Genomic DNA, 113349 nt, shown 5'->3' with positions numbered 1-113349 from the left:
GCGGGCAGATCACGAGGTCAGGAGTTCGAGACCAGCCTGGCCAACATAGCGAAACCCTGTCTCTATTAAAAATACAAAAATTAGCCAGGCATGGTGGCACATGCCTGTAGTCCCGGCTACTCAGGAGGCTGAGGCAGGAGAATCGCTTGAACCCGGGAGGCAGAGGTTGTGGTGAGCCGAGATCACGCCACTGCACTCCAGCTTGGGCAACAGAGTGAGACTCCGTCTCAAAAAAACCAGAATCCTGATTTAGGAACAGCCATGTTGGGAGAACAGAGAACTCAGTGCACATCATCCAGTCTTGAAGCAACTGGAAATGTGCCATCAGGGGAATCTTGAAAAAGTCTCAATTAAGTACCATGAAACAAATGGTTATTCATCTATTTTTAAATTTTTTAAAAGAAAGTAACCAATTTAGCCTAGAAATTGATATCAAGGACAATAATTAATGAAAGAAAAGAGAAAATAATAACATTAAAAAGTATCATTTTGAGGTATGTCATAGCATTTTAAAATGGCATTTAAAAATACAGCAAAATTAGCCGGGCGCGGTGGCTCACGCCTGTAATCCCAGCACTTTGGGAGGCCGAGGTGGGCGGATCACGAGGTCAGGAGATCGGGACCATCCTGGCTGACACGGTGAAACCCCGTCTCTATTAAAAATACAAAAATTAGCCGGGAGTGGTGGCGGGCGCCTGCAGTCCCAGCTACTCGGGAGGCTGAGGCAGGAGAATGGTGTGAATCTGGGAGGCAGAGCTTGCAGTGAGCCGAGATTGCACCACTGCACTCCAGCCTGGACGACAGAGCGAGACTCCGTCTCAAAAAAAATACAGTAAAATAGATGGAGCCTCTCCATATACAATGAAATTCTATCAGGCTTCACTGTGATAACTTGCAGAAGAGACCTTTATGAAGCTCAGTTCTTTACTTTGGATATTTAGATTTTACCTTTAGAACTAAAACAATGCTTCTCTAATTTAGCTGTAATTTTGGAATGTTTCATAATTTATGCAGGGGAGAATTTTTTTGTTTTGTTTTGTTTTGAGACGGAGTTTCACTCTTGTTGCCCAGACTGGAGTGCAATGGCGCGATCTCGGCCCACCGCAACCTCTGCCTCCTGGGTTCAAGCAATTCTCCTGCCTCACCCTTCCAAGTAGCTGGGATTACAGGCATGCAACACCAAGCCCGGCTAATTTTGCATTTTTTAATAGAGACGGGGTTTCTCCATGTTGGTCAGGCTGGTATCAAACTCCCGACCTCAGGTGATCCACCCGCCTCAGTCTCCCAAAGTGCTGGGATTACAGGCGTGAGCCACCGCACCCAGCCCAAAGGGGAGAAGTTTAAACTTTGTATACTAGGAGAAAAGTTTGTTTTGAAAATATTACATAAACAAGAGAAGCAAAAATGTTCAACGTATTTAAGCGAATAATTTGTTCAAATAGTTTTATACTTTAAATTTACATATAAATAACTTGACATAAAAACATACCAATAGGTACTGTAGGGACATTACTTAGCACTATTTGAAAATCTCTAGATCAAGGTATTGTATGTTGTTGAAAATGATTCAAGTCCTCCTTTCATACTTTCGGATTGGCTTATTTTTATAATTACTGCCAACTGGTGAGGTTTGACTTCTATTCTTTGCCATTTCAGGAGACATACACGGAGAGAAGGTTGAAAGAGGATTGTTTAAAATCAGACCCTGTCCAATCATCAGTTTTATCTCTCAGACTTTCTGACCTTAATTTCCTCATTTGTAAATCGGAGATAGTATCCACCTCACTGATTGAGAAAATACGTGACAGAGTACTTTATAAATAATATAGCACTACATAAACATTAGAAATCACATATATGGTAAGAACCTCCTAGTTTGTTTTCCTTTTTTTTGAGACGGAGTTTCGCTCTTGTTGCCCAGGCTGGAGTGCAATGGTGTGATCTCAGCTCACTGCAACCTCTGCCTCCCAGGTTCAAGCGATTCTCCTGCCTCAGCCTCCCAGGTAGCTGGGATTATAGGTACCCACCACCATGCCCGGCTAATTTTGTATTTTTTAGTAGAGACGAGGTTTCACCATGTTGGCCAGGCTGGTTTCAAACTCCTGACTTTGTGATCCGCTTGCCTTGGCCTCCCAAAGTATTGGGATTATAGGCATCAGCCACCGCGCCCAGTCTGTTTTCCTTTAGAGAGATGGATAACCATATTGACAGATCATCTTCACAAACTGCCTTGACTTTTAGGCAACATTAGTTTCCTGCTTTAAGAAAATATCTGTATATAATCTTTGGTCAGCCTCTACTTTTTTTTTTTTTTTTTTAACAATACTGAGAGTAATTTTTAACCTAATGATACAAATTTCAAATATGAATGATTTCAAACATTTTAGTCTTCTTCCATAATCCTTAAACGTTCAGGATATCAGAGTAATGACAGGTTGTTTCAGATCTCAAATTAATAGAAAGACTAATTTGTTTAGTCAGGTGGGTTGCCAGATCCTTAAATGTGCTCTTAACTGGTTCCCTGTGAAATTAAACATTGGTAGTGTACGTGTTTTTGAAACACCTTGAAATTGTCTTACATAAAGTTTGGTTGTGGTGAATTTATTTAAAGTATTTTCTTTGAAAAAAGTTTGCTAAGTAGATCCTCCAATATTAAAAGAAAAAGCGTATCTCTGTAATAAAGTAAGAGGACTGTAATGAAAGTAAGAGGATAATTGTTCATCCATCATGCCAACTTCAAGCTAGTTCTTTCTTTCCAGTGCAGCAACACATTTTAGGGCAACAAAGTTCAGAATGGACACAATGGCCTGTTCAGAAAGCATGCAAGTTATATCAGATCATTTCTTTAAAGTCAGTGTGATAAATTTGTTAACTAGACTCTGACCACAGAAAGAGAGAGATACAGGAAGTCAATGTAAATTGCAGACATGCCAGCTCTGTTGGTTCACATTACAGCTACCTAATGTTGGGCTTAATTTCTTTTTCTTCTTCTTCTTCACTATCATCAACCTGCTGGATGACCAGATCAGCAGACCCATCTTCTACAATCTCCACATAGGATCTATTCTCATCTTCACTCAAGTGCCATCTGGAATCCTTATCTCCATCTGATGGGGACATAAGATGTTGTTCAGCTTCCAAGTCAATGGGGAGGCTGTCTATGCCAAATTCTGCAAGACACTCATTACACAGTCTGTAGCGCCTGGTTCCCTCCTGAACCACTTGCCCTGTTAGATCTGTCACATGACGTTTACATTTTCTGCAGATGAGTTTACATGCCTGGTGAATCTGTGTAGAGATTTAAATAGTGATAAAAGTGATTTTTCAAAAGCAGGACAGTTTGATATTTTAGGTACCAGTTCATAAACTTAAGATGTTCAAAGCCATGCATTAAACTCAAATTAACATCTATTATTAGAAAAAGATCAAGGCTTTTAGTGGTAAATTGATGTCACAGAAATATTAAACATCAGTTTTCTCTAAATAGTGGCTATCATGTTTTTTATTATTAATATGACATAATAATTTCACCCATCCCTTAATCCAATAGCATTTGGTATCTGAGGTAACTTCCTATGATAATAATAATTGCAAACACTATGTTCCATGTACTTATTTATTTACTTATTTTTATTATTTATTTATTTATTTATTTTTGAGACAGAGTCTCACTCTGTTGCCCAGGCTGGAGTGCAATGGTGCGATCTCAGTTCACTGCAACCTCCGCCTCCGGGGTTCATGCAATTCTCCTGCCTCAGCCTCCTGAGTAGCTGGTATTACACGCACGCGCCACCACGCCCAGCTAATTTTTGTATTTTTAGTAGAGACGGGGTTTCACCATGTTGGTCAGGCTGGTCTCAAACTCCTGACCTCGTCATCTGTCTGCCTCAGCCGCTCAAAGTGCTGGGATTACAGGTGTGAGGCACCGCGCCCAGCATACTTTTTATTTTTAAAATAGGGTCTCGCTCTGTCACCCAGGCTGGGGTGTAGTGGTGACTATGGCTCACTGCGGCCTCAGCCTCCCAGGCTCAAGCAATCCTCCCATCCCAACCCACTGAGGAGCTGGGACTACAGGTGCATGCCACCACACCTGGCTAATTAAAAAAAATGTTTTTGTAGAGAAAGGGTCTCACTATGTTTTCCAGGCTGCATATATCTTAATTTGAGGTGGGGGCAGGGGGTGGAATCTCTCTTGTTTTGTGTATTAATTTTTTATTTTACTAGAGAAAGAAAAATATTGTATAAATTTAAATTTATCAATATTTTAGATACAAGGAGAACTTGCCATTTTTATTAATAAAAGATCTGGTGGAAAGAGGACCACAGGGATTGGAAGGCTTGGGGTTCTAGTTATTTACTATCTTCGTCACTTACCATGTATCTTGGAGCAAGTGATTTAAAACATTATATAAACCTGCTTTAGGGTGACAGTTAAAATATTTAACTGGTAAGATATGGGCACCACCCAGACAGATGAGAAGCCTGACTAATTCTACTGGACACTCGTCATAAACAACTACTATGGTGCTGCTTCTACATATCAGCCTAGTATTATCTTTGCTTGCTTCCTATGGCTAATGGAACTATCACTCACAGGGTTAACGTGAGGACCAAATGAGTTAACGTGTGAAATGCTTTGGTAAACAGTTGTAGCTGAGGAATAATTATGTATTATAATTAGTAATAAACAACTTTGTTCAATCGCTGTCAGAACAGTAGATTATGGGTTCTAATCTAAAAACTATAAAAATTAATCGTATAATGTTGAATCAATGTTTATGGAATATTCATTTAAATAAAGTCAGGACAGTATAGAAGTAGGGCACCAAATGCAGTAAAAAAGTCCAAGAAGCTGGGCACGGTGGCTCACACCTGTAATCCCAGCACTTTGGGAGGCTGAGGTGGGTGGATCACTTGAGGTCAGGAGTTTGAGATCAGCCTGGCCAACATGGTAAAACTCCATTTTTACTAAAAAAATATACAAAACTTAGCTGGGCATGGTGGCACACGCCTGTAATCCCAGCTATGCGGGAGGCTGAGGCAGGAGAATCACTTGAGCCCAGGAGGCAGAGGTTGCAGTGAGCTGAGATTGTGCCACTGCACTCCAGCTTAGATGACAGAGTGAGCCTCCATTTCAAAAAAAAAAAAAAAAAAAAAAAAAAAAAAAAAAAATCCAAGAAAGCTAATATAGTCTGGTAAAATATGTAGGAAAATGTATGGAATTACCACTAGTACAGTTATTATCCTGTGCGTAACTGTTGACATATTAATCAGTAAACATTAAAAGTACATGATTTGAATGAATTCTGACTTCTCCTGAGATAGTAATATTATGTGTATTAGGTTGGGCATAGTAGCTCACATCTGTAATCCCAGCACTTTGGGAAGTAAAGGTGGGTGGATCACTTGAGGCCAGGAGTTCAAGATCAGCCTGGCCAACATGGTGAAACCCCATCTCTACCACACACAAAAAAAAAAATTAGCCAGATACATGCTTGTAATCCCAGCTACTCGGGAGGCCAAGGCAGGAGAATCACTTGAACCCAGCAGGTGGAGGTTGTGGTGAGCTGAGATCGTGCCACTGCACTCCAGCCTGGATGACAGAGCGAGACTCTGTCTCAAAAAACAAACAAACAAACAAAACTATGGGTATCAAATGTGGTATTGTTTTTGTTACAAGCTCTCATACAGATTCATGTCCATCCCTCCAAAATACGTATCTTCTAACTCTATCCACTGAAATAGTGTAAAAGAAATGACACCTCCATAACAATGACTGCCCAGACTTTGGGCTCTAATTTCACTTTCCACTAAAGGAAATGGATTGAGAAATGGCTGATTCCAGCTCTGTGGTAGGGAAAGTACAAAGTGAATCTAGGCCTCCTTTGGAGGTAGAGAACAAGGACACTTTCAAAATTTAATGGAGTTGTGACAAAAGGAGACAAGAGCCAGCATCAAGGTAGAGACTGTTCACTGGATAAAACTAAAAATTGAGTGTCAAAAAGAGTAATAATTGTGGATCCAAACATAATAAACCAATACAATTCCTCAAATTCCTGAGACCATATGATATCTAGAAATGTAAGACCAGCAGGCGTTGTGGCTCACGCCTGTAATCCCAGTACTTTGGGAGGCCGAGGTGGATGGATCACTCGAGGTCAGGAATTCAAGACCAGCCTGGCCAACATGGTGAAACCCCATCTCTACTAAAAATACAAAAACTAGGTGGGCACCTGTAGTCCCAGCTACTCGGGAGGCTGAGTCAGGAGAACTGCTTGAACCTGGGAGGCAGAGGTTGCAGTGGGGCAAGATCACACCATTACACTCCAGCCTGGGCAACAGAGCGAGACTCTGTCTCAAAAAAAAAAAGAAAGCAGGTGTAGTGGAGACCTCCTTTGGTTGGACAGCTGCAACTAGACTGAGATCCTACCAGACAAGGATTCAGTAATCACTGGTAGATGCTGAGTATCTACAGTGGTGATTCTGACCTAGACACTTAAAGCATTTATACAGTTTGTATTATCTTTGGCTCTGAACAGACCAGTATATAAAAACATATTAGACTAAGTGAATTAAAATGGAAATATAAAACTGTTTACCATCAAAAGAATATACCCCACTTCAAGGTCTCAAAGGAGAATAAAAATCAATATACATAATTATGCTTTAGGTGCAAAGTAAAAACACTAAGTTGGAAGAATTTTAAATATGGTAGAGTTATGTGAAAATATTTCCCTCAGCAAATGAGATGATCCTGAAGCCCATAAATGTACATTTTTTTTTTTTTAGACAGGGTCTCGCTCTGTCATCCAGGCTGGAGTGCAGTGGCACAATCTCAGCTCACTGTAACCTCCACTTCCTGGGTTCTGGCAATTCTTGTGCCTCAGCCTCTTGAGTAGCTGGGATTACAGGTGTGCGCTACCATGCCGGCTAATTTTTGTATTTTTGGTGGATGGGGTTTCACCATGTTAGCCAGGCTGGTCTTTTTTTTTTTTTTTTTTTAGATAGTGTCTCTCTCTGTCATCCAGGCTGGAGTGCAGTGGCGCAATCTTGGCTCACTGCAAGCTCCGCCTCCCAGGTTCATGCCATTCTCCTGCCTCAGCCTCCTGAGTAGCTGGGATTGCAGGCGCCCGCCACCACGCCTGGCTAATTTTTTTGTATTTTTAGTAGAGACAGGGTTTCACCGTGTTAGCCAGAATGGTCTCGATCTCCTGACCTCGTGATCCGCCTGCCTCGGCCTCCCAAAGTGCTGGGATTGCAGGTGTGAGCCACCGCGCCCGGCCAACCAGGCTGGTCTTGAACTGAACTGGCCTCAAGCAATCTGCCCGCCTTGGCCTCCCGAAGTGCTAGGATTACGTGTGTGAGCCACTGTGCCTGGCCAACTGTACGTATTTCTTAAGAAGTAAAATGATGGGTCAGGTATGGTGGCTTACGCCTGTAACCCCAGCATTTTGGGAGGCTGAGGAAGGTGGATCACTTGACCCCAGGAGTTCAAGACCAGCCTGGGCAACATGATGAAACCCCATCTCTACAAAAAATACAAAAATACAAAAATTAGCCCAGCATGTTGGTGCAGGCCTGTAGTCCCAGATACTCAGGAGGCTAAGGCGGGAGGATAATTTGAGCCCGAGAGGTCGCGGCTGCAGTGAGCTGAGATTGCGCCACCGCATTCCAGCTTGGGCAATAGAGAGAGACCCTGTCTCAAAAAAAACAAAACAAGGCCGGGCGTGGTGGCTCATGCCTGTAATCCCAGCACTTTTGGGAGGCTGAGGCAGGTGAATCACCTGAGGTCGGGTGTTCGAGACCAGCCAGGCCAATGTGGTGAAACCCCATTTCTACTAAAAATACAAAAATTAGCCAGACGTGGTGGCACGCACCTGTAATCCCAACTACTCAGGAGGCTGAGGCAGGAGAATTGCTTGAATCCGGGAGGCAGAGGTTGCAGCGAGCTGAGATTACACCATTGTACTCCAGCCTGGGCAACAAGAGTGAAACTCCGCCTCAAAAAAACAAAAACAAACAAAAACCAAAAAAGAATTAGTAAAACGATGAAAAAAAATCATACATACTGTTCGAAAATGGCTACTTAGATGGTCTAGCCTGCTGAATCTTTTCCCGCAAGCCTGACATGGATAGGGCCTTTCTCCTGTATGACAACGAAGGTGGCGCTTTAGGTCTGCCTTCCGCTTCACCACATGTGTGCAGTACGGGCACTTGAATCGCATCCGAGGCAGATCATCTGTCAAGAGACGCTTTGATTAAATCACTGGAAAGTTCATAATAACAATTCTAATAACAGAAAGAATCCAATCCAAGCCCACTGGAAACAAGGAAAGAAAAAAATAAACTTTAAAAAAAAATGAAATAAAAAGAATTCACAAGCAGTTGGTTGGCCCAAAAAATAAGAGATGAAAGAAGTTTTATTAAGACTAGATTGTCAATGTAATCCTAAGTATAGAAATTTAACTTCAGTATTTGATACATTTAGAAAGTTGGGTAAATTCAGACTGCTATGCTTTTGTTTTGTTTTGTTTTTTTTTTTGAGATGGAGTTTCGCTGTGTCGCCCAGGCTAGAGTGCAATGGCACGATCTCCACTCACTGCAACCTCTGCCTCCTGGGTTCAAGTGATTCTCCTGCCTCAGGCTCCTGAGTCGCTGGGATTATAGACACGCGCCAGCACTCCCAGCTAATTTTTGTATTTTTAGCAGAGACAGGGTTTCACCATGTTGGTCAGGTTGGTCTCAAACTCCTAACCTCGTGATCCGCCCGCCTTGGCCTCCCAAAGTGCTGGGATTACAGGTGTGAGCCACCGTGCCCGGCCTGCCATGTTTTTTTTTTAAATTTAATGCAGTAGGGTTATTAGATTTTAAATGTAAAATAGTACTATATTTTTTAACTGTACACAATTTCAAAGTAAAAGTATTTAATATTTAAGCTTTTTTCTTGGAGGAAAATCACTTGAGGTAAGGAGCTTGAGACCAGCTTGGCCAACATGGTAAAACCCTATCTCTACCAAGAATTAAAAAATTAGCCAGGTGTGGTGGTGCAGGCCTGTAGTCCCAGCTATTTGAGAGGCTAAAGTGGGAGAATGGCTTGAACCTGGGAGGTGAAAGTTGCAGTGAGCCAAGATTGTGCCACTGCATTGCAGTCTGGGCAACAGTGTGAGACTCTGTCTCAAAAAAAAAAAAAAAATTGTTCAATTTAGGTATGATAATAGTATTGTATTTTTTTCTATAATATTTTAAGGACACATTCCAAACTATTTACAGGGGAAAACATATGATGTCTAAGATTGGTTTAAAAACAATAAAGGGAGGCCAGGCGCGGTGGCTCACACTTGTAATCCCAGCACTTTGGGAGGCCGAGGTGGGTGGATCACGAGGTCAGGAGATCGAGACCACGGTGAAACCCCGTTTCTACTAAAAAAAAAAAAATACAAAAAATTAGCCGGGCGTGGTGGCGGGCGCCTGTAGTCCCAGCTACTCGGAGAGGCTGAGGCAGGAGAATGGCGTGAACCCGGGAGGCGGAGCTTGCAGTGAGCCGAGATTGCGCCACCGCACTCCAGCCTGGGCGACAGAGCGAGACTCCGTCTCAAAAAAAAAAATAATAATAATAATAATAAAGGGAATGGGTTAGGGATAAGGATACAGACATGAGACAGGCCATGAGTTGGAGGTTGTGGGACTAGGTCATGGATGCATGGAGGTTAATTATACCATTGTCTTTACTTTTGTGTATGTTTGAAATTTTTCTAAAATAAAAATCAGGCTGGACATGGTGGCTCATTCCTGTAATGCCAGCACTTTGGGAGGCTGAGGTGGGAGGATCATTTCAGGCTAGGAGTTCAAGACCAGCCTGGGAAACATAGTGAGAACTCCATCTCTACAAAATAGCAAAATAAAATAAAATAAATATATAATCTATATCTTACAACCTTCAGGAGTCTCATTTTAACATAATTTTCATTTAAATTTACATGGAAACTATTAAGCAAATTTGCTAACTGATTAATTGGGGGGAAAATTGTGATATGCATTTCTTATCCCTATTCTCTACTTCCAAAGTGAGGGAAGATTATTCTGAAACTGTCAACTTACATGGTCTTTCTGCATTTTACCGTTATCATGAAAATGAGATGTCTCATGTTGCATATTGGTCCACGGTAGATTTACAGTATCAGTGTTATGGGTTGTATGTGATGTGTTTGTTCTTTTTTGGGTGGGAGATGGGGTCTCACTATGTTGCCTATGCTGGTCTTTTAACTCCTGGGCTCAAGTGATGCTCTGCCTTAGCCTCCCCAGTAGCTAGGACTACAGGCAATCCTTAAAAAAAAAATTATGTGCCGAGAGTGGTGGCTCACACCTGTAATCCCAGTACTTTGAGAGGCCAAGGAGGCTGGATCACCTGAGGTCAGGAGTTGAAGACCAGCCTGGGAAACATGGAAAAACCCCGTCTCTACTAAAAATACAAAAAATTAGCTGGGCATGGTGGCGGATGCCTGTAATCCCAGCTACTCGGGAGGCTGAGGCAGGAGAATTGCTTGCACCCGGGAGGCGGAGGTTGCAGTGAGCCACGATTGCACATTGCACTCCAGTCTGGGCAACAAGAGCAAAACTCTGTCTCAAAAAAAAAAAAAAAAAAAAGTATTTGTATCTTTTTTTTTTTTTGAGACAGAATCTCCCTCTATCACCCAGGCTGGAGTGCAGTGGCGTGATCTCGGCTCACCACGCCCTCCGCCTCCCGGGTTCAAGCAATTTTCCTGCCTCAGCCTCCCGAGTAGCTGGGATTACAGGTGTGTGCCACCATGCCCAACTAATTTATTTTGTATTGTTAGTAGAGACGAGGGTTCACCATATTGGCCAGGCTGGTCTCGAACTCCTGACCTTGTGATCCACCTGCCTCAGCCTCCCAAAGTGCTGGGATAATAGGCGTGAGCCACTGCGCCCGGCCTGTATTTTTATCTTAACAAGCTAAATACTCCTCTGAGTAAATACGCAGGAAGAAAAAAAACTATTTAAAGTGAAAATATGTGTCTTAGGGATTGAACTATTTAGAAAAGAGCTTTCAACATTTAAGAGTATCTAACCACGCACAGATACAGGCTTGGAAAATCATGGGTTTTGACCCTTAGTATTCTTATTATTTTGATTGTCGTTATATTTATTCAATATTATTTTGAATTAAAAATTTAAATCCACGTTTTATGAAACGAATTTCTTTTTTTTTTTTTGAGACAGAGTCTCACTCTATCGCCCAGGATGGAGTGCAGTGGTGTAATCTCAGCTCCCTGCAACCTCCGCCTCCCGGGTTCAAGTGATTCTCCTGCCTCAGCCTCCTGAATAGCTAGGATTACAGGCACACATCACCATGCTCGGCTAATTTTTTTGTCCTTTTAGTAGAGATGGGGTTTTGCCATGTTGGCCAGGCTGGTCTCGAACTCCTGACCTCAGGTGATCTGCCCGCCTCAGCCTCCCAAACTGCTGGAATCACAGGCGTGAGCCACCACGCCTGTCCTTACTAAATAAATTTCATTACAAAAATAGAACTTCTGAAAAAAATCACTTGCTTCAACTGCTTAGAGCACCTGAAACTAAGGGTGTTTTGACAGAAGACTGATTAATATAGCAGTTTGGAACCTAGATGAGGGGACTTATGCTCTTTTTGGGTACCTGGAAAACTTTTGGATGTGACATCAGATCCTTGACCGTACTGATAACCAACAGGAGTAGAGTCCATTTCGGCATCAATCTGTGCTTGTTCTTCAGACTGGGAAACATGGCTGGAAGAATCAGATGTTCGTACTTCTCGTTTGCTTGACTTATAATGAGTAACTTCAGAAGGCTGTGACAATCTCAAATGTTTGGTCTTTTTAATGGACTCTTTCCTTGGTTCATGCTTGGCCAAGGGTTGTTGAGTATTCTTCTGGGAGGCTGGATGATAATTATACTTATTCCAAGATTTTCCACTTATTATACCTGTTCCTTGCTCTGGGCTTAGGTGAGAATGTGGAGAACTGCTTCCTTCTTGCCAGCCACCACTATAAAAAGAGGAACGTTCTACACCATTAGAATTGGCATCTTTATCTGAGAGACTGAAATAGCGATCTTTTTCTTTCTCACTAATGTCTAAGGAAGATTTAATAAAAGTCTTACATACACTTATGACGTCAGTCATCTGAAGGAAGCTAGCAGCCGACATCACTTCTATGACATTCTGACCAGTAAGAGACAGTTTGCCAGAATATACGAAGTCCAAGATAACTGTAAAAGTGTCAGGGGAGAAAGCCTGAAATGTAGCTGTGGTTGGCTGACTTGTCTCCTTTGAATTCTGAGAAAGAAGCATTTTAAAGTAGCCGCTACTAGCGAATAATACATTTCGATGTGCTTTGAAGACCTTCCCTTCAACTAGAATACTGCAGTCACAAAATACATCTTGCCTGCGCTGCTCGTTCAGTTGCTGCAGGAGGTGAGACTGATGAGAGGAGATCTCCATTCTGAAGAGGAAAAGGCACATGTGGTTACCAAAACCTACATTACAATTATTTTATTTTGTTTTGAGACAGGATCTTGCTCTGTGGCCCAGGCTGCAGTGCAGTGGTGTAATCAAAGCTCGCTGTGGCTGGGCGCAGTGACTCACTCCTGTAATCCCAGCACTTCGGGAGGCCAAGGCAGGGAGATCACCTGAGGTCAGGAGTTCGAGGCCAGCCTGGACAACATGGCAAAACCCTGTCTCTACCAAAAATACAAAAATCAGCTGGGCGTGGTGGCGGGTGCCTATAATCCCAGCTACTCAGGAGGCTGAGGCAGACGAATCGCTTGAACCTGGGAGGTGGAGGTTGCAGTGAGCCAAGATCACACCACTGCACTCCAGCCTGGGCCACAGAGCAAGACTCCATCTCAAAAAACAAACAAACACCCAAAAACAAACAAACATAAGAAGCTCACTGCAACCTTGAACTCCTGGTTTCAAGTGATCCTCCTACCTCAGCCTCCCAAGTAGCTGGGACTACAGGTGTGCACCACCATGCCTGTTTTTTGTTTTTTTATTTTTTTAATAGAGATAAGGTCTCGCCATGTACCACAGCTGGTCTCCAACTCCTGGGCTCAAGCAATCCTCCTGCCTCAGCCTCCCAAAATGAACAATCCTTTTCTAAGGTGAATTAACTAAAATAATAATCAGAAGCCTCTTTTATTCCATTAAGAACACTTTCTTGTTGGAGAACATAATCGCCAAGACACAGAAGATAATAGGTTTCAACATATCACTTAATACTAGACTGTTACTGGCCAGGCGTGGTGGCTCACGCCTATAATCCCAGCACTTTGGGAGGCCAAGGCGGGCAGATCACAAGGTCAAGAGATGGAGACCATCCTGGCCAACATGGTGAAATCCCGTCTCTACTAAAAATACAAAAATTAGCTGGGTGTAGTGGTGCGTGCCTGTAGTCCCAGCTGCTCGGGACGCTGAGGCAGGAGAATCGCTTGAACCCGGGAGGTGGAGGTTGCAGTGAGCCGAGATTGCGCCACTACACTGCACTCCAGCCTGGGTGACAGAGTGAGACTCCATAAATAAATAAATAAATAAATAAATAAATAAATAAATAAAAAATAAAGAAGAATCAGGGCCAGGCGCGGTGGCTCACGCTTGTAATCCCAGCACTTTGGGAGGCTGAGGCGGGCAGATCACGAGGTCAGGAGATCGAGACCACGGTGAAACCCCGTCTCTACTAAAAATACAAAAAATTAGCCGGGCGTGGTGGCGGGCACCTGTAGTCCCAGCTACCCGGAGAGGCTGAGGCAGGAGAATGGCGTGACCCCGGGAGGCGGAGCTTGCAGTGAGCCGAGATCGTGCCACTGCACTCCAGCCTGGGCGACAGAGCAAGACTCCGCCTCAAAAAAAAAAAAGAAGAATCAGCAGGCATCATAAACAGAATTAGAACCCCAAGAATTTCAGGAAATACAACAAAAGTTTGATAGACTATGAAATAAGTATGTTTAAAATGGTCAAAGAAAGAATAAAATAATGAATAAAAAGAAAAAACAAAAAAGGTCAGAGATAAAAGATAAATATAATTAACTTTTAATATGTTTATTGGCCACTGCTTGCTCACTACGATATTGTTAACCAGCACTGCATAACCACCACAAAACCAGGGTTATACACGAATAAGTACAGTCATGTGCTCGGTAATGACGCTTTGGTCAGCAACCAACTACATATATATGATGGTGGCCACATAAGATTATAATGGAGTGGAAAAATTCCTATGGCCCAGTGATGCAACATCGTAGCACAACACATTAATCATGTGTGTTTGTGGTGATGCCGGCTACAAGTGGTAGCTTATACCAGATAGTGTAGGTGTGTGGTAGGTTATACCATCCTGGTTTGTGTTAAGTACACTCTACGATGCTGACACAATGACAAAATCACCCAACATTTCTCAGAACGTACCCCATCGTTAAGTGATAAATGACTTTATTTAGCTCATTTGCCTGTAGGTAGGCTGATTTCGTTTGGACTTGTCAGGGCAGCTCTGCTGATCTTTTTTTTTTTTTCTTTGAGACAGTCTCACACCGTTGCCTGGGCTGAAGTGTAGTGGTGCAATCTCGGCTTACTGCAACCTCTGCCTCCTGGGTTCAAGCGATTCTCCTGCCTCAGCCTCCCAGGTAGCTGGGATTACAGGTGCCCGCCACCACGCCCAGCTCATTTTTTGTATTTTTAGTAGAGACGGGCGGGGTTTTACTATGTTGGCCAGGCTGGTCTCAAACTCCTGACCTTGTGATCCACCCGCCTCGACCTCCCAGTGTTGGGATTACAGGCGTGAGCAACCGCGCCCAGCCTGTTGCTCTTACCTGGGCTCATTCGCATATCTAGGAGATAGATGATTTAAGCCGGACCTGGATGGGGCAGCTTGTCTGAGGTAGTTGTGTTACGTGTGTCTCCTATCTTCCTCCTGGGACCAGTGGGCTGGACTGGACAATTTCTTCTTGTGACAGTGGCAGAAGTGCAGAAGACCATGTAAGAATATATGAGGCCTTTTAAGACTGAGACTTGGAACTGGCACACTGTCACATCTACCATAGGCTACAGACCAAAGGAATCACATGGCCAGATCCAAAGTCCAGGGAAGGTGGAACATCCTCTTCCCAGTTAGTGGGAAGAATTGCAAAGCACAACAAAGCATGTAAATATAGGTAAGGGATGAAGAATTGAAGCCAACAATGCTATCTAAATACCCTTTCCTCCTTTTAAAATTGGGTTGTCTTTTTAAAATTGATTTATAGCCGGGCGCAGTGGCTCAAGCCTGTAATCCTGGCACTTTGGGAGGCCGAGGTGGGCGGATCACGAGGTCAGGAGATCGAGACCATCCTGGCTAACACGGTGAAACCCTGTCTCTACTAAAAATACAAAAAATTAGCCGGGCGTGTTGGCGGGCGCCTGTAGTCCCAGCTACTCGGAGAGGCTGAGGCAGGAGAATGGCGTGAATCCAGGAGGTGGAGGTTGCGGTGAGCCGAGATCGCGCCACTGCACTCCAGCCTGGGGTACAGAGAAAGACTCTGTCTCAAAAAAAAAAATCAAATCAAATCAAATCAAATCAAATTGATCTATAATTATCCTTTTATCTATCCTACATACTAATCCTTTATCAGTGCTATGCCTTGCAAATATCTTCTTCCAGTTTGTGTGGTTTCTCTTTTTAATATCCTTTAAGGTTTTTTTCATTAAAAAATAACCTTTTAGGGCTGGGCACAATGGCTCACGCCTGTAATTCCAGCAGTTTGGGAGGCTGAGGTGGGCGGATCACCTAAGGTCAGGAGTTGTAGACCAGCCTGGCCAACATGGCGAAAACTGTCTCTACTAAAAATACCAAAATTAGCCGGGTGTGGTGGCACACATCTGTAATCCCAGCTACTTGGGAGGCTGAGGCAGAAGAATGGCTTGAACCTGGAGGTGGAGACTGCAGTGAGCCGAGATCATGCCACTGCATTCCAGCCTGGGTGACAGAGAGAGGCCTTGACTCAAAAAAAATAAAAAGAAAAAGAAAAGAAAAAAAAGAAACTTTTAATTTGGTTAGTATTTTTTGTTTTTGTTTTTGAGTCAGGGTCTCACTTTGTTGCCCAGGCTGAAGTACATGACGCGATCATGGCTCACTGCAGCCTCCGGGCTCAAGTGATCCTCCCACCTCAGCCCCCACCTGAGTAGCTGGAACTACAAGTGCACATCACCACACCCGGCTAATATTTTAATTTTCTTTGTAGAGATGGGGGTCTCATTATGTTGCCTAGGCTGGTCTCAAATTCTTGGGCTCAAGCGATCCACCCTCCTCACCTGCCCAAGTGCTGGGATTACAGGGGTAAACCACTCTGCATCCGGCTGCTTTTAGTTTTAGGTTTTTTTTTTTTGTTTTTTGTTTTTTTTGAGACAGAGCTTCGCTCTTGTTGCCCAGGCTGGAGTGCAATGGCACAATCTCAGCCCACTACAACCTCTACCTCTGGAGTTCAAGCGATTCTCCTGCTTCAGCCTCCCCAGTAGCTGGGATTACAGGCATGCGCCACCATGCCTGGTTAATTTTTGTATTTTTATTATTTATTTATTTATTTATTTATTTATTTATTTTTCTTGAGACAGAGTCTCGCTCTGTCTCCCAGGCTGGAGTGCAGTGGCACGATGCCGGCTCACGGCAACCTCGGCCTCCTGGGTTCACGCAATTCTCCTACCTCAGCCTCCCAAGTAGCTGGGATTACAGGTGCCTGGCTAATTTTTATATTTTTAGTAGAGACGAGGTTTCACCATGTTGGCCAGGCTGGTCTCAAACTCCTGACCTCAGGTGATCCACCCACCTTGGCTTCTCAAAGTGCTGGGATTACAGGCGTGAGCCACTGCACCCAGCGCCAATTTTAGTTTTAATACAGTCAAATTTATCAATCAGTAATGGTATGTTTCTTCTGTATTTTAAGAAATCCTTCCCTATCTCAAGGACATAAAGACATTTTTTAAAGTTCTGTTTTTCACTTTTAGGGCTTTTAATCTACTTCAATTTATTTTGTACATAGTATTCTGATTTTTTTCCATATAAACAACTTTTCTGGCACCATTTATTGAACAGTTTATCCTTTCCCCACTAATTTGTTGTTGTTGTTTGAAATAGAGACAGGGTCTCACCATGTTGCCCAGGCTGGTCTCAAACTCCTGAGCCCAAGTGATCCACCCACCTTGGCCTCCCAAAGTGCTGGGATTACAGGCGTTGAGCCACCAGGCCCGGCCTCAAGTAACATTTTTTTCAAAAATGCTGTCAACGCTTCTACCTCATAAACATTAGCATCAGTTTGACAAGCTTCATTATTGTATTGAACTTATAGATTAATTTAGGGGAGAATTCACATCTTTATAATGTTGAGTCTCACCATCCGTGAACATGGTCTAATTCATTTATTCAGGTCTTTCATACTCTTCCATGTTATTTTCCCTGTTAAGATCTTACATATTTTTGTTAGATTTATTCCTACTGCTCATAGATTTTATTGCTATAGTGAATGGGCACTTTTTTCCTACTGCATTATTATTGGCTTATAGGCATACTATTCATATTTGTATATTAATCTGGTATGTAGCAATCTCTCTTATTAGCTAAAGTCTCTTATTCTAATGGCTTATCCAAAGATTTTCTGAGTCCAGGTGCTATATAGCTCACACCTATAATCCCAGCACTTTGGGAGGCCAAGTTGGGAGAATCACTTGAGCCCAGGAGTTCAAGAGCAGCCTGGGCAACATACGGAGACTGTCTCTACAAAAATAAGAAGATAGCACATATCTGTGGTCTTGGCTACTTGGGAGGCTGAGGTAGTAGGACTGCTTGAGCCCAGGAGGTTGAGGCTGCAGTAAGCCACGATGGTGCTACTGTACTCCAGCCTGAACCTCAGAGCAAGACCCTTCTCAAAAAAAAAAAAAAAAAATCAGAAACACTCTTCGTAGGCCGGGCGCGCTGGCTCACGCTTGTAATCCCAGCACTTTGGGAGGCCGAGGCGGGCGGATCACGAGGTCAGGAGCTCGAGACCACGGTGAAACCCTGTCTCTACTAAAAATACAAAAAATTAGCCGGGCGTGGTGGCGGGCGCCTGTAGTCCCAGCTACTCGGAGAGGCTGAGGCAGGAGAATGGCGTGAACCCGGGAGCCGGAGCTTGCAGTGAGCTGAGATAGCGCCACTGCACTCCAGCCTGGGTGACAGAGCGAGACTCCGTCTCAAAAAAAAAAAAAAAAAAAAAAAAAACAACAACAAAAAGAAACACTCTTCGTAGATAATTATATGTCTGCAAATAAGGAGTTTTATTTCATGTAGTTCCATTTTTCTGTCTCATTTCTTATGTTTGTCCTATTGCATGGGCTAGGATCTCCCATAAAGTGTGGAGCAGAGGCCATGACAGCAGGCGTCATTTGCAGAATGGAAACACTGCTAAAATTTAACTATTAATAATGATGTTTAGGCTGGGCGTGGTGGCTTACACCTCTAATGCTGGCACTTTGGGAGGCCACGGCGGGAGGATCACTTGAGCCCAGGAGTTTGAGACCAGCCTAGGCAACAAAAGTGAGATACTGTCTCTACAAACAAAACAAAACAAAAACAATTAGCTGGGCATGGCGGCATGCACCTGTGGTCCCAGCTACATGGGATGCTGGTGGCAGGATCCCTTGAGCCCAAGAGCTCAAGGCTGCAGTGATCCTTTTTTGCACCACTGCACTCCAGCCTGAGCAACAGCGACAGACTCTATCTCAAAAAAAAAAAAAAAAAAAAAGATGACGTTTAGTATAGGAGTTTGATTGGTACCCTTTTGTTTTCAATTTGCTAAAACTTAAAAAATCGTAAATTAGTGCTAAATTGTATTGTGTTTATTCTGCATTTATATGTTTTCGCATCTTTGTATATTAGTTTCCTAGGGCTGCCATAACAAAGTACCACAAACTAGGTAACTTAAAAAAATATAATTTTATTGTCTTGCAATCTGGAGGCTAGAAATCCAAAACTAAATTGTAAACAGGACCACGGTTTTTCTGAAACCTGTAAGGGAGGAATCCTTCTTTATTTCATTCTATCTTCTGGTGGCCCTAGGTGTTCCTTGGTTTGAAGCAGCTTACCCCAATCTCTGCCTCTGTCTTCATATGGCCATCTTCTCCCTGCGTGTGTGTCTCTGTATCTTTACAAAGTATTCTCTCCTCGTTGGTCAGGTGTGGTGGCTCACACCTGTAATCCCAGCACTTTGGGAGGCCGCAGGAGGTGGATCACTTAAGGTCAAGAGTTCAAGACCAACATGGTCACCATGCTAAGATCAACACGGTAAAACCCTGTCTTTACTAAAAATACAAAAATTAGCCAGGCATGGTGGTGGGCGCCTGTAATTCCAGCTACTCGGGAGGTTGAGGGAGGAGAATCGCTTGAACCTGGGTGGCGGAGGTTGCAGTGAGCCGAGATCCCGCCACTGCACTCTAGCCTGGGTGACAGAGTGAGATTCCATTTCAAAAACAAAACAAAACCCAAAGTATTCTCTCCTCATATCTTCACACTGGCTTCTCGTAAGGACACCAGTGATACTGGATTAAGGGCCCACCCCACCCTAGTGACCATATCTTAATTTAATTACATCTTTAATGGCCTTATTTCCAAATAAAAGACTGCAGATTAGGGCTTAATCATATCATTTTGGGGGAACAAATTTAACCCATAACAATCTATTAAAATGGTATATTACATTAATGGATTTCTTGGATGTTGAATGACCTTTGTATTACTGGAATAATCTAATCCAGTCTTTACCTATGAGTGAGACTATATTAATGCCTCACCATCTGAACTCCCACCCCAGATTCAGTCACTTAACCTGATTTTTTTTTTTTTTGAGACAGGGTCTCACTCTGTCACCCAGGCTGGAGTGCCAGTGGCACAATCTTGGCTCACTATAACCTCTGCTTCCCAGGTTCAAGCAATCCTCCTACCTCAGCCTCTAGAGTAGCTAGGACTAAAGGCGTGCACCACCATGCCTGGCTAATTTTCTGTATTTTTAGTAGAGATGGCGTTTCACTATGTTTCCCAGGCTGGTCCCAAACTCCTGGGCTCAAGCAATCCACCTGGCTCGGTCTCCCAAAGTGTTGGGATTACAGGTATGAGCCACTGCACCTGGCCTAAGCAGTTATTTTAAAAATACATTAACTTCTACTCAGTACTCTATGAAAGTTATAAATATGAACATATATAGAGATGAAGACCCTATAATGAATTAGTTCTCAAGGAGTTCTGTCTAGAATGAAGTTTCTTCCATGTTTAATATAGGCCAGGTTCTACTAGTAATGGGCTTCAAAATCCCAAATCTCCCAGAAATTATTAAATAAAAAAGACTGAGTCACTTAGCTAGGGATTGGACATGCTCAGTGCCCAAAGACCCAGCTTTTGCTGAGTCCTTATATGACCTTGTTTCTGGAGTACAGACAAACCCGGGATACTGTGCTCACAGAGACATAATATATGCATGGTTATGTCACACAAGTGCAAAACAAGACATCTGGGAATATTGCTACAGAAGCATTAAATCGATGCCTAATCTTTTACAGGCTGAGTATCCTTTTTTTTTTTTTTTGAGACAGAGTTTCACTCTTGTTGCCCAGGCTGGAGTGCAATGGCACGATCTCACTGCAACCTCCGCCTCCCAGGTTCAAGTGATTCTCCTGTCTCAGCCTCCCGAGTAGCTGGGATTACAGGTATGTGCCACCACGCCCAGCTAATTTTTGTATTTTCAGTAGAGACAGGGTTTCTTCATGTTGGTCAGGCTGGTCTCGAACTCCTGACCTCAGGTGACCCGCCCGCCTCGGCCTCCCAAAGTGCTGGGATTACATGTGTGAGCCACCGCGCCCGGCCAGGTTGAGTATCCTTTATCCAAAATGCTTGGGACCAGAAGCACTTTGAATTTCATATTTTTTTGGATTTTGGAATATGTTCATTATACTTAGGTTCAGCATCCCTAACTGGAAAATCCAAAATCCAAAATGCTCCAATGAGCATTTCCTTTGAGCATCAGGTTAGTACTCAAAAAGTTTTAGATTTTGGAGCATTTCAGATTTTGAATTTTCGGGTTAGGGATACTCAACCTGTACTAGTATATCCTCTCAGTTAAAATATAATAATTCCTCTGTTCTCTTTGAAACAAGGTAGTTGGGTCATGACATGTTTTTGATATGATAAATAATGCTTAATATGGTTTGGCTGTGTCCCCACCCAAAATCTCACCTTGAATTGTAATCCTCATGGGTGGGACCAGGTGGAGGTAACTGAATCATAGGTGCAGTTCCCCCCATGCTGTTCTCATTACAGTGAATGAGTCTCACGAGATTTGATGGTATTATAAACATCTGGCATTTCCTCTGCTGGCACTCACTCCATCCTGCTGCCCTGTAAAGATGCCTGCTTCTCCTTCACCTTCTGCCATGATTGTAAGCTTCCTGAGGCCTCCCCAGCAATGCAGAACTGAGTCAATTGAACCTCTTTCTTTTATGAGTTACCCAGTCTCGGGTATTTCTTCATAAGCAGTGTGAGAACAGACTAATACAATGCTGCAACAAATACTTTTGCAGGCCGGGCACGGTGGCTCACACCTGTAATCCTAGCACTTTGGGAGGCCGAGGTGGGTAGATCACCTGAGATCAGGAGCTTGAGACCAGCCTAGCCAATGTGGCGAAACCCCGTCTCTACTAAAACTACAAAAATTAGCCAGACATGTTGATGTGCACCTGTAATCCCAGCTACTCAGGAGGCTGAGGCAGAAGAATCGCTTGAACCTGGGGGATGGAGGTTGCAGTGAGCCGAGGTCTTGCCATTGCACTCCAGCCTGGGCAACAAGAGGGAAACTCTATCTCAAAAAATAAATAAATAAAATAAATATATATATATATATATGTTTGCACATACATCCTTGAGCATTGCTGTGGTTTTAATGTCCCTACAAACTCATGTAACAGTATTAAGAGGTAGATTAAAGAAGTTATTAAGTCGTGTGGGCACCTCATTCATGCATGGGTTAATGCCGTTATCTTGGGAGTGGGTTCGTTAGCATGGGAGTGGGCTCCTGCTAAGAGTTTGCCCCCTTGTTGTCTCTCTGTGTTGCTCCTGTGCTTCCTTGCTTTGGGATGCCTTCCGCCATCCGATGATCCTTGCCAGATGCTGGCATCAGATTTGTGAGCCAAATAAACTTTTTTTTTTTTTTTTTTTTTTTTTTTTTGAGACGGAGTCTTGCTCTGTGCCCCAGGCTGGAGTGCAGTGGCGCGATCTCGGCTCACTGCAAGCTCCGCCTCCCGGGTTCATGCCATTCTCCTGCCTCAGCCTCCTGAGTAGCTGGGACTACAGGTGCCCGCCAACACACCCGGCTAATTTTTGTATTTTTAGTAGAGACGGGGTTTCACTGTGTTAGCCAGGATGGTCTCGATCTCCTGACCTCGTGATCCGCCCGCCTCGGCCTCCCAAAGTGCTGGGATTACAGGCTTGAGCCACCGCGCCCGGCCAACTTCTGTTCTTTATAAATTACCCAGTCTGTGGTATTCTGTTATAGCAACAGAAACGGACTAAGACAAGCATTTAGGACATAATTTGATTCCTAGAAGTCCAGTTGTTAAGTGGGTACTGACAAACGTCCTTCCGAAAACACTGTATCAATTTGTATCTCCATCAACACCATAGGACAGTGCCCTTTTCCCCAGTATTTTCATTAACCCTGAAAATTCTCTCTCTCTCTCCTTTTTTTTTTTCAGACAGAATCTTACTTTGTTGCCCAGGCTGCAGTACAGTGGTGCGATCTTGGTTCACTGCAACCTCTGCCTCCCAGGTTCAAGTGATTCTCGTGCCTCAACCTTCCCTAGTAGCTGGGACTACAGGCATGTGCCACCATGCCCAGCTAATTTTTTTTTTTTTTTTTGAGACGGAGTCTCGCTCTGTCGCCCAGGCTGGAGTGCAGTGGTGCAATCTCGGCTCACTGCAAGCTCCGCCTCCCGGGTTCACGCCATTCTCCTGCCTCAGCCTCTCCGAGTAGCTGGGACTACAGGCGCCCGCCACCACGCCCGGCTAATTTTTTGTATTTTTAGTAGGGACGGGGTTTCACTGTGGTCTCGATCTCCTGACCTCGTGATCCGCCTGCCTCGGCCTCCCAAAGTGCTGGGATTACAAGCGTGAGCCACCGCGCCCGGCCAGCTAATTTTTTTGTATTTTTAGTAGAGATGGAGTTTCACCATATTGGCCAGGCTTGTCTCGAACTCCTGGACTCAAGTGATCCGCCTGCCTCAGCCTCCCAAAGTGCTGGGATTATATATATGCATGAGCCACTGTGCCCAATCAACGCTCTCTTTAAAAATTTTTTTTTGTTGTTGTTGTTTTTTTCAGACAGAGTCTCACTCTGTAGCCCAAGCTAGAATGCAGTGGCGCAATCTTGGCTCACTGCAATGTCCACCTCCCGGGCTCAAGCGATTCTTCAATCCACCCGCCTGAGCTTCCCCAAATTTTGGGATTACAGGTGTGAGCCACCATGCCTGGCCTCCCTTTAAAATGTTGTCCCATCTACCCTTACAGAAAAATAACAGGAAAATATCAACACTATTATTTAACATTGTCCTGGAAGTACTAGCCAATGAATTAGACAAGATAACTAACTACAACGTGTGAATATTAAAAATAATAAGTTATTATTACTGCAGGTGATACTCTATATCTATAAAGTAAAAAATGTAAAATCAGAAAACTATAAAAGTAAAATTCTTTTCCCATGTTGGAGTAACTGGTACTAGACTTGGCCTTCTGCTATAAACAATTAGAAAAACTGAACAAAATGCATGAAAAAAATTGTTTTCAGACAATGAAATCAGGGAGTATGGGACTGTGATCCCTGAGAGAATGGAACCAAGTGAGGCATGTCCTACTATCACTTTGGCTTTCTGGACTGGAATACAGGAAGAGAAAATCACACTGAATGGAGCAGAGATCAGTGTTCAGGAGCATGAGGTGTCTGGAAGTTTGAGGCAAAGCACCAGAGAAGAGGCAAGTATGCAAAGAGATCAATAACTCTTCACAGGAGCCCTGAGTTGCTATGAGCAGAAAAATTCCCAGAGCTTACACACAGAGAGTTGGAAGATATTTAAGTTGTGTTTTTTTTCTTTTTTTTTTGAGATGGAATCTTGCTCTGTTGCCCAGGCTGGAGTGCAATGGCGTGATCTCAGCTCACTGCAACCTCCGCCTCCTGGGTTGAAGTGATTCTCCTGCTTCAGCCTCCTGAGTAGCTGAGATTACAGGCGCCTGCCACCACACCCGGCTAATTTTTGTATTTTTTAGTAGACCATGTTGGTCAGGCTGGTCTTTTTTTTTTTTTTTTGGAGACGGAGTCTCGCTCTGTTGCCCAGGCTGGAGTGCAGTGGCGCGATCTCGGCTCACTGCAAGCTCCGCCTCCCGGGTTCACGCCATTCTCCGGTCAGGCTGGTCTTGAACTCCTGACCTCAGGTGATCCACCCGCCTCAGCCTCCCAAAGTGCTGGTATTTTAGGTGTGAGCCAGCACACCTGGCTGATAAGTTTTGACCAGCCAGAGTAAACATTCTTTGCTGAAGCTGAACATCCAGGGCATAAAGTAGAGACCCTGGAAGAGTAATATCTTAGTAGTAGGACTAACCTAACACAGCAGTAAAGATAACTCTAGAACTGCCCCAAAGCTTAAAAACAAGCTTCCAAATCAAGCTGATCCATTAACAAATTAACAAGTAAACCAAAATTCAATTAAAGACAGACAACAAAATTCAGACACTCAAAAATATATATTTATGGCCGGGCGCGGTGGCTCAAGCCTGTAATCCCAGCACTTTGGGAGGCCGAGGCGGGCGGATCACGAGGTCAGGAGATCGAGACCATCTTGGCTAACACAGTGAAACCCCGTCTCTACTAAAAATACAAAAAATTAGCTGGGTGTGTTGGCGGGCGCCTGTAGTCCCAGCTACTCGGGAGGCTGAGGCAGGAGAATGGCGTGAACCCAGGAGGCGGAGCTTGCAGTGAGCCAAGATCGCGCCACTGCACTCCAGCCTGGGGCACAGAGCAAGACTCCGTCTCAAAAAAAAAAAAAAAAAAAAAAAAAAAAAAAAATATATATATATATATATTTATAGTGTCCACCATTCCATAAAAAAAGATTAGTGCTGGGCACAAGGGCATGAGGCTGTAGTCCCACCTACTTGAAAAGCTGAGGCAGCAGGATCGCTTGAGTCCAGGAGTTAGAGGCTGTAGCGCGCTATGATCACACCTGTAAATAGCCACTGCACTCCAGCCTGGATAACACAGTGAAAGCCTGTCTCCATAAATAAATAAATAATAAATAAATTTTTTTTTTAAATCAGAAGGAAAATTAGTCAATAGAAACAGATCTAGAAATGAAAGAGATGTTAGAGTTAGCAAAGAAGGATGTTAGCATTAACTATACATACACTCAAAGATTTTTTAAAAAATGAACATATTGAAAGATATAAAAATAGTCAAATAACATTTCTAGAAATTAGGGCCGGGCCTGGTGGCTCACGTCTGTAATCTCAGCACTTTGGGAGGCCGAGGTGGGCGGATCACTTGAGGTCAGGAGATGGAGACCAGACTGGCCAACATGATGAAACTGCGTCTCTACTAAAAATACAAAAATTAGGCTGGATGTGGTGGCTCAGGCCTGTAATCCCAGCACTTTGGGAGGCCGAGGCAGGCAGATCACCTGAGGTCAGGAGTTTGAGACCAGCCTGGCCAACATAGTGAGACCCCGTCTCCACTAAAAACACAAAAATTAGCCAGGCGTGGTGGGCACCTGTAGTTCCAGCTACTCAGGAGGCTAAGGCAGAAGAATCGCTTGAACCCGGGAGGTGGAGGTTGCAGTGAGCCAAGATTGCACCATTGCACTGCAGCCTGGGCAACAAGAGTGAAACTGTCTCAAAGAAAAAAAAAAATGAACAGAGCTTTAGTGAAATGTGGAACAATATCAAACAGTCTAATATATTTGCAACTGAGGTTCCAGAAAAGGTGGGGACAGAAAAAACATTTGAAGAAAAAGGAAAAAACAGAAATAACACTGTAAGGTTCTTATAATATACATGAGAAGTTGGCAAACTTTTACTTAAAAGGCCACACAGTAAATACTTTTGACTTTGCAGGCTATGTGGCCTCCACTGCAACTACTCAACTCTGTCCTTATAGCACAAAATGTGTCATATTTATGTAGACATTTTGGACTTGATGAAAAAATATGTAATTGAATGACCATGGCTATGTTTCCATAAAACCTTATTTACAAAAGCAGGTAGGCATTCAGGCTTGGCTTGAAGGCTGTAGTTTGCGAAATCTGCTATATATGAAGCTCTATAATATGTGATGAGTAATAAGTGAAATGCATATTGTAATGAGGCAAAATGCATATTGTAACCCTGACAGCAACGACTAAAAATAAGACAGAGATTAAGTTAATAAGCCAACAGTGGAGATGAAACAGAATACTAAAAAAGTGCTCAATATTCTTTTCGTTTGTTTGTTTCAGGGATAGGGTCTCGGTTTGTTGTCCAGGCTGGAGTTCAGTGGGAGGATTATAGATTTACTGTAACCTTGAACTCCTGGCCTCAAGTGATCCTCCCACCTCAGCCCCCTGAGTAGCTGGGACTACAGGAGACCACCGTCATGCCTAATTTTTTTTTTTTAATTTTTTGCAGAGATGGGGTCCTGCCATGTTGCCCAGGCTGGTCTTGAACTCCCAGCCCTAAGCGATCCTCCCACCACGGACCCTCAAAGTATTGGGATTACAGGCATGAGCCACCTCAATATTCTTTAACTGAGGCAGGATAAAGAAAAGCAAAAGAACAAAAGATGGGCCAGGCACAGTGGCTCACGCCTGTAATCTCAGCACTTTGGGAGGCTGAGGCGGGTAGATCACAAGGTCAGGAGTTCGAGACCAGCCTGGCTAACATGGTGAAACCCCATCTCTACTAAAAATACAAAAATTAGCCAGGTGTGGTGGCGAGCACCTGTAATCCCAGCTACTCAGGAGGCTGGAGCAGGAGAATCGCTTGAAACCTGAAGGCAGAGGTTGCAGTGAGCTGACATTGTGCCACTGCACTCCAGCCTGGGGGAAAGAGTGAAACTCTGTCTCAAAAAAAAAAAAAGAAAAGAAAAGAAAAAGAACAAAAGACATGAAAAAGAAGTTGGCATAAATAGAAAACAAATAGCAAGATAGTACACTTAAATCCAACTATATTGATAATTATATTAAATGTTAATAGTCTGAACTCCATTTTAAAAGGACATTATCAGGCCAGGCATGGTGGCTTATGCCTGTAATGCCAGCACTTTGAGAGGCCAAAGTGGGCAAACTACTTGGGGGCAGCAGTTCAAGACCAGCCTGGACAACAGAGAGACACCTATCTCTACAAAATAAAAATTAGCTTGGCATGGCGGCATGCACCTGTGGTTCCAGCTACTGATGGGGCTGAGTTGTGAGGATCACTTGTGCTTAGGAGGTCAAGTCTGCAGTGAACCATGTTAGCACCACTGCAACTCTAGCCTGGGTGACAGAGTGAGATCCTGTCTCAAAATAATAAAATAAATAAAACACTTGAGCAATACTATCAACCGACTTGGACAAATTTACATTTACAGCACACTCTACACAACAAGAGCAAAATATGCATTCTTTTTAAGTACATAGCAAACATTAATCAAGATAGACCATACCCTGAGCCATAAAACATGTTATAATTTTTAAAAATTTTTTTATTTTTTAGTTTTAGAGACAGGGTCTTGCTCTTTCAGTCTGGAGTACAGGGCTGCAATCATAGCTCACTATAACCTCAAACTTCTGGGCTCATGCAATCCTCCAGCCTCATCTTCCCAAGTAACTAGGACCACAGGTGCATGCCACCACACCTGGCTAATTTTTAAGTTTTTTATAGAGTCAGGGGTCTGCCTACATTGCCCAGGCTGGTCTCAAACTCCTGGCCACAAGTTATCCTCCTGCCTCAGCCTCAGGGATTTACAGGCGTAAGCCACCACACCTGGCCTAAGTTTTTAGTATATTTAAAGGATTAAAATCACACAGAGTATGTTCTCTGACCACATGGAATCAAACTAGAAGTTAATAGCACATGAAAATCCTGAAATACTTGGAGATTAAACATTAAACTTCTAAATAAATAGACATTTATAGAACACTCTACACAAATCAAAATTTGTTGTTTGTAGTTCAAGCAGTTTAGAGGAAAACGTATAGTTCATTTTTATTTTATTTATTATTTTTTGAGACAGAGTTTTTGCTCTTGTTGCCCAGGCTGAAGTGCAATGGTGTGACCTCAGCTCACTGCAACCTCCGCCTCCCAGGTTAAAGCAATTCTCCTGCCTCAGCCTCCCAAGTAGCTGGGATTACAGGCATGCGCTGCCACACCCGGCTAATTTTTTGGATTTTTAGTAGAGACGGGGTTTCACCATGTTGGTCAGGTTAGTCTCGAACTCCCGACCTCAGGTGATCTGCCCATCTCGGCCTCCCAAAGTGCTGGGATTACAGGCATGAGCCACTGCGCCCGGCCAGGAAAATGTATAGTTTTAAATTCTTATATTAAAAAAAAAAAAAAAAAAAAAAAAAAAAGTTTTAGCTGGGTATGGTGGCTTTTGCCTGTAATCCCAGCACTTTGGGAGGCTGAGATGGGCAGATCACTTGAGCCCAGGAGTTCGAGACCAGCCTGGGCAACATAGTGAAACCCTGTCTCTACAAAAAATACAAAAAATTAGCCAAGTGTGGTGGCTTGCGCCTGTAGTCCCAGTTATTTGGGAGTCTAAGGTGGGAGAATCACCTGAGCCCAGGAAGCCGAGGCTGCAGTGAGCCATGATTACGCCATTGCACATCAGCCTGGGTGATGGGAGTGAGACCTTTCTCAATTAAAAAAAGAAAAAAAGAAAGTTCTGAAAAAATTAATGAGTTAAGTTTCAACTTAAGAATCTAGAGAAGGGCCGGGCGCAGTGGCTCACGCCTGTAATCCCAGCACTTTGGGAGGCTGAGGCGGGCAGATCACGAGGTCAGGAGTTCGAGACCAGCCTGACCAACATGCTGAAACCCCGTCTCTACTAAAAACAAAAAAAAAATTAGCCGGGCGTGGTGGCACACACCTGCAATCCCAGCTACTCAGGAGGCTGAGGCAGGAGAATCACTTGAACCCGGGATGGGGAGGTTGCAGTGAGCCGAGATCGTGCCACTGCACTCCAGCCTGGGTGACAGAGGGAGACCCAGTTTCAAAAAATAAAAAAGAATCTAGGGAAAAGGAGATCAAATTAAACCCAATGTATGTAGAAGGAAGGAAATGAACAAAAAGAAACCAAAGAAATGATAGAGAAAAATCAATGAAAACAAAGCTGGTTACCTATATCAGTATCAATAAATTAATCATTATCAATAAAGATTGATTAACCTTTAGCTAGATCAACCAAGAAAAAAAAAAGAAGACATAAATTACCAGTATTAGGAATGAAAGAGGGAAGCATCACTACAGATTCTACAAACATTGAAAGAATAAAAAGAAACTATTATGAACTCTATGCTAATACATTCAACAAAGTAAATGAAATAGATGAATTCCCTGAGTGATATAAGTGATCAAAATTAGTACAAGAGGCCAGGCATAGTGGCTCACGCCTGTAATCCCAGCACTTTGGGAGACCAAGGCGGGTGGATTACCCGAGGTCAGGAGTTTTGAGACTAGCCTGGCCAACATGGCGAAACTCCATCTCTACTAAAAATACAAAAATTAGCCAGGTGTGGTGGTGTGTGCCTGTAATCCTAGCTGCTCAGGAGGCTGAGACATGAGAATCACTTGAACTCAGGAGGTGGAGGTTGCAGTAAGGTGAGATCACGCCACTGTACTCCAGCCTGGGTGACAGAGTGAGACTGTATCTCAAAAAACAACAACAAAAAAAACCCAAAAAAACCTAGTACAAGAAAAAAATTAAAAATCTGAATAGCCATATATCAAACTTAAAATTTAAATTATTTAAATTATCAATTTAAAATATATTTAAAAACTGCGCACAAAGAAAACTCCAGACCCAAATAGCTTCAGTGTTGAATTCTATCAAACATTTAAGAAAGACATAATACTCATCTATACAAACACTTTCATTAAATAGACAAGGAGAAAAACTTTCAACTCATTTTATGAGGCCAGTATTACTCTGATACCTAAACCAAAGGCATTATAAGCAAATAAAACTATAGACCAATATCCCTTGTAAACATGGACACAAAAATCCTAAATTAGCTGGGCATGGTGGCGTGCACCTGTAGTCCCAGCTACTCAGGAGGCTGAGACAGGAGAATCACTTGAACCTGGGAGGCAGAGGTTGCAGTGAGCCAAGATTGTTCCACTGCACGCTAGCCCAGGTGACAGAGTGAGACTCTGTCTCAAAAAAAAAAAAAAACAAAAAACCCCGACTTAATATTATATTTGTGGCCGGGTGCAGTGGTTCACACCTGTAATCCCAGCACTTTGGGAGGCCGAGGCAGGTGGATCACCTGAGGTCAGGAGTTCAAGACCAACCTGGCCAACATAGCAAAACCCTATCTGTACTAAAAGTACAAAAAAATTAGCTGGGCGTGGTGGCGGACGCCTGTAATACCAACTATTTGGGAGGCTGAGCCAGGAGAATCCCTTGAACCCTGGAGGCAGAGGTTGCAGTGAGCCAAGATCACACCATTGCACTCCAGCCTGGGTGACAGAGTGGGACTTTGTCTCAAAAAAAAAAAAATTATATTTATAAAGCAAATATATATGAAAGGATAATACCAAGTGAGGTTTATCGCTGGAATACAAGATGTTTAACAGTTGAAAATTAATCAGTACAATCCACTACATTAACAGAATAAAAAAAAATAGGGCTATCTCAACAGACACAGAACAGACATTTGAAAAATCCAACACTTATTCATAATAAAAACTCTAGTGAAATAGAAATAGAAGGAAACTTCCTCAGCTGCTAAAGGCCATCTACAAAAAGCCAACTGCTAATATCTTATTTAACTATGAAAGATCAAATGCTTTCCCCCTAAGGCAGGGAACAGGGCAAAGATTTGTGCTCTGAACTATTTCTATCCAACATTGTCCTAGAGGTGTTAGTCAGTGCAATAAGAGATGTTGAAGAAATAAAAGGCACAGGCCCAGCGTGGTGGCTCACGCCTGTAATCCCAGCACTTTGGGAGGCCGAGGTGGGCAGATCACCTGAGGTCAGGACTTTGAGACCAGCCTGACCAACATGGTGAAACTCCGTCTCTACTAAAATTACAAAAATAAGCTGGGCGTGGTGGTGGGCACCTGTAATCCCAGCTACTCAGGAGGCTGAGGCAGGAGAATTGCTTGAACTTGGGAGATGGAGGTTGCAGTGAGCCAAGATTGCACCATTGCACGCCAGCCTGGGTGACAGAGCGAGACTCAGTCTCAAAAAAAAAAAAAAAAAAGAAGTAACAGGCATAAGGAGTAAAAAGGAAAAAGAAAAACTGTTATTGTTTATAGATGACACAATCATGTACACAGAAAATCCTATAAAGAATCTTCTTGAACAAATAGCTGAATTTAACAAGGTCACAGGATACGGGATCAACATATGAAAATCAATTTTATTTCTATATGTTAGCAATGAACAGTTGGAAAATAAAATTTTTAAACAATGCATTCGTAAAAGCACCAAAAATGCTTAGGGGTCAATATAACTAAATTATTTGCAAACTCTATATATTTAAAACTACAAAACACTTGAGAGAAATATAAACAATCTAAATAAATGGAAAGATAAGCCATGCAGATGAATTAGAAGAAACAGTTAATGTGTCAATTCTATTCAAGTGGGACGTACAGGATTAATGTAATCCCAACAAAATCCAAGCAAATTTATCTTTGTAGAAAGTATCAAGCTGCTTCTAAAATTTAAAGGGAATTCGGTGGACCTAAAATAACCAAAACAATTTTGAAAAAGGAGAAGAAAAGGGAACCTACCGTACGTAATTACAAGACTTACTATAACTATGGTAACCAAGATAGTGTATTATTGGCAGTAAGACAGGCACATAGATCAATGGAATAGAGTCCAGAAATAGACACATGAATATATTATCAATTGATTTTTTAGTCAGGTTCACTTTATCAATTGGCTCTTGACAAAGATATCACAGTCACTCAATGGGGAAAGGTTCATGTTTACAAACAAATGGTGCCAGAACAACTGGTATCCGTTACAGAAGAAAAAATAATCTTGATTCTTACTCTACACAACATACAAATTTTCATTTGACAAGGATCATAGAAAAAGTTTATAGAAAAAGATCATGGTAAAAGCTAAATTTCAGAAGAAAACAAAGGAGAAAGTCTTCGGGACCTTGGGGTAGGCAAAGATTTCTTTTTTTTTTTTTTTTTTTTTTTTTGAGACGGAGTCTTGCTCTTTCACCCAGGCTGGAGTGCAGTGGCGCGATCTCGGCTCACTGCAAGCTCCGCCTCCTGGGTTCACACCGTTCTCCTGCCTCAGCCTCCCGAGTAGCTGGGACTACAGGCGCCCGCCAACACACCCGGCTAATTTTTTGTATTTTTAGTAGAGACGGGGTTTCACTGTGTTAGCCAGGATGGTCTCGATCTCCTGACCTCGTGATCCGCCCGCCTCGGCCTCCCAAAGTGCTGGGATTACAGGCTTGAGCCACCGCGCCTGGCCCAAAGATTTCTTAAGACACAAAAAGTGTGACGTACACCAAGTGCAGTGGCTCGCACCTGTAATCCCAGCACTCTGGGAGGCCGAGGTGGACAGATTGCTCCAGGAGTTCAAGACTAGCCTGGGGAACATAGCAAAACCCCATCTCTATTTTTTATAGAAAATAAAATAAAATAAATAAAAAGCATGAACTATAAGAAAAAGTTGACAAATGGCTTTGTCAAAATTCTGCCCTTTTAAAGATACCATTAAGGAAAGGAAACCCAGCCGGGCGCAGTGGCACATGCCTGTAATCCCAGCACTTTGGGAGGCCGAGGCGGGCGGATCAGGAGAGGTCAGGAGATCGAGACCATCCTGGCTAACACGGTGAAACCCTGTCTCTACTAAAAATACAAAAATTAGCCGGGCGTGGTGGCGGGCGCCTGTAGTCCCAGCTACTTGGGAGGCTGAGGCAGGAGAATGGCGTGAACCCGGGAGGTGGCAGTGAGCTGAGATCGCTCCACTGCACTCCAGCCTGGGCAACAGAGCAAGACTGTCTCAAAAAAAAAAAAAAAAAGAATAGGCAGAACTAATCTATAATCACGTAGGGGAGATTACAGTTGCCTGAAACTGGGAACGAAACAGGAGGTTCTACTACAAAATGGCATAAGAAAAAAAGGCATGAGGGAAATTGTAGGTGATGAAAATGTTTCATATATTATTTATGGTGATTATTACATATGAACATATGTCAAACATTAAATTGTACATTTACAATGGGGGCATTTTACTGTATGTAAATTATATCTTAATTTTTTCTCTAGATGGAGTCTTGCTCTGTTGCCCAGGCTGGAGTGCAGTGGCATGATCTCAGCTCACTACAACCGCTGCCTCCCAGCTCCCAGGTTCAATCAATTCTCCTGCCTCAGCCTCCCTAGTAGCTGGGATTACAAGTGCGTGCCACCACACCTGGCTAATTTTTTTTGTATTTTTAGTAGAGATGGGGTTTCACCAGTTAGCCAGGCTGGTCTCAAACTCCTGACCTCATGATCCGCCTGCCTCGGCCTCCCAAAGCGCTGGGATTACAGGCGTGAACCACCGTGCCCAGACTAAATTATATCTTTTTTTTTTTTTTTTGAGACAGAGTCTTTCTCTGTCGCCCCTTGTGTCTGAAACATTCCTCACCCAGGAGTGAAGGATCTTCACATAACTTGTTCCCCAACTCTACACAAGTCTTTGCTTAAATGTCATTTCATCAGAGGTTTCCTTGACAAGCCCATCTTTAGTATGGGAAGCTTTAGTTAATCACTATGGCTCAATAGCTATTGTCATAGAAACTATACCATATGAGGTATAGATTAGGAAACATGATAGTTGTCTTCCAATACTGAAAGGCAATTATGTGGAAGAACTAGAATTATTTTGTTTTTGTTATTATGTATTTTTTATTATTATTATTTTTGAGACAGAGTCTTGCTCTGTCGCCCAAGCTGGAGTGCAGTGGCACTATCACAGCTCATTGCGGTCTTGACTTCCCAGGCTCAGGTGACCCTCCCACCTTAGCCTCCTGAGTAACTAGGACTAGAGGTATGCGCCACCATGCCCAGTAATTTTTTCTTTTTTTTGTAGAGATAGGGTCTCACTATTTTGCCTATGCTGGTCTCAAACCTCTGGGCTCAAGTGATCCGCCTACCTTGGCCTCCCAAAGTGCTGGGATTATCTATCGGCATGAGCCACTGCACCTAGCTGTAGAATTCTTCTTCTTTTTTTTTTTTTTTTGAGACGGAGTCTTGCTCTGTCGCCCAGGCTGGAGTGCAGTGGCACGATCTCGGCTCACTGCAAGCTCCGCCTCCCAGGTTCACGCCATTCTCCTACCTCAGCCTCCCGAGTAGCTGGGACTACATGCGTCCACCACCACGCCTGGCTAATTTTTTGTATTTTGAGTAGAGATGGGGTTTCACCATGTTAGCCAGGATGGTCTCGATCTCCTGACCTCATGATCCACCCGCCTCAGCATCCCAAAGTGCTGAGATTACAGGCGTGAGCCACCGTGCCCAGCCAGAATTATTCTCTTAATAGGTCTAGTAGACTAGGCTTCCAGACTAAGCACTAGAATCTAAGCTCCAAAAGGTATGAGTCTCTGTTTTTTCCACCTCAGCATCCCTAGCACAGTGCACAATGTCCTGCATATAGATGCTCAGTCAGTATTTGTTGAATCAATAAATATTCACTAAAAAGCAAATGGACCAAAATATAGGACTAAAGGGAAATGAATTTGAGCTCATAAAGAACAGCTATTTATTTATTTATTTATTTATTTTTAATTTAAAAAAATCTTTTTAAAGACGGTCTCGATCTGTCACCCAGGTTGGACTACAGTAGGTGATCACAGCTTACTGCAGCCTCAGACTCCTGGGCTCAAGAGGTCCTCTCGCCTCAGCCTCCTGAGTAGCTGGGGTTACAGGGCACGCCACCACGCCCAGCTAATTTCTTAATTATTTTGTAGAGACACAGTCTTGCTATGTGGCTCAGGTTGGTCTTTAACTCCCAGCCTCAAGTGATCCTCCAGCCTGGACCTCCCAAAGTGCAGGGATTATGGGCAGGCATGACCCACTGTGCCCAGCCTTGAAGTGGATTTCTTTTTTTTTCTTTTTTTGGGGGGAGGGGACAGGGTCTTGCCCTGTCGCCCAGCCTGGAGTGCAATGGCATTATCACGGCTCACTGCAGCCTCAATGTCCTGGGCTCAAGCAATCTTTCAACCTCAGTCTCCTGGCTGGGACTACAGGCACATGCCACCATGCCTGGCTAATTTTTGTGTTTTTTGTAAAGATGGGGTTTTGCCATCTTACCCAGGCAGTCTCGAACTCTGAGCTCAAGCAATCAACTCACCTTGGCTTCCCAACGTGTTGGGATTACAGGCATGAGCCACTGCACTCAACCAAAATGTATTTCTTACTGTGGGTTTTGGTAAGAAAAATTTGAGAAACACTGGGCCAAACTGATTAACAACAGAATTAGTCACTTTGCAAAGTAACACTTTCTATGCTACCACTGTAGCAGAGGTGAAATGTCATTGATTTAGGGTGACTGCATTTGGTAGGAGGTGGGACTGTACGATCTCTCAGGATTGTTCCAGCTTCAACACTTTTAAACTATTTTGTTGCAGTTAAATGATATACTACATATGTTCCTGTTTGTTACAATGAGATCCTGAAATAAATCAAGTTATACCATAAATGCCAGCATAAGTTGTTGGGGTTTTTTTTTTTAGATACTCTAAAAATGAGAGAAACTATTGGTTCTACTTTGTGTATTAATTGTTTTAGGTATATTTTGCTATTGAACATGTGTGCTTAATTATTTGGTATTTTAGTGAAAGATTAGAGACAGAGAGATGAATCCTTTTTCCTTTAGAGGTTATAGGTCAAAGGCTGAGGGTAGAGAATTTATACCCCTAAATTCTAGAGAGGGAATTTCATTCTGCTTTTAAAGAACAATTCTGTTAAAAACAGGCTATTGGCTTCCATTACCCAGACATCTGTGCTACATTTCCACTTACCTAATAAAGCTCCAGACTTTTTTTCAATGTGAAATCATAAAAGCTCCAGACTTAAAGTGGCCCAAAAGTATTATGGTTTTATCACAGCTTATAACGTAAAAATTCTAATGTATCAATCACACTAGAGAAACACTGAAGCTTGGCACTGGGATGGAGTAAAAATGGTAAAATACCAATCATCTCGAGTTCTTAGGGATGAGTTATTCTGGTGCACTATTTTCTAAGGAATGAGAAATAAAGCAGTAATGTCCTTTGAGACCCTAAGGTAAAGAAGCCATAGAAATCTGGTGTGTCCCTTTCTGAGTGCTGTCACTTCTCAGCACTCAAATACTGCAATGTCCTCAGGACCAGTGACAGCATGCAGTCTGCTCACCGTGCCCATGGTTTCAAATTAGCTGTTGCAAAACTGAGATAAAATGACCTTGCTGGCATCTCAGTATCAATTTTGCATAATGTCAAAATACAGCTCTGGTATCAATAACATTATTAAGAAGCAAGATGTACTCCCCATCCTCTTTAATGTTTTGTCTCAGAGGCCATTCCACCTAAGAGATGACCAGGTTCTATGATGGGGCTTCCTCAACCCCTCTGGCTTGAGAGTAAGGTGACTGGGGAAGAAGAGCCTGTCTAAAATAAATTATCCTTAGGAAGAAGTTGGCCGGGTGTGGTGGTTTATGCCTGTGATCCCAGAACTTTGGGAGGCTGAGGTGGGCAGATCACCTGAGGTCAGGAGTTCGAGATCAGCCTGGCCAAGATGATGAAAAAGACACACACACACACACACACACACAAATTAGCTGGGTGTGGTGGTGGGCGCCTGTAATACCAGCTACTTGGGAGGCTGAGGCAAGAGAATTGCTTGAATCCAGGAGGTGGAGGCTGCAGTGAGCTGAGATCACACCATTGCACTCCAGCCTGGGTGACAAAGTGAGACCTTGTTTCAAAAAAAAGAAAAGAAAGAAAGAAAAAGAAAAAGAAGGTGTCAGCCCTAGGGGGGAAAAGGAGAGAAATCCTGTAGGGTAGGGAATCAGGTCTTACAACTTTTCCTCATTAACTCCCTTTCCTTAGCGTGATCATAGCTCACTGCAACCTCAAACTCCTGGGCTCACGGGATCCTCCCGCCTTGGCCTCCCAAACTGTTGGGATTACAGGGTGAGCCATTGTGCCTGGTCTTGCTTCTCTTAACGTCTTCCCACTCCCAACCTCATTCTCATATGATTCTATCAGGAGCCTCTGGCAGTAGATAATTTGCCTCTGGGGGAAATGCAAACAACTAATAATCCCTGAAAAAGATAACTAATCTTATAAGAAACAGAAAATAAGAGTTAAAACAATAAAGTACCTTGTAAGGATGTGAAATAATGAATGAGGTACTCAGTATACCTACTTTAAAAATGTACCCTTGTTTGAAATGAAACCTAAATCCCAAATGCAGTACATAACTCTGTGGACATGTCTTATAATATAAATGATTTACATTTTATAATACCAAAATAACAGTTTATACATAAAAACATTTCGGTACTTAAAAATAGCTCAAGGCTGGGAGTGGTGGCTCATGCCTGTAATCCTAGCACTTTGGGAAGCTGAGGTGGGTGGATCACTTGAGGTCAGGAGTCTGAAACCAGCCTGGCCAACATGGTGAAACCCCATCTCTACTAAAGTACAAAAAAATTAGCTGGGTGTGGTGGTGGGCGCCTATAATCTCAGCTACTTGGGAGGCTGAGGCAAGGCAGGAGAATCGCTTCAATCAGGAAGGTGGAGATTGCAGTGAGCTGAGACTGCGCCACTGCACTCCAGCCTGGGCGACAAAGCAAGACTCAACTCACCAAAAAAAAAAAAAAAAAAAAAAAAGCCGGGCACAGTGGCTCAGGCCTATAATCCCAGCACTTTGGGAGGCCGAGGCAGGCGGATCACCTGAGGTCAGGAGTTCGAGACCAGCCTGACCAACATGGAGAAACCCCGTCTCTACTAAAAATACAAAATTAGCTGGGCGTGGTGGCGCATGCTTGTAATCCCAGCTACTCGGGAGGCTGAGGCAGGAGAACTGCTTGAACCCAGGAGGTGGAGGTTGTGGTGAGCTGAGATCACGCCATGGCACTCCAGCCTGGGCAAGGCAACAAGGGTGAAACTCCATCTCAAAAAATAAAAATAAAAAAATAGCTCAGGGGCTGGGCAGGGTGGCTCATGCCTATACTCCCAACAGTTTAGGAGACCGAGGTAGAAGGACTGTTTGAGCCCAGGAGTTCAAGACCAACCTGAGCAACATAGTGAGACCCTGTTTCTACAAAAAAAAAAAAAAAAAAAATTAAAAAATTAGCTGGGTGTGGTGGCCTCCTATAGTTTGGAGGCTGAGGCAGGAGATTCGTGTGAGCCCAGGAGTTCGAGGCTGCAGTGAGCCACGATCACATCACTGCACTCTAGCCTGGATGGCAAACTGAGACTGTGTCTCAAATAAAAATAAATAAAAAATAAAAAAGTGTGTACCACCTCCTTCCACTCTCTCTCTTGCTCCTGCTCCCGCATGGGAGACATGGGATTGAGTTGTGTCCCCCAAAATTATATGCTGAAGTCTTAAACCTGGTACCTACACCTGAGACCTTAATTTGCAAATAGGGTCTTTGCAGATATAATCAAGTTAAGATGAGGTCACCCTGGATTAGGGTGGTATCATTATAAGGAGAGATCTGGAGAAAGGAGGACACTGAGAAGACACACACAGGGGCTGGGTGAGGTGGCTCACACCTGTAATCCTAGCACTTTGGGAGGCCAAGGAAGGGCAGACTGCTTGAGGCCAGGAGTTCCAGATCAACCTAGGCAACAGGATGGTCTCAAAAAAACAAAAACAAAAACAAAACCACACACACAGAAGGAAGAGCACCACGTGAAGACAGAAGCAGAGGATGGAATGATGGAGCTACAACAGAAGGAATGCCAAGGATTGCTGGCACCCACCAGAAGCTAGGAAGAGGCAAGGAAGGACTCTGCCCTACAACCTCCAGAGGGAGCATGGCCGTTTAACACCTTGATTTCAGACTTTAGCCTCCAGAACTGTGGGAGAAGAATCAACATACGTTGCTTCGTAGGTGATGTGATGCTAGGGTAGATGCTTGAAAGGCAAGTATGTTTTCACTCAGAAAAAAAAAAAAAGAGGAAAAGCATTCTAGGCAGAAGATATAGTTTGAGCCAAGGCACAGACTGGTATAATCAGAAAATAGAAAGTAAGTTGTTCAATATGGCTGGAGCACAGGGTGCAAAAGAGATGGTGAGAGATGGGTGGAGCACCTTATTTGCTTCATTAAAGAGTTTGGATTAGACCCTGTAAGCACTGGGATGGGGGTGGGGGGCATTAAGGGGTTTGATCAAATCAAGCAGTAAGAACGTCATTGGCAGTGAGACCAGGCAGGAAGCAGTTGTAATCTAGACAAAATGGTAGGGGTAGAAATGGAAGTGGTTGGGCTGGGCATGGTGGCTCATGCCTGTAATCCCAGCACTTTGGGAGGCCAAGGTGGGCAGATCACTTGAGGTCAGGAGTTTGAGACCAGCCTGGTCAACATGGTGAAACCCCGTCTCTACCAAAAGTAGAAAAATTAGCCAGGCATGGTGGCATGTGCCTCCTGTAATCTTAGCTACTCAGGAGGCTGAGGTGGGAGAATTGCTTGAACTTGGTAGGCAGAGGTTGCAATGAACTGAAGTTGCACCACTGAACTTCTCCAGCGTGGGTGACAGAGTGAGACTACATCTCAAAAAAAAAAAAAAAAAAAAAGAATGTAAGTCGTTGTAGGTAGTGGGATGGTGGTATGAGTCTGTTTTCTGTTACTTATAACAACAACAACAAAACACTGAAACTGGGTAATTTATAAAGAAAAGGAGAAAAAGCAGAAAAAAAAATCATGAAGAAGATAAAGGAAAAGAAGACAAATAAATGAAATGTATGTATTACAGTTCTGAAGGCTGAGACATCCCAGGTCAAGGGTCCACACTTGGCAAGGGCTTTCTTGCTGGTGGAGACTCCTTGCGGAGTCCTGGGACAGTGCAGAAGGATCGGTAGTGATATGGTTTGAATCTGTGTCCCTGGCCAAATCTCATGTCGAATTGTAATCCCCAGTGTTGGACGTGGGGCCTAATGTGAGGTGACTGGAGGACCACTGGGGCAGAGTTCTCATGAATGGTTTGGCACCATCCCCCCTTGATACTGTACAGTGAGTGAGTTCTCACGAGATCTGGTTGTGTGAAAGTGTGTGGCACCTCTCTTCTGCCTACTCCAGCCATGTGAAGATGCCTGCTCCTCCTATGCCTTCCACCATAACTGGAAGCTTCCTGAGGCCTCCCCAGAAGCAGAAGCTACTATGCGTCCTGTACAGCCTGCAGAGCTGTGAGCCAATTAAACCTCTATTCTTTATACATTACCCAGTCTCAGGTATTTCTTTATAGCAATGCAAGAACGGGCTAGTACAGGTGGCAAGGGGGCTGAGGGTGCTCATATCTCCCTTCCTCTTCTTATAAAACCACTAGTTCCTCCCATGATAACCCACTAATCCTTCATAATCCAATCACCTCTTAATGGCCCCACCTCTCAGTACTGCCACATTGCGCCACGCATGGTGGCTCATGCTTGTAATCCCAGGACTTTTGAGAGGCCAAGGCAGGCAAATCGCTTGAGCCCTGGAGTTGGAGACCAGCCTGGGCAACATGGCGAAACCCCATTACTACAAAAAATACAAAAATTAGCCAGGCATGGTGGCATGCACCTGTAGTCCCAGGTACTCAGGAGTGTGAGGTAGGAGGATCACCTGAGCTTGGGGAGGTTGAGGCTGCAGTGAGCCGTGATCATGCCACTGCACTCCAGCCTGGGCGACACGGTGAGACTCTGTCTCAAAAAAAAATACTGTCACATTGAGGATTAAGTTTCAACATGAGTTTTGAAGGGAACCAACATTTAAACCACACTAGTGGTGATGAATATAAGTAGACAAGGCCAAGACAGGTGGTTCACTGGAGGTCAGGAGTTCGAGACCAGCCTGGCCAACTTGGTGAAACCCCATCTCTACTAAAAATAGAAAAATTAGGCCGGGTGCGGTGGCTCACGCTTGTAATCCCAGCACTTTGGGATGCCGAGGCGGGTGGATCACGAGGTCAGGAGATCGAGACCATGGTGAAACCCCGTCTCTACTAAAAATACAAAAAAAAAAAAAAATTAGCCGGGCGTGGTGGCGGGCGCCTGTAGTCCCAGCTACTCGGAGAGGCTGAGGCAGGAGAATGGCGTGAACCCGGGAGGCAGAGCTTGCAGTGAGCTGAGATCACGCCATTGCACTCCAGCCTGGGTGACAGTGCCAGATGCCGTCTCAAAAAAAGAAAGAAAAGAAGTAGACAGAGATAAGCCAGAGGTAGAATCAGCAGGACTTGGAAGCAGCATAAATAACAGTGGGTAAACACATGGGCTATGCCATCAAAGTGAATCTAAACCCTGGCTCTGCTGTGGTTTACACATCCATTTCCTCACCTATAAATGGGGGTTTATAAGAGTGCAGTACCTACTTCATGGAATTGTAGATTCAACGCGACATTGCAAATGTCAAGAACTCCGCAGGTGCCTGGGACATTGTAGCTGCTCAATAATGTATGAGCTGCTGTTATAATTCTTATCATCATTGCTATCAATCACCAGTTAGATACAGAAGATAACCACAAACTTACTGAATTCCAAACTTATTACTGCAGCCTTTTCTTAACCGCTGAAATTTACTCCTTCATCTGTGTCTCCTTTCTTGGGAATTAGTACCACTATTTCCCTCTAGTGCCTAATCCAGGACCCAGGAACCGTCCCAGGCCAAACCTTTCCTTTCTCAGCCTCCATATCTATTCCCTCAGACTTGGAGACTAACAAACGAATAAGTAAATGAATGGTACATGTTGAAAGTTCCCTACATGATTTCTTTTCAATGTGTTCTGCTCTCAGGATATCTTCCCACCTCCAGATGTTTGATGAACTTTTTTTTTTTTTTTTTTGAGACGGAGTCTTGCTCTGTCCCCCAGGCTGGAGTGCAGTGGCGCGATCTCGGCTCACTGCAAGCTCCGCCTCCCAGGTTCACGCCATTCTCCTGCCTCAGCCTCCCGAGTAGCTGGGACTACAGGCACCTGCCAACACGCCCGGCTAATTTTTTGTATTTTTAGTAGAGACGGGGTTTCACCGTGTTAGCCAGGATGGTCTCGATCTCCTGACCTCGTGATCCGCCTGCCTCGGCCTCCCAAAGTGCTGGGATTACAGGCTGGAGCCACCGCGCCCGGCCTTGTTTGATGAATATTTACTTCCGTGTGTGTGTGGTGTGTGTGTGTGTGTGTGTGTGTGTGTTTAATACTTAGCTCTTCTAGAAAGTATTTGGTGTACTGTGTGATGAGAAGATCTAAATTTTTCCCTAAGTAGCTAACTACTGTAGATAAGAAGGAGGGAGGGGTGAGAAAGGAAGAAAAAAAGAGAAAATGGCCAGGTGACTAGATGCTAAGATAAATGATTGGTAGCATTTACACTGTTACCTCTTGTTTAAGGTTTGATTTTCAGAAACTGATCAGAAACGTAATTTTGTTCCACAAAAAGATGATCTGTTTCTTAGAGGCAAATAAATGCCTTCCTACTTCCCTCCTTTTCCCCCAACCTCTGTCTTTAATCAAGCTCACAGAGTTTGTATATAGGTCTATATATGTTATATAGGTGTATGTGATATGTCAGATATACCATATATACAAGAAAGACACAAGGCCATTTTATAAATTATGATGAAATATGTAAACATCAAAGGGACAGATATTTGTTTTCCACTGACCAACATATTCTCCTTTCCTTATGAGGAAGTGATATGGAAAGTCAGTCATTAAAATGTTGCTCACTGAGCATGAAGTCAGTATATTATGGATGTCTGGATATACACTCAGGAAACCTAGGCTGGAGATAAAGATTTAGAAATCATCAACAGAGGGTGGCATTTGAAAGACTTTAATAACTGATGATAAGAGTTTGGTAAAATGGACCAGGCGGGGTGGCTTACATCTATAATCCCAGCACTTTGGGAGGCTGAAGCAGGTAGATGTTTGAGCTCAGGAGTTTGAGACTAGCCTGGGCAACATGGTGAAACCTCATCTCTGCAAAAAAAATACAAAAACTAGCTGGGTATGGTGGCACGGGCCTGTAGTCCCAGCTACTTGGGGGCTGAGGTGGGAGGATCACTTGAGCCCAGGAGTTGGAGGCTGCAGTGAGTTCGGATTATGCCACTGTCCTTTAGCCTCAGGGACAGAGCAAGCAACATTTTATTTAAATTAAATGTTATCTAATGTTTATTTAAATTAAATGTTAATAAGATGGTTTCTATACATTTACATTTAGCATTATTTGCCCTAGAATCCAAGGCAAAGCAAACAAAAACAAAATCCCAGAGAAACACAAATTATTTATATAGTTCTCACATCATTTTTTTGAGATGGAGTCTGGCTCTGTTGCCCAGGCTGGAGTGCAATGGCGTGACCTTGGCTCACTGCAACCTCTGCCTCCTAGGTTCAAGTGACTCTCCTGCTTCAGCTTCCCAAGTAGCTAGGACTACAGACACACACCACCACGCCTGGTTAATTTTTGTACTTTTAGTAGAGACGGGGTTTCACTATGTTGGCCAGGCTGTTCTCGAACTCCTGACCTCAAGTGATCCACCTGCCTTGGACTCCCAAAGTGATGGGATTACAGGTGTGAGCTACCGCAACTGGTCTTTTCCCTTTCCCTTTCATCCTTGAATGCGTATGATTCAAAAATAAGAAAACACTCTACTGACATGGAAAGTTAAGAAAGTTAAGTTCCCTTGTATTATATGTATTGGTCTATACCTTGCCTTTCCTTTTTCTTTTTTTTTCTTTTTTTTTGAGACGGAGTCTCGCTCTGTCACCCAGGCTGGAGTGCATTGGCGCGATCTCGGCTCACTGCAAGCTCCGCCTCCCGGGTTCACACCATTCTCCTGCCTCAGCCTCTCCGAGTAGCTGGGACTACAGGCGCCCGCCACCACGCCCGGCTAATTTTTTGTATTTTTAGTAGAGACGGGGTTTCACCGTGGTCTCGATCTCCTGACCTCGTGATCCGCCTGCCTCGGCCTCCCAAAGTGCTGGGATTACAAGCGTGAGCCACTGTGCCCGGCTGCTTTTTCTTAAATTAAGTTTGAGGCCAGAATGGCAAAATAGATTTTTAAAAATTGGCTGGGCATGATGGTGCAGGCCTGTGGTCCCAGCTACTTGGGAGGCAGAGACAGTGGATTGCTTAGGCCCAGGAGTTGGAGGCTGCAGTGAGCTATGGTAATACCACTGCACATCAGCCTGGGCAACAGAGCAAGACCCTGTCTCTAAAAAATAAAAAATTGTGGCCGGGCGTGGTAGCTCACACCTGTCATCCTAGCACTTTGGGAGGCCGAGGCAGGTGGATCATGAGGTCAGGAGTGCGAGACCAGCCTGGCCAACATGGTGAAACCCTGTCTCTACTAAAAATATAACAATTAGCCGCAGCGGTGCACGCCTGTAATCCTAGCTACTCAGGAGGCTGAGGCAGGAGAATCGCTTGAACTCGGGAAGTGGAGGTTGCACTGAACTGAGATCATGTCACTGAACTCCACCCTGGGGGACAGAGTGAGGCTCTGTCTCAGAAAAAATATATATAAATAAAAATAAAAAATTGCATGTGCCTGTAGTCCCAGCTACTTAGGAGGCTGAGGTGGGAGGGTCACTTGAGCCCAGGAGGTTGAGGCTGCAGTGAGCAGTGATTGCACCACTGCACTCCAGCCTGGGCACACAGACACTGTCTCAAAAAAAAATTAAATTAAAATTAAATTTTTTTTTAATTTGAAACAAGAAATTGGGAAGACCAGAGTCCAGAGAAATAACTGGTTTAGAAGAAAAGCAACAACTTTGGTTTTATGTATGTTAGATTTGAGAGGAATGGGAAATCAGGTAGATATGGCCAGGAGGCCACTGGAAATGCTGGTCTGAAGTTCACAGGGACACTCAGACTTGAAGATAGAGGAGTAAGAGAATCTGCAAATAGCGATTAGGCTGTTAGCAGAAATGAAGGGGCTCAGGGGAAGCATGGGCTGAGAGGGGAACCTGGAGGATTGCCCATGGTTGTGCAGCAGGATGGGGAAAAGAAGCCAGTGTTACAGACAAGGAATTACAGGGAGAATTCAGAGAGCTTCATGACACATTAGCCAAGGGTGGAGAATTTCAAGAAAGATGCAGTGAAGGGGTTAAAGGGCCAACAGGCAGAACTAAAGTAGCTACCTGCGTTGTCTCATTTAATCCTCACATGCAACCTATTGAGGAGATGGTATTATTATTATTTTTTTTTTTGAGACGGAGTCTCGCTCTGTCGCCCAGGCTGGAGTGCAGTGGCACCATCTCGGCTCACTGCAAGCTCCACCTCCCGGGTTCACGCCATTCTCCTGCCTCAGCCTCCTGAGTAGCTGGTACTACAGGCGCCTGCCACCACGCCCGGCTAATTTTTTGTATTTTCAGTAGAGACAGGGTTTCTCCATGTTGGTCAGGTTGGTCTCGAACTCCCGACCTCAGGTAATCTGTCTGCCTCGGCCTCCCAAAGTGCTGGGATTACAGGCGTGAGAAACTGCGCCCAGCCCCAGAATTCTACTTTTTATCTATGCATTTAAGTGAGGTAGATGAAGAATTAAAATTTGTCATACCTGGAAATTTATGAATGCTGCTCTTGAATGGAGTAAAAAAGGGAAGATTCTAAGTCAAACAGTCTGTGTTTGGAGGATTGTCCTGTAGAGAGAAAAAAACAGATATTTATAATGTACTTTTGTAATAAGAGGCAGAAAGATCTGCTAAGGTACATAATATTTATTTAAATAAATTATATAAGGGCCAGGCACAGTAGCTCACGCCTGTAATCCCAACACTTTGGGAGGTCAAGGTGGGCAGATAACCTGAGTTCAGGAGTTTGAGACCAGCCTGGCCAATATGGTGAAACCCCATCTCTACTAAGTATACAAAAATTAGCTGGGCATGGTGGCAGGTGCCTGTAATCCCAGCTACTCGGGAGGCTGAGGAGGGAGAATTGCTTGAACCCAGGAGGCAGAGGCTGCAGTGAGCCAAGATCGTGCCACTGCATGCCAGCCTGGGCGACAGAGCAAGACTCCATCCCAAAAAAAAAAAAAAAAAAAATTATATAAGAGCCTCTGTCAGATACCATTCTTAACATGTAAAAATAGATGATCTGGCACAGATTATTATTAATAATAGTTAATAATAATAGTTAATAGAAAATCATTAATAATTAGTAATATAATCTATAACAAATATGTAATATAATATATAATGATATAAAATATAATATACAATAGAAATAAATAATATTATTAATAACAGAAAGATAATTTGGCTTCAAATTGGCTTGTAACTCTTTTGAAAGAAATATATACATTTTATATACATATTTTTATGTTTTATATATATAACTTTTTAACCTCACTCTTAATATTAAAGTTTATAAGAAGAGATTTCCAATATTATAATATATTACGGCAAATCAAAAGCAATCCTTTTTTTCGTTTTGTTCTGGTGTTTTTGAGATGGAGTCTCACTCTGTCACCCAGGCTGGAGTGCAGTGGCGTGATCTCAGCTCACTGCAACCTCCGCCTCCTGGTTCGAGCAATTCCCCTGCCTCAGCCTCCCGAGTAGCTGGGATTACCGGCGCACGCCACCACGCCTGGCTAATTTTTTTGTATTTTTAGTAGAGACGGAGTTTTTCCATGTTGGCCAGACTGGTCTCGAAATCCTGACCAACCTCAGGCAATCCTCCCGTCTGGGCCTCCCAAAGTGCTGGGATTACAGGCGTGAGCCACCGTGCCTGGCCATTTGGTTTATTTTTTGAGACAGTCTCACTTTGTCACTCAGGCTGGAGTGCAATGGCACAATCACGGCTCACTGTAGCCTTGATCTCCCAGGCTTAAGCGATTCTCCCTCTTCAGTCTACCAAGTAGTTGGGACTACAAGTACCCACCACCAAGCTTGGCTAATTTTTTTATTTTTTAGAAAGATGAGGTTTCGTCATGTTGCCCAGGCTGGTCTCAAACTCTTGGGCTCAGGCAATCCCTCCACTTCGGCCTCCAAAAGTGCTGAAATGATAGGCATGAGCCACTGTCCCCGGCCCAAACATACTTTTTAACTTTGACAAGAAAATAAACTGAAGACAACACTATTCAAAGGCAGGCCAGCAGATGATACCAAGATAGTTAAGTCCTATTGCTCTTTTCCTCCAAATGTCATCAATGTGGGATTACAGGTATGCACCACCACACCCGGCTCATTTCGTATTTTTAGTAGAGACGGTGTTTCTCCATGTTAGTCAGAACCCCAATGTCAGGTGATCCGCCTGCCTCAGCCTCCCAAAGTGCTGGGATTACAGGGATGAGCCACTGTGCCCAGTCTTTTTTTTTTTTTTTTGCGACAGTCTCACTCTTGTCACTCAGGCTGGAATGCAGTGGTGTGACCATGGCCCTGACCTCTCAGGCTCAAGTGATCCTCCAGCCTTAGCCTTCTGAGTAGCTGAGACTACAGGTTTACCAGGCTAAATTTTGTATTTTTGTAGAGACAGGGTTTTTCCATGTTGCCCAGGCTGGTCTTGAAACCCTAGGCTCAAGTGATCTTCCCACCTTGTTGGAATAATAGGCATGAGCCACTGTGCCTGGCCCCAAATTAATAGTTTTTGAGAACAACTCGTTGCCACACTAAAAGCTCATCTGTCACCTAGCCCTAATGAGTTAGAAGGGCATTCAGAGAATGGCATTTACTTGGAATGCTTCACTGCTTCAACACTGCCGCTTAAGGGCATATTAACTACTGTCCAGTGTACTGGGTGTGTGCAGTGGTAATGTGTGGCCTTTTTTTTTTTTTTGAGACGGAGTCTCGCTCCTGTTGCCCAGGCTGGAGTACAATGGCACAATATGGCTCACTGCAACCTCCGCCTCCCGGGTTCAAGCGATTCTCCTGCCTCAGCCTACCGAGTAGCTGGGACTGCAGGAGCCTGCCACAATGCCCGGCTAATTTTTGTATTTTTATTAGAGGCGGGGTTTCACCATATTGGCCAAGCTGGTCTCGAGCTCCTGACCTTGTGATCCGCCTGCCTCGGCCTCCCAAAGTGCTGGGATTACAGGCGTGACCCACCGCACCTGGCCTAATTTGTGGCTTTTTAACAGAACTGATTTCTTTTTCCTTTTTCTTTTGGTTTTTGCTGCAGGGTCTCATTCTCACCCAGGCTGGAGTACAGTGGCACGAGCTTGGCTCACTGCAACCTCTGCCTCCCAGGTTCAGGGATGCTTGCACATCAGCCTTCCGAGGAGCTGGGACCACAGATGTGTACCACCACACTTGGCTAATTTTTTTGTATTTTTTGTAGAGATGCGGTGTCACCACGTTGCCCAGGGTGGTCTCGAACTCCTGGACTCAGGCAATCCACCCACCACCTTGGCCTCCCAAAGTATTGGGATTACAGGCATGAGCCACTGCACCTGGCCAAAAGAACTGATTTCTGAGCATGGTCTGTGCCCTAAACAATTTTTACATGCTGATGGAATGCTATTTTTTCAAATGACCACCAAGTTCCACTCTAGTAGATATTAGAGCAGATCTGTGGATGGACACTCAGGATCCTTTTTTTTAAGGGTCTCAATACATTGCCCAGGCTGGTCTTGAACTCCTGGGCTCAAGAGATCCGCCCACCTCGGCCTCCCAAAGTGCTAAGATTACAGGCACGAACCACCACGCCTGGCAGGATCCTTTTTTTTAAGGGTCTCGATATATTGCCCGGGCTGGTCTTGAACTCCTGGGCTTAAGAGATCCGCCCACCTCGGCCTCCCAAAGTGCTAAGATTACAGGCATGAGCCACCACGCCCGGCATCAACACCTTTCTAACTTCCTTCTGGAAACTAAAAAGTACATTTCCCAGACTCCTTTACAATTCAGTTTCCCCATGTGTAATGTACCCTATCAATGAGATGTTCTGTGAGATCCGGAAGGCAGAAATGAGGTGGGAACCATCTTTCTTCTGTTTTGGCTGTTAATGCTGGCAAGTGCATTTATGGAAACATTGTATTTTTTTCTCATAGCAGCATTCCAGTGTCAAAAGCTTCACGATTGTCAAGAGACAAACATGGTAAAGACAGGAGTCACTGTTTGGTAGGAGTTCAGGGGAAATTCAGAGGTAGCAAGGTTGTTTCCTTTTATTGATTTATTTTCAGAGGCAGGGTCTCACTCTGTCATCCAGGATGAAGTGCTGAAGTGCAGTGGTGCAATCAGCTCACTGTAAACTCGAACTCCGGGGCTCAAGGGGATCCTCCCACTTTGGCCTCTCAAAGTGCTGGACTACACTGCGCACGGCCTATATCAGTTAGTCGACCCTTAAATTACACTAGCAATGTCATTGGCAGCCTCCTGATTCCCCCCCCTCCCGGGGGGGCCTGTTCATCGGCAGTCTTTTTTTTTTTTTTTTCCCTTTGAGATGGAGTTTTACTCGTTGCCCAGGCTGGAGTGCAACGGTGTGATCTCAGCTCACTGCAACCTCCACCTCTCGGGTTCAAGCAATTCCCCTGCCTCAGCCTCCCAAGTAGCTGGGATTACAGGAACGTGCCACCATGCCTGGCTAATTTTTATATTTTTAGTAGAGACGGGGTTTCACCACGTTGGCCAGGCTGGTCCCGAACTCCTGACCTCTGGTGATCTGCCCGCCTTGGCCTCCCAAAGTGTTGGGATTACAGGCGTGAGCCATAGCACCTGGCGAGGTGTTTGTTTTTGTTTTTGTTTTGTTTTGTTTTGAGATGGAGTCTCGCTCTGTCCTCCAGGCTGGAGTGCAGTGACATGATCTCGGCTCACCGCAACCTCTGCCTCCCGGGTTCAAGCAATTCTGTCTCTGCCTCTGGAGTAGATGGGACTACAGGCATGGGCCACCATACCTGGCTAATTTTTGTATTTTCAGTAGAGATGAAGTTTCACCATATTGGCCAGGCTGGTCTCAAACTCCTGACCTCATGATCCGCCTGCCTTGGCCTCCCAAAGTGCTGGGATTACAGGCGTGAGCCACTGTGCCCGGCCAGGTGTTTCTTTTTATCAACGTGAGCATGGACTAATACAGGGACGATAATAATACCTATAGCTTACAGAGCTGTGAGATGGAGAAAATTAGAAGATAATCCAAGTAACATGCTTATAACAGTGCCTGGCTTATAACAAGCCCTTGATAAATGTCAGCTATTATTATTATTAATTATCTAAACATTTAAAAACACTGCTTTCGATGAGTACAAAATGTAAACATTTTAGAATTTTATTACCACACATTTTCTTGTCTTATAGAAATGGGGATACAGAAGGCCAGGCACAGTGGCTCATGCCTGTAATCCTAGCACTTTGGGAAGCTGAGGCGTGTTTATCACCTGAGGTCAGGAGTTCAAGACCAGCCTGGCCAACATGGCGAAACCCTGTCTCTACTAAAATACAAAAATTAGCCGGGCATGATCGCAGGTGCCTGTAATCCCAGCTACTCAGGAGGCTGAGACGGGAGAATCGTTTGAACCTGGGAGATGGTGGTTGAGTGAGCCGAGATCACACCACTCCACTCCAGTCTGGGCGGCTGAGTGAGACTCCGTCTCAAAAAAAAAAAAAAAAAAAAAAAAAAAAAAAAAAAAAATGTGGACACAGAAAAAAAAATTTTTTTTGACTGGTTTCATCATATTCGTGTACCTAGAAAGAGTGAGAGCAATCATTTCAAAACTACTTGTGTACCTGGGAATAGCAACCCTCTACTCCAACTAGTCAATTGTAGACCTCACCTTAAGGAAGGATTATTCTTTTTTTTTGTTTGTTTTTTTAATTTGAGACAGAGTCTAGCTCTGTCGCCCAAGCTGGAGTGCAGTGGTGCAATCTCGGCTCACTGCAACCTCTATCTCCCGGGTTCAAGCGATTCTCCTGCCTCAGTCTCTCAAGTAGCTGGGATTACATGCGCCCGCCACCACGCCCAGCTAATTTTTGTATTTTTAGTAGAGACAGGGGTTTCACTGTTTTGGCCAGGCTGGTCTCGAACTCCTGACCTCATGATCCGCCTGCCTCAGCCTCCCAAAGTGCTGGGATTACAAGCATAAGCCACCGTGCCTGGTCTTTTTTTTTTTTTTCCGCTTTGTTTGTTTTTTGTTTTAGACAGAATCTTTCTCTGTTGCTCAGGCTGGAGTGCAGTGGTGAGATCACAGCTCACTGCAGCCTTGACCTCCCCAGGTTCAGGTGATCCTCCCACCTCAGCCTTCTGAGTACAAGTGTGTGCCAAATTATTCTTGAGAAACCATTTTTGCCTTTTTTTCTTTTCTTTTTTTTTTTTGAGATACAGACTTGCTCTGTCGCTCAGGCTGGAGTGCAGTGGCGTGACCTCGGCTTACTGCAACCACCACCTCCTGGGCTCAAGTGATTCTCCTGCTTCAGGCTCCCAAGTAGCTGGGATTACAGGCATGCGCCACCACCCCCAGCTAATTTTTGTATTTTTAGGAAATACATAGTGTGAATATATATTCATAGTAATACATAGTATTACATACATAGTGATACATTCATAGTAATACATAGTATTACATACATAGTAATACAGTGTGAATACCTATTCATAGTAAATACATACTAAATACTATGTATTGAGTAAATACGTAGTAAATATAGTGTATTTTTAGTAAAGACACTGTTCACTGTGTTGGTCAGGCTGGTCTCAAACTCCTGACCTCAAGAGATCCACCCGCCTCAGCCTCCCAAAGTGCTGGGATTACAGGCATGAGCCACTGCACCTGGCCAATTTTTGCCATTTTTTTCCATTCAATCGTTACCTCATTAATCATGCTCCAACAACCTGGGTGTTTGTTATTCAAACTAAGAAAATGTTACCGGCTGGGCGTGGTGGCTCATGCCTGTAATCCCAGCACTTTGGGAGGACGAGGCGGGTGGATCACAAGGTCAGGAGTTCGAGACCAGCCTGGCCAAGATGGTGAAACCCCGTCTCTACTAAAAATAAAAAATTAGCCGGGTGTGGTGGCAGGCGCCTATAGTCCCAGCTACTCGGGAGGCTGAGGCAGGAGAATTCCTTGAACCTGGGAGGCAGAGGTTGCAGTGAGCTGAGATCATGCCACTGCACTCTAGCCTTGGTGACAGAGCAAGACTCCGTCTCAAAAAAAAAAAGAAAATGTTACCACAGAAGCAATTGCCTGAGAATGAGATCTACAATCTAAAATAAGATTTGCAACCTAAAAGTTTATGTTTTAATGTTGCTGAGTACAGTGGCTCGAACCTGTAGTCCCAGCTACTCAGGAGGCTAAGGCAGGAGGGAGGATCCCTTGAACCCAGGAGTTCGAGGCTGCAGTGAGCAATGATCATGCCACTGCACTCTAGCCAGGGCAAGACTCCATCTCTATTAAAAAAAAAAAAAGAAAGAAAATTTAAGTGTTTATACTTAGAATACTATTCTAATGTATATATTTAAAAAGTCATGGATAAAATTATGGCTTAGTTTGGTTTGCTGAAGTATCTTCTGGTGATGAAAAATACATTGTAGATTTTGGAATAAAACTTCCCCCAGCCGGGCATGGTAGCTCATATCTATAATCCTAGCACTTTGGAAGGCCCAGGCAGGAGGATCACTTGAGCCCAGGAGTTCGAGACCAGCCTGGGCAACATGGCGAGACCTCGTCTCTACAAATAATTTAAAAACTAGCCAGGTGTGTGGTAGTATATGCCTGTGGTCCCAGCTACTCAGCAGGCTGAGGTAGGAGGATCACTTGAGCCTGAGAGGCTGAGGCTGCAGTGAGCTGTGATTGTGCCACTGCACTCCAGCCTGGGCAACAGGGCGAGACCCTGTCTCAAAAACAAAAACAAAAAACTACCCCCAGATATTCTGGAACTGTAAGAATTTTATGTTGGACCTAGTCCAACAGTGCTAGGGAGACAGAGGTAACTGAAGGTGATATAAGGCATCCGTTATGCCCTCCGTGTTTCACACGCTGCTGAGAGCCACAGGATTCAAAGCGATGGAGGTTTTCTGAAGGGTCAGAAAAACGGGCGACAGAAAACAACTTCATCTTTTGATACAATAATTAATTTTACATTGTTCTGAACTCCACAACAGTATATTTTCCTTTTTTAAATTCTTGAGACAAGGTCCCACCAGCCTGGAGTGCAGTGGTACAATCTTGGCTCACTGCAGCCTTAACCTCCGGGGCTCAAGTGATCCTGCTTGTCTCCCACATAGGTGGGACTATAGCAGTGCACCACCATGTCTGGCTCTTTCTATATTTTAACAGAAAAATCTTTTATTCTTTTTTTTTTTTTTTTTTTTTTTGAGACAGAGTCTCACTCTGTTACCCAGGCTGGAGTGCAGCGGCGTGATCTTGGCTCACTGCAACCTCCCACTCCTGGGTTCAAGTGATTCTCATGCCTCAGCCTCCTGAGTAGCTGGGATTACAGGCACGCACCACCACACCTGGCTAATTATAATATTTTTAACAGAGACAGGGTTTCGCCATGTTGGCCAGGCTGGTCTCAAACTCCTGGCCTCAAGTGATCTGCCTGCCTTGGCCTCCCAAAGTGCTGGGATTACACGTGTGAGCCACTGTACCTGGCCCTTTTATTCTATTTTTATGAGAAGGGCAGATACTCAAATTGGCAGGTAAAACACATTTATTCAAGACATTTATTGAGCAACTACTCTATACTAGACTATACCTGGTCCTGAGAATATAGAGGTGATGAAATGTCAAAGGTCAGTGCTCACTTTTAAGCAGCTCACCGTCTATTAGGAGAGACAGACAAAGAAGAGAGAGGAAGAGGAGAGACTTTTAGACAAAGTGACAATACAATGAAGAAAATACTAATAGTAGAAGGGAACTATAAAACGAAGAAAGCAAATGATTGTACCTGGGAGTATGGAGAAACATTTCCAAAAGGCTCAATGTTTAGGTTGGGTCTTGAAGGATGAAAAGAAGCTTATACATGAGAAAGAGGGCAAAAGGCATTCTAGCCAGAGAGAGCACCAAATGCGAAGGCAAAAACCGCATATTAAACAGTATGGCCTCCTCGGGGATGGTAAGAAGTTTGCTATAGCTAGAGACTGTGGGCCTACGGAAGGAGGGCAGAAGATGAAACTAGAAAAGTATGTGAGAGCTAGATCTTGGAAGCCCCTCCAGTTCTGTGGGTTCTGAAGCACTTCTGAAGGATTTTAAAAAGAAGAAACACAGGATTATAGGTCTACCAATCATTAGCTGTGTGACTTTGTCAAGTTACTTAACTCTAAGCATTGGTTTCCTTTTTGTAAAATGAGGTTATTGACTGTTAAGAGGCTCTAAGGAAGTCTGTTAAGAGGATTAAATAAGATAATTGATAAAATAAATAAGATTAAGACAAACAGAGATAAGCACATGAAGAGATGTTTAGCATCATTAATCATTAGAGAAATGCAAATCAAAATCAAAATGAGATACTACCTCACACCCACTAGGATAGTTTGCTACAATAATTTTTTAAATTTTTTTCTTCTTTTTCTATATTTTCTTTTTTTTCCATGTTTTTCCAGAGATACAATAATTTTTTTAAAAACATGAAAATACTAAGTGTTGGCCAGAGTATAGATAAATGAGAACCTTCACACACTGCTGGTGGAAATATAAAATGGTGCAGCGACTCTGGAAAACAGTCTGGGAGTCCCTCAAATGATTAAACATGGAGTTATCATATGACCCAGCAACTTCACTCCTAGGTATATACTCAAGAGTAATGAACACATACGTCTACACAGAAACTGATATACGCATGTTTATAGTAGCATTATTTGTAACAGCTAAGAGGTGGAAACAATCCAGATGTCCATTGATGGACAGATGGGTAAACAACATGTGGTATACCCATACAATGAAGTGTAACTCGGCCATAAAAGGAATGAAGTACGGATATGGTCATGTGCTGCATAACATTTTGGTCAACAACTGACTACATATACGATGGTGGTCCCATAAGATTATAACACCGTATTTTTATTGTATCTTTCCTGTGTTTGTTTATTTATTTATTTTTGGAGACAAAGTCTTGCTCTATATCCCCCAGGCTGGAGTGCAGTAGCACCATCTCGGGTCACTGCAACCTTCGCCTCCTGGGTTAAAGCAGTTCTCCTGCCTCAGCCTCCTGAGTGGCCGGGATTACAGGCACCCACCGCCATGCCTGGCTAATTTTTGTATTTTTAGTGGAGATGGGGTTTTGCCATGTTGGCCAGGCTTCTCTTGAACTCCTGACCTCAGGTGATCCACCCACCTTGGCCTCCCAAAGTGCTGGGATTACAGGCGTGAGCCACCGTGCCCAGCTTTCCTGTGTTTAGATATGTTTAGGTACACAAATACTTACCATTGTTTTACAAATGCCTACAGTATTATGCTATACAGGATTGTAGCCTAGGAGCTATAGGCTATACCATACAGCCTAGGCGTGTAGGAGGCTGTATCAGCTAGGTTTGTGTAAGTACATTCTATGTTCACACAACAACAAAAATCACCTAACAACACATTTCTCAGAGCATATCCCCATCATTAAGTGACATATGACTGTATATACTACAACATGGGTGAACCTTGAAAACCTCACGCTGGCCGGGAACAGTGGAGTGAGCTTGTAGTCCCAGCTACTTGGGAGACTGAGGCAGAGGACTGGTTGAGCCCAGGAGGTCAAGGATGTAGTGAGCCAGGATTACACCACCACAATCCAGTATGGGTGACAGTGAGATCCTATCTCTAAAAAACAAACAAGTCCAGGTGCGGTGGCCCACGCCTGTAATCCCAGCACCTTGGGAGGCCGAGGCGGGCAGATCATGAGGTCAGGAGATCGAGACCATCCTGGCGAACACGGTGAAACCCCATCTCTACTAAAAATACAAAAAATTAGCTGGGCATGGTGGCAGGTGCCTGTAATCCCAGCTACTCGGGAGGCTGAGGCAGGAGAATGGTGTGAACCTGGGAGGCGGAGCTTGCAGTGAGCCGAGATCCCGCCATTGCACTCCAGCCTGGGTGACAGAGCGAGACTTTGTCTAAAAAAAACAAAAAATCTCATGCTAAGTTACAGAAACTAGTCATAAAAAATACATATTTTATTTATGATTTTATTAACATGAAATGCCCAGGATGGGTAGATCCACATAGGAAGCAGATGAGGGGTTATCAGGAGCTAGGGAGACATGGGAATAGGAGTGACTGTTAACAGGCATGGGGTTTCTTTATGCAAATGATGAAAATGTTCTGGAGTTAAGAGGGTCATGATGGTTGCACAATTTTGTGACCATATCAAAAAACCGAATTGTACACTTTAAAAGGGGTAAATTTTATGGTGTAAGAATTATATCTCAGGCCAGGCGCAGTGGCTCACACCTGCAGTCCCAGCACTTTGGGAAGCTGAGGCAGGTGGATCACCTGAGGTCAGGAGTTTGAGACCAGCCTGACCAACATGGTGAAACCCCATCTCTACTAAAAATACAAAAAATTAGTCGGGCATGGTGGCAGGCGCCTATAATCCCAGCTACTTGAGAGGCTGAGGTAGAATTGCTTGACCCTGGGAGGCGGAGGTTGCAGTGAGCCAAGATCGCACCATTGCACTCCAGCGTGGGCAACAAGAGTAAAACTCCGTCTCAAAAAAAAAAAAGAGTTATATCTCAAAAAAAAAAAAAAAAATGGAATTGTCCTATACACTGGGGTCAGTTACAACCTGATATTCACATTGAAAGGATTTTAACATAACATGCATTCATAGTAGTACTCTTGAGTCATCAAGAAAGGTTTAAGTTATTTTCAGAATTATGTGATTAGGTCATGGAAATGGGTAATACATTTCAGATTTTCTTCTTTCAGTAGAGTGACTTTATAAGTTAGATCAATTTATATGGGACATCCAAAATCCAAATGGAAACATTTTAAACATCTGTAAGAGTTAAATATTATAATAATCCCAAGAATGTAACAGAATTCAAGATTTCCATCAAGTTCAATGATCTTTAAAAAGGTGGTTGGGAAAGACAATTACACATTTTAGGAACCATTAAGTTCGAAGGTCTTCGGAATAGAAGCAAATGACATGTATTTCTATGAGTAGACTGAAGATTTAAGTAGCGAGTGTAACTTGAACTAAGGTTGTGGTTGAGAAGATCAACTCTTTTTTTTTTTTTTTGAGATGGAGTCTTACTCTGTTGCCCAGGCTAGAGTGCAGTGGCACGATCTCGGTTTACTGCAACCTCTGCCTTCCAGGTTCAAGTGATTCTCCTGCTTCAGCCTCCCGAGTAGCTGTGATTACAGGTGCCTGCCACTGCGCCCTGCTAATTTTTGTATTTTTAGTAAAGATGGGGTTTCACCTTCTTGTCCAGGCTGGTCTCGAACTCCGGACCTCGTGATCCACACCCCGCCCCCCACCCCTGCGGCCTTGGCCTCCCAAAGTGTTAGAATTATAGGTGTGAGCCACCACACCTGGCTGAGAAGATCAACTCTTTTAAGATATATAGTCATTAATCTAAAATTTAATGTGCCCCACCAGGGTCAGCAAAACTAATCTTGCTAGCCTGCTTGGCAAACGTTCCTGAGACATAAAGAACTTCAGCTAACTAGAGTGGTAATTGTATTCCTTGATGGATAAATGATCCTTTAGCTTTGGAAGATTTAGAATTAAGTACAGATGCTCCTCAACTTAATGATGGGGTTACATCCCAATAAACCTATTTTAAGTTGAAAACATTGTAAGTTTAAAATGCATTTAATACCCCATTAAACCCACTGTAAAGTCAAAAAATCGTTAAGTCAAGCCATTGCAAGTCAGTGATCGTCTGTATTAAAAACATTTAAGAGCTATGGTTTGAACATTTGTGTCCCCTCCAAAATTCATGTTGAAACTTCATCCCCATTGCAACAGTATCACCTTTAGGAGGTGATTGGGCCACGAAGACTCTGCCCTCATGGATGGAATTAGTGCCCTTATAAAAGGACCTGAGGGAGTGAGTTTGGCCCCTTTTGCCCTTCCATCCCTTCTGCCACTTGAGGACACAGCAGTCCTCCCATCCAGAGGATGCAGCAACACGGTGCCATCTTGGAAGCAAAGAGCAGCCCTCACTGGACACCAAACTGCCTGGACTTCCCAGCCTCCAGAAGTGTGAGAAATAAATTTCTGTTCTTTATAATTACCCAGTCCCAAAGTATTTTTATAGATGCACAAATGGCCTGAGACAGAAAAAATTTAGAATTAATAAAAACACTTAAGAGAATCAAAACTATAGTTGGGGAAAGCCTCATTGAGAAGATGGCATTTGGGTAAAGTCCAAAGGAAGTAAGAGAGTCATGTGGGTGTCTGGGGGAAGAGTATTTCAGGCAAAGGGAACAGCAAGTGCAAAGGCCCTGAGGTGAGCAGGCAAGGAGGCATGGGGAAAGCAACGGGATATGGAGTCAGAAAAGGAAAGCAGGAGCCGGGCGCGGTGGCTCACGCCTGTAATCCCAGCACTTTGGGAGGCCGAGGTGGGCGGATCACGAGGTCAGGAGATCGAGACCACGGTGAAACCCCGTCTCTACTAAAAATACAAAAAAAAAATTAGCCGGGCGTGGTGGCGGGCGCCTGTAGTCCCAGCTACTCGGAGAGGCTGAGGCAGGAGAATGGCGTGAACCCGGGAGGCGGAGCTTGCAGTGAGCCGAGATCGAGCCACTGCACTCCAGCCTGGGCGACAGAGCAAGACTCCGTCTCAAAAAAAAAAAAAAAAAAAAAAAAAAAAAAGAAAAGGAAAGCAGATCATAAGAGAAGTAGGACATGGTGAGACCCGGTGCTTGTAAGGCTGCATAGACTATTATGGAGCTTTTGGCTTTTAAACTGTGTAAGATGGGGAGCCACTCACCAATTTTGAGCAGAAAAGTGACAAAAGCTTCATTCAAGGGAATCAAACACATCAAATCCTTTAAATATGATTAACATCTCATTGTGTCACTGAGTTAAGTCTATTAGACATAGTTTTATCTAAAAATTAGATTTAAATGACATATGATGAATCAATATCACTCTATCTTATAAAGTTTTTGATGGCCCCAAATCATTATCAACAGCAAAGCTGGTGATTTCAGGGCTAGGAGATAAGGGTTAGTGGCGTGTCCTCCTTCCTGGAGTCCCTACTCATTATGCCTCCTGCTGACATTTTAGAGCACAATCTACCCAGACACCCATTTGGTCAAGGGCCCTAAGCCAGATTCTCACCTCCCAGTTGCCACTTGTGTGGCCAGAGAGGTTCCCAGGAATAAAGACATCTGATCCCTGCTTATCAGTCAGGGGCTCTTGCTCCAGTCTACAAACGCATCCATACCTGAGGCACGGAGGAGATACGACTGGAGCAGAAGCTTGCTGAGGATTTTGGAGGCTTTCTTGAAAAAGATCAGTTAAGGTGTTTAGAGCAGGGAAGCGCTGTCTAAGACTGGCCCTTCTAAAGACTCCTCTGGAGGTGCCTTAGGAGGGAAGGCAGGGCGGGAACAGGAGGCCCTGGGCGGCTATGGTCACCCTAGCCTAGAGGTGAAACGCCATGCTTCATGCGTGTTCCCTCATCTGCAAAGTGGAATTACCGTCAGCCTGACTAGGTGGTGGTTTTATGTGAAATTAAGTGAAATCATTCATATAGGTGAAAGCACTCCATTTAAAGTTGTGCAACTACAAAGGTTTATCAAGCATAGAGGTGATACTGACGTGTATGGTTAGAAGCCCACCACGTGTGTGTGAATCTACCGCTTCCAAACGCGTCTTAGAATAATCTGGAGTAGGGCCATTGGAACAATCAGCGATAAACAGGCGCATCTGAAGGGGAAGGGAACAAGCCGCTAACTCACAAAAGAGGCGGTCCGCACGGGTAGAGACGAGCATGTAACGTTCCGTCCAGAAGCAAATAGTTGAGCTCCACATTGGTTAGGCGCGGCGAGTTCGCCCTCGGTTCTAAGCCCAGATGTCGCATCTTGACATAAAACCAAGGATGGAGGCTGCACCGAGAAACTCGGGCTACTGCCCTGGGAGCCAGGTTCCCCGGCAGCGCCCCTGGCCGCGCCCGCAGAGACTCCGGCCCCGGCCCGGCCCTGCCCTCCCCGCGCGCCCCCGCGGCGACCGCCCGTCTTTGCTCCGCGCAGCCCGAGCCCCTCCGGAGTCCGCGGCGCCCGACGGCTCCAGACACGCCCGGCGCCGTCCCCGCCGCCTTCCCGCCGCCGCCGCCAGGAGGCTCCGCGCGCCTTCCCGCCTTTCCCCGGGCCGGGCCGGGCGGCGAGGCGGGCGCGGGCGGCGACGGCGCGGCCATTGTCCCGCAGCCCCTCCCGGGCGCGCAGGAAGGGCCGGCCCGGCGGGCTGGGAGGCGCGGCCGGGCGCGGGGAGGGGCGGCCGGGAGCCGGTGCCCACCAACGCCCGCCGCCGCCCCGGGTTGGGCCCGCAGCCGCCCGCGCCTCCTCCGTGGCCGCCCACAGCCCCTCGGAGCCGGCGCCGCCGCCGCCGCCACTGCGCTCCGGGCTGCAAATGGCGCCCGCTCGCCTCGGCGCCTCCCGCCGCGCTCCCGGCCCGGGGACGTCTGGGGGAGGCGCGCCCGGGGCCCGCATCCCAGCACCGCCGCTGCCCGGGCCGTCAAAGCCCGCGGCACCTCCGCCCGCGGCCAGGCTCGCGGCGGGTCCCGGGCAGCCCCGACGCCCGCCCGCCCTCCGCCGGCGCCGCGCGCAGCCACTTACCGCGGGCCGCGGCGCACCGGCCGGTCGCGCGCGCGGGCCGAGGGAAGATTCCTGGTTCTCGGCTGGGGAAGGACCCCCTTTCGAGGCCGTTCCTTTGCGCCCTAAAACAAGTAGCCCCAACGTGAGAGAAACAAAAGGTATTTGCTGACGTGGGCGTTGGACAGAAACGCCCGAGGGCTGGGGACACAATTAAAGGGGCAACGCACAGATTTCAGGCACCAACCAGCAGCTTCGCCCACTCCCCCTGCCCTTGCCCACACCCGCTGCACGCTCCAGAGGCACCGGGGTGCCCAGATTCTCTAGCAGTTGACTGCGGATCATGATTTTAGTCAGGAACTGAAATTTAAAATTGTACTTTACGTTGGGAAAGGCGCCTCCGGAGGGCAGAAGGGCTGGATTTCTAGGATCTGGGGAATTTGGTTTAGGAAAGAGGGAGGGACTTAGGCGTGCCCACAATTACTGTATAAGTACATGTGACATTATTGTACTTAAGTTTAGCAACGTCAAATGCAAAAGATTTCCACAGAATTTTCCCTTGTACTGAAGCAGTTATTTTAGTTGAGGATAACCTTTTCTGAACCTGTGCAGGTCAGAAGCATTTCATTTGCAGAGGAAGACCCAGAGGGGCTGAGATAAGAGAACATAATTCTTAGTTAAGTCCAGCGAAATATAAAATTAGTAAAAACAGCAAGTTCCGTCTTTTCCAATGCAAACATTCATCGTACACCAAGCTTCCTCTGACAAATTTACGTCTCTAATATTTAGAGTACAGATATCAGGTTATACATTTGCTAAAATAGTAAATCAATGGATTTTCACTGTTACTATAGAAGCATTACTTCTATAAATTAGTTTTCTAGTTCCTTATGCTGGGGTCAGGTACTGAAAAGTACTGTGTTATAGTAAAACTGGAGGGAAAATGTTCAAATTATCAAAACTTGCGTTTAGCTTTTAATGGATTCCTCTCCTGTTCAAAATCATTCATATTGGACAGTTTGTAACTTTGATTTCAGGAATAATTAGCTATGCATTTTGAGGATACAAGATATTCACAATTGTCTCTTAATGTCACTTCTGTGTCACTGCAGAGGTGCTTTGCTATTTAGTTGCATTTCCTCACCTTCTGAACAGGTAAGTAGAAACATTTGAAAACCATTAGGTGTCAGGTGTGTTGGATGTACTCAGATTACTCTGCTAGCGCCCCCATTGAGAATTCCCCCAGAAAGACCTGGACATGGTTATAGCCAAAGGTTTTATTTTAGCCTTAGTTAATTAAAACATGCAAAAGAGTTCCACAAACATATTCCTCAAGAGAGCACATCAGGTTGGTGATAAACTCTTTGTTGAGGCCGGGCGTGGTGGCTCACACCTGTAATCTCAGCACTTTGGGAGGCCGAGGCGGGCGGATCACGAGGTCAGGAGTTCGAGACCAGCCTGGCCAACATGGTGAAACCCCGTCTCTACTAAAAATACAAAAATTAGCTGGGCATGGTGGTGCGTGCCTGTAATCCCAGCTACTGGGGCAGCTGAACCAGGAGAATGGCTTGAACCCAGGAGGTGGAGGTTGCAGTGAGCCAAGATCGTGCCACCGCACTCCAGCCTGGGTGACAGAGCAAGACTCCATCTCAGAAAAACAAAAACAAACAACAAACAAAAAAAATAACCTCTTTGTTGCAAGGAAGAGGTAATGAGAGTTTTGTCCCTCACCTTCATTCTCCTAGCGTTGGGAGCTCGTTTCTGTATGCTAGAGCTCCACCATTAACCAGTGCTAGTCCCTTAAACTCTGTCTCCCACCCCACCCAACCCCCATCCCTGTTTCCACCTATTCAGTTCAAATCTTGAGGAAGATAATCCATTAATCCATTCCAATTTTTTTTTTTTTTTTTTTTTTTTTGGAGACGGAGTCTTGCTCTGTCACCCAGGCTGGAGTGCATTGATGCGATCTCGGCTCACTGCAGCCTCTGCCTCCCAAGTTCAAGCAATTCTCTGCCTCAGCCTCCGGAGTAGCTGGGATTACAGGTGCCCGCCACCACACCCGGCTAATTTTTGTATTTTTAGTAGGGACGGGGTTTCACCAGGTTGCTAGGCTGGTCTTGAACTCCCGACCTCATGATCCGCCCGCATTGGCCTCCCAAAGTGCTGGGATTACAGGCATGAGCTACTGCACCTGGCCCCATTCCAATTTTAACAGCGCCTGCTAAGGGTAAAGTTTTTGCTCTAGGCTCTTGGAATGCAGTGGTGAGCAAAAAATTCAGCAAGTCCCTGCTTTTATGGGATTTGCAGTCTAGTGTGGGAGACAGATGGTAATCAAATAAATGTATAATTTGAAAATTGGATAAGTCTGAAGGAAAGGTATGTCGTGTGATGAGAATATTGATGAAGTGGGGACCTGTCTCATGAGGGAGAGGGTTTGTGTAAGGAGGGCTTCCTTGAGGAGGTTATCTTGACTGGAAATCTGCAGTAGGAATTAACAGGCAAGCGTGTGAGTGGTCAGGAGCATTCCAGATAGAAGGGGCAAAATGGTGCTTGGTAGATGGGAATATAGCCTAAAAGGCTGATGAGACTGGAGTGCAACGTGAGGGGGAGAGACAAGAGATAAGATAGGAGAGGGAGGCAGGGGTCAGACCATCAGGGCCTTATGGGGCCAGGCGAAGAACTTTGGGAGCCATTAATGTGTTTTAAGCTGCATGGGGTGGGTGTGCTATGATGAGGTAAGCATTTTGAAAAGATGACTGTGGAAGATAAATTAGAGGGAAGGAAGAGTGGATCACAGTGGCCCAGCTAAGAGATGGTAGAATCTTGAACCAGAGTGGAGGTAGATAGAAGTGGGGAGATCAAGTGAGGTGGAGAGTTAAATATTAGAGATAATAGGTTGACTCTGGGAAATGAGGGAGAAGGAAGAGTCAAAGACAACTACCAGCCTTTTGGGACTGGACAGATGGTGGTTCTGTTCACTGAGAGAGAAAGGACTAGAAGGCCAGAATTTTAAAAAATTTTAAATTAAAAAAAAATTCCTACTTGAACCCAGGAGGTGGAGGTTGCAGAGAGCTCAGATCATGCCACTGTACTCCGGCCTGGGCGATAGAGTGAGACTCCGTCTGGAAAAAAAAAAAAAAAGAAATTTTATCATCAAAGTCATATAGGTGGGATGGGAATTAAAACCATGGATGTGGATAGAGAGAGAATATAAAATGAGAAGAAAAGAAGGCTTAGGACCAAACACTGAGCTACTTCCTCATCTAGTGGGTGGTTAGAGGAAGGTGAAATTGCAAATGAGTGTGAGAAGACTGGAGCGGAAGGAAGAGACCTGGGATAATGTGGTGGCATAAAAACTAAAAGAAGAGTCCAGACACAGCGGCTCATTCCTGTAATGCCAGCACTTTGGGAGGCTGAGGCAGGAGGTTGGCTTGAGGCCAGGAGTTCCAAACTAGCCTGGGCAACATAACGAAACCCGATCTCTACAAAAAAATAAAATAAATTAGCTGGGCTTGGTTGTTTGTGCCTGTAGTCTTAGCTACTTAGGAGGCTGAGGTGGGAGGATTGCTTGAGTCCAAGAGCTTTAGGCTGCAGTGAGCCATGATGGCATCACCGCACTGCAGCCTGGGTGATAGAGCGAGAACTCAACTATAAAAATAAGGAAAAAAGGAAGAATTGGGCAGTAGTGCTAAATATTGCTAAGAGAATAAATCTAAAAGAAAATGTCCATTACATTTAACAAGTTGTAGATCATTGACTTTAGAGAACATGATTAAGCTTAAAAGATGGGGTGGATATCCAGATGAGAGGAGTAAGTGGAGGATGAAGGAATAGAGATGATGAGAACAGACAGTTCCTCTCAGAAACTGGTTTATAAAGGGGATGTTCCGTTATTTTTACTGTGTAATAAACCAAACCAAACTTATTTAGTAGTAGAAAGCCGAAGCTATTTTATTGTGCTCCTGGATTCTATGGGTCAGGTCACAGCAGGGGTGGCTTGTGTTTTTTTTTTTCCTGTTGTCTGGAGCCTTAGCTGGGAAGACTTAAATGACTGGGGGTGACTTGAACTACTAGGAACTGGAATCATCTGCAGGTTTCTTCACTCAAAGGTTTGGCACCTCGGCTGGGATCACTCGAAAGTTGGCTCAGCTGAGATTGTCATCCAGAGCACCTACCCATGACCTCTCTGTGGGGCTGGGGCTTCCTGCAGCATGGCAGCTGGGTTCTGAGAGAGTGTCCAAGACAGGTAGGAGGGAGCTGCATGACTTTTTCTGCCTATCTATGGAAGTTGTCCCAGCCTACTAAGATTCAAGCAGAAGGGGGACATCGTTGCTATCTCTAATGGAAAGAATGTCACAGAGTTTGGGGTCGCTTTAGAATTATTACAGGCAAAGAGAGACGGTGGTAGCTAGAAGGGGATATGTGTAAAAGCATTTTTTGTTTGTTTATTTGTTTGAGATAGCTGTTGCTCAGGCTGGAGTGCAATGGCATGAACACGGCTCATTGCAGCCTTGACCTCCTAGGGTCAAGCAATCTTCCTGCCTCAGCCTCCCAAGTAGCTGGGACTACAGGTGCACACCACCATGCCTAATTTTTTAATTTTATGTAGAGATAGGGATCTCCCTATGTTGCTCAGGCTGGTCCCAAACTCCTAGGCTCAAGCGATCCTCCCACCCCAGCCTCCTGAAGTGCTGGGATTACAGGTGTGAGCCACCAAGCCCGGCCACTAATTTATTATACAGCAATAGATCACTTATACAGATTATGGTACTTAGAAGTGTTACCATAACAAAAACCTGAAAATGTGACTTTGGAACTAGACAGTGGGTAGAAGGGCTTTGAGGTGTTGGTGAAAGCTTGAAGAATCTAAAAAAATAGACAACTTCTGCCGGGTGCAATGGCTCATGCCTGTAATCCCAGCACTTTGGGAGGCCAAGGTGGGTGGATCACTTGAGGTCAGGAGTTCAAGACCGGCCTGGCCAACATGGTGAAACCCCATCTCTACCAAAAATACAAAAATTAGCCGGGCATGGTGGCAGATGCCTGTAATCCCAGGTACTTGGGAGGCTGAGACCAGAGAATCACCTGAACCCAGGAGGCGGAGGTTGCAGGGAGCTGAGATTGCGCCATTCCACTCCAGCCGTGGTGACAGAGACTCCATTTGAAAAAAAAAAAAAAAGACAACTTCTAATGGTCTTTGAGGAAGATGCAAGTGAGGGCTTACAGAAAAATCTACAAATCTTATGGAAAACTGGAGGAAAGGGAGTTCTTGATAGGTATTGGTTGGGAGTAGGGGGGGAAGCGACACAGTTGTCTGCAATAAGGTGAAAAGTAGAAAATATTTGAACTTGGTGATCTAGCTAAGGAAGTTGAACTTTGTGATCTAGCTATAAAGCTTCCTCCCAGAGTGTTGAAGGAAACAGGTGGTTTCTCCTTGCTGCTTGTAGTAACATGTGAGAGGAGAGAGATAAGCTAAAGGAAGGACTGTTAGACAAAAGGAAGCCAAAGTTTGCTGGCTTGGGAAATTCCCAGGCTCTTAAGGTGGCAAATGATGATACGACTAAGAAATGACTTCTGAGCAAAGTTTAAATTCAGAGTGATGTCCGCAAAACAAGTCTAAAGATGAAGTCAAGGATGTGGCTGTCAGATCCTTCGTTAAGTTTTCAGAAAGATCATAGATGGTACTTTAGAGTACCGTTCAGTTAGGCAAAAAGTTCTCTGAAGAATTTAAGAGACTGGGTGTGGTGACTCACACCTGTAATTCCATGCTTTGGGAGGCTGAGGTGGGAGGATTGCTTGAGTCTGGGAGTTTGAGACCAGCCGAGGCAACATAGTGAGACCTCATCTCCACAAAAAAATTTAAAATTTTAAATAAATAAATAAAAATAAAAATAAAGAATGTAAGCATGTGACTTATAGATCCTCTCAATCAAACAGTAGAACTTCTAAGAAGCTTAAGGGGGCTGGGCACAGTGGCTCACGCCTGCAATCTCAGTACTTTGGGAGGCCAAGGCAGGCAGATTGCTTGAGGCCAGGAGTTCGAGACTAGCCTAAGCAACATGACGAGGCCCTGTCTTTACAAAAACAAACAAACAAACAAAATTAACGGGACCTGGTGGCTCATGCCTGTAGTCCCAGCTACTCAGGAGGCTTGAGGCTTGAGCCCAGGCAAGCTTAAGGGCTGTTCCTCAGCAGAGGCCCAAGGTAAAGAAGAGCTTATCTTGAAGAGATTTTTGGGGGTGTCTTTTGTCTAATGGAGTGAACCCCAAGAAGATTCACAAGACACCTACTATATTTCTTTTTTTTTTTTTTTGAGACGGAGTCTCACTCTGTCGCCCAGGCTGGAGTGCAGTGGTGCAATCTCGGCTCACTGCAAGCTCCGCCTCCCAGGTTCACGCCATTCTCCTGCCTCAGCCTCTCCGAGTAGCTGGGACTACAGGCGCCCGCCACCGCGCCCGGCTAATTTTTTGTATTTTTAGTAGAGACGGGGTTTCACCGTGGTCTCAATCTCCTGACCTCGTGATCCACCCGCCTCGGCCTCCCAAAGTGCTGGGATTACAAGCGTGAGCCACCGCGCCTGGCCCGACACCTACTATATTTCAAAGAGAGCGTTCAGAGCTGGGCACGGTGGCTCGTGCCGTAATCCCAGCACTTTGGGAGGCCAAGGCAGGAGGATCACTTGAGTCCAAGAGGTCCAGACCAGCCTGAGTAACATAGTGAGACTCCATCTCTACGAAAAATAAAAAATAAAGAACAATTAGCCAGGCATGGTGGCATGCACCTGTGGTCCCAGCTACTCCAGAGGCTGAGGCAGGAGGTCACGGCTGCAGTGAACTGTGATCACACCACTGCATGCCAGCTTGGGTGACAGAGTGAGACCCTGTCTCAAACAAACAAACAAATAAATGAAATAACAATAAAGAAAGTGTTCAGACTAGTGTCAGGTTGGACTGAAATGGCCAGAGGCAGTACAAAATGATAGAAAATGGACCCCAAAAATTCTGGCAGGATACAATCTGTGAAAACTGCACAACTGTAAATATGGGCCACCTTTCTTTCTTTTTTTTTTTTTTTTTCTTAATTTGAGACACAGTTTCTCTCTTGTTGCCCAGGCTGGAGTGCAATGGCGTGATCTCGGCTCATCGCAATCTCTGCCTCCTGGGTTCAAGCTATTCTCCTGCCTCAGCCTCCTGAGTAGTTGGGATTACAGGCACCCGCCACCACGCCCGGTTGTTTTGTATTTTTAGTAGAGATGGAGTTTCTCCATGTTGGTCAGGCTGGTCTCAAACTCCTGCCTCAGGTGATCCAAAATATGGGCCACCTTTCATGCAAAAGGAAGGGTGATTCAGAGGGCAGAAATAAGAGCCCAGAAGGTAGAACCAAAAGTCAGGAATAATTATTCCCAGGCCCTTGGTTTTTTTTGTTTTTTTAGATGGAGTTTTACTCTTGTTGCCCAGTCTTCAGTGCAATGGCGTAGGGATTCAAGCGATTGTCCTGCCTCAGCCTCTCGAGTAGCTGGGATTACAGGCATGTGCCACCACACCTGGCTAATTTTGTATTTTTGGTGGAGACGGGGTTTCTCCATGTTGGTCAGGCTGGTCTCAAACTCCCGACCTCAGGTGATCCACCCGCCTTGGCCTCCCAAAGTGCTGGGATTACAGGCGTGAGCCACTGCACCCGGCCCAGGCCCTGGATCTTAATCAAGGATTTCCAACACTTGCCCAGTTGGATTTCAGAATTGCTATGGACCAGTGCTGCTTTTGTGCCTGCGTTTCCCCCCACTTTGAGGATTAATGTCTATTTTATTTTACTTTATTTATTTGAGACAAGAGTTTCGACTTGTTGCCCAGGCTGGAGTGCAATGGCACGATCTCGGCTCACTGCAACCTCTGCCTCCCAGGTTCAAGTGATTTTCCGGCCTCAGCCTCCCAAGTACCTGGGATTACAGGCACACACCACCAAGCCTGGCTAATTTTTGTATTTTTAGTAGAGACAGGGTTTCACCATGTTGGCCAGGCTGGTCTTGAACTCCTGACCTCAGTTGTTCCATCCACCTTTGCCTCCCAAAGTGCTGGGATTACAGGTGTGAGCCAGTCTTGTTTTTTTTTTTTTTTTTTTTTTTAATATAGAGGGTCTCACTATGATGCCTAGGCTGATCTTGAACTCCTAGCCTCAAGTGATCCTCCTGCCCTGGCCTCCCAAAGTGCTGGGATTACAGGTGTGAACCATTGTGCCTGGCCTGGATTCTTTTTTATATTTACCTGTTATATATTTTTTATCCTTCTGTTTTCATCTTTTCTATTTCTTTTTGTTTTAAATATATCTTTTGATAAATCATATTGTTGGAATTTTAAAAAATCTGTTCTAAGCTGGGCACAGTGGTTCATTCCTGTAATCCCAACACTCTGGGAGGCTCAAGCAGGAGGATTGCTTGAGCCTAGGAGTTCAAGACCCGCCTGGGCAACATAGGGAGACCCTGTCTCTACAAAAAAATTAAAAAATTAGCTGGGTATGGTGGTGCATGCCTGTGATCTCAACTACTTGGAAGGCTGAGATTGGAGGATTGCTTGAGCCCAGGAAGTCAAGGCTACAGTGAGCCATGACTGCACCACTGCATTCCAGCCTGGGCAACAGAGTGAGCCCCTATCTCAAAAAAAAAAAAAAAAAAAAAAAAAATCTGGCTGGTGCAGTAGCTCACACCTATAATCCCAGCACTTTGGGAGGCCGAGGCAGGTGGATCACAAGGTTGGGAGTTCAAGACCAGCCTGGCCAAGATGGTGAAACCCCGTCTCTACTAAAAATACAAAAATTAGTCGGGTGCGGTGGCAGGCGCCTGTAATCCCAGCTACTTGGGAGGCTGAGGCAGGAGAATCGCATGAACCTAGGGGGTGGAGGTTGCAGTGAGCCGAGATTGTGCCACTACCCTCCAGCCTGAGTGACAGAGTGAGACTCCATCTCAAAAAAAAAAAAAAAAAAAATTCTGAGAGGCTCTGCTTTTTAGTTGTAAATTTAACCCAATTGTATTATTGTATTTACAATTAATTTTAAATTTACTTCTGACTTGTTCTTTTGTGTTTTTTTGTTTTGTTTTTTGTTTTTTGTTTTTTTGAGACAGAGTCTCGCTCTTTCACCCAGACTGGAGTGCGGTGGCGCTATCTCGGCTCACGGCAAGCTCCGCCTCCCAGGTTCACACCATTCTTCTGCCTCAGCCTCCCGAGTAGCTGGGACTACAGGTGCCCGCCACCATACCCGGCTAATTTTTTGTGTTTTTAGTAGTGACGGGGTTTCACCATGTTAGCCAGGATGGTCTCGATCTCCTGACCTCATAATCTGCCCGCCTCGGCCTCCCAAAGTGCTGGGATTACAGGCGTGAGCCACCGTGCCTGGCCTCTTTTGTATTTTCTATTGGTTCAACTTTTATTGCTTTTGTGTTGTTCTTCCTTGTAGTCCACTGGCTAGATTTTCTTCTGCTATACGTTTATATTTTGCTCATCGTGGTTGCCTTTGTTACTTATACTCATGGTTTTTGCCTTTCTGGATATAACAAATGCATTGATATTTATTTCTTCCCCTTAGTAAGAATATACTTAAGGCTGTGCACAGTGGTTCACACCTGTAATCCCAGCACTTTGGGAGGCTGAGGCGGGTGGATCACCTGAGGTCAGGAGTTCAAGACCAGCCTGGCTAACACGGTAAAACCCTATCTCTACTAAAAATACAAAAATTAGGCCGGGCGCGGTGGCTCACGCTTGTAATCCCAGCACTTTGGGAGGCCGAGGCAGGCGGATCACGAGGTCAGGAGATCAAGACCATCCTGGCTAACATGATGAAACCCCGTCTCTACTAAAAATACAAAAAATTAGCCGGGCGCGGTGGCAGGCGCCTGTAGTCCCAGCTACTTGGGAGGCTGAGGCAGGAGAATGGCGTGAACCCAGGAGGCAGAGCTTGTAGTGAGCCGAGATAGTGCCACTGCAGTCTGGCCTGGGCGAAAGAGCGAGATTCCGTCTCAAAAAAAAAAAAAAAAAAAACAAAAATTAGCCAGGTGTGGTGGCTCATGCCTGTAATCTCAGCTACTTGGGAGGCTGAGGCAGGAGAATTGCTTGAATCCGGGAGGCGAAGGTTGCTGTGAGCCAAGATCGCGTCATTGCACTCCAGCCTGGGCAACAAAAACGAAACTCCATCTGAAAAAAAAAGAAAAAAAGAATATACTGCATATCTTCATGTCTCTTCTCCATCTCCTCCAATATTGGTATTACTTATTATGAATGTATTTTTCCTTTTTTTTTTTGAGACAGAATCTTGCTCTGTCACCTAGGCTGGAGTGCAGTAGCACAATCTTGGCGCACTGCAGCCTCCACCTCCTGGGTTCAGGCGATTCTCCTGCCTCAGCCTCCCGAGTAGCTGGGATTACAGGTGCCCGCCACCACACATGGCTAATTTTTGTATTTTTAGTAGAGATGGGGTTTCACCATATTGGCCAAACTAGTCTGGAACTCCTGACCTCAGGTGATCTGCTCACCTCAGCATCCCAAAGTGCTGGAATTACAGGTGTGAGCCGTCATGCCTGTCTAAGTATATCATTCTTATTTTAAATTTTTGATCCTTCTATCCTAATAATTCTTAGATTATATATCTATGTATATAATAATAATATACTACACTATACACTGTGTGTATGTGTACATGTAATTTAGCTTACCCTTTTTTTTTTTTTTTTTTGAGACAGTATCTTGCTCTGTCATCTGGCCTGGAGTGCAGTAGCGAGATTATGGCTCACTGCAGCCTTGACCTCCCAGGCTCAAGTGATCCTACTGCCTCAGCCTCCTGTGTAGCTGGGACCACAGGCATGCACCACCACTCCTGGCTAATTTTTTTTTTTTTTGAGATGGAGTCTCGTGCTGTCACCCCAGCTGGAGTGCAGTGGCGCTATCTCGGCTCACTGTCAGCTCTGCCTCCCAGGTTCACGCCATTCTCCTGCCTCAGCCTCCTGAGTAGCTGGGACTATAGGCGCCCGCCAACACGCCCGGCTAACTTTTTTGTATTTTTAGTAGAGATGGGGTTTCACCATGTTAGCCAGGATGGTCTCGATTTTCTGACCTCGTGATCCGCCCGCCTCGGCCTCCCAAAGTGCTGGGATTACAGGCGTGAGCCACCGCGCCCGGCCTTTTTTTAAAATAGAGACAAGGTCTCATGTTGTTGCCCAGGCTGCTGTCTAACTCCTGAGCTCAAGCCATCCTCCCGCCTCAGCCTCCCAAAGTGCTGGGATTATAGGCATGAGACACCTTACCTGGCCTATTTTTATTTTTTGTAGAGACAGGGTCTTGTTTTGTTACCCAGGTTGGTCTTGTACTTCTGGCCTCAAGTGATCCCCCCACCTCGGCCTCCCAAAATGTTGGGTTTACAAGCGTGAGCCACTGTGCCTGGCCAACTTACCCTTTTTCTCATGGTGGTTGTATTTTGTCCTGTAAAGTCATGTTCCCTGGAGTATTGGCTACTCTGTCTGCTAATGCGGCGTTTCTGTGGTAAAGAGCCAGATTATTTTTGTTCCCAATCTCTTGTGGGCCTATTTATTGCAGCAATATCAAATTGCTGTAAAACTTTTAAAATGCTTGCTCTCGTCTTCTGTACTCACCATAGACTAGGTACATCATTCCTTGGACCACACTTTGACTCGTATTGTCCTAATGTGTGTTGGGAGAAGGTGTTATTCAGGATGTTTTACTGTATTAGTCTTATTAGTCTTTCCAAATGTTCCTTCCTTCATCCCAAGAGGATTATACATTTCTACTCATTGCTATGTGACTTTCAATGACTCTCCGTAGGCAGAGTGCAATTCCCTGCCCCAGTGTCTGGCTTGGCCTTGGGACCTGCTTGGGCCAATGGAATGTAAGCAGTGACAGCATGCCAGCTCTGGGCAGGAGCTTTAAGAGGCATGATGCATTTTCACCAGCAATCTTGTTCTTCCTCTCTGCTGCAAAACAGTATGACCCAAGTAGGGGCAGCTCTTGCAGCTCAGCCTGGGTCATGGGGTGCGCACGGAAGCTGCCCTGTAGTCACCAACATGTAATGTGAGCAAGAAATAGATGGTTTTTGTAAAGCAAGGGTTGCCAAATTATAGTCCATGGTCTGAACCCAGTCTACTTTCTGTTTTTGTAAGATCTGCAAGCTAAGAATTTTTTTTTTGTATGTTTGTTTGCTTTTTGTGTATGTGTGAGACAGGGTCTCGCTCCACTGCCCAGGCTGGAGTGCAGTCGTGCGATCACTGCTCACTGCAGCCTCGACCTGCTGGGCTCAAGCGGTCTTCCCACATCAGCCTCTCAAGTAGCTGAGAATATAGGTGCATGCCACCATGCCCAGCTAATTTTTTAAATTTTTTTTTTGTAGACATGGGGTTTTGCCATGTTGCCCAGACTAGTCTCAAAGTCCTGAGCTCGAGCAATCCTCCAGCCTAGGCCTCCCAAAATTTTGGATTACAGGCATGAGCCACCACACCTGGCCTTTGTGGTTTTTTTTTGCATTTTTGAAGGGTGGAAAAGTAATCAAAAGAAGAATATTTTGAGATATTAAAACTATATGAAATTCAAATTGTTAGTATTCATAAATAAAGTTTTATTGGAACACAGCCACTCGCATTCATTTATATATCGTCTGTGGCTGCTTTCACGCTGTAACTGCAGAGCTGAGTAGTTGCAACAGAGACGATATGTCCATCCCACAGAGCCCAAGATATTTACTGTTTCACCTTTTACAGAAAACATTTGCTGGCCTCTGTTGTAAGCTAAAGAGATTTTGAGGTTGGTTGTTACCTCAGCAAAGATGACTAATGTAGTCAAGATGAATTTAAGGAGAGAGAGGGAGTAGCCCCAGAGCAGGGAGCACCAGGCACCACAAAACCACTCTGGCTCACTCCTGTTTGCCCTCACTGTGGTCAGGTGGCCCTTCTGAGCTTTTACCTTTAAACTCCTCAGAGGAAGTAGCATTGGGATGAGGCAGTCTCTTGGCTTGTAATTCCTTAGCCTTGGGTATTTGGAAGAGAGGCGGACAGTGAATGCCCACCTGCTTACACTTTCCCCATTCTCCCAGCAGGACTCGGTGCTGCCCTGACTTTACTCTGTCAGTGCTGGCAGCCTGGACTTTACTCCCTCTCCCTCTCTAAGTTTAACTGGAGCCTCTTCTTGGCTCTGTTTTTTTCACTTTTATTATTTTTTTATTGATATGTAATAGATGTACATATGATAATTTGATATATTCATGTAATATGTAAAGATTGAATCAGGGTTCATCAGGGATATCAATCAGGGATACCCATCCCCTTAAATATGTATCTTTTTTTTTTTTTTTTTTTTTTAAGACAGAGTTTCGCTCTTGTCACCCAGGCTGGAGTGCAATGGTGCTATCTCAGCTCACTGCAACCTCTGCCTCCTGGGTTCAAGTGATTCTCCTGCCTCAGCCTGCTAAGTAGCTGGGATTACAGGTGCCTGCCACCACACCCGGCCCTAGTATGTTTTTTTGTTTTGTTTTTTAAAGAGACAGAGTTGGCTGGGCATGGTAGCTCACGCCTGTAATCCCAACACTTTGGGAGGCTGAGGCAGGCGGATCACCTGAGGTCAGGAATTCAAGACCAGACTGGCCAACCTGTCTCTACTAAAAATACAAAAAAATTAGCTGGGCTTGGTGGTGCATGCCTGTAATCCCGGCTACTCAGGAGGCTGAGGCAGGAGAATCGCTTGAACCTGGGAGGCGGAGGTTGCAGTGAGCCGAGATCGCATCCCTCCGCTCTGCTTCTGGAGGGCCCTAAACAAACATCTCCACTACTGTTCTTATGAAAAATGTTCTTGACTTTTCCTCTGTCCATTTCTTCAACTATGGAGGACAGGCATTTCCTCTTAGTTTGCTGACGTCACTTACATGTATGTGCCCTGTGTCGAGTCCACTGCTGATGTCAGTAGTGTACAGCCCAGAGACATAAACCATGCCACGAATTTGAACATAGAAACTTTAATATAAAGAATTATACTAAATTAGCCAGATGTGGTGGTGCACACCTGTAATCCCAACTACTCGGGAGGCTAAGGTGGGATTATCAATTAAACCCAGGAGGTGGGCCGGGCGCGGTGGCTCACACCTGTAATCCCAGCACTTTGGGAGGCCGAGGCGGGCGGATCACGAGGTCAGGAGATCGAGACCATCCTGGCTAACACAGTGAAACCCCGTCTCTACTAAAAATACAAAAAATTAGCCGGGCGAGATGGCGGGCGCCTGTAGTCCCAGCTACTCGGGAGGCTGAGGCAGGAGAATGGCGTGAACCCCAGGGGGCAGAGCCTGCAGTGAGCCGAGATCGCGCCACTGCACTCCAGCCTGGGCGACAGCGAGACTGTCTCAAAAAAAAAAAAAAAAAACCCCAGGAGGTGGTAGTTGCAGTGAGCCAAGATCATGCTACTGCACTCCAGCCTGGGCAACAAGACTCCGTCTCAATAAGAAAGAAAAAAGAATAAAAGAGGCCAGCTGTGGTGGCTCACGCCTGTAATTCCAGCACTTTGGGAGGCCGAGGCAGGTGGATCACCTGAGAGGTCAGGAGATCAAGACCAGCCTGGCCAACATGGTGAAACCCTGTCTCTACTAAAGATACAAAAATTAGCCAGGCGTGATGGCACATGGCTATAGTCCCAGCTACTTGGGAGGCTGAGACAGAGAATTGCTTGAACCTGGGAGGCGAAGGTTGCAGTGAGCCAAGATCGTGACACCACTCCAGCCTGGGCGACAGAGTGAGACTCTGTCTCAGGGCAGGGGAAGGGGGGAAATAAAAAAAGAATTATTATTTTTATTTTTTTGAGACGGAGTCTCGCTCAGTCACCAGGCTGGAGTGCAGTGACGCAATCTCAGCTCACTGCAACCTCCGCCTCCCGGGTTCAAGCGATTATCCTGCCTCAGCCTCCCGAGTAGCTGGGACTACAGGTGCACACCACCAAGCCCAGCTAATTTTTGTATTTTTAGTAGAGACGGGGTTTCACCATGTTGGCCAGGATTGTCTTGATCTCTTGACCTCATGATCCGCCCGCTTCAGCCTCCCAAAGTGCTGGGATTACAGGCGTGAGCCACCATGCCCGGCCTAGAAAAAAAGAATTATTAACTAGTAAAAGATGGGGAGACAGTTTTTTTGTTTGTTTTGTTTTGTTTTTTTGAGACGGAGTTTCACTCTTGTCACCCAGGCTGGAGTGCAATGGTGCAGTCTTGGCTCACTGCAACCTCCACCTCCCGGGTTCAAGTGATTCTCCTGCCTCAGCCTCCCAAGTAGCTGGGATTACAGACGCCCACTGCCATGCCCAGCTAATTTTTGTATTTTTAGTAGAGACAAGGTTTCACCATGTTGGCCAGGCTGGTCTCGCATTCCTGCTCAGGCGATCTGCCCACCTCTCCTCCCAAAGTGCTGGGATTACAGGCGTGAGCCACCACACCCAGCCAACAGAGATTTCTTATAAGGAATTGGCTCATGGGATTATGGAGGCTCACAGATCCAAATCTGCAGTGTGGGCAGGCTGGAGACATAGGAGAGCTGACAGTGCAGTTCCAGTCCACAGAGTCTGCTGGAGAATCCCCTCAGGAAGGTTGCTGTTTGTGTTCTATTTGGGACTTGAGCTGATTGGATGAATCCCACCCATGTTATGGAAGGCAATCTGCTTTACCCAAAGCTCACAGATTTAAATGTTAATCTCATCAAAACAACCTCCAAGTTGACACACAAAATTGACTAGCACAGGTAATTATCTACTAAAATGGAAACAGGGCTCCAAAGAAAACAGAAATACAGCCAGGCATGTTGGCTCATGCCTGTAATCCCAGCACTCTGGGAGGCCGATGTGGGAGGATCACTTGAGCCCAGGAGTTTGAGACCAGCCTGGCCAACAAATTAGCCAGGCATGGTGGTGCTTGCCTATAATTCCAGCTACTCAGGAGGCTGAGGCAGGAGGGTCACCTGAGCCTGGGAGGTTGATGCTGCCGTGAGCCATGATTGTACTACTGCACTCCAGCCTGGGGGACAGAGTGAGACCCTCTCTTAAATAAATAAATAAACAGGAATAGCAAATGTAGCAAATGGCAAAGAAAACAGGACCAGCTATTACCTTTAAGGTTGAAGGAGAGTACTCAAGCAAAGAAGAAACTTCCAAGAGGACTTCCTTTCCCATGCCCCACCAAGACTGAGATTTAGACCTCTTCAGAGAGGATACGTCTGCAACCTGCTGGATGGTGAAGTTCTCTGAGGTACCACAGGTGTGGGCTGGAAGATCTGTGGCCAACCCACCAGGGTGCCAGCAAACTCACTGCAGGGTGGGCACCATTCCCCATGGAGCTGCACTGTAGGATGAAGAAGAAAGTTGCACTGAAGCCGGGCACAGTGGCTCAAGCCTGTAATCCCCGCACTTTGGGAGGCTGAGGCGGGTGGATTGCCTGAGGTCAGGAGTTCGAGACCAGCCTGGCCAATGTGGTGAAACCCCGCCTGTACTAAAAATACAAAAATTAGCCGGGCCTGGTGGTGGGCTGAGACAGAAGAATTGCTTGAACCCAGGAGGCAGAGGTTGCAGTGAGCTGAGACCACGCTATTGCACTCCAGCCTAGGCAACGAGAGTGAAACTCTGTCTCAAAAAAAAAAAAAAAAAAAAAAAAAAAGTTGGCTGGGCGCGGTGGCTCACGCCTGTAATCTCAGCACTTTGGGAGGCCGAGGCGGGCAGATCACATGTCAGGAGATCCAGACCATCCTGGCTAACACGGTGAAACCCCGTCTCTACTAAAAAAAATACAAAAAATTAGCCTGGCGTGTTGGCGTGAGAGCTGTAGTCCCAGCTACTCGGAGAGGCTGAGGCAGGAGAATGGCGTGAACCCGGGAGGCGGAGCTTGCAGTGAGCAGAGATCGCGCCACTGCACTCCAGCCTGGGGGACAGAGCAAGACTCCGTCTTTAGAAAAAAAAAAAAAAAAAAAGTTGAACTGAAACCACTAAGCCCCGGCCTCCGCTATTGCAGTGTTCCTCTGGCGTCCTCTATTGACAGGGTCTAACATTGCTCTAGCTGGGAAGGAAGAAATGTTTATAGAGTCCAGTTGGTTGCACAAAGTAGGGCAAAAAAGCTTAAGTTTGAAGTTAAGTGATGATAAATTGATAATTTGCATACATTTGAGGAATAAATGAATGTATTCATCACCAAAACTGTAACTAACTAGGAGGATCATTGGTTATCTGAGATATTCAAGTGAGAAAAATATTTAAATTTAATAAAGAAAGATGTGGGACTCTTCATTGGAAGAAAAGGGGAAAATAGGCGGTTGGACAAACCGCTGGTGACCAGAGAGATAAAAGACTAATAGAAAGCAAAGAGGAGGGGCCTGGTGCGATGGCTTGCGCTTGTAATCCCAGCCCTTTGGGAGGCCAAGGCAGGTGATCGCTTGAGCTCAGGAGTTTGAGACCAGCCTGACCAACATGACAAAACCCTATCTTTACAAAAAATACAAAAAATTAACCGGGCGTGGTGGTACGCACCTGTGGTCCCACCTACTCGGGAGTACTGCCTGAGCCTGGGAGACAGAGGTTGCAGTGAGCCAAGATCATGGCACTGCACTCCAGCCTGGGCGACAGAGTGAGACCCTTTCCAAAACAAAAAAAAAAGCAAAGAGGAAACAAGAAGCTGGAACAGATACCTGTGAATTTGTACCAGCTCTTTAACAAATGTAATGATCTTACCCTCATCTTACTCATCTCAGAATTAGAAACTTATACTTTATATGTTTATTATTCCAGTGACCATAGTTCCCATACCACAATTCAAAACACATCATCTAACAATAACTGCAGTCATGCACCACATAATGACATTTTGGTCGACAATAGACTGCATATACAAGAGTGGTTCCCTAAGAATATAATGGAGCCGAAAGCTTCCTATTGCTTAGTGATGTCGTAGCTGCGGTGGCGTCCTAGCACTGTGGTGACACTGGTGCAAACAAATCTGTGCTGCCAGTCATACAAAATTCTAGAACACATAATTATGTACAGTGCAGAATACTTGATAATAAATGACTATGGGCCAGGCACAGTGGCTCACCCCTGTAATCCCAACACTTTGGGAGGCTGAGGTGGAAGGATCACGAGGTCATGAGTTCGAGATCAGCCTGGCCAACATGGTGAAACCCCATCTCTACTAAAAATACAAAATTAGCCGGGCATGGTGGCGGGCGCCTGTAATCCCAGCTACTCGGGAGGCTGAGGCAGGAGAATCACTTTGACCTGGGAGATAGAAGCTGCAGTGAGCTGAGATCGCGCCACTGCACTCTAGCCTGGGCAACAGAGCGAGACTCCATCTCAAAAACAACAAAAGTTACTGGTTTGTGTGTTTAAATACCGTACTTTTAATCATTATTTTGGTATGTACTCCTTCTAGTTATATTTTTAAAAGTTTTCTGTAAAACAGCCTCAGGCAGGTCCTTCAGGTGGTATTCCAGAAGAAGATACCGTGATCATAGGAGATGACAGCTCCACACGTGTTATTGCCCCTGAAGAGCTTCCAGTGGGACAAGATGTATAGATAGAAAACAGTGATATTGGTAATCCTGACCTTGTATAGGCCTAGTCTAGTCTAGTGTGTGTGTGTGTTGGTGTGTGTGTGTCTTAGTTTTTCACAAAAAAGTTTAAAAAGTAAAATTAGCCGGGTGAGGTGGCTCACGCCTGTAATCCCAGCGACTTTGAGAGGATGAGGTGGGCAAATTGCTTCAGCTCAGGAGTTCAAGACCAGCCTGGGCCACATGGCAAAACTCTGTCTCTACAAAAAGCCCAAAAATTAGCCAGTCATGGTGTTTCAAAAAATTTTTTTAAATAGGAAAATGCTTATAGACTAAGGATATAAAGAAAGAAAATATTTTTGTACCGCTATAGAATGTGTGTTTTAAGCTAAGTGTTATTACAAAAGAGTCAAGTGGGTTTTTTTGGTTTTTGTTTTTTATCTTGAGACAAGGTCTCCCTCTGTCACTCAGGCTGGAATGCAGTAGCTTGATCATGGCTCACTGCAGCCTCAGACTCCCAGGCTCAAGTGATCCTCCCCACTCAGCCTCCAGAGTAGCTGGGACTGTGGATGCTACCATGCCCAGCTTATTTTTTATTTTTTGTAGAGATGGGATCTCACTAAGTTGTTTAGGCTGGTCTTAACTCCTAGGCTCATGCAATTCTCCTGCCTCAACCTCCCAAAGTGTTGAAATTACGGGCTTGAGTCACCACACCTGGCCTAAAAAGTTTTTTGTTTTTTGTGTTTTTTTTTGAGACGGAGTCTTGCTCTGTCGCCCAGGCTGGAGTGCAGTGCGTAATCTTGGCTCACTGCAAGCTCCGCCTCCCAGGTTCACACCATTCTCCTGCCTCAGCCTCCCAAGTAGCTGGGACTACAGGTGCCCGCCACTACGCTTGGCTAATTTTTTTGTATTTTTGGTAGAGACAGGGTTTCACTGTGTTAGCCAGGTTAGTCTTGATCTCCTGACCTCGTGATCCACCTGCCTCAGCCTCCCAAAGTGCTGGGTTTACAGGCATGAGCCACCGCGCCCGGCCGTAAAAGTTTTTTTAAAATTAAAAAGTGTATAAAGTAAAAACGTTAGAGCAAGCTAAAGTTAATTCACTATTGAAGAAAGAAATTTTTAAAAATAAATTTAGCCGGCTGGGCGCGGTGGCTCAGGCCTGTAATCTTAGCACTTTGGGAGGCCAAGGTGGGCAGATCACCTGAGGTCAGGAGTTTGAGACCAGCCTGGCCAACATGGTGAAACCCCATCTCTACTAAAAATACAATTAGCTGGGCATGGTAGCACGTGCCTGTAATCCCAGCTACCCAGGAGGCTGAGGCAGAATTGTTGGAAGCCAGAGGCGGAGGTTGCAGTGAGCTGAGATCGTGCCACTGCACTCCATCCTGGGTGACAGAGAGAGACTCTGTCTCAAAATAAATAAATACATTTAGCCTAAGCGTACAGCGTTTATAAAGTCTACAGTGGTATATAGTAATGTCCTAGGCCTTTACATTCAGTTACCACTCACTGGCCCTTCTAGAGCAACGTTCAGTCCTGCAAGCTCTGTTTATAGTAAGTGCCATTAGGTGTACCATTATAGGTGTACCATTTTGTTAATTTTTGATACTACTTTTTTTTTTTTTGGGGGGACGGAGTTTCAGTCTTGTTTCCCAGGCTGGAGTGCAATGGCGCAATCTCTGCTCACTGCAACCTCTGCCCCCCAGGGTCCAAGCGATTCTCCTGCCTCAGCCTCCCGAGTAGCTGGAATTACAGGCTCACGCCACCACGCCTGGTTAATTTTTGTATTTTTAGTAGAGATGAGGTTTCACCATGTTGGCCAGGCTGGTGTCAAACTTCTGACATCAGGTGATCCACCCACCTCAGCCTCCCAAAGTTCTGGGATTATAGGCGTGAACCACCACACCCGGCCAATACTACATTTTTATTGTACCTTTTCTATGTTTCGATATAGAAATACCATTGTGTTGGCCAGGTGTGGTGGTTCACGACTGTAATCCTAGCACTTTGGGAGGCCGAGGCGGGCGGATCACCTGAGGTCCGGAGTTCAAGACCAGCCTGGCCAAGATGGTGAAACCTCATCTCTACTAAAAATAAAAAAAATTAACCAGGCATGGTGGCGGGCGCCTGTAATCCCAGGTACTTGGGAGGCTTGAGGCAGAGAACTGCTTGAACCGGGGAGATGGAGGTTGCAGTGAGCCAAGATAGCACCACTGCACTCCAGTCTGAGCAGAGCAAGACTCTGTCAAATAAACACATAGATACATACATACCATTGTGTTACAGTTGCCTACAGTTTTCAATACAGTAACATGCTGCACAAGTTCGTAGTCTAGGATCAACAGGCTATGTAGCGGCGGTCCCCAACCTTTTTGGCACCAGAGACCAGTTTTGTGGAAGACAATTTTTCCATTGAAGGCAGGGATGGAAATGGTTTTGGGATGAAACTGTTCCACCTCAGATAATTGGGCATTAGATTCTCATAAGGAGCACACAACCTAGATCCCTCGCGTGCTCAGTTCACAGTAGGGTTCCCACTCCTATGAGAATCTAATGCCACCGCTGATCTGACGGGAGGTAGAGCTCAGGCAGGAATACTTGCTCGCCAGCCACTTACTTCCTGCTGTGCAGCCCGGTTCCTAATAGACCAGGGACTGGTACCAGTCTGTGCCCCAGGGGTTGGGGACCCTGGGCTATACCATATAGCCTAGTTGTATAATAGGCTATACTATCTAGGTTTGTGTAAGTACATTCTATGATGTTCATGCAAATATGAAATTACCTAATGATGCATTTCTCAGAATGTATCCCATTGTTAAATTATAAAAGACTGTATTTTCTTTTCTTTTTTTTTTTTTTTTTGGACAGGTTCTTGCTCTATCACCCAGGTTGGAGTGCGGTGGCATGATCATGGCTCACTGCAGCCTCAACCACCTGAGCTCAAGTGATCTTCCCACCTCAGCCTGCAGAGTAGCTGGGGCTAGAGGTGTGTGCCCCCATGCCTGGCTATTTTTTATTTTTTTTTTGAGACAGAGTCTCGTTCTATCACCCAGGCTGGAGTACAATGGCATGATCTCCACTCACCCAGGAGCCTCTACCTCATGGGTTCAAGCGATTCTCCTGCTTCAGCCTCCCAAGTAGGTATTTTGTGTATTTTTAGCAGAGATGAGGTTTCACCATGTTGGCCAGGCTGGTCTTGAACTAGTGACCTAAAGTGATCTGCCTGCCTCAGCCTCCCAAAGTGCTGGGATTACAGGTGTGAGCCACTGTGTCTGGCCTTAAACATTTTTTTTTTTTTTTGTAGAGATAGGGTCTTACTATGTTGCCAGGGTGGCAGTGAGATCTGTGCTGCCTATAGACTCTTCAGAGAGTCGCCTCCAACAAGAACTCCTGGGCTCAAGTGATCCTCCCAACTTGGCCTCCCAAAGTGCTGGGATTATAGGTGTGAGCTACTGTGCCCAGCCTATATTTATTTTCATGAAAACTTTTACAAAGGGAATCAAATTAAATGTCAGTTTCATCTAATGTTGTTTTACCTAAAATATCTTGCCCAAAATTATTGGTAATGTAATATTAGGCTAGTGTTTCCACAATTCATTTTATTTATTTCTCTACTATATTGGCTACAAAGTATTACACAACAACTATCATGTTTCTGTTTTATTGTTGTTGTTGTTGTTTTCTTTTTTCTTTTTTTTTCTTTGAGATGCAGTCTTGCTTTGTCACCCAGGCTGGAGTACAGTGGCTCAATCGCGGCTCACTGCAACCTCCACCTCCCAGGTTCGAGCGATTCTCCTGCCTCAGCCTCCCAAGTAGCTGGGATTACAGGTGCCCACCACCACACTCGGCTAATTTTTTTTTTTTTTTTTGAGATGGAGTCTCATTCTTTCACCCAGGCTGGAGTGCAGTGGCGCGATCTCGGCTCACTGCAGGCTCCGCCCCCCGGGGTTCACGCTATTCTCCTGCCTCAGCCTCCCGCGTAGCTGGGACTACAGGCGCCTGCCATCGCGCCCGGCTAATTTTTTGTATCTTTAGTAGAGACGGGGTTTCACCGTGTTAGCCAGGATGGTCTCGATCTCCTGACCTCGTGATCCGCCCACCTCGGCCTCCCAAAGTGCTGGGATTACAGGCGTGAGCCACCGCGCCCGGCAACACTCGGCTAATTTTTGTATTTTTAGTAGAGACACGGTTTCACTAAGTTGGCCAGGCTGGTCTCGAACTCCTGACCTTAGGTGATCTGCCCGCCTCAACCTCCCAAAGTGCTGGGATTACAGGCGTGAGCTTACTAGACTTGCTTTATCTCATATCTGTCTATCAATCACTCTGTCCATTCATCCATTCATTTTCCTTTTTGATACATTTCAAACCAAATTGCAGGCATCAGTATACTTCCCCCTTAAAAAAGGCACATAGATAATTAATTAAAGTTCAATGTTTATACATATTTTTTTCTTTCAAGGTAAAATTTACATACAATGACATGTACAAATCTTAAGTCAACTTTTGCTGAGTTTTTAAAAATCCATACACCTGTGTAACTAAAACGTCTATAAAGACACAGAACCTTTTATTGATTGATTGAGACAGAGTCTTGCTCTGATGCCCAGGCTGGAGTGCACATGGAGTGCCCATGCCTGGCCCACAGTGACCCTTTAAAGGAAAATGGGAGGGACCTACCTCGGAGGTTGTGCAGAAAATGTTGGCTTCCCCAGCACTAGGTTTAGTTCCCTCCTAGGTCCTCCCACAGCTGTGCTCTGACACTTAGCTGTCTATATTAAAGCACCTCTTTAATTTGTCTGTCATTGCCACCAGATCGCAAGATACTTTGGGGCAGGGCTGTATTTCATTCACCCAGGTATCCCTAGCACCTGTAGGTACTCTGTAAACAGAAGAAAGAACAGTAGGCTGGGCACAGTAGCTCACGCCTGCAATCCTAGCACTATGGGGAGGCCAAGGCAGGTGGATTGCCTGAACTCAGGAGTTTGATACCACCGTGGGCAGCATGGTGAAACCCTGTCTCTACTAAAAATACAAAAATTAGCTGGGCATGGGGGTGTGCATCTGTAGTCCCAGCTACTCAGGAAGCCGAGGCAGGAGAATCACTTGAACCCGGGAGGCAGAGGTTGCAGTGAGCCGAGATTGTGTCACTGCACTCCAGCCTGGGCAACAGAGCAAGACTCCATCTCAAAAAAAAAAAGAAGAAAGAAGAAGGAAGAAAAAGGAGAAGAAGAAGGAGAAGAAGAAGGAGAAGGAGAAGGAGAAGGAGAAGAAGAAGAAGAAGAAAACAGTGTTGGGGCCCCACTGTGCAAAGAATAAGACCTAGTTCCTGCCCTACAAAGCAGGGATTTCAGGAAAAGGAAGCCTACTGGGACTTGGGCTCAAAGGAGAAGTAAGTTTTCACCAGGGTGAAGTATGGAGTGAGGAAGAGGTAAGAGGGCAGAAGACAGCTGGGTGCAGTGGCTCACGCCTGTAATCTCAACTTTGGGAGGCTGAGGTGGATCATCTGAGGTCAGGAGTTTGAGACCAGCCTGGCCAACATGGTAAAACCCCATCTCTACTAAAAATACAAAAATCAGCCAGGCGTGGTGGTGGGCACTTGTGATCACAGCTACTCGGGAGGTTGAGGCAGGGGAATCGCTTGAACTCAGGAGGTGGAGGTTGCAGTGAGCCAAGATCATGCCATTCCACTCCAGCCTGGACAACAAGAGTGAAATTATGTATAAAAAAAAAAAAAAAAAAAGGCAGAAGAAAACAAGAGCAAATGCAACATGAAAGGGAATGGCATTTGCAGGGAGTATTCCAGAAGACGCAAGCAAGAGTGAGGCCGCCTTTGAAGGTTATGCCAGTTTTGGATGCGTTGGCAAGAATATGACTCACTTGAATTAATATTTTTATAACTTTTCCTTATGATTGTTTACAGATTTTTTTTAAGTCTGATAATTTTAAGTAGTATATTCTTGTTTTTTTGTTTGTTTTTTGAGATGGAGTCTTGCTCTTGTCGCCCAGGCTGGAGTGCAGTGGCGAGATCTCAGCTCACTGCAACCTCCGCCTCCTGGGTTCAAGTGATTCTCCTGCCTCAGCCTCCCGAGTAGCTGGAATTACAGGCGCTTGCCACCATGCCCAGCTAATTTTTGTATTTTTGGTAGAGATGGGGTTTCATCATGTTGGCCAGGCTGGTCTCAAACTCTTGACCTCAGGTGATCCGCCTGCCTTGGCCTCCCTAAGTGCTGGGATTACAGGTATAAGCCACCGCACCTGGCTTAAGTAGTGTATTCTACCAGGGAAAAATTTTACTCTATATTTGATGACTGTTGCTCAAGGCTGGAAACACCTTACTTTTTTCCAATCATGATCTAGACGTGTACTGTCCGATATGGTAGTCTCTAGTGACATGTGGCTACTGAACACTTGAAATGTGGCTAGCGCAAATTAAGATGTCCTATAAGTGTAAAATACACACCAAGTTCTCAAGACTTAGTACAAAGGAAAGAATGTAAAATAGCTCATTAGTAATTTCTTATACTGATTACAGTTGAAATGACCGCATTTCACATACATTAAGTAAAATATACTAAACTATTACATTAATTTTAATATCAACATAGTCTTTTTTTCTTTTCAAATGTAGCCACTATAAATTTTTATTTTTTATTCCTTATATACAGTAAAATTCATTTTTTGGTGTACAGTTCCGTGAATTTTGACAAAGGCATAGAGTTGTGTAACCAATACCACAATCAAGATACAGAACAATTCTCTTGCCCACCCCCCAAAAAATACCTCCCTGGTGCTGAACCTTAGTAGTTAGCCTCCTTTACCCTCTCCCATCCCGTGGCAACCATTTTCACCACCAGTAGATAGTCTTTTGAGTCTGGTTTCTCTCAGTTAACATAATGCACTAAAGATTCATACTGTTGTTGCATGTAACAATATTTTTCCTTTTGTATTGCTGAGTAATATTCCATTGTGTGGATGTTTATTTGCCCGTTGAACATTTTGATTGCTTCTTTTGGGGAATTTATGCAAAAAGCTACTGTAAACATTCATATCTAGATTTTTGTGTAAATGTAAGTTTTCATTTCTCTTGGGTAAATACTTAGGAGTGGGATGTCTGGGTCATATGCTAAGTATGCATTTAAATTTGTAAGAAATGGCCAGTGGTGGCTTATATCTGTAATCCCACCACTTTGGGAGGCTGAGGCAGGAGGATCAGTTGAGCGCAGCAGTTTGAGACCAGCCTGGGCAAACACAAGGAGACCCAACCTCTACAAAAAATAAAAAATTAGCTGGGTGTGGTTGTGCATGCATATAGTCATAGGTACTCGGGAGGCTGAAGTGGGAGGATCACTTGAATCCCTGGAAGGTCAAAGCTATAGTGAGCCGTGTTCACACCACTGCTCTCCAGCCTGGGTGGCAGAGTGAGACCTTGTCATTCATTCATGCATTCATTGATTCATTCATAAATAAGAAATTGCCAAACTGTTTCCCAAAGTAACTGTATAATTTTGCATTCCTATCAGCAATCTGTGAGAGTTCCATTGTTTTGAATCCCTGCTAGTGCTTGCTACTGTTGGTTTTTGTTTTGTTTTGTTTTTGTTTTTTAGCCTTTCTAGTAGGTATGGTGGTTTTATTTGGCTCTGCTGTTTCAGTTTGCATTTTCCTAATCATTGATGCTATCTTTGTCATCCATATATCTTCTTTGGTGAAGTTCAAATCTTTTGCTCTTTTTTTTTTTTTTTTTTTTTTTGAGACAGGGTATCACTCTGTTGCCCATGCATGCTGTATTATTAGTCTGTTCCCACGCTGCTAATAAAGGCATACCTGAGACTGGGTAATTTAAAAAGGAAAGAGGTTTAATTGACACACATTTCAGCATGGCTGGGGAGGCCTCAGGAAACTTATGGCAGAAGGAGAAGCTGACACGTCCTTCTTTGCATGACGGCAGGGAGAAGAATAAGGGCCCAGCAAAGGGAGAAGCTCCTTATAAAACCATCGGATCTTGTGAGAACTAACTCACTATCACGAGAACAGGATGGAAGAAACTGGCCCCAAGATTCAGTTATCTCCATCTGGTCCCTCCCACGACACACGGGACTACATGACACGACAATGGGAACTACAATTAAAGACAAGATTTGGGTGGGGACACAGCCAAACCATATCACATGCCCAGCTAATTAAAAAAAAATGTTTTTTAGAGGCTAAGTCTCACTATGTTCCTCGGGCTGATCTTGAACTCCTGAGCTCAAGCAATCTGCCTGCGTTGGCCTCCCACAGTGCTGGAATTACAGGCGTGAGCCACTGTGCCCAGCATCCTCTTGGTTTTAAAGCTCCAGCCCTGAATCAGTTTAGATTACCTAAAAGCTACAAACTTAGACACTTAGACAATATGTTTATGATTTAGTGTTGTGTACTTGGATTTTACTGATGGCCCATATTAGAAACACCTCTTGTGAATTCTATAAAAATGCTGATAAAGGAATTGTCACCAGGCGACAAAGTAAGACCCTGTCTCAAAAAAAAAAAAAAAAAAAAAGAATTGTCTATTTTCCAACATCCCTGTTAGAGGGATACATTCCTTTTAGTTTAGTGTCAGAAAAACTTCCTTTCTCCTGACAGACATCTTTCCTATAAGTATACAATGAGAACTATTACATTTAACAATCTTTTTTGCTAGAAAACTCAGAACTATGTTTAATGTTTAATTATACTATCTTTAGCCTTAATTATCCTTCCACTTTCCATGGCTTTTTATTGTTGATATTTATTTTAGGGTCTTTTTTTTGTGGGGGAGATTACAGACCCCCGGCTAATGTTTGTATTTTTAGTAGAGACGGGGTTTTACCATGTTGGCCAGGCTGGTTTTGAACCCCTGACCTCAAGTGATCTGCCACCTTGGCTTCCCAAAGTGCTGGGATTACAGATGTGGCAGGGTCTTATATGAGGCCCTTTATTGAGAGGGTATTGTTCCAGTTACGACTGCTGCTCAGCACCCATCCGAAACACAGTGGCAGAAACCATCGCCACTGTAACACTGATTTTGTAGGTCAGGAAATCTGAAAGTGCACAGAGTGTCGGATTTTCTCTGCTCCACCATGTCTGGAGCCTCGTGTGGTGACTAACGTCTAGGAGCTAGAAGTGCTGGGGCTGGAAGAGCCACTCCAAGGTGTTTCTTCACTCACAGGTTGAGCCTGGGCTAGGCTTCACTGGGGCTGTATTCAGAGCACCTCTACCTGGCCTCTCCTTGTGGCTGGGTGCCATTGGAGAGCAAACCCAGAGGGAAAGTCCTAAGACCCATAGACTGTATTCCAATAAAACTAACATAAGTGGACACAAATCTGAAATTTCATGTAATTTTCACATCACAAAATATTATTGCTGGTTAGATTTTGTTTTAGCCATTTACAATTTAAAAACCAATTTTAGTTCACAGGGATACAAAAATAGGCGGTGCGCCAAGTTCGGCCTGTGGGCTATTGCAAAATTGAATGAAAAACAAAACAGGGTACAAAATTGTATTTACAGTATGATGTCATGTAACTCAAAGAAAGAGAACTATATGTAAAGAAAAAGCTGAATGTAAATCTACCAAAATGTTATTTATTTATTTATTTATTTCTAGAGATGGAGTCTCACTCTGTCGCCCAGGCTGGAGTGCAGTGGTGCGATCTCGGCTCACTGCAAGCTCCGCCTCCTGGGTTCACACCATTCTCCTGCCTCAGCCTCCCGAGTAGCTGGGACTACAGGCGCCCGCCACCACGCCCGGCTAATTTTTTGTATTTTTAGTAGAGACGGGGTTTCACCATGTTAGCCAGGATGGTCTCGATCTCCTGACCTCATGATCCGCCCACCTTGGCCTCCCAAAGTGCTGGAATTACAGGCGTGAGCCACCATGCCCGGCCCCAAAATGTTATTTTTATACTGAGATTATGGTTGATTTTTCTTCCTTTTTGTTTCAAATTTTACTGAAATATTTTACTGTAATGATGGGAATAAACTGTTTTTGAAAGAATAAATGTAGTAGCTTTCACCTTCACAGTAGAATAGACCAAAAATCATGGAGAGGAAGAAAAGAAGAGTGAAGTCTGTGGTGTTGCATTGGAATTAGAGTTTCACTCTCTCTCAGAAAATGTCCACTGTGAAGGCCTGAAAGCAGCACCACTTCAAACACATTAAAACACCCAGTATCTGGATCTTGGTTTGTAAATAACTGCTCTCCAGTAAACAGAACCAGGGGGCCCTGGAGACGTATCTGATTCCAGGGCTGGGGCCGGGAAAAAGTACAAGATGAGCCTGGAACATCTTGTGCCTGAAGGAAGGAAGTATTCAAACAACAATAGGGACATGTCAAATGGACACACAAGCTGGCTTGAACAGGCTTTCACTGGCCAAACCTGGGACAATTTGAACATTAAAATAAATGACAGCGGCCGGGCACAGTGGCTCACACCTGTAATTCCAGCACTTTGAGAGGCCAAGGCGGATGGATCACCTGAGGTCGGAAGTTCAAGACAAGCCTGGCCAACTTGGTGAAACTCCGTCTCTACTAGAAATACAAAAATTAGCTGGGCATGGTGACGCACGTCTGTAATGCCAGCTACTCGGGAGGCTGAGGCAGGAGAACCCCTTGAACCCAGGAGGTGGAAGTTGGAGTGAGCTGAGATCGTGCCACTGCCCTCCAGCCTAGGCAACAGAGTGAGACTCCATCTCAAAAAATAAAAATAAAATAAAATAAATGACAGCAACAGATTATAACCTAACAGCCAGGCCCAGTGGCGCACCTATAATGCCAAGTTATGCCAGAGGCTAAGGCAGCAGCCCAGGAGTTCGAGACCAGCCTGGGCAATATAGTGAGAACTCCCCACCAGCTAAAAAAAAAAAAAAGGAACCATGTGTCCATATGTATGAAAAGAAATAAATGAGCCAGGTATGGTGGCTCACACCAGTAATCCCAGCCCTTTGGGAGGCCAAAGCCGGCGGCACCTGCCTGTAGTACCAGCTACTCGCGGGACAGAAGTGGGAGGACTGGTTGAATCCGGCAGGTTGAGGCTGCAGTGAACGGTGATCGCACCACTACACTCCAGCCTAGGTGCCAGAGCGAGACCTTATCTCAAAAATAAAAATAAAGTTTAAAAGGTATGATGAGAAATGGGTGATTCATGAAATTTCAAAGTACCACCCTACAAAATACCGTTATTTATTATAACTGCCAAGTGAGTGTGACCTTACAGCGGAGAAGCCTACAGACAGCATGTTAAAGATAAAAGTGAACATCATCAGTGATGAGACAAATTGACAAGCTGAAATTGTGTGCCACTTGACGTGCTGCGTTGAGAAGACCGCAGCAGCCCTTCTGTGACAGTCCTGTCCAGGATAAAGAACCTGAATCCAGTCGAGATGAGACAGACAAAGCCCAATTGAGGGAAGTTCCGCAAATTCGCTGGCCCGCGCCCCGCCTCCGGCGGCTGCCGTCCCTGCGCGGCGCAGACCAAGCCTCCCCGGAGTCCGCGGCGCCGGACGGCTCCAGACTCTCCCGGCGCCGTCCCCGCCTTCCCGCCGCCGCCGCCAGGAGGCTCCGCGCGCCTTCCCGCCTTTCCCCGGGCCGGGCCGGGCGGCGACGGCGACGCGGCCATTGTTCCGCACCGCCGCCCGGGCGCGCAGGAGAGGCCGGCCGGGAGCCGGTGCCCGCCAACGCCCACCGCCGCCGCCCGCGCCTCCTCCTTGGCCGCTCCCAACCCCTCGGAGCCGGCGCTGCAGCTGCTGCGCCCCCAGGCTGCAAATGGCGCCCGCTCGCCTTGGCGCCTCCCGCCTCGCTCCCGGCCGGGAGACGTCTGAGGGCCCCGCGCCCGTGGCCCGCATCCCAACGCGGCCGCCGCCGCCCGCTACCAGGCTGGTTGCAGGCCCAGGGCAGCCCCGACGCCCTCCCGCCCTCTGCCGGCGCCGCGCGCAGCCACAATCATTCCCCCTCCACCTCTCCCGCCAAGGGGACCTACGGGCGTCCCAAGAACAATAATTAGATTATTTTAAAATTGTCAAATACATAACAGTATCATTTAAAAATACAACTTAGGGACATTAAAGATATTCATGGCGTGCAACCATCAGTACTATCTAGTTCCAAAATTTTCTCATCGCCCCAAAGGCACCGGCACCCATGAGCTCTCGGTCATTTCCCATACCCTCCTTCCCTCAGCCTCCAGCAACTGCCTCTGGACTTTTTGTCTCCACGGATTTGCCTATTCAGGATCTTTCACTCTCCCTTCCTCTCTTCCGTTCCTTCCTTCCTTTTCTTTCTTTTTTTTTTTTTTTGACGGAGTCTCGCTCTGTTGCCCAGGCTGGAGTGCAATGGCGCAATCTCGGCTCACTGCAAGCTCCGCCTCCCGGTTTCAAGCGATTCTCCTGCCTCAGCCTCCGGAGTAGCTGGGATTACAGGCGCCTGCCACCAGGCCCGGCTAATTTTTTGTATTTTTAGTAGAGACGGGGTTTCACTATTGCTGGCCAGGCTGGTCTCGAACTCCTGACCTTGTGATCCGCCTGCTTCGGCCTCCCAAAGTGCTGGGATTACAGGCGTGAGCCACCGCGCCCAGCCAGGATATTTCATATAAGTGGAATCAAACAATATGTGGTCCTTTGTGACTGGCTTCTCTCACCTGAAGCGGTGTTTCAAAGATTCCTCCATGTTGTAGCAGGCATCAGAACTTCCTTTTAATGGATGAATAATATTCCACCTGTGTGTGTGTGCGCATATGTGTGTGTGTGTGTGACATTTTTGTTTATCCATTCATTAGTTGATGAACATTTGGGTATTTCCACCTTTAGGCTATTGTGAACAGAGCTGCTATGAACCTTTGTATACAAGTTTCTGTTTGAACACCTGTTTTCAAATAACTAAATACACTTTACTCCCCTTCTAATGGAAAACCCTAGCGCCACCTGCAGTTTTTTCCCCCCATTAATTCTGGTAGCTCCTGGAAGTATATCATGTGCATTCCTCTCAAATTTCCTGCCAGCCATGATTTTATTTATGTAGGAGACATGTAGGTCAACTTTCCTGCCCCTCACCAGGGCCCCTTCTCAGGGGACCTGTCCCCATGACCACCACTCATCCTTAGTCAGAGCCCCCTGCTTCCTGACCCAAGGGGTGCCATGTGATCTGAGGAAACCGATCTTTTACTGGGCAGAAACTGAGATGTTTTCCTTTGGAAGATTTGGACTGAAGGACAGGACAGTGGTTAGGTCAGGGCTGGGCAGCACTTTTGAGCTGAGGAATGGGCAGGAGAAAGGTGGTCTTCTGAGAGTAGCCGGGGACCCCACATAGGCACAAAGAGAAGTGGACAGGAAACATGTGCGAGGCACGTGACTGACCAGGAGCAGCCTCAGTCCTGCTTTCCAATTCCAGGTGATCTGCCAATTTCCTTTCCCAGAATGATCATAAAGTCACTCACTTTAATTAGAAACAAATCCTCTTAAAAGTATTCTCGGTCGGGCGCGGTGGCTCACGCCTGTAATCCCAGCAGTTTGTAAGGCCAAAGCAGGTGGGTCGCTTGAGGTCAGGAGTTCGAAACCAGCCTGGCCAACTTGGCAAAACCCTGTCTCTACTAAAAATACAAAAATCAGCCGGGCATGGCGGTGGGCGCCTGTAATTTCAGCTATGCAGGAGGTTGAGGCAGGAGAATCACTTGAACCCAGGAGGCAGAGGTTGCAGTGAGCCAAGATCATGCCACTGCACTCCAGCCTGGGTGACAGAGTGAGATCCTGTCTCAAAAAAATAAAAAATAAAAACTATTCTCAAAACTTTTAATTTTAATTTTAATTTTATTTATTTGTTTTTTATGAGACAGAGTCTTGCTCTGTTGTCCAGGCTGGAGTACAATGACGCAATCCCAGCTCACTGCAACCTCTGCCTACCGGGTTCAAGTGATTCTCCTGCCTCAGCCTCCCAAGTACCTGGGATTACAGGCTCCCGCCACCACGCCCAGCTAATTTTTTTGTATTTTTAATAGAGACGGGGTTTCACCAGGTTAGCCAGGCTGGTCTCGAACTCCTGACCTCAGGTGATCCACCTGCCTCAGCCTCCCAAAGTGCTGGGATTACAAGCGTGAGCCACCACTCTCGGCCTTATTTTTAGCTTTTGAGACAGGGTCTCACTTCGTTGTCTAGGCTAGAGTATGGTGGTGCAATCATGGCTCACTGCAGCCTTGACTTCTTGGGCTCAAGTGAGCCTCCCACCTCAGCCTCCAGAGTAGCTATGACTACAGGCACATGCCACCACACCCAGCTAATTTTTGTATTTTTTGTAGGGGGGGGGGTTTCACCACGTTGTCCAGGCTGGTCTTGAACTGGTGAGCTCATGCGATCAGCCTGCCTCAGCCTCCCAAAGTGCTGGGATTCAGGCGTGAGCCACTGTGTCCAGCCTATTCTCAAACTTTAGTTTGCATCAGAATCTCCCTGGATGATGCCGATCCTGCTGGGTCTGAGACCACACTTTATGAATCATTGCTTTAAGCTTGTTTGAGTGTCTGTTCCTTGAAGCCAAATGTGCCCTAACCAAGACAGTTTCTCGGGATTCCCTCTGTGAGGTTTGGTGCTGAATTGTAAGTGTCAGGAAAACTGAAATCCTAGCTGCCTCTAGTGTTAACCCTTAGAGCTCATCCACCAGGACCCAACCTCTCTTGCCCCTGCCTGGGCCACGCCTGTACTGAGAACACCCTGACATGCAGGGTTGCGGAAGTGCAGGGCAGTGCCCCTGCCCTCCTGCCTGGCATCAGGTGTTTAAAGCAGTGCAGCAGTATTAAAAAAAAAAAAAAAAAAAAGCAGTACAGTTTGAACTCCCAGCATCTCACCAAGATTATAGGTCATGCTCAGTTTCTGCATGTAGCTCTCAAATGGAAGGCTCAGGCATACTTCCTTGGAGCTGAGCCAAGTGACCATCTTTCTCCTGGCCAGATCCTTCTAGTGACTTCTCTAAAAAAACTTCATACAGATCAGCAGTGCCTGCTCCACTGACCTTCATACATACCAGACATGTTTAAATCCTAGTGATGCTCACAGATTGGTCCAAAGTAGGGACCTACTCAACCTCCATCATCTCTTCGGAAGGAATAAAAGATCTCCTGTCCCACCCAACATCATAGGTAGGCAACTCTCTGTGAAGGGCCAGGTAGTAAATATGTTAGGCTTTGTGGATAAAGGGGTCTGTAGCAACCACTCGACTTTGTCATTGATGGCATAAACAATGACAAAAAGGAATGGATGTGCCTGTCTTCCAATATAACTTTATTTACCAAAAAAACAGGCAGCAAACAGGATTTAGCCTAACCCCTGTTCTACCTAGTAGCTTTTTTTCCTATTACTAAATGAAGTTAATGAGTCTTTAAACAGATGGAAAACATATTTAGTGTTAGTAGTTCTATATTATTATGGGAATCCTTTAAAAATTTATAGGCTATACATGTTTTTCTTAAGAGCAGGCAGCGAGCCCAGCTAATCTTAAATAAACCCAGCCTCAACATTTTAAAAAAATGTAAAATTACATCAATACATTGCTGAAACTAAACCAACTTTCTGTCTTCAAAAGAGAAATATTTGAAACTGTTGTTTAAGCAGAAATAATTTTTAAAATAAAAATATGCACATATGTCTTAAAGATTTATATAAAAAATGGAATGCCAAACAACCGAAAGGAGAAATCAGATTTAGATTATATCCACGAATTTATTCTCTCGTAATTTTAGTTCTTCATGTATAAAAAAGTAAAAACAGCAAAACAATACAACCTGGGCAACACTGACCTATATAAACAGACCTGGTACATTACCACTTAAAAACCAATTCAATTCCAAAAAGCAGAAACTTTCTCACTTCTTAAACAAGGTATCAGTTACTATTTTTTTAATGGTCAAGATGATTTCCAACTCTGGCTTCTCTTTTTAATAAATATGTTTTGACAAGTGCCTTTGTAATGAACTAATCCATTTGCAAACTTGGCAGACAAAGATAAAGTCAGTTTCTATTTTTCTTCCGAGAGCTGTTGGACAGTGTGTAACTGTAGAGCTCGGCACATAGAATGGCTGTGCTGCCTGTGATTTTTGTGTTGTCTGCCTTACTTTTCTCATACATTGCATCATCAATTACCCATTCATCAGACAGTAGTCAGTCTTCTTTCACAGAATCTAAAATGTCCCAGCTTGGGATAATCTGCCAGAAATTGTCTCGTATTACTAAATTGTTGGTCCTAACACCGTGGGACAAAAAAGTGGGAAAAATGGTTTGATGGAAGTTTCTTCTGTTTAGAGCTCTATCTAATAGTTCTCTTTGTTTTGTGGGGTTATTTTTTTCCTTAACTAAAATCTTGTCCATAAAATTCTCCATTAGAATTTTATATAAAATAATTGCCCTGAGAAAAACAGTTAACTAAACTTAAATTATGAAGGGTTACTAACTCATTAATGTAATTCCTTATTACATTCATTCAATTAAAAAAAAAAACCTTTTTTTTTTTTGAGACTGGGTCTCATTCTGTTGCCCACGCTGGAGTGTGGTGACATGATCCTAGTTCACTGCAGCTTTGAACTTCTGGGCTCAAGCAATCCTCCTGCCTCAGCCTTTGGAGTAGCTGGGACTACAGGTGTACACCACCACACCCAGCTAACACACTCATTCCAAAGAAACTGTTTTAACTATTTTAACCTTAGCCATTTTAAATTTACAGATACCAAATTCAGGTCAGCTTCAAATCTGGGAAGGTACAGAAAATAGTTAAATTGTATTTGTTTCTGAGGACAAAATGAGCAACAGAGGAACAAAGGACTTTTTCTTGAACCTAGCTGAGGCCACTCCTATTCTAAACTTGTAACTAGGGTGTTTCAATCTGATTGTATATAAATCAAAACAAAAATTCAGCTTGAGATTATTTCCATTTACTCCCAGGTTGATTTAACCAAATTAAAGATAATTTGCATTTTTGATGGCCCTAAGTTAATTTTAATCCCAAACTAGATAAGTATTTCATTAAAAACCAGGAATACTGCATCTAGGTATTTTTAGATTAAGTGGCTAATCTGTTTTGCTGATAATTCTTATATGTAATTGCAGCCCTTTAAATAAAACTAGCTTTTGCAGTAGACTGATTAAAATCCACTGAGTCAAGAAATACCTAAGAATACATTTTTACTCAATACCATCTTATCATGTGGGCTGCTGACTTAAAAATACGTGGTTTTCTGTTTCAAATAAGATTGTTCTTGTTACATTCCCTGAATCACACCCAATTTATATTTCAAAAATCAGTTAGAGGCCGGACATGGTGGCTCACACCTGTAATCTCAGCGCTTTGGAAGGCTGAGGCAGGTGTATCACCTGAGGTTAGGAGTTCGAGACCAGCCTGACCAAAATGGTGAAACCCTGTCTCTTCTAAAAATACAAAAATTAGCCGGGCGTGGTGGCGTACCTCTGTAATCCCAGCTATTCGGGAGGCTGAGGCATGAGAATTCTTTGAACTCTGGAGGCTGAGGTTGCAGTGGGCCGAGATTGCGCCACTGCACTCCAGCCTGGGTGATAGAGTGGAACTCTGTCTCAAAAAAGAAAGAAGGAAAAAAAATCAGAGAGGTTGGAAAAAATCACTTCAAGTTAATAATATATATATTTTTGCTTTTGAAACTTTTTACAAGTAAAATGAATACATTACAATCAAATACAGAACACATATTAAGTAAGTGGACAATAAATATTTTAATTTGCCTTTTGTGTGTATGTGAGTGTGAGTGTGTTCCATGGTGGTTTATGTTGTTTCAGACATGTGTGGTATTACAGGGCAAAGAAATTAACTCCCCCATGCTCAAAATGTGATGTCCCCCTCCCTGTCTAAGCATTGCAAGAATGCAGACCATAATCACACAATGCATACTTTATCATATGAGGCCAAAACAGCATTTTCCTCTCCTGTGCCTCTGGTCTGATGGATACCCAGGGAAACAAATGTTAGCTATGAATGGTCTTTTCTGCCTGCCCAAACATGTCTGTCTATTATCAGCACTGGCCTGGCAGGACCTGGTTTCTGATCCTAACCAGCTGTGTGAGAACTAGAAACGTCATTTCATCTGTCACATGGAGTTGGACTAGACTATTTTTCCTGTCCCTTCTAACTTTCAAATCTCTTGATTTAATGGTTCTGTCCTATATGTATCCTGATTTCTTTTTTTTTTTTTTTTTTGAGATGGAGTTTCGCTCTTGTTGCCCAGGCTGAAGTGCAGTGGCGTGATCTCGGCTCACCGCAACCTCCGCCTCCCGGGCTCAAGCAATTCTCCTTCCTCAGCTTCCCAAGTAGCTGGAATTACAGGCTAATTTTGTATATTTTTAGTAGAGATGGGGTTTCACCATGTTGGTCAGGCTGGTCTCAAACTCCTGACCTCAAGTGATCTACCCGCCTTAGCCTCCCAAAGTGCTGGGATTACAGGCGTGAGCCCCCGTGCCTGGCATGTATCCTGATTTCTGGGGTATTAATTAGTTCACATGGCCAGCCAAGACCCACTCCAAATGCAGTGGGGCTCCTCCCCATCTGTCACAGTACACTGGATCAACATAATGGGAAGTTATCTGTTGCTGTCATTTCATTTTTACTTGAAAAATAATTTACATACTATATTATTTTTTAAATAGAAAACCATATTATGATTATTTTTTATTTTTTTGAGACAGAGTCTCACTCTGTCACCCAGGCTGGAGTACAGTGGCACTATCTCAGCTCACTGCAACCTCTACCTCCCAGGTTCAAGCGATTCTCCTGTTTTGTATTTTTAGTAGAGACAGAGTTTCACCATGTTGGCCAGGCTGGTCTTGAACTCATGACCTCAGGTGATCCACCCCCGCCCCCCGACCTCCCAAAGTGCTGGGATTACAGGCGTGAGCCACTGCTTTCGGCCAGAAAACCGTATTATTTTTTAAATAAGAAAACCACCCAGTCGGGCACAGTGGCTCACGCCTGTAATCCCAGCACTTTGGGAGGCTGAGGCAGGCAGATCACGAGGTCAGGAGATCAAGACCATCCTGGTCAACATGGTGACACGCCGTCTCTAATAAAATACAAAAAATTAGCTGGGCGTGGTGGCACACGCCTGTAGAGCCAGCTACTCAGGAGGCTGAGACAGGGGAATCACTTGAACCTGGGAAACGGAGGTTGCAGTGAGCCAAGATCGCGCCACTGCACTCCAGCCTGGCAGCAGAGCAAGATTCCATCAAAAAAAAAAAAAACAAAAAAACAAACCTGATGCATATTTGCTAAAGACTACGACATTCTGATATTCTATGTATAGTATATATTTTTGCATAAGTGAATAAAACAGGTAATTTAAACACTGTTAGTGACCAAAGCAACCATGTTTGAGAAGAGGCAAGAAATTTCAGCAACTGTTTAAACTGCTTATAAATATAGTATGCCAAAGCTGGAAGTTTACAGGATAGGAAGAGTAGCTTAGACAGAAAGTGTCTCTGAGGCTCTATGACTGGCTAGGTACCCGACCCATGCATTCTCAGAGTACCCTGTGCTTGTCCCTATTGTCACACCCAATATGCTGCGTTATAACTGCTAGTGTCTGTGATTACACACTGCAGGCTCCTTGAGGGCAGGGATTGTGCTGGTTCACTGAAGTACCCTTCGTGCCTGACATACAATAACGACTCCATAAATAATTTTTTGATAACTATTGAATGAGTAACCAGCCATCTTCACTCATTGATCTGCTGGGAGCAACAGAAGCAGGCAAGAGTAGCACCACATGACACAGGAATAGAAGGCACGGTTTCCAAGAGCAGGCCGGACGCGGTGACTCACGCCTGTAATCCCAGCACTTTGGGAGGCAGAGGCAGGCGGATTGCCTGAGGTCAGGCCGAGATCAGCCTGACCAACGTGGTGAAACCCTGTCTGTACTAAAAATACAAAAATTAGCCAGGGGTGGTGGCGGGCGCCTGTAATCCCAGCTACTCAGGAGGCTGAGACAGGAGAATCACTTCAATCTGGGAGGCGGAGGTTGTGGTGAGCCGAGACTGCATCACTGCACTCTAGCCTGGCAACAAGAACGAAACTCCATCTTCAAAAAAAAAAAAAAAAAAAAAAAAAAAAGAGGCACGGTTACCAAGAGCCTGTGTTTGGTGTTTGCCAGGTGGCCAAAGGCTCCCATCAAAATATGACTGATGGAATACTCAGACATGTCTATTCAATAATGTCCCTACAGTATGACATACTGTACTCACCTGTTATGAGTGACACCAAAGAATACATGATATTTTGGCTGGGATCATTCTGACTGTTAAGCCAACTCTTACACACACCTTACCAAAATTTGCAAACTGTCTATTAATCACAAGCAACTAAGCACCAAGAACACTATTCAAGAAAGGAAAAATGAGTTAGCGTGGGTTATATTTTCCTAGGAAATTCCTCTGGCTATATTCTATAGGAATTAGGTGTAATATCTATTATGCAATTGCTTAGCGTAGTGTTTGGCAAAGGATTAACAAAGCCTCTTTCCCTTCTGCATGAGAATTTTACCTTTTGCTAACTTTCTAGCTCTGTTCCCCTGGCAACCTAATAAAAATTCATATGTCAACTGCTAGGCAGTGTCACATATGGTAGACACGATGTCCAATTGGTAAACTGCATCTGGACTGGGAGAACTATAAATGCCTGAGAGGAAGCCCCAGCTCTGGGCTTCCCTAAGTACAGTGACGCTTGGAACAGGCATGTCTTTTATAGGGACCCTGGAGGCCACGTCTATGAAGCTGTTTTAAGAGATACTTGTTCCTGTGGGACAAGGGGCTCTTAAGCTGGAGCAGCTTCCATACTTGCCCCATGTAGATCTGTCTCCTTGTACCTGCACTATGCCACACAGACAGCTGCAGAGACTTCCAGAAAAGAGCAACTGGTTCTGCCTTGCTAGTAAGCAGTGCTTCCCATTCTATATCCTTCTAAGTGACTGTGATGCCAAGTGTGGCAGTTTATAAATTTGAACGTTTCTAAACCTTCAGTTGGGCCTAAGACCCTTGGAGGGCACTGCAGTACTATTTGCATGTTTTTCTGATGGCAGTAGATGCTCCTCAGGGGCTATGGGTGGTAAAAGATGTGAAACTGTTTGGTATGCTTTTCTACCTCCAAAAAAATCCTGACCATACCTTTCACTGTATGCATGACAGATAATCCATATCCATTACATGTCACCAAGACCCGTATATGAAATTGATGCCTTCCTTCAAAATCCCCAAGCTTGTTACTACTAAACCTTCCTCATCAAAGCACATAATCCCTGCCCTAACCTCCACTGATTAACTGACAAAGGTCCAGAAATCAAATGATAGATATAAAAACTGCCCCCCCAAAACCACAATTGTCAATGAAGAATTGGCAGTAACAAAATAATCTACCTGGAGGGTCAAGACAGATGCTAAATGTTCTCCTTCAGTTATGAAGGTTCCATATCATCAGATCATGCAGTCATGTGAGTTACTGTCACCTTTTAAAACCAGGATATGTTTAGGCCGGGCGCGGTGGCTCACACCTGTAATCCCAGCACTTTGGGAGGCCGAGGTGGGTGGATCACGAGGTCAGGAGATTGAGACCATCCTGGCTAACATGGTGAGACCCCGTCTCTACTAAAAATACAAAAAATTATCTGGGCGTGGTGGTGGGTGCCTGTAGTCCAGCTACTTGGGAGGCTGAGGCAGGAGAATGGCGTGAACCCAGGAGGCGGAGCTTGCAGTGAGCCGAGATTGCACCACTGCACTCCAGCCTGGGCGACAGAGCAAGACTGTCTCAAAAAAAAAACAAAAAAACAAAAAAAAAACAAAAAACTAGGACATGTTTAGGAACCAACCAAACTACTACTGACCCCAAAACACTTTTCATTTTTCTCTACAGAAGCATCATTTGAAGAAAAGAATTCAAATTTCCAGCACTACAATGAAAGGTTTGTGGAACACAGTACTGTTGAGTGGAGAGAACTACAAAAGCAACAGAAATCAGTGAAAACAGTACCCATCATATGCACCTGAATAAAGTGCCCCCTTATCAGGTTAGGAGATAGTGTGATCACATCAAAACACGAGGCAAGCTACAAGAGACCAGCAACAACAGGAAGCACAGTGGGAATGCTCAAAACAGAGCATAACAGGAACTTCTCACCCACCCCAACCCTTTGCCCCTCCCTACCCCATTACACTAGACTTCACAGCGATCATTCTCTTAATGCACAAGGGACACACACAAGAAAAATCTAGAGTTCCGAATAAAACAGTCTGAGTTCAGTTAACCAAAGGCCACCCCACTCTTTCCTACGACTCCCAGAATCAGTGCATGCAGCCCCACCTGTTGCCTTTCTCTCCCTGGGATTTGTCACGACATCAATGAACAATAACAAAAAGACCCATTTCAGTATTCCAAACTACCAGAATACTCAATTTCACAACATGGTGCAGACCACTAGGTCAGCGGCTTCCTTAAGGAATATTCAGGGGCCGGGCGCGGTGGCTCACGCCTGTAATCCCAGCACTTTGGGAGGCCAAGACGGGCGGATCACGAGGTCAGGAGATCGAGACCATCCTGGCTAACGTGGTGAAACCCCGTCTCTACTAAAAATACAAAAAATTAGCCAGGCGTGTTGGCGGGCGCCTGTGGTCCCAGCTACCCGGGAGGCTGAGGCAGGAGAATGGCGTGAACCTGGGAGGTCCGGAGCTTGCAGTGAGCCGAGGTCGCGCCACTGCACTCCAGCCTGGGTTACAGAGCGAGACTCCGTCTCAAAAAAAAAAAAAAGGAATATTCAAAGTCTGGTGGCCACCAAAATATTTACATCAGAATGGCATCTTTCTGCCAAATGATCAGAATCATGATGCACTATGTCATTTCTTAATTATTATAGGTAAGGCCCTATTTACATTCCTTCTCAACTTTTGAGAAGGGGGTCCTCATCCCCCAAGAGAAATAACTTCCGAAGAATGCCATTTTGGAATTCCATTACAAGTAAGAGTCCTGTTCCCATTCATGCAATACATCTAATATGAGACAAAAATATCCCTTTGTGAAGTTGGGTGGAATGTGCCAGAATAGAATCTAAACCACTAACGGTCTGTGTTGGGCTCAACTGTAAATTTACTTAGTATAAAAATATCACCAACCCCACAAATTAAACCTCAAAGACACTGTGGTTATAAATACTGACCACCTAATGTGAACATAAATTTAAAAGAGGACCAATTTATGAGCTGATAGTCTAGACAAAGGAAGTATCTCCTTTAAAAGTGATAGAATTCAGTGATCCAGTTATTGCCAATGCCTATACACAAACTCCAAACAGTCCACCAGAAATGCAACAATCTGAGATATTACGAAAGAAAGAGAATCATTTAAACATTAGGTGTCACATTCTGTTTTCTTCCCAGTGATTCTGCTACTTTAAAAATTAACAAAATGATCAGAACCTAGTAATGATTCTGGGTGTATGAATGAGTCAGAATTTTCTAAGTTTCCATATTATAAACCTAAATCAGATCTCGGGAAAGCCGTGAACCATCTGGCCTCAGCGCTTCATTTTATTAATCCACTATTTTCTAAACTTTGCGAGAGTATAAGGGCCTATTAAATATTATGAAGGTCAGCCAGGCATGGTGGCTCACGCCTGTAATCCCAGCACTTTGGGAGGCTGAGGCAGGCAGATCACTTGAGGTCAGGAGTTCGAGACCAGCCTGGCCAACATGGTGAAACCCCATTTCTACTAAAAATACAAAAATTAGCCAGGCATGGTGGTGCATGCCTGTAATCCCAACTACTCAAGAGGCTGAGACAGAAGAATCTCTTGAACCTGAGAGGTGGAGGTTGCAGTGAGCTGAGATCACGCCATTGCATTCCAGCCTGGGTGACAAGGACGAAACTCCATCTCAAAATAAATAAATAAATAAATAAATAAATACATACATAAATAATAAATACATAAAATAAAATAAAAGATAAATAAATATTATGCAGGTAAAAGGTAGCTTAAAATAGAACACAAAATTAAGTCCACTCATTAAAGATCCTTTAAAAAAATCCTACTTTATCTTACAGCGGAGTTTCTCACCCTTGGTATTACCGACATCTTGAACTGGAGAATTCATTGTTGTGGGGACTGTCCTGTGCATTTCAGGATGTTTGGCAGCTTCCCTGGCCTCTACCCACTAGATGCCAGTAGCCACCTGCAAGGCACGAAATCACCCCCAACTGACAATCACTGTCCTACGGTGAAATCTCTCATGTAAAATGTTTTACCCAGGGATATGAATAGGTCACGGAATCACTGAAGAGGATCATAGCTCCACTGGAGAAAGCAGGCAGAGAGGCTGAACTATGAGGTAGAAAAGTCATTAAAACATCAGAGATCATTTAAACAGAGAAAGCAAAAATATCAAACACTGTTCCTGGCCAACTAAATCTTCTGCACATCCATTTAAGTTTCCTTTTTGCTGAGATCCCTCTTTTAAAATAACAGCTAATATATATATACATTTTTGGAGACAGTCTCGCTCTTGTTGCCCAGGCTGGAGTGCAGTGGTGTGATGTCGGCTCACTGCAACCTCCGCCTCCTGGGTTCAAGCGATTCTCCTGCCTCAGCCTCCCGAGTAGCTGGAATTTCAGGCATGCGCCACCATGCCCGGCTAATTTTGTATTTTTAGTAGAGATGGGGTTTCTCCATGTTGGCCAGGCTGGTCTCGAACTCCCGACCTCAGGTGATCCACCCGCCTTGGCCTCCCAAAGTGTTGGGATTACAGGCGTGAGCCACTGCGCCTGGCCACAGCTAGTATTTTTATTTCAGGTAAGACAAGTATCTCTGGTCCCTGATAATTTTCAATGAGTAACTCTTGATCTAGAATATTTTTCTTTTATTTATTTATTATTTTTATTATTATTTTTTTGAGACAAGGTCTCACACTGTTGCCCAGGCTGGAGTGGAGTGGCATGATCCCAGCTCACTGCAACCTCTTCCAGACTCAAGTGTTCCTCTCGCCACAGCCTCCTGAGTAGCTGGGATTACAGGCACCCGCCACCACTCCTGACTAATTTTTGTATTTTTAGCAGAGACGGGGTTTCGCCATGTTGGTCAGGCTGGTATCGAACTCCTGACCTCAAGTGTTCCACCTGCCTTGGCCTCCCAAAGTGCTGGGATTATCAGGCATGAGCCACCGCACCCAGCCAAGAATGATATTTATCGAACCACCTGTGATAAAAGAAGTTTTAAATTTTCCAATCTACTGCAGACCAATACGTGGTCCTGCTGTACAGGCTGGTATCCAACCTCTGCACCATGTGGCCCTCTAGCTGACCAGAACTGAACTCAAGAAGACAAAGCCATGAGTCACAGCAATATCAAAGTGTTACCAACATTTCTGTATGCGTATTCGTAATTTCTGACTTTCCTTGTGGCAGACTGGTAGAAAACAGTTTACAGAATAGGGCCTCTCTGTGGGCCGGAGTTTGAGTTGCACTGTTCCAGTTTTAACTACTATTGAGAAGCATGATTTAAACACCTTTCTAATGCTTTGGCTATCATTTACAAGCCAATTTATAATGTTTTTGACTTTTTTGTTGTTCAAGAGGTAGAAATAAAAGTGACTTTACCACCTTTTGAAAGACAACTATACTTAAAGGAAGACAAGAAGATTTCTTTTAAAATCCATTTTGGATATTTTAACATAAGACAAAATTATGGAAAGTGCCTTCAATTACATTCCGAATTCCTAATACTGCCTGCCCTTTAGCCCTTTAAAGAGTTCAGCCTCTTTTGTTACAATAATTGTGTGGCTGGAAAGTGGGGGAAAGGTAGACTGCTTTTAAAAACCTGTTCTACTAACCTTCCCTTTCCCTCAGGAGGATCTTTTAAAAGATGAACATTTTAGAAATGTAACTTGGCATTATGGGCTTATACTTTCCCTCCAATTAAAGTTCTAGGCAAGGAGGTAGAAGGCAGGACTCAACTCCAAAGGCCTCAGACACGGACCAAATTGAGGACTAGCTAAAACAGGGCGGTGGTGGGAGGGTGGTGCAGGAAGCAGCTTTCCATAAGAAACGCTTATCACTGTGCCATGTCAATTACCATTGCCATGGCAACACCTGGAACTCACTGCCCCTTATCATGGCAACCACCCAGCGGCTTGGAAGTTACCACCATTTTCCTAAATATTGCTGCATAATCTGCCCCTTAATTTGCATGTAACTAAACATCGTATAAATATAAGTGCCGACCTGCCTCTGAGCTGCTACTCTGGGCACACTGCCTATGGTGTAGCCCTGCTCCACGAGGAGCGGCCCTTTAGCTGCTTTTGCGCACTGCTGCTTCAATACAAGCTGCTGTCTAACATCGCTGGCTTGCCCTTGAATTCTCTCCTGGGCAAAGCCAAGAACTCCTCTGGGCTAAGCCCCAATTTTCGGGCTTGCCTGCCCTGCATCAGCATAAACTAAGCAAAAGAATGACCGAGGCAGCTACATTTCCAAGTTACACAGCTCCAACTTTTGGAAATTGCTGGAAAAAGTAGGGGAGCATTTTGAGTTTTGCCCAAATGAGTTGTTTTATGATGACAGAACAGGTTGTATGTGTAGAATCGTCAAATGCCAAACCAGACAGGGAAACCATCCAGACCTGGGGTCATAGCCTCCCTTCTCAGGGCTAATTTAAAATTTAACTCAGCTGGGCAAGTCAGGATGCCATAATGAGCCTTTTACATCATTCCCATGTTCGTCTGCTCATAAGTATTCCAAGCCTTTAAAATTGCCGTTCTAGATTTAGGGAGTACCTTTTATGATCATGTAGCCAGACCGCCCTGCCTGCTTTATATCAATGAAGGTTTCTCTTTAATACTTTGCCAGAAAATTTAATGTGGAATTCATTAGGAAAGGCTTGGCAAAAGTAAACTTGATCCCAAAACTTAATGGTTTTTAGAGAAAGAGGATGATAACAAAGGAATGCAGAGGACCGAATCAATATAAAAACAAGCGTGGAGATTTTCTTATCTTTCTCCTAACCAGAGTTTGGACACACAGCAAGAAAAACAGGAGACCTCAGGGCCTGCCTTGATTCACTCAGAATTAAGGAGTGGCCAGCAAAGCCCTCAGAAACCAAGGGCACCACACAAAAAGGTTATCTGTCCTTTGAGTCACAAAATCCAACCTCTATCAGATAGTCTAATAAAAATGCACATATAATAACAGTGAAAAAATGTTTCTCTCAAGGTTCCACAAAATTGGACAAATGGTATCTTTCAACAACCAGAATGAGCACTAACAAGTTCTAAAACCTCTTCCCCACCAATTTATTGCTACGTAAGTGTCTCTCGGTCTGACAAGTTGGGCTGAATTTGTGGTTTGTCATCAGAATCATCTCTAGCGGGGTCATTTTCCTCACCCGACTCCACATAGATTGGCCAGTCATTGTCCGTGTCACTCTTTTCTTGGCTTTCGGATGAAGCCTCCACCAAGCTAAGGTTGATGGGCATCAAATCATCGTCATCATCGGGTGTGTCTGTAACGCAGGTGCAGCTGTCACACAGCCCGAAGCGCCGCAGCCCCTGGGACAGGTGACTCGTGAATGTTCTCCTGCAGCCCTTGCAGATGATTGGACGGTTGGATCTGTGGACCTGTAATCACAAGCAGACACAGCAGATGTCACAGAAAAGGAGATGAGCATTTTCCACAAGGCCCCATGTGATCTGGCCCCTGCCTGACCCTCCCGATTCCTTTTTCAGCACTCCACCTGCATTCTCTGCCACAGTCTTTGTATTAGTCTGTATTTGCACTGCTATAAAGAAATACCTGAGACTGGGTAATTTGTAAAGAAAAGAGGTTTAACTGGCTCACAGTTCCACAGGCTGTACAGGAAGCATGATGCTGGCATCTGCTCAGCTTCTGGGGAGGCCTCAGGAAACTTACAATCGTGGCAGAAGACAAAGGGGGAGCCGGCACTTCACATGGCCAGAGCAGGGGGAGAGAAAGAAGGGGGAGGCACCACATATTTTCAAACAACCAGATCTCATGAAAACTCACTATCGCAATGACAGCACCAAGGGGGGATGGCGTTAAACCATGAGAAACTGCCCCCATGATCCAACCACCTCCCACCAGGGCCCACTTCCAGCATTAGGGATTACATTTCAACATGAGATTTGAGTGGGGACAGAGATCCAAACCATACGAGTCTTCATCTTACCAAGGTTCTTTCTACCCCAGAGCCACTGGACACATGTGGGACATTCCCTTCTGCCCATCATCAACTCTTCACCCCTTATGAACACCTTGGAAGGAGGTCTTTCCTGATGCTCTAGGCCAGTTAGGGCCCCCACCTAGCTATTCTCACCCATACTTCTTCCTTTGTTGTACTTCTCACAGATTGTTGATAAAATTCACTAGAGTGTAAGCTCTAAGAGGGCAGGGACAGAGTCTGTCCCATTCCTTACTATATCCCTAGTGCTTGGCATACAAAGAGCACTCAAGTGAAAGTGAACTGATTGGGATTTTTTTTTTTTCCAGAGACAGGGTCTTGCTCTGTCACCCAGGCTGGAGTGCAGTGACATGATCATAGCTCACTAAAGCCCTGAACTCCTGGGCTCAAGCGATCCTCCCCCTCCAGCCTCCCAAGTAGCTGGGACCACAGGCACCCATGCATCACCATGCCTGGCTAATTTTTTATTTCTTGTAAAGGTGGAGTCTCACTACGTTGCCCAGACTGGTCTTGAACTCCTGGCCTAAAGTGATCCTTCCACCTTAGCCTCGTAAGGTGTTGAGATTTCAAGCGTGAGCCACCATAGTTGGCCAGGATTTTTTTTTTAGAGTTGGGGTCTTGCTATCTTGCTATGTTGCCCATGCTGGACTTGAACTCCTGGACTCGAGTGATCCCCCTGCCTCAGTCTCCCAAGCAGCTGGGAATATAGGTGTGTGCCACTGCATCTGACTCTCATTAGGATTTTTGACATGGTTTTTTTTTTTCCCTCTCATTGGACACTTCTGGTAATTGACATTTTGTTTTTTATTTTTTTATTTTTATTATACTTTAAGTTCTAGGGTACATGTGCACAACATGCAGGTTTGTTATGTATGTATACATGTGCCATGTTGGTTTGCTGTACCCACTAACTTGTCATTTACATTAGGTATTTCTCCTAATGCTGTCCCTCCCCCATCCCCCCATCCCCTGGATTGTTTAATTATTAGGAAGGCAGATTTGCTAGGGTAGACAGCTATATTCCCCAGATGTGCCAGCAGCTGTTTGGGAACTATGGTTTTTGTTGTTGTTGTTTTTGTTGTTTTTTTTTTTTTGAGACGGCGTCTTGCTCTGTCGCCCAGGCTGGAGTGCAGTGGCCCGACCTCGGCTCACTGCAACCTCCGCCTCCCAGGTTCAAGCAATTCTCCTGCCTCAGTCTCCTGAGGAACTGGGACTACAGGTGCGCGCCACCAAGCCTGGCTAATTTTTTTTTTTTTTTGTATTTTTAGTAGATAAGGGGTTTCACCACGTTGGCCAGGCTGACCTCAAACTCCTGACCTCAGATGATCCGACGATCCATCCACCCCAGCATCCCAAAGTGCTGGGATTACAGGTGTAAGCCACCTCACTGGGCCTAGGAACTATCTTTTTAATGTGTACACTTTTCAGGACTCCAGCCAATAGGGGCTCTGTGAACTAGTCACAGCCTCTCTTTTAGAGAGCTCTGGATACAAAATACACACAAGAGGCAGAGACGGGGAGAGGCTGATGCAGGAGAGCCGCCCACAATTAGCGCAGTCCTAGAGGGTGGGAAGTGGCATCTCATGGTGGCTTTGATTTGCATTCACCCTATGAGTAATGAAGTTGAGCATCTTTTCACGTGCTTCTTGGCCATTTGTCTATCTTTTCCCGAGAGATATCTATTCAAATCCTTTGCCCAGGTTTAAGTGAGTTATTCATCCTTTTACTATTGCATTATAAAAGTTCTTTATTCTGGACACTAGACTCTTATCAGATATATGCCTTGCAAACATTTTCTCCCATTCTGAGGGTTTTCGTATTCTTCTTTTTTTTTTGACACGGAGTCTCACTCTGTCACCAGGCTGAAGTGCAGTGGTGTGATCTTGGCTCACTGCAACCTCCACCTCCCGGGTTCAAGCAGTTCTCCTGCCTCAGCCTCCTGAGTAGCTGGGACTACAGGCGCACACCACCACGCCCGGCTAATGTTTGTATTTTTAGTAGAGACAGGGTTTCACCATGTTGGCCAAGATGGTCTTCATCTCTTGATCTTGTGATCTGCCCACCTCAGCCTCCCAAAGTGCTGGGATTACAGGTGTGAGCCACTGCACCCGGCCGGTTTTCATATTCTTAAGAGCATCCATTGAAGGTCAAACTATTTGTATGTTAGATTTCCCAAACACTGATTGTCTTGCTCAAAGATGATCATAACTGCACATGGTGGCTCATGCCGATAATCTCAGCACTTTGGGAGGCTGAGGCAGGCAGATCGCTTGAGCCCAGGAGTTCAAGACCAGCCTGGGCAACCTGGAAAAACCCTGTCTCTATAAAAAAAATAAAAATAAAAACACAAACATTAGCTGGGCATGGTGGTGTGTGCCTGTAGTTCCAGCTACCCGCATGGGGGCTAAGGTGAGAGAATCACCTGTGCCTTGGGAGGTCAAGGCTGCAGTGAGCTGTGATCTCTGCAGCCTGCGTGACAGAGTAAGACTCTGTCTCAAACAAAACAAAACAAAAAAGATGATCATAAAATGCAACATCTGCAGCCATTAAAAAGAATGAGATCATGTGTTTTCTGGGAACATGGATAGAGCTGGAGGCTATTATCGTCAGCAAACTAACATAGGAACAGAAAACCAAATACAACATGTTCTCACTTATAAGTGGGAGCTAAATGATGAGAACTTATGAATACAAAGAAGGAAACAGCAGACACTGGGGTCTACTGGAGGGTGGCAGGTGGGAGAGGAGACAAGAGAACTAATTCCTGGGTGATGAAATAATCTGTACAACAAATGCCTGTGACATGAGTTTACCCATGTAACCTTCTCATGTACCCCTGAACCTAAAAGTTTAAATAAATAAATAAATGTACCATCTTTCTAAGTGGCCTGAATGGTTTTCAGCGGGTTGGAATCACCAGCTCACATGGAGACAATCCTAGGGGGCAGCTTGTTAGAGGGGAGGGTCTCCTTGGGCTGGAGCCCTGTTTGTCTGCTGCCCACAGGTAGCTCTATACATGGCAGTATACCCTTCCCTTACCCCCAGGTGCTGGGGCTGGGTGGGAAACTGTGGATGCAGCTTACCTCTGGTATCACACCGGTAGGAAGAGATCCACAATCCTGTCTGAGCCCTGTTGTTCTTTACATTACAATAATCACCTCTTATCAGGATCTAAACTTTCTTGGCTCTTCCCCTTAGAAAACTAGTCTAACTTGAAGTTACAACTCTAACATGTAAAGTTTTAACTTTCTGTAAGTGCCACCACCTGAGCTTTAATGTAGTAGGAAAAACATATGTGGAAATTATCTGAAAATACCCCAGTAGACAGAGGAATGAAAGACAGGCTGGCTTTACCCTCCCATTAGATGGTATCGTGAATCGCTCTTGCCACGAGGGCAGGGCCAGCCCGTGCACTTACACTCAGCGCGTGGCTCCGCAGGTGCTCCTGTCGAGTGAACCTCTTGCCGCAGGTCTCACAGGGGTAGGGACGCTCGCCCGTGTGTGAACGGATGTGCCGCTTGAGGATGCCCTTCTGTTTGGCAGTGTAAGGGCAGAAAGGACACTTGTGGAGCTTGATGGGGACCACCAGCACATCACCTGGGGAACCAAATGCTTTCATTTAGCTGTGCTGTATGCAGTGACCAACCCTGGCTACCCGCCGGTGGATGGGATACAGAGCTGGGGAATTCCACCAGCCCAGATAGAGGAGGAGGACACCAACTCCGCCACCAGCCAACAGCAAGACATCGTCTGCAATTCCAACTCAGTCTGGCTCCCCGTCAGCCCCAGAGTAAAGTAAAGTGGACTCCTTATAATGTCGGGAATGCTATAAGGCACCAGCTTCCACACTTCTGTGTGACTCACAGTTAGAAACTCAGCTTGCACTACAACCTCAGAACACACGTGCCTTATGTGGATAACTCAAAGTTTCCCAAAACAATACTCACCCTCGTAGTGTTTATTCTGTTTGGTTTCATTTTAAGACTGCTGGGTGAGACTCTGTTATGGACTGAATTGTGTCCCCCTAAAATTTATACCTCGAAGTCTCTGTTTGGAGATAAAGCCCTTAAGAAGGTAATTAAGGTTAAATGAGTTTATAAGGTGGGGCCCTAATGATAGGACTGGTTTCCTTGTAAGACGAGGAAGAGACACCAGAGATCGACTGATCTCTCTCTCCTTCTCCCTGCATACCCCCCACCATTCCTCTCACCCCTACCCCTAGCACACACACAGAGGAAAGACTATGTGAGGACACAGTGGAAGGCTGCCATCTGCAAATCAGGAAGAGGCCTCACCAGAACCCAACTCTGCTGACACCTTGATCTTGGACTTTGAGCCTCTAGAACTATGAGGATACATTTCTGTTGTTTAAGCTTCCCAGTCTGGGGCACTCTATTGTGGTAGCCTGAGCTGACTAATACAACCCTCTGAATTGATCTCACTACCTTCAGAACTTGGAAAACGCTGTCATGATGGATCAGATTTCTAGGCCAGAATTCGTGCTTTCTTGGACAGTAGTTCCTAAGAATATTTTCCAAGTATACATAGAAGAGGCTTGCTTTGATGCAGACCCTAAATTGTTTGGAATTTATATTAACTCTATATATCTGAAATCATCAAATATCCAGGAATTCACTTAAATATTTTTCCAATTTATTCCCTCACCTTGCTCATATAACCATTAAGGTGACCATGTAATTATCGCTCACATGTATGGAAACTGTTCGGCTCAAGTTCTGTGAGTTACATTGACTGCTATAGTTATTCCTTGGTACCCACTGGGAACTGGTTCCAGGATACTCCTTGGATACCAAAATCCAAGGATGCTCAAGTCCCAAAGTCAGCCCTGAGGATCCTGCGAATACTGTATTTTCCATACGTGGTTGGTTGAATCCACGGATGCAGAAGCGATGGACACAGAGGGTCAACTATATTCCGAGATTTCTTCTTTATTTTTATTTTTTGAGATGGAGTCTCACTCTTGCCCAGGCTGGAATGCAGTGACACGATCTTGGCTCACTGCAACCTCCACCTCCTGGGTTCAAGTGATTCTCTTGCTTCAGCCTCCGGAGCAGCTGGGATTACAGGCACCCGCCACCATGCCCAGTTAATTTTTGTATTTTAGTAGAGGCGGGGTTTCACCATGTTGGCCAGGCTGGTCTCAACTCCTAACCTCAGGTGATCCGCCTGCCTCAGCCTCCCAAAGTGCTGGGATTACAGGCGTGAGCCACCGCGCCCGGCCCAGGATTTGTTCTCTCTATCCATGCCCCTCAAGATTTATAGACTTTGGTCATATTATATGATATCATATCACCTATGAAGGCACTAGTGACTCAAGCATTCCAGGTACAGAAACCTGGTTCAAATCCTGGCTCTAGCACTGACCAACCGTGTGGCCCTGGACATCTCACTTAGCTTCTCTGTGCCTTACTTTCCTCATCTGTAAAACAGGTATGATAACAGTTCCCACCTCACAGGATTGTGGTAAGAATGAAATAA

At 44.9% G+C, this 113349-nt stretch overlaps 2 protein-coding genes and 1 long non-coding RNA gene across 9 annotated transcripts in view; 1 reads left to right on the top strand and 2 right to left on the bottom strand.

Annotated features, from left to right (window-relative positions):
* Positions 1–2580: 2580 nt before the first annotated feature.
* ZBTB8A (zinc finger and BTB domain containing 8A) lies at positions 2581–61329 on the bottom strand. 7 transcript variants are annotated; one of them, XM_030823329.1, is made up of 6 exons: positions 54275–54424; positions 54083–54149; positions 46018–46099; positions 11671–12494; positions 8070–8239; positions 2586–3288 (listed from the first exon to the last, which is right to left on the bottom strand). In XM_030823329.1, exons 4-6 carry the CDS (start codon positions 12491–12493, stop codon positions 2956–2958), a joined length of 1326 nt encoding a protein of 441 aa, XP_030679189.1. In that variant the 5' UTR covers position 12494; positions 46018–46099; positions 54083–54149; positions 54275–54424; the 3' UTR covers positions 2586–2955. The 7 variants fall into 7 exon arrangements, with proteins under 7 accessions (XP_030679188.1, XP_030679189.1, XP_030679193.1 ...); XM_030823328.1 differs by lacking the exons at positions 54083–54149; positions 54275–54424 and adding an exon at positions 61102–61329 and having other exon boundaries at positions 2581–3288; XM_030823333.1 differs by lacking the exons at positions 54083–54149; positions 54275–54424 and adding an exon at positions 61102–61329 and having other exon boundaries at positions 2586–3107.
* LOC115837538 lies at positions 30533–41360 on the top strand. The gene is made up of 2 exons (XR_004032551.1): positions 30533–30591; positions 41303–41360. It is a non-coding gene; the product is annotated as an uncharacterized LOC115837538 (long non-coding RNA).
* A 43207-nt stretch (positions 61330–104536) lies between the features above and the next one.
* The window catches only part of ZBTB8B (zinc finger and BTB domain containing 8B), a 17375-nt gene continuing 8562 nt past the window's right edge, over positions 104537–113349 (bottom strand). Inside the window, exons 2-3 of the mRNA XM_004093124.3 lie at positions 111269–111447; positions 104537–107269 (exon numbers count right to left, since the gene is read on the bottom strand). Of these exons, the coding sequence (XP_004093172.2) occupies positions 106952–107269; positions 111269–111447 (497 nt within the window). The 3' untranslated portion in view covers positions 104537–106951. The remainder of the gene's footprint in view (positions 107270–111268; positions 111448–113349) is intronic.

Source organism: Nomascus leucogenys, chromosome 12 (assembly GCF_006542625.1).
Source record: "Nomascus leucogenys isolate Asia chromosome 12, Asia_NLE_v1, whole genome shotgun sequence".
In the NCBI taxonomy this organism is placed as follows: Eukaryota; Metazoa; Chordata; class Mammalia; order Primates; family Hylobatidae; genus Nomascus; species Nomascus leucogenys.
Note: the sequence above shows the minus strand (reverse complement) of the source record. Positions and strands in the feature narration are given on the sequence as shown.

Coding starts and splice junctions, on each gene's coding strand:
- ZBTB8A (XM_030823327.1), bottom strand. CDS start 40,264: ATGTCTCAGCCTTCAGAACT. Junction 12,495..40,244: donor ATGTCTCAGCCTTCAGAACT/GTAATACATACA, acceptor TTTCCTCTTCAG/AATGGAGATCTCCTCTCATC. Junction 8,240..11,670: donor CACATCCAAAAGTTTTCCAG/GTACCCAAAAAG, acceptor GTCTCTTGACAG/ATGATCTGCCTCGGATGCGA.